At 41.6% G+C, this 140,424-nt stretch overlaps 12 protein-coding genes and 1 long non-coding RNA gene across 17 annotated transcripts; 4 read left to right on the top strand and 9 right to left on the bottom strand.

Moving 5' to 3' along the window:
• The first annotated feature begins 1,827 nt into the window (after positions 1–1,827).
• Positions 1,828–52,749, top strand: bcam (basal cell adhesion molecule (Lutheran blood group)). Of its 3 annotated transcripts, XM_084357924.1 has the most exons (17): positions 1,828–2,094; positions 35,747–35,874; positions 36,088–36,304; positions 38,663–38,736; positions 38,846–38,942; positions 39,050–39,232; positions 39,927–40,048; positions 40,160–40,301; positions 40,822–40,937; positions 42,116–42,257; positions 43,320–43,444; positions 44,246–44,387; positions 45,832–45,864; positions 46,451–46,483; positions 47,779–47,920; positions 48,746–48,845; positions 50,608–52,749. In XM_084357924.1, the coding sequence occupies exons 1-17, from the start codon at positions 2,031–2,033 to the stop codon at positions 50,608–50,610; spliced, it is 1,863 nt and encodes a 620-aa protein (XP_084214050.1). In that variant the 5' UTR covers positions 1,828–2,030; the 3' UTR covers positions 50,611–52,749. The 3 variants fall into 3 exon arrangements, with proteins under 3 accessions (XP_084214050.1, XP_084214051.1, XP_084214052.1); XM_084357925.1 differs by lacking the exon at positions 46,451–46,483; XM_084357926.1 differs by lacking the exons at positions 45,832–45,864; positions 46,451–46,483.
• Positions 52,750–69,250: 16,501 nt separating this feature from the next.
• On the bottom strand, positions 69,251–73,345 carry LOC311259293 (trypsinogen-like protein 3). Its single transcript, XM_084356348.1, has 5 exons — positions 73,294–73,345; positions 73,040–73,199; positions 71,656–71,918; positions 69,668–69,804; positions 69,251–69,565 (listed from the first exon to the last, which is right to left on the bottom strand). Exons 1-5 carry the CDS (start codon positions 73,331–73,333, stop codon positions 69,362–69,364), a joined length of 804 nt encoding a protein of 267 aa, XP_084212474.1. The 5' UTR covers positions 73,334–73,345; the 3' UTR covers positions 69,251–69,361.
• A 2,945-nt stretch (positions 73,346–76,290) lies between these two features.
• Positions 76,291–77,436, bottom strand: apoc2 (apolipoprotein C-II). 2 transcript variants are annotated; one of them, XM_084356448.1, is made up of 4 exons: positions 77,391–77,436; positions 77,107–77,169; positions 76,860–77,016; positions 76,291–76,766 (listed from the first exon to the last, which is right to left on the bottom strand). In XM_084356448.1, exons 2-4 carry the CDS (start codon positions 77,153–77,155, stop codon positions 76,676–76,678), a joined length of 297 nt encoding a protein of 98 aa, XP_084212574.1. In that variant the 5' UTR covers positions 77,156–77,169; positions 77,391–77,436; the 3' UTR covers positions 76,291–76,675. The 2 variants fall into 2 exon arrangements, with proteins under 2 accessions (XP_084212574.1, XP_084212575.1); XM_084356449.1 differs by lacking the exon at positions 77,391–77,436 and adding an exon at positions 77,274–77,292.
• A 3,125-nt stretch (positions 77,437–80,561) lies between these two features.
• Positions 80,562–82,543, bottom strand: apoa2 (apolipoprotein A-II). Of its 2 annotated transcripts, none has more exons than XM_084357023.1 (5): positions 82,519–82,543; positions 82,155–82,259; positions 81,908–81,952; positions 81,201–81,432; positions 80,562–81,007 (listed from the first exon to the last, which is right to left on the bottom strand). In XM_084357023.1, exons 1-5 carry the CDS (start codon positions 82,526–82,528, stop codon positions 80,851–80,853), a joined length of 549 nt encoding a protein of 182 aa, XP_084213149.1. In that variant the 5' UTR covers positions 82,529–82,543; the 3' UTR covers positions 80,562–80,850. The 2 variants fall into 2 exon arrangements, with proteins under 2 accessions (XP_084213149.1, XP_084213148.1); XM_084357022.1 differs by lacking the exon at positions 82,519–82,543 and adding an exon at positions 82,346–82,382.
• Positions 82,544–83,359: 816 nt separating this feature from the next.
• Positions 83,360–84,100, bottom strand: LOC311260489. Its single transcript, XR_014623029.1, has 3 exons — positions 84,042–84,100; positions 83,786–83,870; positions 83,360–83,649 (listed from the first exon to the last, which is right to left on the bottom strand). It is a non-coding gene; the product is annotated as an uncharacterized lncRNA (long non-coding RNA).
• Positions 84,101–88,686: 4,586 nt separating this feature from the next.
• On the bottom strand, positions 88,687–90,000 carry LOC311259619 (apolipoprotein C-I-like). Its single transcript, XM_084356856.1, has 4 exons — positions 89,894–90,000; positions 89,449–89,516; positions 89,153–89,288; positions 88,687–89,076 (listed from the first exon to the last, which is right to left on the bottom strand). Exons 2-4 carry the CDS (start codon positions 89,501–89,503, stop codon positions 89,025–89,027), a joined length of 243 nt encoding a protein of 80 aa, XP_084212982.1. The 5' UTR covers positions 89,504–89,516; positions 89,894–90,000; the 3' UTR covers positions 88,687–89,024.
• Positions 90,001–91,073: 1,073 nt separating this feature from the next.
• On the bottom strand, positions 91,074–92,601 carry LOC311260051 (apolipoprotein C-I-like). The gene is made up of 4 exons (XM_084357561.1): positions 92,466–92,601; positions 91,804–91,871; positions 91,554–91,689; positions 91,074–91,476 (listed from the first exon to the last, which is right to left on the bottom strand). Exons 2-4 carry the CDS (start codon positions 91,856–91,858, stop codon positions 91,416–91,418), a joined length of 252 nt encoding a protein of 83 aa, XP_084213687.1. The 5' UTR covers positions 91,859–91,871; positions 92,466–92,601; the 3' UTR covers positions 91,074–91,415.
• Positions 92,602–97,288: 4,687 nt separating this feature from the next.
• LOC311259806 (apolipoprotein Eb-like) lies at positions 97,289–98,580 on the bottom strand. The gene is made up of 3 exons (XM_084357139.1): positions 98,424–98,580; positions 98,147–98,318; positions 97,289–98,049 (listed from the first exon to the last, which is right to left on the bottom strand). The coding sequence occupies exons 1-3, from the start codon at positions 98,464–98,466 to the stop codon at positions 97,791–97,793; spliced, it is 474 nt and encodes a 157-aa protein (XP_084213265.1). The 5' UTR covers positions 98,467–98,580; the 3' UTR covers positions 97,289–97,790.
• A 607-nt stretch (positions 98,581–99,187) lies between these two features.
• Positions 99,188–101,351, bottom strand: LOC311259882 (uncharacterized protein). The gene is made up of 5 exons (XM_084357263.1): positions 101,314–101,351; positions 101,023–101,089; positions 100,756–100,909; positions 100,313–100,600; positions 99,188–100,220 (listed from the first exon to the last, which is right to left on the bottom strand). The coding sequence occupies exons 2-5, from the start codon at positions 101,063–101,065 to the stop codon at positions 99,875–99,877; spliced, it is 831 nt and encodes a 276-aa protein (XP_084213389.1). The 5' UTR covers positions 101,066–101,089; positions 101,314–101,351; the 3' UTR covers positions 99,188–99,874.
• Positions 101,352–108,461: 7,110 nt separating this feature from the next.
• LOC311259523 (uncharacterized protein) lies at positions 108,462–109,983 on the bottom strand. The gene is made up of 4 exons (XM_084356743.1): positions 109,928–109,983; positions 109,770–109,820; positions 109,446–109,596; positions 108,462–109,228 (listed from the first exon to the last, which is right to left on the bottom strand). The coding sequence occupies exons 2-4, from the start codon at positions 109,807–109,809 to the stop codon at positions 108,652–108,654; spliced, it is 768 nt and encodes a 255-aa protein (XP_084212869.1). The 5' UTR covers positions 109,810–109,820; positions 109,928–109,983; the 3' UTR covers positions 108,462–108,651.
• A 2,505-nt stretch (positions 109,984–112,488) lies between these two features.
• LOC311260482 (uncharacterized protein) lies at positions 112,489–113,955 on the top strand. The gene is made up of 4 exons (XM_084358324.1): positions 112,489–112,544; positions 112,642–112,693; positions 112,850–113,000; positions 113,111–113,955. The coding sequence occupies exons 2-4, from the start codon at positions 112,654–112,656 to the stop codon at positions 113,685–113,687; spliced, it is 768 nt and encodes a 255-aa protein (XP_084214450.1). The 5' UTR covers positions 112,489–112,544; positions 112,642–112,653; the 3' UTR covers positions 113,688–113,955.
• A 10,105-nt stretch (positions 113,956–124,060) lies between these two features.
• Positions 124,061–129,962, top strand: LOC311259401 (meprin A subunit beta-like). Its single transcript, XM_084356544.1, has 15 exons — positions 124,061–124,514; positions 124,623–124,644; positions 124,792–124,836; positions 125,004–125,035; positions 125,131–125,230; positions 125,352–125,469; positions 125,578–125,756; positions 126,286–126,504; positions 126,613–126,768; positions 126,919–127,137; positions 127,690–128,130; positions 128,259–128,423; positions 129,496–129,598; positions 129,713–129,776; positions 129,846–129,962. The coding sequence occupies exons 1-14, from the start codon at positions 124,470–124,472 to the stop codon at positions 129,732–129,734; spliced, it is 1,866 nt and encodes a 621-aa protein (XP_084212670.1). The 5' UTR covers positions 124,061–124,469; the 3' UTR covers positions 129,735–129,776; positions 129,846–129,962.
• A 6,956-nt stretch (positions 129,963–136,918) lies between these two features.
• LOC311259402 (meprin A subunit beta-like) lies at positions 136,919–139,326 on the top strand. The gene is made up of 4 exons (XM_084356545.1): positions 136,919–137,618; positions 137,742–137,915; positions 138,022–138,462; positions 138,593–139,326. The coding sequence occupies exons 1-3, from the start codon at positions 137,084–137,086 to the stop codon at positions 138,129–138,131; spliced, it is 819 nt and encodes a 272-aa protein (XP_084212671.1). The 5' UTR covers positions 136,919–137,083; the 3' UTR covers positions 138,132–138,462; positions 138,593–139,326.
• Positions 139,327–140,424: the final 1,098 nt, after the last annotated feature.

Consider the following 140,424-nt stretch of genomic DNA (forward strand, 5'->3'; position numbering starts at 1 on the left):
CTCTCTTCTTCGAACAGGGCTCAGAAAATATTAACCAGCTGTTTTGGGCTAACTATGTCTGGAATGCGTGGTCTTTGAATGCTTTGCGAGGGTCTATTATTACCTGCAGGGTGTGCCGATTATTGAGCGCTGCTCCGCCGTCAACTACAAGGAGACACATGTTCGTTTCGTGCACTTGGATGGTGCCATTAGACCGTCTAATCGCGGACTGACTGACATCTGTTTATGCTTTCCAACTTTCTTAGCTTAAAGGATTTGGCCTGAATCAGCTCCATAGGTCACACAATACCCACTACAAGCAACTCAGACTGGTATAATAGCATTGTGAATAAGCCACTTAGCCACTCATGATAACTGTATAAACAGCCTGTACCATACCCTGTAAATACCCAAACTGATTCTGAAGGGATTACATGTCTAGGAATGAATGGTATGTCTGTCAGTGACAGACAGCTTAGCCTACTCTCAAGAAATGGCCTCTAGGTGCTTTGAAAATGAAAATCATTATTTGAGATATAAGCAGGTTGGGGAGATGCATGTTTAAGGTCTAACCAGGGCAGGAAATTTGTTTATGAAACAAAGTGGCTAAAGAGAGATGGGGTTTCCAACCAATTAGTTTAGATCGAGACCTCTGAGTGATGATTAGTAACCTTCCACATTAATTTACTAGCCTTAAGCTACAGGGGGAAATCATTTCCCACGTCTAGAGTTGAAAAATAATCTTTTCCAATTTCCTACTTAATGAACAGTTAACTGTTCTGCAGCCTATTGAATTAAAGGACAGGTTCACCCAAAAATTAAAATTAACTTATTATCTACTCAACCTTATGCTGATGGAAAGTCCACCATTAAAAGAAGAGCAAACAATGGTACTGAAGGAACAAATGTTTTTTTCGCTCTTCTCCCGACCGGCTTCAGTAAGAGTTTGATTTGGCGACTGGCACAGCTGGTAGAGCTCTCCTACTGTCGATCTGATTGGTTGAAGTTAGCCTGTGATAGACAGTTACAGACGGATGGATTTCCAAACAGTTACAAGCAGCTCCTTCCTGGCGTGGCAGGTTAGCGTTCTGCTAAACAACTGAAGTAGATGGGACTTATTTTAAACGTTCATACGAACATAAAACGGCTCCATACAGCTTGTCTGGTGTAACCCACGTTTCCAAAAGCCCCAAGATCACAAATCGATTTGGAAAGTCATTATTTACAACCTATACGCACAGTGAGGCTTAGAATAGACGAAAACCAATGATAAAACCAAAAATAAAAAATTCAGTCATTATCTTCTCGCCCTCAGGCGTGACTTCCGCTCTCTCTAGATTTTTTCAATGCCTGACTTACTTGAAGTAATACAATACATGAAATTTAAAAGCTGTCAAGTGTGCCATGATGATAATATTCTACAAATCCATAAATAAACTGTATTCTGGGGTAATATGAAAAAAATACTGTACTTTAATGTTTTCTTACAGAATTCTCTACCTCCTGTTTTACTGCGAATGTTGTACATTTCCTCCTTTAGGCTACAAACTTGAGTTATTCTGTCTAAAGGGTACGTTTGTGGAGTTGCTATGAGTCAGACAGCCTCATGATAAAATCACTTTTAACTCTGTTAAAAGAAATCCTGCAGGGCCCAGTAGACCTACGCGATTAGTCAAGCAGGTCTTTTCATTGCAAGTGAGGTAGAGAGAGAGAGAGAGAGAGGGAGAGAGGGAGAGGGAGGGAGGGGTTGCATTGGGAGGAGGAGGGGGGTGGGTCACCTTTTGTGCAAATATATCAACCAAGAAGACTACCACCAGCATCAGATTTCTGTGTGTGTGTGTGTGTGTGTGTGAGAGGGAGAGGGAGAGAGAGAGAGAGGCACTGCTTTTCCACAGAGAGAGAGAGAGAGAAAGAGAGAGAGAGAGAGAGGGGTCCAGAAAGCCTTGGAGCATTGAAAGAAGAAAGAAGTCTCGCTGCTGCCAGATCTCCACACTCCACAACCCCAAAAACAAAGTGAATACTCTGCCTTCTTAAAAGTTCGAGAAGCGGCCATGGACGGGATAACATTTGGACGCGCGTCGCTCTTGTGCACCTTGCTGCTCTGGGCATTTCAAGGTAAGTCTCTCTTTGATACTTTTACCTTGACCTTTCTTTTTTCTTTTTTTTTTTTTTAAACACCCGCTCTCAGTAACTTTATAGTGCTTCGGACACGGTGCTAGGTTAGTTTTTCATGGCTCCAGGCTGCAGATTTTCTACTTTGCTCTTTGGCACGCTCCCGAGTTTAGGAGGTCCGCTGCGTCCGCGGGACAAACCTGCCTGTGCATGTCGCAGCGTGAGGCGACTCCTGAAGTTGTTCTGCTCAATCAAACACTTCGCGCTTTGTGCTTTTTATCTGCTTTTGTTTTTATTTCGTTGTTCAGCAACATGTTACCGGTTGCGCACAAGCCGAAACAAGCCGGTAGCAGGTGGAAAAAACGGATTTATCCCGAAATAGTATCGTATGTGTTTTTTGAGCAGCAGCAGTCAGGTTGACTTACGTGTTATCTCCACTGACGGGATGTTTTCAGGAATCATGGTGTCTCTTTGTAGTTCTGCGGTAAAGTCTCAGCTCCGCACTTGAGTGCACTTCTTTGGCGCACAGGACTGCGGCACGACGTGATTTATCCCTCTCCCTCTACAGCCAGGATAAAACATGTTGCACTGTCAAAATAAAACACAGATTTTAAAGTGTTTGTAATCATGTGAGGGTAAAGTGTAGATTTAATTATAAATCTAGAAGGGGAAAAAAAGCTCTCATCATGTTTTGGACGTCACTTTTGAAGCTTTTATTTTGAAGAGCACGTTGCCCGTCTCATGCTGCTGCTGCTCTCCAGCGCTTTGATGTCTGATCTGCGGGATTTGCGTCTCCTCTGCTGGCAGTGCGCCTCGCCCTCAGCACCCCTGGGTGCTGCCAGAGAGACTAAGCCAATTTAAATCCAGCTCGACTTTGGCCTTATATGATCTTCTCCAAAGAAAGTTTTTTTTCCTCTCTTTTCGCCTACTGCCCCTTAACCATCCAAGCATATTCTTTTAAGGAGCTGCTGTGGAGCTCCACGAGTCTAATATTGACCTCATACATTTACACATGCACTATGGAGATTTATCTCCCATGCTTCCCCTTTTAACCGTCCCAGAGGAAGTTAACAGCGCTCCCAGCGAGATGATGCTTCCACTGGACTGTATGGTGTTTCAGTGTCAATGCAATATTCCAGATAACATCCCTATAAAATGTGTAATGGATTACTTCTTTGATGGTGATGTTTGTGTTTTTCCATGTTTGACTTCCGTGTTACAGCCTTGGGTGTTACGTGGCCGAATCAAAGATCGAATTCTCGCTCGAATGCTTTCTGGGTATTTTGTGAAAAGTTATTTCTGATTCCTCGCCTGTGCAGGCAGCCTCGAAGCAGGATGAGCCACAGGGCGGGGCTGGGCTGCCGGGCAACTCCCCTCTCCTCTGCTCTCTATCTCTTCTGGCTTCACTGCATCATTTTTTTCTCCCCCTCTTATGGATTTTACAGCCCTGCAATGTGTAACAGTTTCTTTTCATTTCGCGCAAAAGCAGCTTTTTATATATCAGCGTCCACCTCCAAGTTTACCTGCTTTAGCCTTTCTCTCCTCTTCATTCCTCAGAGCTCTTTTTATGACCCCCTTCCTCCCTTCCTCCCTTCCTCCCTCCTCTCTGGCCTCAGAGACAGTTGTTGCACTTTGCTGTCCGTCTGCCCTTCGTGGAGCCTTTAAACAGGTGCCTACCAAGAAGTGCCTTGTAATTGATGGATGCAGATCACACATCACTCTGTACAGCTGTGGTGCATTGATTTAAAGGCTCAGCTCCGGGTGCTGAGCTCACCCTGTTCCTCCCCAGTGCGTAAGGAAAGAAAAGTCTTTATTTCAATTTGGTGCTTCAAATGTCGATTTCTTCTCATGAGAAGTTATCAAAATCCCTCCCTCCTTCTTTCTTTCTTTCGTTCTCTCTCTCAAGCATAGTTTTGTCTAATAATAGCAGCTCTTGTTGGGTCTCTTTGGGATTCTGTCACACAGACCCACATTCCCACAATCGCTGGTCACACACTCTCAACTTCCAACTATGTCATTCCTGAGCATGGGAGAGCACTAAATAAAACCAAGGGGACACGCAACACCCAGATGTGTGTCATCTCCTTTAAATGTAGCCACATATCTCTTAGCATGTAGGCCTGCATTTATGTATGTAGCTGTGACACATGGGTGTGTGTTGCGTGATGGCCCGGGGCGCCCTAAAGTGCTCAACATGCCTGTGCCCAGGATCGAGCTGACCCTTTGACCCACTCACCCAGACTTGTTGGTAAATGGCTCCTGCTGTACGCTCCTGAGATGCCATTGCCTTTCCCATCGCAGCGCAGGGGCGTCAACAGCAGAGACATGCTGGCGTATAACTTCATTTTGGGTGTTTGAAGTTTGTGATTTGTGAGTCTTTCCGAAGTAAGAACGAAAAATTTCTAAGAGGATGTTGAAGAAAGCACATCACAGCACTCTAACCTCATGAGGTAGTGACGAGGTTACAAAGTAAAAGACAGTGTTTTTTAAGAAGCAACTCAAGCACCGCCGCAGCTTCTCTCTTAAACTTGGATTTTTCCAAGTTTTCGGGGATAAAAAGAACAAAGTGACATTAAGGTGACGAGACAAAAAGCAGAGTCAAATGCTCAGATGAGTTTGAGCTAAACTGTAGAGACTCCAAAGTGGTCACGGCCAGGTGGAAAGAATCGCAGTGACAAGCATCAGCTGACTTCAAGGTGTTAAAGTCTAACACGCAGCGTCAGCCTCTTTGTCTCTCGCCGCCTTAATTCCCACAGTCATTTCCTCACTTTTAATTTCTGTCCCCCCCGCCAGCCCGGCATCAAAAGTGCACCCCCTGCGGCCGTGTGTAATTATTATGGTATTAGGCCAGAAAAAGAGCCATTTAGCCTTGAGGAGATAAAAGCCAGGGGACCCTCTTTTTTACGACTGTCTCGGGGCACTCTGTGTTCGTCTTTTGCAAGCGTATACATGTGTGCATTCTTGAGAAAGTACTCACAGGTAGCATACACTCAGCGACCACGGATGCACACATAATGTACCCTACGTGGTAGCCCCTGGTGTTACGCAACACTGGAAACCTCAGCTCGAATAGCAGCGAGTGACAGATTGATAGCGGCTGCTTTGGGAGAACAAGTCCATGTTTGCCCCCTTGTCATTCAGGCCTCTGGGGGTGGGTGGGGTGGTCTCTGGAATGGTGGGGCTGCAGTTATTGAGGTGATTCACTCCCCTCTGAGTGTTGGAGTGACGGAGGAGAGCGCTGGGGTGGAATGAGTGGCATTCCTCCAGACAGGTTGGAGCTCGCAATGTAATGTGTGTGTTTGTTTGTCACCACCTCAGATTTGGTGGAGAAGGGCTTCCTTTATTGCCTTTAAAACCCCCTCTCAGCGTAAGTCACGGGCAGTAATCCACGTACAAACAAGCGGCCACAATGCGGCTTCAGTGTCACCGTCATAGGTGCAAAGCTGGAGTGTGTTCGCAGCCAGGGTGCATTCTTGCGGCCTGACCGGGCTGCGGGGGGGGGCACCGGTTAAACATTAGTCAGTTAGAATAAAGCGTTGACTCGTGTGAGGAAGCCCATTTAGTAATCAATGAGCTCTGAGAAGGACATCTGAGCCGGATGCACAGTAGTGTTTATTATTTGCAGCGATCAACACATTAAAGTTAATTACAGCAGGTTTGATAGCACACTGACTTTTTCTTTTTTTGTGGCTGGTGAGCTGGCAGTCGGCACCGGCAATCGGGCATCCGCAGATGGTAGGTTGCACACGCGCAGTTAATCCTGGTTTGAAGTCAGTTAGAGAGAATGATGTGGTTCACAGCGGAAGACGGAAAAGTTTATCCCCCCACCCCCACCGCCCGCTTTTTCATCCTCTCATCCCCACAAGAGCTTCAAAAGAGCTGCAGCCAAAAGCTGTGATTACACACACACACACACACTCATCCACAGGTACTCATACATAAACAAAAGGTGTGTTTCGCTAGATTAGCTTTGTCTCCGTTCCCACATCTTTCGTTCCCTACCTTCTCTAGTTGTTTCATGTCTACTTGTGTTTGCTCGCTGTGATTTACCATGTTTGTCTTTGACCACCGTTCCTTTAGTAACCCCGCATAGCATCGGGAAGATTTGCCCGCTGTGTTTTAGTGGGAGAAGACTCTATTAGCTTTTTTTACGCCCATCCCTAGAGGCGTTCTTCAGCAGATTTATGGCCACTATTGCTGATTTAAGAATGAGAATGACCGTCCTCCCCCATCACTTTAGAACGCATGCCAGTACGGTGTCTGTCTCTGCCTCCATCTGTGTTTGAATCCCAGTTTAAAGTGGTTTCAAACACACATTGTCAGGAGCATTAAGAGGAAGAAGAGAGCGGTTCGGCCGGTCGCTTTGAGGATGCTGCCTTGCCATTAGTGGGGGTTGTCGGGGAGGGAAGGAAGGAAGCAGAGAGGAAGGGACGGACAGAGAGGAAGATCAAGGGACGGGATGAGAGATGATTACAGCTGACTATAGTGTTGCCACTGAGCAGTCTCGTTGTTCTTATCTCTGGGGAGGAAGATGATGGCGATGGGTAATTTCAAATGCAGCCTTGAAAACAGGCCTCCATGTCTCTTTATGTGTGTCCTTGTCTCTTCATCTGTCTATGCGATGGCGGTGGGGGGGGGGGGAGCCGGGTGATTCAGGGTTGGAGCAAAATTGAAAATTCACAAAGCTCTTTCAGGAGATGAGGTTAAGTGCTGCCAATCCATTTAGCAGGAAAGTGCTGTAGTAAGATGTGCATAAGAGCCAGTTTTTGTCACTGTGTTTGGTGTAGGAATACACAAAGCAGCGGGATTGGCCTGGTTTAGCCGCACGCCGTACAAATCTGTGTCATAAAACAGCAATGAAAACATGTTGGCCTACATGTTCTGCCACAGAAAATGGCTTTTTTTTATGATCGTGTCCAGTTGTTTTGATCAATCACACGGCGTGTAAAAAGGGGATGAATTGAACAAAGGCGGTAAAGGCAGAGACAGCAGCAGCGGCGAGGATCAGACAGGCGGAGTACGTCAGGATTGAGGAATACCAATTAGGAATGGGGAATGTCATGGAAAAGCCTGGATCGGCGGCCAAGGAGATCATTTTCCTGGCAGCCGAGGAGAAATCCTAACCCTTGCGCCCCTCCAACCCTAAACCCTCCATCTGACTGTTGGCTGGCAGAGCGTCCTCTGGGAGCCCGCAAGCTGTTGCTTTTCAGACATCAACAGTTGCCTCAGCAGCAGTTGCTGAATGCACCCCTCCAAAAAAGCCCTGTCACCCCCTCCCCACTCGTCACGCACACACATACACACTTGGGTTCCATTACCACCTCGTGTCTTTCCACACCACTGGTTCGGCACAGTGTGGGGGGAAGGACAGAGTCAAACTGTAACTTAACTAGCTCGTCCTTTTTTCGTTTTTTTCGAGTGTTCTCATAAAATGCGTCTGCTACATTTCTCTGCACGATCATAAACACTTCGCGGCGCCACTAAGCGTGCGGACAGATATTTGAACGCACCTTTGACCCAGTAGTTCTGCTTCCTAAGGAGTGGTTTCAGAAATATGACTGCTGAGCCTCATGGGATTCTTTTCCTCCCTTATCTGGATAACGTAACGATAACCATGCGATGAGGGTGACTTAAAGTTCACCGGGCTACAGAACGCTCTGTTTACATATGTACATGTGTGTGTGAGCAAATTTACTCATACCACAGCCACAAAGGTAAAGGCCGAAACGACGATGATTACTTTTCTCTCTTTTAAACCACTTTTCATGTCCAATCTCCCGTTTCCATCTGTCAGAGAACATTCCTGCGCCCCCCCTCTCTCCCCTGACTTTAATCTAGTTAATGGTTAAGCAGCGGTGGTTAACCTCTCCGGTGAGGCCGGTCACTGTTTGACAATGAGATCTTATTGCTTTAACTGGGCCGGGGGGACCTGGGAGACAGGAGAGGGAACATTAATCCTGGTGGAGGAGGGGTTGTTGAGGTGTTGTCATAGAGAATCATAGGTGGTGTTTGTGTTAGATGTTCGCTATGACTTCATGTCTGTAGAAAAAGGGGGTTCCCTACGTTACCTGAGAGCCAGGCCTGAGTGTCATCACCGAACAGATCCAGTGTCAGTTTTCAGGGCTTCCATGTGAGGCGACTCGCCTCAGGACACAACTCGTCTTTGTTTTACTGAGGTTTCGCTTACCCGAGCCCCTCAGAAACAACGACCACAGCACTAAAGTTCCCTTTGCTCGCTTCTGACTGTGTGAACTTGACTTTGAAAGAGAAGAGTAGAGGAGTAAAGTTACCACACTCAGCCTGTTAGTATTCTCCTCAAGTCACATCCTGTTCGTAACTTCAGTGTGAATCTCTTTTTCTCTGTTAGTTATTTCTCCCTGGGATTCTCTCGTCGGTTCTTTACCACACCCTGCTTTATGCCCAGCTCTGTGAATCATCACTTTCATCGCTGCATTTTTCTCCTCTACATCTGCCTCTCTACTCCTCTAACTTTGTCTCACCCTCCATCCATCATCTGTCTCTCCACCCTGCAAGGGGCCAAGGCAAAACACATGCATCCTCCTGACCGCGTGTTGCCTAATCGTCACAATAGCCCGAACAGAAGGGGCCACTAGACACAGGGTGTCTGAAATCCCTGGTGTTTCTTAGCAGTAGGGGAAGGTAATCCTTATTGTTTTTTTGAGTGACAGTTCAGCTAATGACAATAATCAAAGCCAAAAGACTTACAGTCACTTCCCGCCGGTGTAACAATATTTATAAAGTTGCATCAGAGCGGTGTAGGGGCGGCAGAGGCAGCTTGAGTTTCTCCTTGCAGTTCGGCTAAGACGAGTGCAGTTTTTCAGACTTGTTTTCGAAGTCGGACTTCCTGTGTTGTCCCGTCCATATTCCTGTAATACAAGCAGAGTCAAGTTTCAGAGCTTAATCTTGATTCAGTCAAGCAAGACAAAAGTACATGCTTGCTCCACTTTCATATGAATATTTAATCCAAAATCAATAGCATTCAATTGGGTTATGACTCCATCAGGCTAAATGATTCCCAATTACACGTCTGTGCGATCTGCACAACAACAAACGTGATGGATAGTTATTGTGGGGTTAATGTCAGACTTACAGAGTGCATAACTCATTTAGCCTCTTGTTATTAAGGGCTAAAGTAATTATAACCCCAGTGTTTTGCGTCGAGAGCTTCTTGCATTTTGCCCCGGTGGGCATGTTTCGGAGGCAAGACTAAATTTAGTTAACGATTATTCAACTGAATGATTATCAAGCAGCAGTCAGCTGAACATACTGTACGGCCTTTTCCTGGCTGCCTCATAAAGTGGTGAGAGAGGCTGAGAGGTCCAGGACAGGCAGCTTGGACAGCCCCCTTTGATCCCTTTCCCTACACACACACATGCACACACACGTGCACACACACACTTTAAGATTTGTCTCCATGGAGAATGATGAAAGATGTACCGACTCCCCATGTCAATTAGCAATTTGGGAGTGTGCGCTGCACCGTGTGTGTGTGTGTGTGTGCGTACATGTGTGTGTGTGTGTGCATGTGTGTGTGTGTGTGCATTGAAGGCTGTGTGTGAGGGTGGGGTTTGGTTAATGGAAGGGGCAGAGAGGACACATGTTCAATAATAAGGCCTGACAAAGGGGGACAGGCAGAGGGAGGGCAGGAGGGAGGATGGGAGGATGATGGAGCATTCAGTGTGTCACTGCTTTTCATCATGCCTCGCTTCTACTTAGGCCTGGAAATCAATATCATTATATTAAAGAGAATATTTTCCCACATTGAAAGAAATCACGAAATGGCCAGTCACAGAAAATAATCACGTTTTTGATTAAAAACCTCATCTTGTACAAGTAAAGCAAAACAATGACTAATTTTTTTGTTATTTTTGGACCGAGGCTGCAACTAATGATTATTTTAATTTTCAATTAATAATGGTTTGCTTTTAGGAATCTGTGATGAGTGTCTGTATTTAACAGTTTATAGAAGTTTTGAAATGTCTTTTGTTCTCTCTACAGTAGGCCAAATCCTGAAAATATTCAACACATTAACTAGGAACTGTTGGGCTATTTTGGGTGAATAATTACTTAATTATAAAAAATTGTTGTTGGTAAATCTTCTGTTGACCGACTAACTAACTAAGTAAAACAGGAAATCACATAATAACAAAAGAGGAACATGACAAATCGATTGTAAAGAAATTCACAATATATGATGATTCATTTAATCGTTGGTATGGGGAATATGATACCATTGAAAATCAATTAACTATAATTATTATCACCCACTGATAAAGCAGCATAGCTCAGCTATACAACAATCTATCTGGTGCATCCAGGCCTTATAGCCTCTGTATGTGTGAGAGACACAAGTGAAATACACTCTATGTGTGTATGAGTTTTAATGGACTGGCCTCGACTGTTAGCAGCAGCATTCGAGCCAAGTGTATCCCACTCAGCTGTGTTCAGCTCAGATCATGTAGCGGCGCAGTTCAAACGCAGCGGTAGCCCCCGGTCTCCTCACTGCAGCACTTTTCAAAATGTATTTTTCAGTGAGGTCTTTCTGTCTCTGCACCTGAACAAGGCTACATTGTTAAGACATTCCTGTAGGCTGTTGGAATGCAGGTATTAATACTGGGCTGATTACACAGAGAAGAGGGAGAGAGACAGGCAAGGGAAGGAAAGGAAAAGGAGGAGAGGGGAATGGAGAGGAGGTGTGGAGTGAAGGGAGTGGAGGAGGGCGGCACACTGAGGCACAGCGAAAGGGTGACGAAGGGTAGTGCTCGTCGATGTTTAAGTTATGTGTATGACCGTGCACACATGGTGAATACATGTATGCATGCAGGTGCTTGAGCATGTCGATGCGGGTGTGCATCTATGTACTAGTGGGAAGGGGTGTCTGGGTATTTGAGTGTGTGTATGTGTGTGTCTGGAATGCATACCCCATTAAATGAACCAACACTGCAGTATGTGTGTGTGTGTGTGACAAAAGCTGAGAGTTAGTTGTGGGTGTGGGACAGGACTCAGCTGTGTGTGTGGGCGCCCGTCACTTGGGGCTGTTAGGAGCATGTGAACATTACTGCAGCCTCAACATGAACTGGAATCCGGACTTAACGGAGGATATAAATAGGTGTGTGTGTGTGTGTCCAATCCCACATCGATGGCAGTACCGGCTGGTGACGGGGCAGCGGTGCACTTGAAGGAGAACCCACCACTACTCTCAGGGGGCCACACATGGCCAGAACCACCTCTTGCTTTCCCTTTCTTTATCCCTCCTTCATCCTTTGTTTTGAAGATTAGAGGGCCGTCATGTTAAAATGATGATATTTCTGTTCAAAAATGAGGAAGTCAAGCTTTTATTTCTTGTATTTTCATGCCACAAATAGCTTTACTATCTCCTCTCTTCTCTAATCGTTATCGTTCCTCTCCATCTCTGTCATAAATTGGTGGCGATTTCTTTCCCTGTTAGCACTGTGTCATATTGTGCTGCCATGGTTGTGGCCTCTGGTTCACCAGCTGGTGGTATATGATCCAGGCTGTCAAAATTAGAGCCTGCTCTCCTTGGCAAGGAAGTAAGCAAGTTAAAGCCAGCCAAAAAATCCACCATCCACTGCCTACACCCTTTTTAGTAGCCCCTCACCCACACACACTCCCCACCTCGCCCCATCTGCTTGTGTGCATCCGTTTGGCGCTGGTTTCGGGGGGCAGTTGGTGTAACGGTTCAGGGGAGCATCTAAGCCGTGCCCACCATCGGCATGACAGGGCAAACAAAGTCAAAGCTCAGTATGCGGCAGTAACCCCGAAGCTAATGCTAATTTCCGTGGTAAATCAGTGAGAGATGCTACATGCTAGGAGCAGTTTGAGGAGAAGTGGACCTTATGGTTGCATTGGTACCAGCCAAACAATGGCATACTTGTGTTCCTGCAGCTACCCACCTGTTCTCTCCTCCCGCGCTTCGGCTGTGTCCAAGTATCCGAACAAGGCCTCCTGTCCTTCATCTGACACTTTCTCCTTCTCCCACCAACGCTGCGCCTCTTTTTTTTTTTCTCTTTCTTTGCCTACTCCCATCGGACAGGGTTGGCATTTTTTTATCAGGACAAAGGAAATGGCAACAGTGACTAAGAAATAGGAGAGACAGCTGGACGGTCATGGACTGGAGATCGTATTGCATTTGTTCACTTATCACACCCTCTCTTACAGTCTGTGTCCTCATTTCTTCCTTTCAGTGCCTCTTCACCCTTCCCTGTCTTGACACTCTCGCCTTCTTCCACTTCCTCTTGCGTTTTTGGTTTCTTCTCTCACTACTTACTTCCACCTCTCTCCGAATTCTGTATGCCACTCATCATTCGATTTCTCATACCACGTCCCACTGCTTCTATCTCTCTCTGCTGCCTCTTTTTTCTTGTTTGTGTCCGTCTGTTCCCACTCGACTATGTGGTCAGAGCCCCTGCAGTGGATTATCAGTCAGTTGACTCACAGAGGGCAGCCAAATCCTCCAGTACAAACATGAGACAATATCCAAATGATTGGCTGGTTGGCTCTGGAGCGTGGAAACAAGCCTCCATATCAGCTTGAGCCAGGCTCGTTCCACAGGTCTGCCCATAAAGCATATTAGCTGGTAACACTGACACACTGCAGTGATTCTGTTTGTTTGCAGCAGCTGCTTTGCGTGTAGTACAATCCAAAATGGAACAAATTATCAGAAAAATACAGAGGCTGCTATCGGTTGTTTTCACATATGGTTATTATGCATGTGGGTGGGAAGAGGAGTTTGGATTGCAGAAATCATGTTAAGTAATGCCAGTAACTGTGTGTTAGACCTCCTGTTCAGCTTTGTTTTCATGGACTTCATGGTAAGGCCAGGTTCAGACATCTGTGAGTTCAGCAAGTTTTGTTTGTGCATGAGTTTTGATTCCTCACTTCCTCCACCTGCTCTCAACAGATAAACAACTACAGTTTGAGCAAATTGTGCAAACCTGGAGCAGGGTCGGGCGATGTCTATATACAAAGAAACAACGCTGGCACCAATGTAAGCGTATTAGGTTCGCCTAAGGCCAAAGATATTCTTACGCATGAGGGCTTGTTTGCGTATCCTGTGTCCGTTTGGAGCGTTGGTTGTGTACGTCCTCAGAAATTAATGCTACGTACGCAACATGCAATATGCACATGAATGGTAGGATCACTATAACGCCAGTATGGGAATGTGACAGGCTTCGGAGTCAGTAAGCAAGTCAGTGCGTGTAACAGGCAGTGTGGCGTGTGCCATCTATTCATATCCTTCAGTAACATGCGCAGCCGGTTGTGTCTACATAAATGAGTGGTTCAACAGCAGGAATATCTCCTCTAACTGTGCAGGTTTCATAAGAAAATAATAAATGGGACATGGAGACGTAACGTTAGTGCAATGACCAACAGCTTCTTTCTATTTTCTCCCCGACATGTCAAAAAACTCCTGCCTTACAGCAACCCTGAGGGGACACACTACCTGAAATACAGAAACCCTCACGTAATGGAAAATCTTCCTGCATTTGACATTTGGACCCTCTCTGTGTGTGGCAGGATGGGTTAAGGATATCATTGCCTATTGACCCAACTGTAGCGCTTAGGTCAGGTGTGGGGATTCCCTGCTGTGGCCCAGCATTTGTGCTGAGAAGATGGCTGTATTTTTATATTAAATCTTGCTTTGTGCACATTTTGTGGCATAGTTCCCACATGTGGCTGCTTATTTGCAAAATGTTATGAATGAAGCAACCAGTTGGTGCGTTCTACGACAACAGAGGGTGGTGAGCATCTGGGCTCTAGTATGCTAAATGTATGCAATACTTCTTTAATCTAAGGAACACATTGTCCCCAATCTACTGGGTCTTTCAATCCCATCTGCCGTCGCTTGTGCACCGCTGAGCTGGCGCGTTACCTCCAAGTGTTGCTCCATGTGTCTCCCTGCCTCGCCTGCCACCTCAGCCTGCTCATTATGGAGATACAGGGTTTGCTTCTCTGCCCTGCAGCTACCTTTCCTGCCTGGAGATGGAGAGTTGAAGTCATGGAAAATTCTGGAGCTCTGCTGATGATAGACAGCTTCCACATCTCCTGGCCGTCAACTTGGTTTACTTCTCTTCCACATTCCTCAGCTCACACTTCTTTAGTTTTTCTCACCGTGTCCTGGATTTGACAGCCCCCCCCCTCCTTCCTGTCCTGTCCCCCCCCTCTCAAACCCTCCCCACCATAAATGTCAAAATCTGCCCAGGGGCCTCCAACCCGACCGCTGAATGTGTAATTCTGACCACAGTATTACAAAGCCCATTGTTCTCCAATGACATGTAGTGACATACAGACGACACTCACATCATAACAATGCAAAAAGACTCTGTAAATGTAAAATCTAAGTCATCTGCTCATCGACAGGCCTGTGATTTTGGACACAGTGTTATGAATAATGAATGAATGATGGTGATGGGAGGTCCGGCTATGCCGCCGCCGCCGCCGCCGCCGCCGCCACCTTTGAGTTCCTCTAATTGAACGAGTTCAATAGCGTCATGTCTGCTTTTATCCCGATCTTGTTCCCTTCATCTCTCCATCCCCCACTCTCCAAATGAAAAGCACAGGGGATGAATATAGACACGTGACCGGAGATGTCCAGTGATATACGTGGGATGCGTTTCATTTCATTTTCCCTCTTTCATTTTCTTCTCCTCTCCAGCGACTTTCATTAAATTGAACTGGAATATTTTTTAATAATTCTCTTTATTATGCTACTTTCAGACGAAACGCTGGCAGTCAGTTCTTTTTTTCTTCCTCAGAATAGTCACCAGCCTACTACCCTCTATCTAACCCCACCTTTCTCTCCTCACCTCCATCCACCCATTCATGCTCTCGCCCCCCCAGCTCTGCCTTCATATGTTCAGACGTCTCTACATTATTACCAGATGCTTGGAGATGGAGGAGTCGGATAAGATGGTGCCAGAGTCATAGAGGTGTTGATAGTGAAGCTTCAACACCCCTACGAACTTCCAGAAGCCTCCTCTTAAACACACAAGCACAAAGATACACAAACACACTCAGAGTCATCCCGCTTGGCTTCCCACCATGTGATGTTGTATTTCCTCCATTATCCTAAACAACCAGCACTTACAACGCCTACCTGGACCATCTGTTCCCATAAACACCAACTGCAAGATACATCTACTTGGACAGAAACCATTTTTTTTTGTTTTTTTTCCAGCTGGTGGAGAACTGCTCAACTGTATTTTACTTTTTTTGTATGACTAGGCCAACCTTAACCGTATGTTTAACGGCAAAAAAAAATCCAGCACATTCCAGGAATCCAGGCTCAGACTGAGTTGAAATTACTGGTTCTCTCTTCCAGGAAAGTCCACTTTATTAATTAAGAGGAGAACAAATCACTCTCCATACAGGCTGCCTCTGTGGTATGCATTACGGCATGATTAAAGTGATACAAGGCCATCCTGACACACTCCTCTGTTATGCCTCATTTTTGCTTTGATCTCGGTATGCTAGCGATTAGCATAGCTTCTGTATGCCAGTTTTGCCACGTTCGCTCTCTGCCCCGTCCATTCCTATCTGCGCCTGTCATCCATGTAATCTCTGCCTGTCAGACTCCATCTCCTTGCCATCAGTTGTTTTCTTCTCTCAGTGATTCTGACATCATACAGCTATTGTTTCCCTGGATATGGTATCTTGACTGGACATCTGGTTTTTGTGTGTTTGCATGAGCGTGGAGGCCCAGAGGCGCAGTTTTTTATCAATGAGTTAGTGCTTGGCAAACGAAAAAAGAAAAAAAAGAGGGATTCAATTTGGAATATTTTTTAAACCAATTAAAGCAGCACATTTTCTCATTTGAAAAGCTGGAAGTAGATAGTGTTTGGCATTTTTCAACGATTATCAAAACTGTTAACAAAGACTTTCTTTAAAAAGACTAAAAAAGTCCTTTAATTGCTTAAATCAATAAATCCACTAACGTACCTTTGACCTTTTTGTCAATTGATGCTCTTCCCTATTCACTCTCATGTTCTTATAGGGGCAGTATGTCAGATATAGCCAGAATTTCTCATTAAAACAATCAAAAAATTCAGCAGTTGACGTTATGTCAAACTTATGTTAGCATGCTAATCAGCTAGCCAGTCCTGTCTCATACAGTAATACCACTTTGTAAGAGGCAAGAGTGTGATAAGGCCTGTAGTTTCAGCTTGGAGATATATGGCAACGGTGACTTTGCTACTTAGTCTAATAAGTATTTTTACACTTATTTTCATTTCTTAACAGAAAAATACAACTGTGCACTGTGCTGACTCCCCTTGTGATAGTTCGAAGTGTGAGCAGTCTCCCTACAGCTAATAGGGCCACTTAGCTCCGTGGCTAACTAAACTACTGGCTAATGGCAACTAATTGCTACAGCCAAAGAGTACAGATAGCAGTTAGCGGTTATGCTGCCCCCTGTAGTTTTGGAGCTTCCTTTACTGAACTTCTTAACTTAATTGAATTTCTCTGAAAAAGGATAATTAAAGTATGTCTTCTTCTTCTTCTTCTTCTTCTTCTTCTTCTTCTTCTTCTGACCATTCTTGACATCTTTAATGCCACACACTTTCCTTGTTAACCAGACCTTGGTTTTCAGTTGCCAGTAAAAGAGGTAGGCGTCAGTAACCTAAAATGGAGGGGTCACACTATTGATGAAATGTCAGTGGCAAACAGACCTTGCAGAAGTGAATTTTCTGTATTTAAATTAGGTGAATTATGGTGTATGTGTGGGTGCAATTGGAAGCATAACCTACAGGGTCACGGGCCCATCTGGTCGTAGAGATCTCGTGGGAGGCAAGCAACATCACACGTTGGCGAATGACCTTGGATGTGTACACTCGAAAGGAGATGAAGGGTTGATGGTATTTTTGTCCTGTTATTTCCTGAAAAGCAGGACGTGGGCACAGTCTGAGCAGAGGAAGTTGTGGCACCAAATTGGACAAAAAGTGTTGAGGGGTTCAAAAGTTTGGTTGGGAAGGAGACATTTTTCATGTCTCACCTTTTCCCCTCTCTCCCACCTCCCTCTTCCGCTCACCCCCCACGACTCGTCTCTGTTTCTTTCTCCATCCATGACGACGTCCCACTGTTTTTGTCTGTTTGTTTTTGACTTCGCTGTCTCTTCCAGCGAACCCTCCAGCCCTAACTTGTACCAACCCACCCACCCCCCGCCGCCACCTCTCCTTTACCACATTTTCCTCAGCCCTGCGGTGTCTCTATCTCCCCATCTCCTGAAGTCGCAGGTCTGTGCAGGTTGAGGCACGTGTTGTTTTGTCTTTCTCAGGTTTCACACATTCCAGATATTATCACCAGGCTCCAGTTAGCTTAGCTGATAGCTATCTAGACGGGGCAGTCAATCACTTAACAGACAATGACGGATGGTGCCCTCCGTGTCAGGCCTGATGCCCACAGATGAAAGGCCTGCACCAGGCGTGGCCTTAACAGGATAATACGTCTATCATGTTGGACCATCATGAGGTTATCTTGTCAGATGACTTTGTTCTGCCGTCAGTTATATTTTCCGTCTTGCCCCACAGAGTCACCAGATGAGTTCTGCCGGAATCAGTCAGAATGAATGTTGAATATTTAAATCTGGGCTTCATTTCCTTAATTATTTCGTCTGTTTTCTCCCATTTCTTTTCTAATCACATCATCATCCAAGCTATGAATAATAATTTAATGAAGCATTAATGAATATGAAAAATGTACTCTGTAGCAGATTGGAATTTTATTACGATTGGAATAATGCACCTCCGGAAGGTCTCTGGTGAGCCTTGATGTGTAAATGAGTTTGACACTTTTTTGGTGTCTTCGTCAGGAAAATGTCCAATTTATGAGGAGTGGCTCCATAAAAAAAAGAGCTTGGAATTGAAATTATTCATGGATGACATTTCCTCCAGTTTCATCCTGTCATTCTGGAGCTCTCTCTCCTTACAACCTTCACTTTATCAGGTAACTCGTGGACAATGTTCTCATTGTCTGTTTATTTCTGCGTCTGCGTCTGTGCGTGCCTTCGTGTATCCATCCACCTCTAATCCAGCCCCGGGCAGCTTCTGTCCCCTGCAGGCTCAATGTCAGCAGCCTGACTTTGATGTCAAGCCACAATTTATTCGTCTGTCTCTGCGGACTCCCCCGCTGTCCACATAATGTCAGGCAATCAATAATAATGTGACCTACCTATCTACCCCAGCCTGCCCACTGCTTAAGTTATTCACCCCCCGGCCTGCACCGTTCCAATCTCTGACCTGCCCCTGCCCCTGAAAAAAACCCCTCTCGCTCTGGTCCTTCCCACTTTTACCAATAATGCCTGTGACAATAACCTCTATGTCTGTTACCGTGGTAACATACAGCCCCCCTCAAGCATAGACAAACCACTACTCCACTTGTTAAAAAAAATGGACTGCTCCCTGTGGATCAAGAGGAGGGGAGGTTAAAGATAGATGGAGGGATGCATAAAGAAAGAATGAATTAAAAGAGAGGACGGATCAGCTGTTTGTTCATGAATATGTTTAACGTGCCCCCCCCCCTCTCAAACCACCGCTGTATGTCTGTGAAGGTAATAGAGAATGGGGAAAGACAGGTGTGCCATTATGGTGCAGATTAGCGAGGAATGCTGGAAGGTTGACAAAGGCGGGAGTTGGGCGAACTCCACCGCAAGCTCATATTCCCTCTGGGTTTACATTAAAATATGTGTGCATAACGCGTGATGTGCATGCAACTTGTGAAATGTGTGCCTGCCCCGTCCATATGCCGAATGATATTTGAAATATGCAGAATATGTACGTGTGTGCGTACGCTGCTTTTCTTCTGTCTCCTTGCCCTACCCATGTTTGGACAACAGCTAGCCCCGCGCTATCTCCTCGTCTCCAGCTTATCTGCCGGACCCGTCTTGAAGCGTCGGTTGCAGAAAATAGAAACTACTTTGTGAGAACGTGTTCTTCTTTTTTTCTTTTCCTTGTGTAAAATATGCAAGTCACATGCAACAAAATACCGAGAGAGAGAAGATAATGCAGGGTGACACGGGAAATGATGTAGGATGCTTTTAACTGTACCACAAGGGCATTTTATCTTCTTATAATGAGTCGTCTGCATGAAACACTGTTGAGATCAGTAAGAGACAGAGAGATATTTGAGGAAGCTGTCTGCATACAAATGAGCATGTAGCTCCTGTATATATATCTATAAATATATATTGCAGCTAGAGGTTTGTGTATTTTTCCTCTTACAACTACAGTCTACAGTGTGACTGGTAATGGGTCTCTCCAGCCTCTCAGCCGGCCATGTGGTCTCTCTCCACTCTAATTAAACTCACTGTGGTTCCAAACTCCGACCAGAAAGACACAACCTCAATGCCAGACTCTGTGTCAGCTGCTGCCAAGACCTGTGTGTGTGTGTGTGTGTGTGTGTGTGTCAGAGAGAGAAAAATTGAGAGAGGAGGGGGGGGGGGACTCATAACCATATTTGCTTCTCATTTTACTCTGTCAAGACATAGAGTGGAAGAGTCTGCCAAGGCACAAGAGGAGCAGCAGGGGGAAAAAAAAACAAATAAAAACGTGGGTGAGGAGACAAAGAAGGATCTGCAGTAGACAGTATATTCAAATGGGTGCCTGATGGAGGGAAAGAGGGGAGTTTAGTGGATTTAGAAATCAAGACGAAGAAAGAGAGGAATGCGGGAGAATAGTAATTAACTCTGAATTATTCTATCTCGGAGGGATCAGGGGGATTAATGGCGGCTTTGGTTTGGATTCTGCACCTTTCACTCTGTTTCAGCATGGGAGTCTGGTTCCTGTATGTAAACGTGTGTTTGTGCCGTGTGCATCTATCTCTGCGAGTGTGTGCGTCTCACTGTACTCCAGAAGGCTCCGTGCGTCCGTGCCAGCGGGCTTGTGACCGTTTCTGCCTGCCAGCCAGCCAGCCAGCGATTGTGTGTGTATTGATGTGTGACTTTGTACCCCCCACTTACTGAAGTTCATCCAAGCATTATAAGTTAATCCGCCATAATAGGCAAAAAGACAGAAAGTGGGGGAGAGTGGTAGGTAGGGGGGAGAAGGAACTGAGGGTGGGAGGTGGGGCATCAAAAGGTATCGAGTGTGTGTGTGTGTGTGTGTGTAACAGTCTGCTGTGTGTGAGGTATGCCAGGCAGGGAGACTACAGATTTAGGGCTAGACAGACCGTTCTAAATCTCCGGCTTATACGCTGTTTTGGGACAGCGAGTGTTGATAGCCGAGGCAGGCAGACAGCTCATGTCGTTCAGACGAAATCATGGCTTTGGCCGCCGCGCTATCGCAACTATAAATCTACCCATATTAGATAAGAAAACACTGATTCAAGAGGGAAACAGGGTGCGAATGCCTTTTTTCTTCTTCTTCAAATGAATGAATCATCGGCGAAGTACGAAGCGGGAAAGATAAGCTGGAGGCCGACATGTGGAGGTCACCGGTGGCGATGAATTAACACAAGTTGTGGAAAAAAAACACTTGAGTGAGGCTTTTGTTGTTTGCCAGGCTAGCACACAATGAATGAGTTCACCCTTTATCTGGGGTTTTCACTGTCAACACTGTATAAGACTGTTTGACCAAGACAAGGGGGAGTTAGAGGGAGGGAAAGACAGGGGGGGAGGAGGGCAGGTGCAGGGGCAATTTTTATGATGGAGGAGGAGTGGAGGTGGGCTTTACCCCGGCCTGTCTGGAGGCAGTGACCCGTACTGTATCCACCCTGTCTCGCTATCTCTTGATTACTCCCTGTCCTCCGTCTCTTTAAGTGTCCTTTTTTTCCACTGTGGCCTTCAAGATTTCCGAGCTCCTGTTAACATGCGCTGGACTACAAGGAACACACACACGCACACGCACAAAGACACACTCCTTTTCAGGCTTTCATTTCCACACCCTTGTGCCCTTTCCTTTCTCCTTTGCCCTATCTCTCTGCCAATGTGTTTGCCCCTTCCTCTCTATCCCTCTATCTATCCCTCACACACGGGCTTTACCAGCCTGCTGAGCACGATGGCCTGTTTTTTTTTTTTTTCTTCAAAAATGGAGCAATGGATGGATAAGAAAACTGCAAGGGGATAAGGGATGTAGAGAAAGGAAAGAAAGGAGGAACAAATCAAAGCGTACTCCAGTGGCCTGTTATCTCATTACAGCGGTACCGGCTTGTCACGCCCGGCTGACTGGCCCCCTAAGGAGTGCCCTCGCCCCCTTATAAGACCCCCTTTATTCAGCGAGCGCTCTCGTATTTCAGCTCGGGCACAAAGAAGGGCAATTCTCTCTGGTTTCTGAGCTGTCCACACCCGATTTGTGTATCCGTCCTAGCCGGGCCAAGGCACACATTCGCACATACAACAGGGACATGGGCGCATACACAGAAGCCTTGTTAGTCGCTAGTTATGAAATGATGCTTGCGGATAATGGAGGCTAATAGGGAGAGTGGATATCCATTTGTTCCACCATTTTCTCCCTATTCCAGCCCTCTTGTACGGTCCCATGTGGGTATTAGAAGAGGGCTTCAAGAGGGAACTGCTGTCAGCTGAAGTAGTGGAAACGGTGTTCGTCTCTCTGGCTTTTCTCCCTCTTCTGCCAAAATGAAGGCTCATTAGGAGTGAAGGGAGGGCTGTTTCTAAATGAGATGGGCAGAGTGCTACTCAGCACTCCTACAGAGAGAGAATGAGCGACGAGAGAGAGCGGGAGCAAAAGAGGACACATCAGAAAGAGAGTACGCCGACGGAGTGATTTGGCTTAAGTGGAAGGATGTGAAAATATATAGAAGCTGCGACGCCATTTTAATAAATGCGTCAGATAAAAGTCAGACTGTGTGCACCCAAAGCAGGCTAGATCTGAAAGTGCAAATTTCCTGTGAAAACGGGCGCCCATGCTAACATTTTCTGCTCCTTTGCAAAGATCCATATCTACACTAAAACTGATAAATCTTCACCTTTAAAGAGTTAGTAAACAACAAAGCTGTTATCACGCCAACATCCAGGAAAGAGTGTTTTAATACAGCTGAACTCACATTTTAGTGACTGCAGGTCATAAATACTACCTTCCAGAGTTGCTGCTGAGATTTCCACCAAATCAACATTTTATGATCACAAAGTCGTTACAGTTATTGTATCTCACTTTAAAACTCATTTGGCACTCAGTAGAGTGAATACCCCCAAGAGTCCCCTTTAATTAAATCAAGCTAATCCAATTTCAAATTAAACACATTTAAAGGTGCAATATGTAAGAATTGACCACCTCTTGAATTCATACTCCAAACTCATAGTGGGCAGCATTTAACCAGAGTAAACGCTTACTGTTGCTAACTGTAGTTACAGTTAGCTGAGTTAGCCGTGCAGCTAGCGGTCGGACTTGGAGCTCGGAGTGGCATCACGAGAAAGGACAGGCCAGGGCTAGCTGTTTAGCATGCTAACTTCAGTGGATATCTCGGAAGCAAAATACAAATGCAAAATAATGCCAAAAGTGTTATTTTTTCACATTTTGTTCATAATTTTAGTTCATTTTTTGAATCTTTCAAACTAAAATTTGCTCATTTAAGTCTGCTCGATCTGGATTCATATTTGGGTGTGCATGAAAATGTACTCATTCATAGATACCAACCACCTAAATACGCCTGAAATCCATGAAGTAGTTTTTTGGGTACACCTGCTGACAAACCAACAAACAAACAAACGGACACGGGTGAAAACATGAACTTTGGCGGAGGGTTTTTTTGGGGGTCAGTTTTTTGTAAGTTTGATAAACAGTTGCTTACTCGTTAATAATCATCCTCACAAGGTGCGAGATCAGGAAGCAAGCTACAGTAGCATCTCGGTGTTATTTACCCACAGTCCCTCTGTTCCCTCTCTTTGTTTGCCTCAGCTTGTGCGGTGTGTGTATTACCCATCCACCCAGGAACAGGCCCCTTTGTCAGGCCAACAAAACACCTGGGTGCTACAATTCACTGTGAGAGTGCTGCTGCTGGGAAGGAGGAAAAAAATGGGTGGGGGTGGGTGGTTGGGTGCTGTGGGTTTAAGGTATTGAGCTGTTGAGATATGAAGGGCAGGCAGGTGTGTTTGTGCGTGTGTTTAACTGAGTTTGTAAAGGTAACATGTATCATACTGTAAATAGGCTGCTGTAAATAGAACATGAGACATTCATCCCTTGACTCATCAGTATTAAAATACACATGGGCTGGCAGGACAGCCTGTTTCAGCCTTTACTATGTGTGTGTGTGCATGTGTGTGTGTGTTTAGGGTCCAGAGTAGACATTTGAGACCCGCAGAGAGACATGTTGGCTTGCTTTCACCTTTTCCTCACCTTACAGCTTATCTTAAATCTTATTTCCCCTCTGGAACAAAAGTGTCTGAGTCTGTTTTTTCTATCTTAACCAAACACACTGTGAGCTATTGTATTCTTAAAGACACACACACAAACACGAGCAGTGTAATGGACACACTCCAGTGGGATGTTTATTACAGTAAATGGCCATAAGAGCTACCTTACACTGAGTATTTATCTGTACAGTATGCTAGGAAATGACTTGCAGAATAAATTGATTCAGGGACAGAGGCAGAGGGGAAGGGAGAGAGACGGCCGAGGCGGCAGCACTTTGTCCAAACCCTTTTAGCGAGATTAGCTGTAGTCTTAATGTCTCTCCCCTTATTTATACTCTGAGTCAGCCCTTCTCCTCGCCCTCTCTCTCTGACAATGTGCCCTGACAGCCAAAGACAGAGTTGTCAATAAGTTTTCGTTTAAATTTTTTTTTTTTAAAAACGACAAAATGAGAGGAGCAAGTCTCATGTCGGCAATTTGCCGTAAGTGTCAAGTATTTCTTATTTTCTCAAGATAACTCGATTCCTTGTCCTCAGTGACCTCTGTTGAACGAAAGCCATTGACACAACAGCAGCGACCCTGCTCTTTGCTGTTTTGTTGCCACAAAACAACCTGGAGCCATGTGAGTTCGATAAAAAACAGAGGCGAAGGACAGTGAATCCCGAGGTCGTCCTTTCTTAAAAACAAGCTGATGTTTTTTTTCTCTATCTTACAATCATAACCCTTCACGCGCTGAAAATTGAAGGACAACAAGGATTTTTTAAAAAATCCTTGAGGCACCGCATGCTATGAAAAGGAGTATTTAATACTGTCAGTTGGAGGAGGCAAGGAAGTCGGCAAACTTGACCAAACATAACTTGAATGGAACTTTAATAAATTAGCTTGTCCGTGAACATTTCTGCCTGAGTCACTTCGGACAAAATTTTCATCAGCGTCTGTTTTTTTAACAATGACGACTACAGCTCCCTCAATGCTCCCACGATCAAACTACGTCATTTGTTTTCAGTGTTTTGCTTGAGAGACGACGCAGTCTGTGCGTGTAACGTGTAGAGCTTTATCAATTGTATGTGTCATAAGATTGTTTCATGACATTACAATATGTTAATGTGCGGTGAAAATGTTGTTTGAAATACCAAAGCCCAAGATCACATCCGTAAATGTCTTGTTTGGCCACAACCCAAAGATTTTCAGTTAACTCGAGTCATAAAGAATTAAAGAAAAAAGAAAATATTCATATTTAAGAAGCTGGAATCAGAGAATTTTTACTTCGATCGATTATCATAACAGTTTTCGACTGGTTTACTAGTTGACTATCTGATCTATCTATCTCAATCTGATCTCATCTTTATCTGATCTTTGACAGCTAATAAATAAATCATTGCAGCTCTATGAAGAATAGAATAGGTTTGCTCTATCTGTTGTCAATCCCTTGTCATCCATTCATCCATCTATGTATCCATCCATCATCTGTCCAGGGCTTCCCCTGCCCTTATGGAGCCCTGAGAGGAATAAATAATGCCTCTCTCAGTCCTGAATGCACCTCATTATGACGCCCCATTATGGACGCCCGCGACATTAGCGGCGACATATGCACGCAGATTGCCTCTGCCAAACATTGCATATCATCCCGGCCCATTAAAGCAACTCATTTACCTTGATAAATAGGTAGAGGCTGAGGGGAATTGAAAAGACACGCGGGGGACCCTCTCCTTCCCTCACATCATCTTTCTCCTTCTGCTCCAATTTCAACTCGACATCTACTGCTATCTCAGTGCCGCACTTTCTTCTCTGGTGCCTGCATTTGCATCAGCGTCCTCCTCTATCTGCCTGCTCTCTCCTTCGAGACCCTCCAGCCTTCTCAACTTGTTCTCATCCAAACTTCGCATCGCACTGCGCAACACGATCCCAGTAAAACTCTCCTCCTCGCTTCTTTCTCTTCTCTCTTATCCATCCCTCCGCTCCTGCCTCCTCTCTCCTCCCGTTTTTAGATTTTACTTTTTCTCGCCAGGGGCTGTGTTTCAAGGAAGGAGGGAACGGGCGAGGACGACTTGGGGAGATGGGGGAAGACGAGGACAGGGTGTGTTAATTGGAGTGCCTGAGGCGAGGAGGATGGAAGGGTAGAGGGAGAGGAGGGAAAGGAGGCCCAGATTTCAGGGGCCCCCGAAACATTAAATATTAACACCTTTTCTCATCTCTGCCCCCTAAGTGACATCTACTGATTGGGTTCTCTCTCAGTTGATCAGGACACACATGCGCTCGCTCTCTCTCTCCGTGCTTTCTTTCACCAAATTGAGTTCCCTCTGAAAATGAAAGGCAGCCAGGAGGAGACATAGCGGGGTAATTGGTGGACCCTCTCTGTTTTGTGCCCTTTGATTCGAAAAGTAATGAAATTCCTCTTGATATTTTTATCTGATCCTGCATGTCATCCACCGCTTCACCCCTCCTTTTTGGGTGCTTTGTTACCTCCACTGTATTGAGACCCAAAAACTGAACCCTAATAGGAGCAAGACACTGGCTATTGTCGCGCTAACTCGCCGTTAATGGAGTCACAGAATATGGCACCAGATTGTGCCAACTTAAAGATATTAGCTTTATAAATGGCCCAGATATTCAGCGTGAGAGATGATTTCAATTTTACTGAGCTAACTCTAATGGGGAAGGACACTCAGACAGTCCTTTGGTTTATCAGTGAGACAATATATCAAAGCTGCTTCTGCAGAAGTACTTACACAGCACTAAAACTCACAAGACTCATGTAGTCATAGCTCTATTTATAATCCCTTTACAAGACGACTTGGCTTTGTTTTTTTTCCAACCGTCGCCTTCTGCAGAATGGGGCGGAAGACTGCAATGTCAGCTCCTCGAATTCATATTCTGCTCATGCACCCAGTCTCTGTTTTCCCCTTCTTGTTTTTCTTCTCCTCGCTCCTACCATCCATCCTTGTCGTCATTTTCTTCTCCTGACTCACTGGCTCATGTTCGAAGAGGACAAACACAGCCCCTCCCACCCCGGCACCCGCACAAACACGCTCATTGACCGCACAGCTCTAAACTCCCCTTGTTTGAATGGGGTCGACATGTCACCCCGTGTCCCGGACAACAGGACCGGCGAGGGGGAATCTCCCGACACACAAAAGAGTGTGTGAGGGGCCGACCTTGTAGCCCACTTCACACTGTTTGTCTTGAGCCCCCTAAACTGCCGTGAGATGACACAACACACACACCAGCGAAGCTGTGATTTATCTGACGCAACTGTGATGTTACCTCTCTGCCCTCGGATCTCTATACAGCAGACGCTCTCATACACAAAGAGATCCACGCACCCCGCTGGCTTGGCTCGCAGACCTCATTTGCCAAAGCGATTGAACTTTGCGGTGACTTTGGGCTCTGCCTTTTATTGCATTGAGTATGATGCACAGATGCTAATATTGTTGGCTTTATGGCAGTGGAGAAGAGCGATGAATGCTGAGGCTAATTGCTAATAGCCTTATGTTTGACTCAGCTGCATTACGTCAACGTCAGTTCCCTGGGAACATCAGGCCTCTTCTAAAACTCGTGTCCTTGTTCCCGCCCTCTGACGCCGTCCTCTGTCTCTCCTTACTGAAGTTCTGCCTGTGAATCCAAATGAAGTTAAACGTGTTTTAAGAGCAAATCACGTCATTTAGAGGGTGCTTCGAGCATCAGGCACAAGCGGTAACAGAAGATTCAAAATACTACAACCTGACAGAGGAGATAAATGGACCGAATACAAGATTCTTGTCTGACAAATAATAAAATCTATTTTCTCGCTCGCAGTCTCTCCTTTGCCGCATCTCCTCTCTTCCATCTCTTTAACACACAGCCAGTGATTTTGTTGCCAATAAATAAACAAAGTGATAAAACGCAGTCTCCTCTGTTGACCTCCGCAACCAGCTGCAACCTGAATGTGTGTGTGCGAGTGTGTTTCTGTGTTGCCGCAGGGTCCCAGGTGTGAATTTTACTTCTTCTCTGGTGGTACATCGGTACAAGCCCAGACAGGAAGACAGACAGTCCCCTCCATATCCTGTAATTGCGGTGCGAGGGCTTAGCACGAGGCTTCTGAACATCCGGGATCAGCCTATCTCACCTTTAATCAAGCCCCCCGTCCGCACCCTTTCCCACCACATACACATATCACACGTAACCCTCATAAAACACAGGGGCAATCTGTGAAAGGCGAGATCGCCCTGTTTTCGCCAAGCAATGAAATCGAAGCACCAAAGATATTACCGTGCTTGACTCCAATTAGAGGCCAAGATTTCATCTTTGAAGCACAACAGACCTGCACTATCGACTTGATGCAACTGCAGAAGCTTTTGACTGGCTTCTGAACGATCAGATGAGATTTACGAGACTGAGGCAGATCTTCTGATTGCTGTAATTGGTACTTTAGAGGCCGGCTATCTGCGTGTTATTTTGCAAAAGAGAGAAAAAACCCTTAAAAAAGTTTTTAGGGGATTCTTGTGAAGTAGGTTACAGTCAAACCCCGACTGTTTGGATGTGTTTGTTTATAGAGTTGTTGGGAACTTGGAAAAATCACTAACTAACATGCACTAACAGGCTGATCCCTCCAGAATCAGCTACTTTATGAGGCACATAAAACACAGTTGTCTTGGGAACAATTCACCCGGGACTCCTAGGACTCTTGTATGAAAGCACTTGAAGTACTTTATCAGCCCTACTTGGGGAAATGTCCTTCTCATGGAACATCATAAACAAAAGGAGCATGCGTGCACTGTGCATGAACAACCAGCCGTGTCTGTAGAAAGGTCCTGGCCAAATATCGTGATACACGATATTATCGTTTGTATTGTATGTCGATTAATCCTCACAAGGACTGAGAGGTTGATATGGTGTTCACTTCTGTACCTCTCCCTTTGCAGCAACACAACACTTAAATAACAAATAAATATTAAATGAGAACTTTTGAATTAGAGCTCAAGTGTAAAGACTGAATTGCAAACACACCAGAATAGCCTACAATATTAGATGCAGCTATTATGTTACTGGTTCCCTTCCCTGTAAACTTTAAAGGGCAAACCCTGTAATAAATTGAACTTGAAAGTTAAAATACCTCCTCTTCCTGTCAGGTGAAGAATCACACAGCTGTTGGATATTCAATATTGTGAAAAATATCGCATAAGGAGGCAAATATCGCGATATTCGATAATATCTAATATGTAATATCGGCCCTCGCCTAAATCCATTATGATCATTAGTTTGAACTTTATGTAAACAGTAAAACTATCATGTTCTGCATTGTTCAGGATATTCTTACATTTTCATAGCTTATTTTTTTAATATCCGTGGACACCAGCACCACATGTCCTGTGCAGGATCAGACTGCCAGTGCGACAGGATATTACATAGTTTTATTAGACAGCAGGCAGCGTTTGCAGTGACACATAATGTGGCTGGGAGGGGGCTCAGGTGGTGCAGCTTTTCATGTCCTTTGCAACAGGACGTGGAAAAAGTATCTATGGCTCTTTCGTGACATGTAATATCCTATTGTCTGTCCGTGCCTACCCTCCCTGTCTCTTTCTGGCCATTCCTCTCTGTTATGAATACAGTTAAAGACAGCGGGACTCTAATTAGCATCAGATACATATCTGTGCTTCCTTCTAAAAGGTCAACTCGTAGCAGGACACCAACAGCCATTCTTATTTGTGCTGATACACTTCCCATGAGGAGTATCCATGGAGACAGACAGCGAGTGTCTACTGTATCTCTTTCGGTCCAGTTTTCACTCTGTGTGCATATTTTCATGTTTGTCTCCTCGGGCTGCTAAAAGTTTTACTTCTGCAAAATGTTTTGGTGTTTATATTCATGCCAGTTTGAAAACTTCCTCTCGCTCCCTGTCTGTCATCTCTGTGGGTCTCACTGTGCCTGTCTTTCTCACTCTCTCTCCCTTGCCCCCTGTATGTGGCATTCATTGTGTCAGTGTGTGCGTGTGTGTGTGTGTGTGTGTGTGTGTGTGTGTGTGTGTGTGTGTGTGTGTGTGTGTGTGTGCGTGCTTGCTTAGCTGCAGCTGCTGCTCTTGCGCTGCACCTGTTCTTGTCTCATCAGTCAGGCGTTGACGGACTCCAGGCCTTACATGGACCCACCCCGACACTGACAATCTGACCCAGCCTGCCCCTACCACACACACACACACACACACACAGTATATCTTACTGTGCATACATACAGCTTATATATATAGTCTTTCCTGTATATACCCAGGCCATCACTTATCCAACACCGTCAGCTATTCAAACTATGAGAGGGAACAGCGAATAAATTAAATTTCACTCCTCCTCTTGCTTCGACAGAGTTTCAAATATGTAACTTGCACTTTTTATGTCTCTACAACCGCAACTGTTTTATCTCTGAAAGGCAACAACATCCAGTAGTTTTAACCACATTAGCAAACTTTCTAGTACTCATCCACAGAAGCATCCTGTTCCTTTTTTTTGGTCTGCCTTACAGCTAACCCTGGAGTTTTTTTATTTGGCTATAATGAAACTCACCGAGCAAACTGAATTTGCTGATTAGCGCCAACTGTTCCCATCTAGCAGGGCAGGCGGACTAATGTGAGTGAATGTGAACGGCCAGTAAACATGAGATTTGAGTCCGATCCAGCCTGCAACATTAACAGGCCATTATCAGTGTGTGAGAGCTGAGGGCAACCTGCCACGCCCCTGGCTCATGAGGAAGATGATGTGAGTCAGTCACATGGTGTCTGTGGTGATAGTGGCCATCACGACTTGTGGTGAGAGTTCAGCCACATTAATGCTTGTGGGTAATGTGTTGGAGCACAGCTGCCCTGCTGTAGATGTCTCCGGCATAAAAACTGATTCATAGCTCAGCTTCTGGTTTTTTCTCACTGATACCACCACAGTAATACGAGATGGATGTGTTGTACATTATCAGGCTGTGTGGTCCAATGTAACTGTGTTAATACTCTTTTCTTCAGTTTATGACAGAGAGTGATTGCAGGGCAATCACAAAATATGTCTATGTCTCTTTACTGTGCTGTTGTTCAACTTTAAGAACATCCGCTGTCATCTGAAACACATTTGAACAGTATTGTGTGTATTGTAATATAACAGGATATTTCACAGCTGTCACCTACTGTTGATGCTCAGTGTATCCTTCTCAGTTCAAATGAAACGCTTTAAAATACCTTTTGGTTTCGACAATTCATTGATTAACTAAGGAAATAACTCATTAATGATTAAAATTAATCATGTTATTGCCATCACGACCATAGCCCTGATGTGTAGCAACATATTTTAAAGAAGTGCATGTTAGCTGTGGTGTAGCCTACGTATGTAGCCTCTATAGCAACACCACAAATGATTAAGTGTACACAGCTTCAGATGTCAGCAGCCTCGATGAAACCACAAAAAGCGGCCACAAAGAGATTGAGAACCAATTGTAAGCGTGTTGAAAGAGGCGCTGATGAGTGGAAAGCGATGGATAAAAAACGTTACGTGTTGTTGTTTAATGGCCGCGTGCTGTAGGTGACTCCGTTCTCGTGACATTGAGGCTGTGTCTTCCGCAGCGGGACGGACGCTGTTTGCTTTGCCAACAGTCAAACACACTAATCCTGTTAGAGGCCAAGGATGTTTTGGACCACACACACTCACACACAAACACATATACCTCCTGACATTCCTCGTCCATTATGTATCGTGTTTCACTCCTCTTTTCCTTTCCAGCTTCACGCTCCCCTCATAGATCAAGTCCTGCGCGCTCCTTGCCGCAGTGTTGGCAGCGGTGCAGATCTTTACGGCCTGACTGTGATCTAACACACTTCTCTTGCACCCGTAGCACCATCATCCAGGTGTATACAGTAGACTTAAAAAGAGCTAACCTACCCAGATCATCCATTACTCCACAGCAGACTGGTGTTTGGGTTAGCAGGCAGACAAGGAGACACTATCAGTGAAAGAAGGGTTCATGGTGGCTTCATAAACAGGTTCTAGTTGGGTGACGCTCATGTAAGTAAGGCTTGGTTTAAAAACATAAGCGCTCTATTTTCTCTGGGCTTTTCTTTTGCCATCCTGCGTTCTCTTTTACTTTTTCCACACGCACATGCGCAGAGGATCACGCCAGCGAGTTTGTGCACTGGGTATTAAAGAATGCTCTTTGAGAATGAGGGATGAAAAGGGAGTCGGAGAGAGAGAGAAAGAGGCTCCTGGTTTGATGTCCAGAATACAACAGTAGGTGAGGGGGAGAACAAGAGAGGAGAAAGAGGACAGGAGAGAGAGGATCCAGCTGGTTCTTTCCATAATGAGGGGCTCCTGTGTGTCGGTGTGTGTGTGTGTTGCGTGAAAGGGAAAAGAGGGTGAAAGGGAAGAAGATGCGGGCAGAGAGAAAAGTGGAAGAAAAAGGCAGAAAGAGACAGACACAGAGCGAGTATTAAAGACGGGTTCACATTAACTTTTCAGTAGATGTGGGACTGACTCGATGGGTCTCCACTCTGCCACGCTGCTTTGACTGCAGACTTGAAGCTCTTTCTTTTTTCCCCCACACACTGTACTTAAGTCAAGCTTTTTGGGGTGGTTCAGTTGCTCATAAATATCACATGCATTTTAGATATACTGTAAGAGAGAGCAAGATAGAGGGAGAGTGCGTGTGTGCGTGTGTGTGTGTGTGTGTGTGTGTGTGTGTGTATGTGTGCGCGCATGTGTGTGTACAGGTCACAGTCTGACCGTCTCGTCCCCATCTGTCTTTCTACCCGGTCACGCACCCCATCACACACCACCTCACACACACTTTCCCTCTCTTTGGCTAAATCGGATTATCTGGCCTGCGTCAGCTAACGAGACCCCCATGAAGCTGGGCACCCCCTCCAACAGCCCCAGCCTCTCTCTCTCTCTCTCTCTCTCTCTCTCTCTCACCCACACACACACAGTGGCAGCCAACAGCCTGCATCTCTAAATACACACACGGACACACACACACACACACACATTGCTCTAGGCTCAGATTGGACGGAGAGACTGCCTAATTATGCTTTAATTGTCCGGCTCTGTCTGTCCAGCTGCCTCGAGTGTAAAACACAGAGCAGCGGGCTGACTGATCACTTTGCGCCAAAGGATGTGTGTGAAAGAGAGGAAGAGGGTGAGAGTGAGAGAGACAATAAAACTAAATGAGAGTCGGGGAGGGGGAGAGGAAGATGTGGTACAGATGGCACACATCATTGCTTTAACTGCCTCGGTAGCTCTGTTTACATGCAAGTAATAACACAGCTACTCACCATGCAGCAGTTAAAAGAAAGAAACAAGCGTATGTCAGGTAAATAGAGACAAAAACACCATTATGTGACTATTATTACACCACAAAGGACGAAATCAGGCTTGTAGCTTCTCTAATCAGCTATTTTTATTATATTCTATTATGTCTGGCAATATTTGTGTCAATGAGTGAAAAATGTGACATATGACACAAGAAGAACAAACAGCTGTTACTGTGTTTCCACAGGAAGTGACTGTGATCAGTAACGTGACTTGAGCACTCATCAGCTCACCTGACATACTGTACCATGGCATCATCCAACATGACCTCATACCAAAACACCAAGACTACTTGGTCAAGCTTAGGATGGTGGTTTGGGAAAAATAAGTCCCTTACATGTGTTAGGGTTGGGTTTAGGGTTACATTACATGAGTGAAAAGTCAATGGGGACTTTTGGTCTCACACGGGACATGAACAGCGGTCTCCTGGGCAAACGTTTGGGTGAGTTTTAGCGAGCTCAGACCACACAGTCGCCACAAGACTTGCAACTTCTTGCAAGGTGCCGGTCATTCATTCAACATTCTGACCTGCCAGTTTACACCAGTGCGACTTGACGAGATGGGGTATTATCTCAACGAGTCCTGCAACGACTCTCTGTATTTCCGTATTGACTGCTGGCTTCTCAGGTTTTTTCCTATAGCTGGATAGTGGTAGGTGGGTAGAGACAATATTTCAGTTTTCCTTTTTCTTTTTAGTCCAAGATGCTACAAACATGCTAAATGGCACTGTGAGGCCGTACTTTGGTGCCTAAAGAGCAACATGCTAGCATGCTCACACTGTAAATGCTAGAATGCTGATTCGGCATGCTAACATTTGCTAATTAGCACCAAACCAAAGTACAGCTAAGGTCGGTGTTAACATGGTCACTGCACTCAGTAACACAAACACTCTCCAGCCTTCAACTTGAGATTGTTGATATTCTCATGTGATTTTTAAAAAACAAGTTACTTGAGTAACTGGGTTAAGAACTAGGTTCCCTCTGCATGGGCCAGAAAGTCACTTGATTTATGTGGTATTTATGTGAGTGTGTATTTTTCCCATACACCACTTAACGGGACTCTTAAACCCTGAGTGCTTGCTTCGTTTACTAGCACATTCTTGTACGTTTGCTCTACTGGCTCCGCTGTTTGTGTTGGCGCAGAAACAGAGGAGGATTTTCTTTGGGGCCGCGTCCCTCTCACAAACTCGAAACATGAGACTCGGTTTGTAAAGTTAATGTTGTTACACCCGTGAGCTACTGAGCTAATAGAAGAAAATATTTAGAGAGAGAGGGATACTGGATGGAGAACAAGGAAGAGCATAAGGAAAAAAAAAAAACGAGAGGCGGGATAAAAATAGAGGCAAGGGAAGTGAAAAAGTAAATCAAGAGGAAGTGAAAGAATACAACAGAGGAGAGACACATGAGATCTTTTCATCAAATGTCAACGCCTGACTGACCCCTGACCTCCTCGTCTTTTGTGGGTCGTGGTGAATCACAGCATCTGACCCCGGTGGAATGTGTCTCGCTAACACACGCACACACACAACACTGAGCTGAAAGTGTGTATTTGACAGTTCAGCCTATTATCTCCTCTGTACGTGCTCTCTGCCCTTCTTCTTCCCCTTCCATCCCTCGCTCGCGTCTTCCCTCCTCACAGTCGAGTGATAACAAGGCGGTCATCCCTCAGCCCCTCTCATCTCTCTTTACACATTTTTTGAGCAAACACTCTTTCATCTTCCATGTCTGCGTTTCTCTGCCCTGTTATTAAAACTTGCCTGTCAAACAACTACGATTCCCAGAAGTCCGTCCTCCCCACTCTTGGCAGTTTCTCACAACAAATAAATTATTTAAATGTGGAATTTGTTTGACATGATTAATTTATGTTATCATACAGAGTATGGGGCCGGGTGGTTCGTTAGCAACGTATACAGTATGTCCAAAATATGAATACTGATTTGAGTGTAGATCTTTGCTTATTTTTTAACGATGCTTTTTTTGGGGAATGTTGTTGAGTGCTGCTGTTTTCCCCGATGCATCCATTATGTACTCTATCAAAACATTTTCTAGTTATACTTCATTTCTGCCAACGTGCACTACATCTGAGAGTAAACATGGCTCCATAACCTTGAATTTTCATCCTGGCATATCAATTCATTTAACTGATAACGCTTCATATTTCTGTCCTTGTAATAAGTGTTAGTTAATAGGTTATAAGGCCCTTATAACTTACCTCACTACCGATTAACTAATACTTATTTCAAGGACTTTACGATAAAGAGCCACCATTTTTATCTTATGCCTGGCAAGCAGCAGTGTTTCACATAAGCCTGTACACATGAAATATATGGTCTATACGTCTTTCTCTGCAGTTGGTCCTCAGTGTTGCTCTACCATGGGATTTATGTAATGTATGCGCTGCAGTGACTTCATTAGAGGAAATGGAGCTCCTTCCCTTCCTCCAGCCCTCTATCCTTCCCCTCCCTGTTTTCCTGCCTCTCCTCCCTGTAATGCAATCCCTTTTGTCACTATGTTTCTCCGTAGCTAGATATACAGAGATTTTCCAGGGAGCTATAATGTTCTCTTTCCCCACAGGAACCAGTTTGGGTCCATCCCGTGCCCTAGTCAGTACTCTGCTATTGATATCTGGGACACTGTGTGCATCCTAATGTCTCTGTTGAATGGAGAACAGTGACAGTGATGAGGGCCTTCAAGCTCCCCCTGGGGTCCCTTTGCAGTTTTTACTGCACCTTTGAGGGAATACTGATACTTGCAGTTGCTTGTAGTGTTTGGATTTACAGCTGTTAGGATAGACCACAAGACCTGCAGCACAGTTCACTTCTTTGCCATTGATCCATATATGTTGTATGGCCTTCCTGTTTCGCTTACAGTTGTAGTTATTGTGGTTTTTAATAATGTCTGTCTGATACTCAGCGATACGTATTACCTTCAGCGGCTTCTTATCGTGATACGGACAGGCTTCCTATCCTTGAGTATTTAATCATATTCTTCTGTCTTTGTGTTTTTTTCTCTACAGTATGTAGTGGATCTGTGGACGTGGAGGTGGCTCCCAAAGTGGAGGTGTTAAAAGGAGAGACCGCCAAACTGCCCTGCAAATACACTGTCTCCACATCATCAAGCACCACTGTTGTTGAGTGGTACATTGTAAGTAATTTGGAAATATTAATTCAAACATGTTTAGATGGAAAATATATTTTTGGCAGGGATACGTCAACGCAAGTTATTAAGAATACAATAGAAAGGATTTCACTTCCAAAAGTTTTATTTTTAGACACAAGTCCCCAATTTATTTCTGTGTCTTGGTCCTTTTTCACTCTCTTTCTGTTTTTCCCTCTGCCTGCTCATCAATCCATCCAGGAGGAACAGGAAACCAGGAAACGCGTGGCTTTCCGCTCCGAGGGTGGCGACGGAAAAACCGATGACGGCACCCCTCTGACCGGCCGGGCCACTATCGGGGAGGACTCCACTCTGACCATCACCGCGGTCCAACCCTCTGACGAGCTCAGCTTCTTCTGTCAAGCCAACGCTGGACCCGCCGGCGTCGGAGAGGCCTCCACTATGCTCAAAGTCTTCTGTGAGTTGGCCATCACCCTTTTATATGACGTAAACATGACCTTTTCAAAGAGACCCCTCCCCCTCACTTTCTCACCAGTCGTTGATGTGAGGAATTTATGACTTGTTTTGTTTCAACGCCACTAAAAGCTTACGGCTTTAATGAGATCTGCGTGTGTGTTCATGCATACTTTCATCTAGAAGTAGCTTAATTGCACCTAATGCATGTAATTTGTTTTGCTGATTGCATTTCGCACACTCAGAGTAGCTCAATGCAAACCTCTCTATAGATATATAGTACCGCAATTTGTCACAACTGTCTACATCTGTCAAGAATAGAGCAAACTCACTAATATTTCATCATTTGTTGGACTTTACCAATGCCTGGGGTTACCACTTTCTTTTGATAAGTTCCCCAGAGGTCAATTAACCACAATCTAATCACTCTTGACACAATTGATGAATAGTTCAATCACACCTGTCATGTCTCATATATCTCACCTTAATAACGGTCCAGATTTATCACCAAGGCGCCCGGGGCTGACCCTTGATGCTGTCTGCTGTCCTTGTCCCCTTCAACAGCAACCTCTGAGGAGACATCAATCATACTTTTAGCATTCAGTGGCCTAACCAGAATGAATATCATTCATTTGCATTTTGGATTGGACTGATCTATCACTCTAAAGAGGGAAAATGTGGGAGGATGACAAAACGACCCTTTGCTTTAGTCACTTCAAACAGAGCTTACAAGTTATCCATTAACATTTATGCACTTTACGGCACTGGAGTTTAAAGCAACCTCCTAAAATAAGCTATTAATTGTGAATGGGGCCAGCCAGAGGTAGACAAAACCTCCATGCAGTGCTATTTGACAAAAGCCTTTTAAGATGTACTTAATGCCCGAAGTTGTAAGAAAACAGCCTGTCTCACCAACCAGCAATTATTCTTACCCAACATTTGAACACTTGAGTCATTGATGGATGAATTATAGTGTGTCTGTCCTGCCTCAACTTAATAGGGCTGAGTTATGAGGTCTCCTGTGGGTGAACTGCAGCAGTGATAGCCTGGTATCTGTCTCTCTGGAGACTACAGTAGAGAGTAAACAGTATGTGTGCTGAGGAAAAACACACTAGAAGAGGATGAAAAATAATCCTGCTTGTGTGTCTTGTGCCATCTTGAGTCTTTTAAAGGGGCAATTTTTAAAATACATCCAGAATTTTATTTGAAAACAATAAAAAATGAGCTGACATCATCAACAGAATAGGAAGAAACAGTTTTGGCATTATGTCAAAGAAGTCTATGTACCGTGTTACGGAGATGTCTACAGAAGTAAGCATGCTAACCAGCTCACCTCGGCCAGTCCTGTCTTACTTTGTACTTTGTACCTCAAGGCAATTGTCCGATAGCCCCGTGGCGTTTCAGCTGAAACAGGAAAGTTTGCTAATTCATCCAAAAGTAAATAAAATAAACTCACAAAATCTCAAAAAGGAAACATTTTTACAGTTATTATTTTCCTTACTAAACAGAAAAATACAAATGTACACATTCTGAATTCAAGTTTCTATCTTTTACCTCTCTGCTCCGTGGCTACCCGAGCTAATTAACTAACGACAGCTACAGTAGCTACAGCCAAAGATAGCTACAGCGAAGAGTGTAGAGAGCAGCAGCTACCTTTAAAGCTTAAAAATTACATTCAACTTTTAAGTACTTGTTTGAGTCTTAAAAAATTAATTCGTTTTGAACGTAAGAGGCTGCTAATTTGAGTTTTAGTGGGTGAAGACACCAGCTTTTGAATGTTAACAAGCCCTCGCTGCACATCTAAATCACTGCGTGTGCATAACGTTTGGCTGCCTGTACGTGAAAAGGGAATGGCTATGAAAATGCTTCACTTTTTGAGAGCAGTGTAAAAAAAAAAAAAAAACACTGAAAACAAAGACTTGAGCGAGTGAGACAGAGTGAGGAATACCCATCTACTGTTTATTTTTATAAGCAGTCGACAGCTGCAGGCAGAGATAAGATGACCTTGCATGTGAACAAGTGAGCTATGGAATAAAGCAGAGATACAACAGGGAACGCTCACACCTGCGGTGCTGCGTGTGTGTGAGCCAGAGAGAGGGGGAGTGTGTTATTTATTTATTTATTTTGGTTATTTGACCCTTATCAGCTCATGTGAACCAGGTCACGGTGGAATAATGCGAAGCAGGATATTTACTGCGCGACTTAATTAAGAAGGTCAGCAGGGTTTGTGGTTTGGACCGCGTATATGGAGGTGGGAGTGTGTGGGTTCGTGTGTGTGTGCTTGTATCTATGTTAAAGGTTTTCCTCGCAGTGAATCATAATGATATATTAAAGAATTCTCCCCTCCTTTTTCCTGCTTCAGTGGCTCCCGAGAAGCCAGAACTCACGAGGCCATCAAGTCAGGCCATTTCCGTGGGAGCGTCCTCCAGCTCTGAGGTGTGTGTCTGTGTGTGTGCAGTGTCTAAACTTGTGTGTGCATATCTTCGAATATTTTTAAGGCATAAAAATTTCATTCGGCTTCCCTTTGTTCATCCGTGTGTATCAGATCGGGACCTGTGTGACAAAGAACGGACATCCCCAGCCAAGAATCATCTGGTTCAAAGATGACCAGCCCCTCCCTGAGATCAAGGACAAGAAAGAGGGTATGTGTCGCCTGAGTGTGCGGCAGAATTTCATGAACAGAAAAATACAGTCAGATATCTTTCAGTGTACAAAGCGGAGGATAATCGTTGCGTTTTCTTCCATCCAGATACCCACATGGTCCCATCGCTGGTGAAGGAGGCCTCTGGTCTCTACACTGTCAAGAGCACCCTGTACATGAAGCCCACCAAGGCAGATAAGGACTCTATGTTCCAGTGCACCGTGGAGTACAGCATGCCAGGAGACCAGATCAAACAGAAGAAGTCCGACACCATCGCCATCAACCTCAACTGTGAGTGTCAGGGAGGGATGAGAGTGTGAGCTTTAGATGAATTTTGCTCCCTTCAGACAGAGCCGAGCTAGCTGTTTCCTCCTGTTTTCTCGTATTCATGCTAAGCTAAGCTATCCGGATGGGAGTGGTATCAATCTTCACATTCAGCTCTGGGCGGGAAACATAATAATATTTGCTAATTAGAAATAAAAACAGAGTAAGGCTGAACCAGACTGGATTTCAGCAATTTTGTAGTTTCAATCCAATAGTTGTTAGATGTTTTAGTCTCGACTGAAATTCATGGAGCCAACAGCGCGGTGAAAAAGACTTTATTTATCCTCGAAAATAAATCCATTTAGTTACGCATTATCTGTAAGCGTCTCCCTGTCTTCCATCTTCTTACTTTTTATTCTTTTTATACTTTTTCATTTTAAGAAAAAAACATATATCCTTTGACATGAAACATTGTCAACAAACAGCTCGTAGTCTTATCTTCCTGAACCCAGGAATATCTTTCCTTCTGCTAGACTTATACTTCACAGTAGAGTTTAACAATCAGCGGAGGAAGAATGATCAGGCGGTGGAAAGAGGAGGAAGTAAAACATCACTTCTGGAATGCGTCGCACATCCCTGATTGATGACATGCAGCCTAACAGTGTAAATGTATCCAAAGGAGGAATTTTCACCTGTTCCATGTCTGTTCTTGTCCGTCCAGATCCCTCTGAGAAAGCAACCTTCACCCTCCTCAACACTGATCCCGTCAAAGAGGGCGACACTGTCACCATGAAGTGTGAGACCGATGGAAACCCTCAGCCTGAGATCGACTTCACTAAAGATGTACGTGTGTGTTAAATGCGGACACACGCGAGCACAATTTCTGTGGTCTTTCTGCTTATGTGTCCCAACTCTGTATAAAATTCCACAACATGCATGTGCTTCCTCCGTCAGGATAAAGCCGTCAGCGGTCAGGGTGGTATGCTGGTCCTTAAATCTGTCAAGCGCACAGACGCCGGTTTGTACAAGTGCACGGGCACAGATTTCGACAACCTGGAAGCTAATCTGACTGGAACTATCTCCCTCGTCGTCAACTGTGAGTGAGCCAAAGACACACACACACACTGCACCGCAGAGCTAAACAAACGCACGTAAAGAACAATTTAGCTCCTGTTTGTGCAGTTTCACCGTTGCAGCAGGCCTTTCTTTTCATCAGTAAATCATAGAATTAAAAGGGTTAGAGCTTTAATGGAATCCTTTCAGAAGGCCGATATCCAATCCAGTTTTTCACAGTTCATCTGTTACTTTAATGTTATCCCAACTACGCTCCCTAATTTGATCTTATCACACACATTAAGCGGAGATAGTCTAGAAATAGCGTGGAATAGGCTTAACTTGGACTTCTAAATGGGCTTAACTTCAGAGTAAGTGCATTTGCCTTGTACTTAATAAAAAAATTTAATATTCTGCTTAGTACAGCTGTTTTAACAGCCTTATTACATGGTTGTTTAAGCAATGAGAAGTAGCCCTTTAACTCCTCAGAATGCACAGACGTCTCCAAGTTTCATGTGTCTTCCTCCCTCTCTCCCTGTTGCTTTACATTTTCTCTCCGCCAGACATCGACCCCGTGAGCGTGATCCCTGCCGAACCTCAAGTCGTCATGCTCGGAGACAAGGTGGAGTGGCAGTGCAAGACCAAGGCCTCCGCTGCGCATACTATCCAATGGAAAAAGGTGTGCTTCATTGCTTTTTCAATCTTCCCTCCCTCCTCCTTCCGTGGAAAAGTTCTCTCCACAGAGTTTCTCAGGAGCATTCCTAGATAACAGCTTTTTAAAGCGCGGGCCTCATCATTCTTACACGATAACAGCACTGGCTGGATGTTTGAATAACAATTAATCCCTCCATATTTGGTCATTTTGCAATTCTAGTCTTTAACAACACCACTTTTTCCTAATGAGATGAGACAAAATGTCATAATGTGACACATAACAGTGGGAGGCGTGCAGCTGTTACACAACACTGGAGCCTTTGGATCGGAGGCAGCGCTCCCTTTAAAGACAGTTGTGGTTCTGCTACACAAGTTGCATTGTGTTGTGTCCAATTGCAGCAACTGGGGAGCGGACACTGGTTCTCCATTTTGTGAATGAGGAGAAAAGCAACAGCAATACACATTGTATACTATCAGTATTATATCATATACTAATGGCTTTCATTATTGCTTCTTCTGACTTAAAATGTAGGCATGCTAGAACAGGAACAGATAATTAGGGTAACAGGCAATTAAAAGTATTTGATGTCGGTGTACTCTGTGTGTAGCAAGTTGAAACTAATAGATGAACTAAAAGCACTCCTTTCTATGTCTCTTTTCTGTGGTAAACAAAATAAATGCACAAAATATTTCACGTAAACATACCACAGAGAAGATGACTTGTTAACTCTCTATTTAAAGAGGCTCAGTGCATTCTGATACAGGTGCTGTAGCAGTGGTGTTGTTGGTATTCGTCTCTTCTCCTCCACTTGTGATGTACAGGGTGTTCCTCCTCCGTCAGGCCTGTTGTTATAGCCTGTGTATCTATTGTTGTGTCTCCTGGGTGTGATAGAAACTCACCGACTGCTGGTTTTCTGGGTAGAGAACGTGTTTGTTCTTCATAAGGAGGATTCCTATGAGAAGAAGTTGAGAGGCATTGCATGAGGCAGGTTCATCACGGAGGACTGACTTTGATCTGTTATCACCGCGCTTTGGAACAGCGTGTGTGAAGGTTCTTCTTCTGCTTTCCCAGCGTAGCCTTCAAAATATATATTCACAATGCCGTTCTCCTCCCGCATTCACACAGAGAGACTAAAGAGAGAGAACTGAGTACTGGTAGCGTGAGTCCAATTGGGTTTATATCTGGTGTGTGTGTTCCTCTAGGGCGATGAGGTGCTCTCTCAGGACGGCACGCTGTCAATACAAGATGTCTCCTACGATAAAGCCGGAGAGTACATGTGTGTTGGAGCCGTACCATCTGTGTCAGGACTGACTGCCCAGGCTGGTGTCAGCCTCAACGTCAAAGGTAACACACTCACAGAGACAAGTACAAGAAAAGCTGGGATACACAAACACACAGGCACATTCACAGCCTATAAAACTGTGTTTTAACAAGACTTAAGTCATGATTTCAATCACATCAGCATCTTTATTTTCATATTTTCATGCACAAACACACGTAATTCAACCAGTCACACACTCATACATGTGTGTTTCTACTGCTCAGTCTGCATAAGCTCGTCCTGTGGCAGTAACACACAGAATAACGAACAATGGTCAGTGTTAGGTTTGTGCAGGGTATTGTTTTAGCCAGAGGAAGTAAGTTGTTTAGGTCACGGATGCAACTGAAACGAGGTGTGGCTTCCTACTCTGCCCTTTAATTTAGTTTAAGTATGGGATCAAACTGTGCACTGTAAAACTTTCTCACAGAGTTCAGTAAAATTAACTCAACTTAACAATTAAACTCAACACAAGTTTAACTTGTTTCAACCATTGTATGGGATTCAAGGCGATCTAGTGGCAGAGTCGGCCATGTTGCACCACCATATTTCTACAGTAGCCCAGAATGGACAAACCAAACACTGGCTCCAGAAAGGGGGGTCTTCATGTTTTTCGCATTTTTAGCAGCCACTGTCGGGGAGGGTGAGGCGAGGGGTGTTCAGTTGGTTGCATTCTGCGACCTCACCACTAGACGCCACTGAATCGTACACACGGGACTCTTAATTCAACATAAAAGGACTATTTTTTATTTTATTTTCCAACTTGGGAACATTAGACTTGGCTGGCTTGAAATGAGAAATTGAATCACTCAACTTATGAAATGAAATTTAAAAAGAAAAATCATCAGCACATTAGCAACCTCCCAGCATGCATTGTGTGAGAGTTAAAACTCTGTGTTTTATATTTGATGATGATAATTATTCAACTTTGGTTCAGTCAACTCACATTTTCATGAGAGCGCAGGAACTGAACTGAACCTGCCCAGAAGGATTTACAGTGCGTGTTTGTATACAAATGTTTCAGCTTTTGCTGTTTTGTTTAAAACAAAGCTTCCCCCTATTCACTGACTTTCTGGCTCCCGTTCCAGGAAAGCCGATGATCGAGACCCCTGTTGCCGGAGAGGTGGGGAAGGAAGGAGACATGGTGACTCTGAAGTGCACTGCCTATGGCTATCCTGCCCCTCAGTTCACCTGGAAGCCCTCAGGAGAAGAGGTACGAACGTGGAAACACATTGAAGGCAGGCGGAGATAACCATACCTGAACTGTTTCCTGTCCTAGTGTGCAATTTACAGGAATCAAGATATAAACAGATGTAATTGCTACTTTCCTGGAAAGGATTGCACAAATAAAACTTTTCTTTAACTTTTTTTTAAAACAGAGGTGAAGATGTGTTCAAACAGAGCTATCACTACTAGCATTTTCATTTGGGTCAATATGTGAAGTTTGAGGCGTTATTTTTCACGGCATCTTAAGATCTTCTTCTCAGTGGGCTGATGTTAAACTTCAAAAGCAATAGAAAAAAAGAGGGAGAGAAATAGCTTGCAGCGCTGTGGAAAGTAAAATTTTATTTTAATATTTAATATTGATCTGATACAGTTGAAAAGAAAATCCCATATGAAGCAGCTTTAAAGAAACTTACAGGGGGAATGCAGCCTCATAATTGAAATATTAAGTAAAGTAAAAAAATAAAGTGAGAAAATGAGCTCAAACTTTAATGAACCTTCTGAAAAACTGGATCATTTCATAAGCTAATAGTGATCAAAGATGAGAGACATTTAAACTTGCATAAAAGACGACTTTAAGGGGGAAATCCTGACGTATAAATGAGAATCATGGGTGGAAATGTGAAATAAAGCATCACTAGATGGTGCAAAATGAAAGGGCCCACATTTATTAAGACAATGAGAGAATGAGTGCATTTATTAATTAAAAATATGCCACAAATATAGGCAGGAAATATGTCAAAATTCATGTCATGTCTCTTTGTCGTCCTTCCTCCATCGCTCCTGCCAGTCTGTATCATTGGAAAGTAACAAGGTGGTCAGCACCCTGACCCTACAAGCTACAGCCAAGGTCATGAAGGACGGAGTGACCTGCGAGGTCTCCAACGAGCACGGAAAAGATAGCAAGACCTTCGCTGTATCTATCAAAAGAGGTCAGTGTCACGAGAGGATAGCAACAGCGATGGGTCTTTACCTCCCTCCCTCCTTCTCCTTCATGTTTTCTTCACTGCAGTCTTTTGATGTTTAGTTGTGATAGAGTGATGTGTTTTTGTAAAGGACCTAATAATTTCGTTTGATGCAGCAGGTTGTGCTGGAAACAGGTGAAACTGTTTTTGCCAAAATCTTTTCAGGGAAGTTTGATTTCAGAAAACGGCTGCACCGGCTCTTAAGATCACACTCAGCCTAGTTATAACGTAAAGTGTTGATGAAATGGAGATTTACCCTTCAGTGAATTCAAACGGGTTTCGCACATTGAGTATATTTAAAGATGGACAACATGAAAGCTCCGCAAAAGTGTAAAAAGTAAAGCCAAAACATCTCAGTGGGCTCTTGGTGACTGACAGACTCTGGCTCTAAATGATGTCATCAGCACAAGATGGCAGCCCTCATGTCCAGGATATTTTTATTTTTGTACATCGGGAAGAAGTGGAGACGCGTCGTCCATCTTTACGTACACAAACTAGATCTTACGTAGAAATTTGGAACTTACACTACAAAATTTTTGACAATAGTGTGAACAATTTCTAAGTAAGCTCATATCTCAAGTTACCAAAACTGAAAGCCTGAAATAAAAGACTAAATGATGCATTAGCTGTGTTAGCTAATAACCGGATATCTCTTTACTGATTGACTGCTTACTAACGGCTAACTAACTCTGCTAACTGCTAAACCTAATACTGCTAACTCTGAAACACACATATTTCTCAATATAGGCCTCAGTAGATCTATATGAAGTTTGTCATATCTCGCAGTTGGCAGTAGTTCAATATATCATGTGTCCAGTGTTGGAATATAACTAAGTACATTTAGTCAAGTACAATTTTGAGGTACTTGTACTTTACTTGAGTACTTCGATTTTCTGCTACTTTATACTTACAGTCCACTACACTTTGGAGGCAAATATTGTGCGTTTACTCCACTACATTTATTTGATGACTTTAGTTACTAGTTACTTTGCAGATTACATGCTGCATCACAGCCAAAGAAGTGTATTTTCTGAATAAATTTTTTTATTGGAAATCAGATGGTAACTTTTGATACTTTCTGACTATTACTCAAGTACTATTTGTATGGGTTATACTTGTTCAGTTATACTTAAGTAATTTTTTACCAAAGTATATGTACTTTTATTCAAGTATATGACTTTTGTGTACTTTGTACAACCCTGCGTTCGCCTCCTGAAACTGTCAACTTCTGAAAGTTTTGCTGCGGCTTGTGATGCAACTGTGACTTCCCGCTTACGTAGGAAGTTGCCACATATGTTTCCTTGCAGCCAATTTACACGTTATGGCTGAATCCACGTTTCTTTTGCTCTTTTAGCGGCTCCACAGCCTGCCAACTAAAACCTTGCTTCTTTTTTGGCTTCCTCTCTTGCAGCAATTCCAGCAAATGAAAATTCGGCCGACAGAGGTAGAGCCTTCTCCCTTCTCCTCCTCCTCTCCTCCCTTCTTCTCTCAGGACTCTTTGTTGTACAGACCCTGTAATTTAGAAATCCCCCCTCCACCCATCTCCTCTCGCCCCCGGCCCCTCCATCTCAACACACACACAACACAACACACACACACTCACACACACACACACACATCTCCCTCTGCTGTACTGTAATCTTGTATATTTGCCCTCTTGCTACCGAACACTGTGGATATTGTATATTGTTATTCTTCTTCTCTTGTCACATTTGTATGATGTCTGTCCTATATTTTGTGGATGCTACTACAACTTTTTTGTGGCCCCTTGGGGACAATAAAGGATTCTATTCTATTCTATCCCTTCCTTTCCTCTCTGTGTTTCTTCACTGTGTCTCCTTTTTGGTCACCTCTTCTTTCCGACTGCCTTCTTATTTCTCGCTTTTCCTCTTCGTCGTTTCCACTCGCCGGGGTGCTGTGTGTAGGACCTTTTAACCTTAGCTTCTGTGTGCGTATGCTCTTGGTGATGTATGTGCTGTGGTTGTTGCTTTGCTATGCTACGGGACTGAGAAACTCTCTTTCTCTCAAAGTGCTGCTCTCTGGAAACCCTGTGCTTAAGTCAGGTCTGTATCGCTAACCCTCTTGACATGTGTATGGCGTTCGTCTAGAGCTGTAAGTCACTGTGCGTGTATTGATGTCTGTGTGCACACACGGGTTAATGTATTTGTGTTTACAAGAGCTAATGTGTTTGTGTATCTGTACTTGTATTACTGTAGTTGAGAGGACAGAATAGATTTTATATTCGTGTTAGGAACTTTTTTTTTAGGAACTGTCCATCACAACTGGAAGTTTTCGATTAATCAAGATATTATTTTCTCAATTAATCAGTTAGTTAATGCAACCCACATTGGCGACCTAACTTCTGTTTCATAAACAAAAACAGATCAGGTGTTCTGATATAAGAGAATAATGGACAGCATGGAGGGAACAAACTCCTTCCTCTAGTCCATTATTTTGTATATCAGAACACCTCAGAACATAAAGGTGCACCTGTACCTGTACCACAGCCACTTATCACAGTTATGTTCAAATTTGAGTTTTTTGCAGATAATTTAACTCAAGTTGAGGTCAGTGGAGGCCCCAACATCAGCATGAGTGCTGTCAATGTGGTCACCAAGAGATAAAGACACCTTGCGTATTGATTTAGAAACGCTGTTTCCCAGAATGATGCCTGAGGTACAGTTTTAATGGAATAGCTTGACATTTCCTGGAAGTCACTGCACCCCGCCAAGAAATTGTCCATGACATAATCCCCTTTAAAGCTAATAGGCAAACAAGATTTAACATGTTATAGTTATAGTCAATGTAGATTATTGTAGTGCCGTGTCCTCACAAGTATAGTAATACAAGTGGAGGTGGATGGGTGAGTATGTTCAGTGTTGGTCAGCTGTCTAGTATTACCTGTGAGTATACAGGCCCCGTTTTTGGGTCCCATCACTTTTCAGTCATTGCATTCAAAAGTTAGGCTAACCCCACATCCCACTCCCCGCTCCTTCCCTTCTCCACCCATCCATCCATCCATCCATCCATTGTCTTCATCTGGACCCCACCCGTCCCCATCCTTCCTCTCTCCCACCATCCTCCCCTCTCCTACCTGATACCCCAAATGAAATTATCTTCACCCCCCTTGCATCCCTCTCTTCTAACCCACGAATCAAAACACCTCCAACCCCCGTACACCCCTCGTGATGCGCCTTCAAAAATCAAAAACTCCCCATTCCCCTCACCTTCCTCCCACCTCCTCTACTGTGATCATCCTTCACTCCCCCCCACCCCACGTCTTCCTCCCACCTCCATCCCACCAACCCTCCATCCCACCATCCCTCCCTCCATGTGTCCCTCCATTGCGGCGCTGTAGCCGACAAGCAACAGGGAGGCTCCAGCGGGGTGGTGATAGCCGTGGTGGTGTGCGTTCTGCTGCTCCTGCTGCTGGTGGCTGCCATCTACTTCCTGAACAAGAGGAGCAAGCTGCCCTGCGGCAAGAAGGACAAGAAGGAAGTGTGAGTAGACAGGAGGGGAGGAAGGGAAGGGGACTACATGTGACTCAATAACAGCTAAATTTTTTTAAAACACTGTGGTGCTTTTAAGAAGGATGTTCCTAATGAAAAAAGATGTTAGACAAACTCCTCTGAAGCAGATTCATTAGTGGCTCTCCAAAGAAAACAGTGATAATTAAAGAAGTTAAGCATGTACCAGCTTTCACAAAACAGACACATTTAATTAAGAGAGAAACTGTTACACTTGAAATAAAAAGCATCTGTGATTGAATAAATAAATGTATAAATAAATCCAACAGAGCCAAAAGCTGGGTGGGCGGAGGTGTGTGCTTTCCAAGAAATTAAGACGCTCTTGGATGAGAAAAAAAAGTTGTTCTGCGAGTATTGGAGTGAGATTATAACAGAGCTGCTTTCTTTAACCTTCTGCCAATATTCAAGATTGCTCCACTTCCTTACATTATGCCAAGTTAGCATGCTGGATTTTCTCCATCCTTTATAGAAGACATGGTTTTTTCATGAGTCAGTTGTGCCAGCGTGATTGTGCTAGTGCTTTTGGCATAAATTTACACGAGTTGTGTTAAACATGAAGATCAATATGTTTGTGGATTAATAATGATGAATTGCTGATGGTCAAAGAAAAAAACTTTTTGCAATTGAAGAAGAGACGTCCTCAGATTAAAACTGAAAACTTTATTTAAACTCAAATTCTGATTTTGTCCGTTTCCATGTTATGTTATCCAATTTTGGATATTGCCGATGCCTAATGTCTAGATCCAGTAATTCCCTTTCCTTACATGTTTCTTTGTTTCCCTCCCGCTCTCTCTGCAGGGCCACTGGAGAGGTGAACAACGACATCGTGGTGGAGATGAAGACAGACAAGGCCAACGAAGAGGCCGGTCTCCTCAACAAGAGACCGTCCACAGAACAGGTGAGAAATTGGACACAGACATCGACGGGTTAACTGATGCTGTTTTTGCTTAAAGAGAGAATGTTTTTGTCCTCGACTCATCGTGCACAACTTTCCTATGAAAATGTGACTCATGATGGCACGCAAGGACAAAGTCAAGAGCACTTCACCCAGTAAGGACAGGGCAGTGGATGAAGCCATTCCTGAGCTGAATGGGCTTCTGATGTAAAAATAGTTCCCACGTAGTCACTTTTTTCATTCAGTTTGTCGTCAGGCCTGTGAGATGCAGACTGGTATCAAAAAAAGAAATGGGGATTTCCCAAAGGCTGCAGGGGTAATCAGTTCAACTCGGCTGGTAAATGTCGATTATTTTGGACGTGTAGAAGCCAGCAAAACATTCAACGATCCTTTTTGGATTTATTGTAACTCCACGAGGCTGAGAATGATCATATAGACATAACGGTGCCTACAAAGATCCCTCATAACAAATACATCTGACATAAACACGAGCTTTACAGTCAGCAGAAATATCTTCAGACGCATCAGTCACGCTGATTGAGTGTCTAAAGTCAGTTTTAGTTCAAAGAGCGCAGGTTTGAGAAAGCTGTCCCTGCAGCCCAAATGACAGAGTGTGACAGCTACACAGAGTCATCTGAGAATGTCATCACCAATGCCAAACATTTCATCATGAAATTTACGGTAGTGGCACATTTGACGTGAACGTAAAAGCCATTTTAAGCGAGTCTTGTTTTATGTGATTTCTGGAACTACTGACGGCAGGCTGGGTGACATTTCAGAAATGCAAGGAGGGAGATTGCAGACACATTTCTCTGCTCTGCTTTTGAAATGGATATAACGAGTAGATGTAAAAGTCGGCCTCTCCATATGCTGTCGAGTGATGTTCGCTTCCAGAGATGTCATTAAAAGAAATATCACCCTGTAAGCTGTCTTTTTCTGAGAGGGCTGCAGCCCAGCCACAGACTTCATTTTATTCTGAAATTAAATCTTGACTTTAACATTTTACAACAGAAATATAACACAAGTTTCTAATACTTACAGCTTATAATGCCAGCTGCACAACACATGGCAGTGATATAGTGTTGTGAAATAGCCATTTAGATCTCACATACTGACCAAAAACCATTGCATTTCATAGCCTCACAGAAGCCCATAGAAGTGCATGCATTAAAGGAGGAAAACAAAACTGTTTAATAAGCTATGAGTGAATATACAGAGTGATTATTTATTGATGAAGTTAAAGAATATTATGTTTTCAGTTGCTTTGAGGCACATTTCAACAATGAATATCTATATTTTTGTTGTACTGTACAGGTAGCAGCAGTTAGCGGTCACTCTGGTGATATGCTGCCCTCTAGTTGTTTTGAGCATGAATTTGACCGATGGTTTGACAGCTAACTGCTGCTAACTGTAGCTGCCGTTAGCTATTTAGCTTAGTTAGCAGTGCAGTTAGCAGCTCAGACTGGGAGCTTGGGTAGTGTGAGTAATGTTAACACCATGGGGGCAGGAGCTTTGGAGCGGGACAGACTAGCTGGTTAGCATGTTAATTTCAGTTGCTATCTCTGCAACACAACACATACCACAATGTCAAAACTGCTATTTACTCACATTCTAACATTTTCAGCTAATTGTTTCTTTATTCAAAAGAAATATATAAACATAATGCAACATGTCTCCTCATTATAAGCATGTGTTCATCCATAATGATGGCACAATGGTCATTTACATTGTCCTTTGTGTGTTTTTCTATCTTTCTCCCTGACAGTGATGAAGCAAGACAATGAAAGTAACCGACGGAGGGATGAAGGGAAGGAGGAGAGCATTAATGAACACAACAGGGCTAATTTTTATTTACTACACTCGTCTGAAGGGGACAACAACAGGTGGAACGTGGAAACAGGTTTTTTTGGGGGGACATTGGGAGGCTCACCATGTTTGGCACTGGCTTGTTTTATAACCTGGAGTAGACCTTTTGGATGGACTTTTTCCTTTTTTTTTTCCTAAATTAAAGATAGAGTCGACCTTAAAGATTAGACTCCATCCATTCATGCTACCACAGGTTTAAAACCATATGTGTGAAAAATCACAATGTGACACCACTGGATGACATCGTTTTGATTTCTAACTCCTTCTGCACCAATCACACCTTTCGGTCGACTCCTCTGCAGAGTAGAGCCGCGCAGTGAGGCGTGGCGGACACTCTCCAAACACAGTGGCAGAATCTTTCTTATCAACCCCAAATGAAACACAAAACGCCATAAAAGCCACTGTGATTTTCTCGGAGTGCGTGTCTGCCGTGCGAGTGTAACACTGAACGTCTACTCCGTCTTGGAGTCTTGCACTTAAAATTCTCTGCAGGATTTATTGGGAAAAATAATCACGGGCTGCCATTCTGTTTTATTCACCTCAATAATAACAAGTGATGATTTACGCTCACAACATTATAATCCCTGAGCACACTGTTTGGCTGTAACAGAAGAAGCTCTGTGTTTGTCTTAGTGCTATTTGTTAAATTGCATTTTTTTTTTTGCCACCTGTGAATGTTCGTGTGTTTTGTTTTTTTTCTCCAATATCCCTAATTAGCTTTCTTTAGAAGCAGCCCGGGCATTTAATGACACCACTTCTTCCTCGTAAATTGCTCGCCTTTTTTTAAAATCCAGCTAAAAGCAGCAAAACAAGCAAGCTATTAGGTTGTACAAATTTGTTCTTGCCATTTCCAGCATACTTGTATATTATGTTAGTACATCAGTTGTTCACTTGTTTCCCTTTGTTCTCCTGTTTTCTCTGTAAATTTAAATACTGATTACCCTGTCTATCAAGCAGGAGATGTACTGTGCTCGACGTGGAGTTCAAAGAGTCTGTGGTTACTAAGCTGCTGGTCTGGGACTGTCGTAACTGTCGCCATTTCTTTGAGTCTTTCTCATCCTTTCAGGCCTCAGCTCCTGGATGAAACCATTCTCACAAAAAAACAGTCGTGGCGCTTCTGCTTTGAGAGCCCAAATATCATCAGCTTCTACTGTGAGATTGGTCGAACTTGGTGAAAACAATCGACATGCTGTGTTTTCGCATGACCACAAAATGGGGCGTTCAGGGGCCACAGCGCTGTAGTCAGACATTCACCTTAGGAGAGATCACTGGCACGAGGTTCACTCTAGTTTGATACAGGCAGGGAAGGGAAGGGAAGGGAAGGGGAGGTGTGGGAGGGATCGGGGGGAGGGTGGTGGAGTATGTGATGTACCTTTTTGTTTTTACCAAATGAAATGTGTCACAGCAGGAATGTTTCCGTGTTTAGGTACGCAATACTGGCATTTCTGTTTCATCCCTACACTGTCGGCAGGCCAGAGAGGTTTGATAGCGGGTTGACGTGCCCTTTTACTTTGTTGTACACTGGAACCAATGGCCTTGATTTTATTTTGCTTTTAAAGAAAGGTCACCTCAAACCACTATCTCCGCCCCACAAGGCTTATTTTATTTTTTAATGTCCGTCTACTGATCTTGCCATTTTGACTGTTAGCAAACCTGTGATGGCAGATGAAGATAGATATGTGAACTTGGAGCATCTTTTCTTTTTATTTTAATGTTTTCTATAAAAAATATTGTGGTATAAAAGTTGTTTTTCTAGAAAGGGGATTCTTAATTTTGGAACTACTGAGTTTTCATTTTTCCCATGCTTTTCCACTTGCTCCGAGAGACGAGAGAAATGTTTTTTGTTTTTTTTAATTTAGGATTCCTTTTTATGAGACATTCTCAGTGCTTTACTTCTCTCTCTCTGTACTGTATACTGTATATTTTGTGGTACGCTGTTGTGACCTCTGTGGTGTGTTGATGTATCTTTTTATTTTTGTTCCGGCTGTGTAGAATTTATAATGAAAAAAAAAAACCCAAGAAAACCAATCACAACCCTTTATTCTCTGTGTTTTTATTCTCAACTTTCTATAGAACAGTGATTTTATTTAATTTTCTTTTTTGTACCATTATCACAGATGGAACTAAATTTGTTATGAAATAAAGTGCAGATGCTTTTTTAGATACACAACGCTGTATGGGAGCATGAAAGTGTGTCTGGCCATATGATAAGGCAGCTGAAACCCTCACGCATCGTCGAACATCATCTCTAAAATCTTCACACTCCACACCCAAAGCGAAGGCCGATCAGAAAATCAAATTGCTTTTGATGTAATTCATCCGTGTATGTTTTCTTTCTTACCCTTCCTGGAAGATGACATCTAAATTGATTCCTCGCTTCCACCAAAGTTTAATCTCTTTGATATAACCAGCATTATGCAAATATCCCCTCACGTTGATTGATCCGCTGATTTGTTGTGACAGAACAGAAAAATCGAGGAAGCGCATGTTTTGCATTGATAACTGCTTAAGGGTTCGGCTCGTTGCCAGCTTCATGATGCAGCGTTCGCTTTAGTCGCTTTCATTTCCAGAAATGACTTTAAATTAAGCCATCAATCATCTGCAAAGTGATGTGCGGCTTTGTGCATAGATCAGTAACAGTTAGTAGGACACTCATCAGCAGCAGCTATAATCATAATTGGCTATGTGAAGAATCATTCATCAAAAACAAACTTTAATCAAGAGACGGGATGAATAAAGTCTTCAAAAAATATCTAAAGTAGGCTGTTTTATTCTCCATATTAGAAAATTAAGCTTACATAACAGCGTGCTACAACCTTGAACCACTTTATGACAATTTCGCCCAACGCTGTGCATATACACGAGCTCTTTGGTTACAGACCTATCAGCGCCACTCTCCTGAGACACACCCCCTGCTCTACTGGCTCTCCATTAGGAAATTAAAAGTCTTGCATCAATGTGACCTGGAGAGATCGATCTGTGCTCCGAATACAAAGCAGCGAGGACGGAAGCAAGCACTCAGAGTGTATTGGCAGATCGAAGGAATTTATGGTAAAAACAGTGTCAGTGCCCTCCCATTGCTGATGTGATGAAGGTGAGGATACATGTCAGCGTCTTCGGGGGGCTGGGGGAGTCGGGGTTGGACTGTAAAATCTGCAATGAAACATTCAGACATTTGCTGTTTCGGATGCTCTTACTGCAGGGAAAAAATGTGAGGTACACTGAATCTGAACACAAATCTTTCAGCACCATTAACACTATTATCTCCATAGAGTCCCGAAATCCTCCTATGAAAAGCATCAGTGGCAAAGTATCCAATGTTTGGACATTTTTGATTAAAAGTACCTCATTTAAAAAGAGATTGCATAATATGAATGGCAGTTATAGTGGCCAAAAGGACAATGCTCATGTAATTTATCAGTAACACTTCATTTGTCAGTAACACTTAGTACAATAATAATGATACAATCCAATAAGTGTATAAATCATATACTTACAGTAAGTAACACAATGACTCATGATGATCTCTAGCAGGAATTAATGCAGCATGTATCATGTATTCCTGTTCCTCCTCGTTAACAAATATTCGAGTCACTAAGACTTTATGTGATGAGTTCACGCTTAATTGATATTCACTTACAGGAATGTTCATTCTCAGTTACGTCGTACATTAATTGATATGCGACCAGAATAGCTGGAGTCCAATGACATCTAACTGTATTTCAGACCCATGTATTTGCTGAGCCTCTCTGAAACAGAGCAGAACCTATAATCATAAAGATATTAAGCTTTTTTTTTTATCAAACAGCTGGTCAGATGAAAACATTTAGAAGAAAAAGAAGAAAAAGAAGAATCTTTATTTCTATCACATATCATAGAAAGTACTATGCATTTAACCCCTCCTGAGGGAGCAGTGGGCAGCTGATGAATAGCGCCCGGGGTCCAGGGCACTGACTGGATAATTAACCTAATGTACATGTTTTAATGAGCCACAACCTTGCTGTGAGGCAGCCGTGCTAACTCCTGTGCCACCGTGCTGCCCTTTACATATTATTTACATAATAAACAAATAAACTGAAACTTGTATGCGGTAACTGAGAACCAACATTATTTTACCGATGATTAAGTGTGAACGTTTACCTCAGTTTTTTTCAGTATTTTCTGGAGTCAGTATCCATAAAGATCACCTGCCACAAGCACATATGAACCAACAAGGTGAGGTGTGTTTACTCTGGTGACGAATATGTTTAACTGTTTTTCTGTGAGCAGGGGTCTGCAAGTTACGTAATTAAGTTGCTGTTGAGTAATTACTTTAGAGATTTAGAAGTACAATGTTTGCCTCCAAAATGTAGTGAGGCGAAAAGATAAAGTAGCAGAAAATGGAAATACTCAAGTTAGGTACTTCATAAATTGTGCTTCAGTAAATGCATTTAGTTACATTCCATCACTGTACATACATATATATATCTGTGTAATTTACTCTTTCTTGTACTTTTAATACTTTTTTAAAAGTACATTTATTGCCAGAAAGACACTTTTATGGTTAAGTACATTTTATATCAGATACTATTCATAAAGGTGACTTCCACTTTTACCAAAGTAAAATTTTAAGATGATATCTTTGCTCTCGCTCAAATATGAATTTCGATTACTCTTAACAACATTGGTCAGTGAACTGATTCAGCATTGTTAGGCTTATATACTGTATACAGCTGTGCAAAGTTTGCTAACATTAGCCACTACATGCTACTGGTAAGTAAGGCTGTAGCAGAAAACCCTCAGAGTGTGCTGAATTGAGAAAGTGTGTCTTTTATTGCTTATAAATTCATTTCAAGGTGGAAAATTTTGTTATTTCCTCTTTTAATAATAACAAAGCCTGACTTTAAGCGTTTACTCTCTGTGATGTCTTAATACAATGATGAGAAAATTTATGAAATGTAATAAGTAGGCTACAGTGAAAACAGGCTTCAAGTGTGTGGATCAAGAGTATACTGAGTAAGTGTGTGTTTGTGTATCTTGCTGTTTTGTGTGAGTGTGTGATCCTCCCATTTTTTGTTTTACAAAGAATGAGAGGATCAGTGCTTTTCAGTGCTGCTAACAATGAGAGGGGATTACTGTCATTCCTCACAGTGTCCTTCCCTTCCTTCCTCCTCCTCCTCCCCTCACCCCCCTGTGAGTTTTCCTGCTGCTTCCACTGGGTTTAGTTACAGTAGCTTTAAACTGATTTAGCCATTTAGTGTCAGACTATTGAGGGATGACAGCCACTGTCTGTCCCCTCCGCCTGCTCGACCCGGATCTGATGGCTATTCAGTCGCACTTGGCTCAGATTCAGCTCATGCACAGAAACAGACACACATTTCTGTACGCAGCGCTGCTGAGATGGATCCAGGTTAAACAAGGCTCTGGTGACAGCCCTGCTGACAATATGTGCTCCATCATCCCACATAATCAGCACACACATGCAGTGCGCACATGACCCCAAGTGCAATGACGCTAGAAGAAGATCAGCATGGATGTGGAGATAATAGAGGACCGGTCGTGTCAAGGGAGGAAGGGGAGGAAGAAGATAATTAATAGAGAGTCTCAGAAAGGCAGAGAAGAAAAAGTGAAAAAGCTAAATGGGGTAACTGGATTTAAAGGCAAGATGGGGAGGTGGAGGAGATGTAGCGTAGGAGGGGTTACTGTCAGGATGAGAGGAAATGAAAGTGGTGATTGGTGGCGAAGGACGGAACAGAAGATGCCTTGTTAAGATGTCATAAATCTGCATTGACTCTGGGATTTAAGCAATCAGCTTTAAAGAAAAAAAAAAGAGTGATAAAAGGGAGGTAGGAAGAAAGTCATGATGAAGGGAGTGACGGTGTGTAGCAGAGAAGTGAACAGAGATAAAGAATGAAAGAGTGCCTGTGTGATAAATGTGTTTATCTCCCTCAGTCCTGAGGTTTAATATCCTGTGAGGAGTGAATGTGTTTACTGTTTGGGTGTGATTATGAAAGACAGAGCAGAGAGTTGGTACCTGTGTTCTCAGTGTGTGTGTGTGTGTGTGTGTTACACCTACCCTTGTGAGCCTACATTTATTTGCTGTATTTCTGATATCTATCTCGCAGCATGGAAGATTTGTTTCATTGATTGTATCAGCGAGTGTGCTATTAAGCCGAGTGACGGCCGATCTCCCGCTGCCCGGGCTTCGGCGAGTGTGTGAGTGTGTGTCATTCACAGCCAGACTACCTGTGGGATGTTTGGTTATTAAGGCACAGCTTGGTGTGCTTTAATTTTAATTGGTTAGGTTTACTTTTTGTTGTGTCTGAGGGAATGAGAGGCAAATACCACAGAGGGAGATCAAATTTCCAGCAGGGTTTATTAGTTAAAGAGTTTAAAAAAAGTAGAAGAAGCAATAAATGTGTGGCATTGATGTGTACAAGCGAAAATGTGATGGGAAATTGGGAGACTGAGAGATGTGTTCATGTGCGCCACTCCCTCTGAGTTCATCTAAGGAATGATGTGGTCAATCCGCAAGGGTCGAAGGTCGCTTAAATTTACCATGACAGGCTGAGGTCAACTCCAAGATTAAACTGACCATTAAAAAGGAGCCTGTCCTCATCAGGAAAAGGACCATGTGGGTCTAAAATGGAAATAGCTTATTACGGCCTATGTAATTACGTTTGTTGTTAGGTGCCAACCTCTAGCTGCTGTTAAGATTATTAGCAGAAAAGGAGGAAGTGAGGAGAAAGTAGCATAAAGAGTTAAAAGTCAGGGACGGACGATCGGGTTAAACAAGCACTTTCATTCAGGAGACCACTCTTTGTGTCAAGTGTGAACCAGAAGACACCATTTTGAATCAGAACCAACCAAACATAGTCAAAAATGATAAACAAGCTCTGTTATGGATCCATGGTTTATTCAGGGGGGGAAATAAATCATTTATTTCTTGGATAAAATCAACCCATATCTGTACAGTTGTAGCAAAGGGTGACAGAACAAAAAGCATAGTGGTCTAACACATCAGGGAAAACCTGGTTTTGGTCAACAACTGTTGCGACAAATGTTAAACAATCACACAGCAGGATATCCACCATTAGAAGAGGAAACTATTTCAGTTCCCCCAGACACAATAGCAGCAATATACCAGAGTACAGTGCAGCTTACTGTAGCTGGGAAAAGACATTCACTCTTCTTTTACAATGGGTTCCTCAGACTATGATAAACTAGTACCTACAAACATTCTCATTTCTGTTGATTGATGTTGATTTACCAGTTAGTTGCATTTCATAATTTGTTAACAGTGAAATAACTATTATCGACAGTTTACTTAACAATAAATCTGCCCCTTTGTTACACAAACATGTAATATTCATTGTGGTCATATAAAAGAAACCTTAAAAATGTGTCTCTCTACAATTAAAGCAGGGCTGAAAGTCCTGTAAGGCTTTATGTCCTAATTTATTACAGGGCTTCTATTGATTATAAATAATCAATTCACTTTAATTTATATGGGCTGGAGTGGGTGTTTAAAGTGAGAAGACTCTTGGGACCAATCAAAGAACAAAACATGATGAGAAGTAGCCCATCAACCAGATTAACGTTATAGTAAAATCTTATTCAATATCGCGGTATGATACAATACTGCACATTAAAGCTGCATTTGTGTTTGCACGTAGTCACCCACCATGAATGCTGAATTTACAGCCAACGGCAAAAAAAAAATCTGCTGGGGCCCAGTAGAGACAGAGAGAGAGGATCAGAGAAGAAAGTCAGCGTTAAAAGAAGAAGTGGAGAGAGGGAGAAGGGCCCGGAGGAGCTGAAGAGCAGCTGTTGAATGCTGCTCCTTGGAGAACTTCTGTACATGCAACAGGCTCCTCCCCCATTGGCTAACATTACAGCACAGCAGCTGCCCGGAGGATAAAACACACACATACTCACACACTTGTGTTTCTGGTGATGATTTACACTCAGAGACGCAGTATCCTCTCATCGGCACACACGCATAATAAAGTTATGCGCACACATCCACACGTTTGTCTTGCACTACTTGTGAGGACCCTCGCTGACATTATGGATTCCTTTGCCCCTCACATTATCCTGAACCTGTCAAGAACGGGTCTCAAACACGTCAGAATTCTCGGGGTTAGCATGAAATACTAGGATCAGCTAGCTAGCTGTGTGGGCATGCGCCATTTTTGTTGCTTTTGCTTTAGTTGCTTGGTGGTTTAGTTGTATGCTGCTACATGATTAGCATGCCCTTTTATAGTTAGTTGTGGAATATGACACCCCGCCTCCTATACAGTGGGCGCTACAGATCTAAAAACCATCAGGACGTACTGTGTACATAATTCTAAGCTTAACCTTAAAACCAAGTCTTGCCACACAAACAGCCCGTTGAAGTTGTGAAGACCTGGCAAAATGTCCCCACAAACCAGTCATGTCCCCACAAATCAGTCATGTCCCCACAAACCAGTCATGTCCTCACAAACCAGTCACGTCCCCACAAACCAGTCATGTCCTCACAAACCAGTCATGTCCTCACAATGCAGGTATAATGTGAAAATGTGAGTGTGTGTTATAAAACAAGACTCTTGAAATGGCATACATACCTCGGAGCATGTTTGATAAAATGGTTGTGCATTTTTTGCACTTGACCTTGTTGCCCAACTCTCACTGTAGAAAACATACCTTAAGACACACACACACACATACACATACACACACACACACACACACACACACACACATACCTGCCTTAGGCCAAACACACAAGGCCAAGAAAAACAGCGGGAGCGTTTACAACATCCTTCAGTATGCTACCTTATAAAACTCCCTCACTGTCCTCCAGTCACTACTTTTAATTCCCATCACACAAACATTTATGCATACGCACACACACAGTGAAATGTGTTTGTTTCCCACTCGTGTTGGAGCAGCAATAGCAGTGACAGTGAGAGCGACTTAGGGCATCCCAAGAGTACACCTCATAATTACTATCATATGCTCCACTGACTTACTAATGGAGCTTTGCTATTATATCCAATCCTGTCCTCCTTTTTTTCTGTCGCTCACACATTCACCCTTGTCTCTCCTGCTGTCGGGATAAACAAGATCTTTTGTGTGTATTGCTTGTTTTGTTCAACAAGGGCGACACACACATAGGAGGTCTTTTATCCCCCGTTTTTACTCTCTTTTCCATTTTCAATCTCCCCTTTTGTCTTCAATTTCTATTTTATTCCTCTCTTTCACTCTTGTGACCTTCCCTACTTCCTTTGCCTTAATGGAAAAACCTACAAGCTATCTAGTGATGAGAGAGCCCGGTTTATTACAGGGCCCGAGGGGTCTTATCAAGCTTGCTCTGTCCGGTAATAGAAAACACGACACAGCGTTTAGTTGCTGACAGCTGCTGTGCCTGTGTGTCTCTACCTGTGTCAAGGTTTTCCTTCTCCTGCGTCGCCTCTTTGTGTGTGTGAGTGAGTAAGGCGCCCTGGTCTTTCTCTTAGCTGCGTCCTTATCAGCTTATCAGACCTGTCCACTTTATTTGATGCTGGATCAGAGGACATAGCTCTGCATAACCTCACACACACTGGAGGAGGAAAAAAGGTATGTGTGTGTAAGAGAGCAGAGAGAGGGGATGGGTTTTTGTGTGAGATGTTTTGTAGATGCTCAACTACTGTAACTGTATGTTAGTGTAAATAATTTACTTCCCAAACCCCCAGACTCTCCTCCCTCTTCCTTGCACTGCCTGGCTGTGTATGTCTCTTACCACCCAGCTATATCCATACACACACTATAAATGTGCAATATATATATTTCCGTCCTGTACTTAATGGCTACAACTTTGACTCCTGTACAGCTGCAAAAACCTGCCCTGACTTTCTACTTTTCGGAGAATTGTAAGAAATATTTCTCCTTCTCTGGTCACGACCTGTACTGTATGAAGAGTCCTGTGAGGGTGTGCTTCTTTTCTGCACCACACGCTGCAGGGTAAGGGGCAGCATGGGTGGAGTAAGAGGGGCTAACATTCCTCACTAATTGCATGTGTTCCCCATGCCTTCCCCGCCCTCAAAATGTGTGTGTTATGTGTGTGTTTGTGCTTCGTGGTGCAAAATAGTTTTGCCAAGACACGCGTTTGTGAACTCGACCTTTGCCACAACGGGTCAGAACGGAGGTTAGGTTTTATGTTTCAAAGGTGAGCTGTTATGCTACAGTAAGAACGAGGTCAGGGGTCACATCAAGGGACATTTGTCCAGCTGGGTTTCCACTTGAATGAGCTCAGTGTAAAAATATATATTTCGAAATAATATCCATGACAATGCCCTTATAAATCATCGTTAGTTTTGCTACATTTGCTCTATTGGCAAAAGATGTAGCGCAGTATTGACTGAATCTATGCCCAGCTCATGAAATATTTTCGAATTGCTGTTTTCGCCCTCAGGGGGCAAAGGAAAACCGGTCATTTCCAAGTAGAAATCCGTCGCTGCACAGGAAATGATGTACTAACCCTTGTGGCAGCAGTTTGTTTAAAATACATAGAAAAAGAAGAAGTTGGTTAATAAGGGTGACAGTGTACATAGCTGCACAGACACAGTTATTATTAGAGAAAGAAAATCCACAGAGATCCATCAGGTGTGTATGTTTAACACTCAAATTATCAGCATGTCATCACTCTCACTGATAAGTCCCAATGATCCACTAGAATAAAGATTTTAGTTGTACGTGCCTATTATATATTTTCTTTTTACTTTTACTTTATTCAATGTATTTTTGACAACAACAAGAAGACACATCTCCATCACCCTGTTCAGGATGTCCATTTGTTAATCATAAAAAGTGTAAAAGTTGGAAAAAATTGCTTTGTAGTTCGCGTGTAGTAGCAAATGTTACACCATGAGTGAATTTTTTTAAACACAAATTAGAGTTACTACCACATTTACACAAGGGGAGATATAAAATTTAATTCAATGTCACTATGTTAAACTGTATCAATTTTATGAGCAGTTTCAGCTGCTCCTGTTGAACCTATTTGGTACCAGCTTTGGTAAAGCGATAAAATCACTCTCACATCTTATTTTTCAAATTGTGACATTGTGAGGTGGTAAAAGCTGAATTTAATACTAACCTTTATCATGGTTTGAAATGTTTTTCATTATTGTAAAAACAAACAACCATGACTTATCTTAAAACGTATTACAGACGGACATTCCATCACGGATGTTTTCTTCAAACTCCAAAAAGTTTTATACTTTTAAAGGTTGGGTTATTTGTAGAAATCAAACGCTCAGAGAGAGAATCTCGCCATATGATGTATTATTTATGCTTCTCAGGCGTGAAGCCGGAAAACTCTACGCTACAACAGGACCACTGGGATGAAATAAACTCTGATCAGCCAGCCGTTCACCCAACATGCCTTTTGTTAACTCTCAGAAAAGTAACACTGTCTGTGGCATTTTCACATTTTTGTGGATGACATTTTCCTGCAGGCGGGGAGTTTCCATGTCTGCGCTGATACATGAGTCGACTTCTCTCCCCTGTGTGACAGACCTATCAATAAGACCCGGCTTAGCTCAGGGGGGTTTATCAGGCTTACCTGGTGTTAGCAATGGGACATCTCTCTCTGCTTGTTTGTGTGTGTATGTGTGTGTGAACGCCTGTGTGTGTGTTGAGAAAACATACAGGACTCATTCCACATTGCCCGTTCACAGCAGTGAGCAGCTGTAAACAGCATTACGCACTGTGTATATTTGTGTGTGATCATTGCGTGTAATTTTCCCCTCTCCCTGAAGTAAAGTGTGGCCCCAGGTGAAACCTACTTACTGCATTCCTCACACACAGACACACACATTTTCTCAAACACTTTAAGACATACTTACACGCAGGAAACAACATGTTCAGGTATGTAGCGTGAGTGCTAACCAACTCATGGGGAGCGCAGACCTTCCAGAGAAAGAAAGATACACGGGAAAAAAATGACAGCGAACGAGGGAGGGATGGAGCGGCATGTATCCATGGCAACGGCACCGGTCCATGGTGTTTTTAGAGAAGTGTATGATGATTGCAAGGAAAGGCAAATGGATTCCCTGTGGGGCTTACCTCTTTGTAGCTGTGGCCCCTTTTTTCAGAAAACCATTACTGAAATGCACACGTGTGTGTCTGTGCTCTTATGTTCGTGGCTGAGGGAGGGAGCTTGATTTTGATTTTGAGTGTATGTGTTCTCTCTATCCCCTCTCTGTGAGGGGCTCTTTGTGGCACAAAAGCACCTACACTTTCAAGGCTTTATTCCTGCTTCAATCCCTAAAATCAAGGTGTGAACTGACAAAAGTAAACTGCTACCTGAAGCTATAAAAGAAATGTTTCTTTTTTCCCAATCTGGTGGTGCAATAGTGCAACCTGATCCCACCAAAAACAATGAATGTGCCTTAACAGAACACCTTAAACGCAGCAAATAAAAACAATATAATATATTACGAAACAATACAATAATATTTGCTTAATAACAGCAACAAAACTTTAATTTGAAGCACCTTAAGTACAGCAATGACTGAATGATTTGTCAGGTGGTTTATCTGATATCGCCGTGTTGGTGTCGTCCCTGCAACATCATAATTAATGCCAGTAGAACTTCCCTTATTATTCACCATTTTATTTTCAGTTTTCTGTCTTAGTTTGGTTCGGTTTAGGCAACAAAACTTCTTGAATATCATGGTTTGAGTTCAAATAGAGCCTGCTCTTTATAGTCAATCAATTGAGGAAACTTGGGATCCTAGTACCATTTTGTATCTTAACAAAATGATAAAATCTGTGCTTTTTGGGCTCGATGCCCACTATTCTGTTTCAGTTTTGGTCCTCCAAGGGAAAAAGTTTGGGCTATGTTTGTGTTTTTTCTTTTGCTTTATTCTCTCTGCTGTGGGCATGTGTACACTCTTGATACTCTGTTCTGTTGCACTGGCTTTACTTTATAGAATACTGAAGTTATTCGGGTGTATAAACTATCTATGTATGAATTGATGAAAAACATTCACGTTTATATGGGAAAATACTGCCTGTGGATATAATAATTATTATATTGTAATGTTCATTGTTATGTTCAAGCTGTGTCCGAGGATCAGCGTAGCTCTGTCATCATTTTTGTCCTGATTCATTGAGTGTAGCATTCAATGTTCCCATTATTGTGTCCACCCCCTTATAATTTATGCACTCATGGGACTGCAGTGCACTTTGTAACTGCATTTACTAAACAGCTTGCATCCAAAGTGCATATTCTCATTTAAATGCACGGCAATTTTCGATATGAATGCATAATGCCTCCCCCACCTCGATCTCTACACACAAACACGGTCTCGGAGATGTGTGTGTGTGTTTGTGTCTGTTATGGTTGGATTATTCTGCGGGTGCGAGGGAACTCACTGTACTGCTAACTATGATGGAGGAAGTGGGAGAAAAGCAGGGCAAAACTAAGATAGGGATGGTGTGTGTGTGTCTGTGTGTGTGTCTGTGGGTTGGAGGCTGTTAGCCACAGTATTCATTATCCCATCAGCTTCCACATTATCACCATCCATGCACACACACACACTGTCATAAACACACGTATTAACAAAACATGATTTTAATCTCTTATTCACTCACTCGCTGCCTCTCAGAGTCTCATCCCACACCTTTGCACACAGTGCATCCCACACATACATGCACACATACACACATGTACACACCGCTGCCTCTCAGTGTGCTCTTGTAGCTATTAAGCTAGTATCATTAAAGCTCTTCAGGCTAATTATCTCCCCTGATGAGCCACAGGTCTCAATGGGACGACGGGGAGAGATCCGGCATGATTGACTTGGCCTGTGCTGTTCTCAATGAGCCATTAGCCTAGTGAACAGAGGCACACACACACACACACATACAGTATATTCCCACACAGCCTGGTGCTAATGTAAGTCAGCCTCCCATATTAATTTACATCTTTGTGAAAAGACCTGTCAGTTGTTAGGAAGAAAAAATATGGAGGGATAAGTGTGAGTATGAGTGTGTGCGGTGTGTGGTGTGCACTCTCTGTTTGTGGATGGGCTTTTTGAGTGTGCGTTTGTCACTTTTCCTCTCTTATGAGCCAGGTGCCACAGGGGAATGCTGGGAATGTAAGTCGGCGATGAGTGATGGCGACAGTTTGCCAGGGAAACTGTGCGGTGGAGGGCGATGGGAGAAGGGAGGGAGATGCCTCGCGTTTACTCTACAGATTTTGTACCAACCGCTGATAAGCACTGTAACACCCCAGGAAGAAAGATTTCCCCCTATGGATCATCGTTCATTTTAATTCCCTCATTAATCAGTTTATGCCACGGCGTTGGGGCTATTTAGGATGATATTTGTTTTCAATGTGGGACGTGCATGCATGCCTGAGTTATGAAAGCCAGAAGAGAGGGGAGGAGGAAGGGAGGACGTTTAGAAATTGGGAAATAATTTACAGTACGTTAGAAGCAGGGAGTAGATTAGGCAGGAAAGGAGCGATGGTTAACCATTAATAAAGGTAAGTGTATTATAGCAAACTGGGCTGAGAGAGAGGATACCACAGTCTATCTGCATGTTTGTCTGAAGGCTAGAAACAACAGAAATGGAGAGAAGGAAGAGTAACTCAGTGGGAGTCAGACTTCTGTCTAGAATTTATTCCACGGCATAAACATTCCTCCGACCACCAAGGGCATCTTATCTTTATAACTTTTCATTGTGTTGGTCCATTAAATTCTGAGTGGGAGCTGAGAAAAGGTGTTTCTGCAATGGTCTCATTCCTACCTCCTACTTCCCTAGTTCAGGCTTTGCTTGGATGACACCCATCTTCGAACTCAACCCTTCATTTTGATCACAACAGCACTTGTAGAGTTCTGTGAAAGTATGTTGCTCGGTTGTGACGCTATTGCGCCAGCGTCTGTGCACAGACACAGATTTTGACAGACAATACAAACAAAATCACTTCTGTGCTAGTTCCACATCTTGCCAGAATAGCACACACACACAGACTCAAAGTGAAAACATTACCAGGCAGTCAGCTGGTTTGGTCCAGGCTGTACACAACCATGGGATGGATTGCCATTACATTTGGTGCAGACATTCGTGGATCTAAGAGGATGAATCCTACAGACTTCGGTGATCCCCTGACTCTCCCCCCCTGAAACTAGTGCAGCGCACGTTCAAAATGTGCCTATTCAGAACAGGACGACTGCTTGACCTCCTATATTGCTGCTTGCCGCTTTCTGACGAACCGCTGATCCAAACCACTTCACACTTGACACTGCACTTCCTTGGGTCCTCAGCAATACACCAGCCAAGTGTAAAATCGATCAGGTGAATGGTTCTTGAGAAACTCCAGGGACAGACGTCCCTGAAGTGCTTGTTCTCAGCTGGTGCTATTGCTGGTTTGGTTCAACCTGTTGACATTTTAAACACTGGTTTGCTTTTCCACAGGCAGGAGAGCCACTGTAAAATCATTCAGTCACTGTATACGTCTCCAATTTAGCAGCATTGTCAGGAACAACTATGGCGGACTACATTGACTCTTTACAGGTGTTGCTCTTGGTTTTACAATCCGAACATGACTAGTCCTCGGATTACTGTTGCTTCAATAAGTGAAAATCTTTTGTTTTTTTCCCCCATGGATTAGTCAGAACACACTATACCAGCTGTGTTTTTTCAAAATGGCAGTCATGAACAGTTTTAGTTGGTCCTCGGTCCTGCCTCCAGCCCGTTATGAAAGTGTTTTTTTGTTCCAGACCAGCAAAGTGTTGGTGCCACTCTATTTCTTTGGCTGTCGAAATGCAAAGAACTGTTTCCAGAGTAGGCACTGGCTCCGAACCAGCACCTCATCTCCGTTGGCCAAAAATTGGTAGCAGACAGACAGATATTCCTAACATTTTGCAGCAAAAGGTGCAGTGGAATCATGTTCCTCTCAGGATGAACTGATAACTTCAAGGATCCCCTAACTTTTCTTCTAGTGCCATCATCTGGACACCACAGTGCCTACATCCTCAAAGAGCCTCTAGCCTATAGACTCTTAGTCCTGTTGTCTGTTATACCTCAGGCGCCTCCCACCAACTTTACTACATATCACTGTTTAACCTCACTGAATGGCTTTGACTCACTTTATTTGCAGAGGAAATGAGAGGTTGAATCCCAGCTAGAAATTACAGAGAAGAAATGGGCTGTGCTGTTTGCAGAAGCACATGAGATAACCCATTTCAATTACCCGAGAGTTCAGTTGGTATTTATTAGGGAGATCTCCAAAGCAGCCTTGCAAAACCAGGAACCAAGCCCTTCTGTGATGGAAAGTAGACCAAATAACTAGCTGTAACAAGCTACAGATCATTTGGGAGACAGTATACAAAGAGACCAAGAAGGTATTTGGAGAGAAGTCCCACAGGATTTCTGGCTTGTTCTATTATGTATCCTGCCTGAGAGAAAAAGTGAAGTATCCATTGTATCTATGACAAACACTGGAAATTACTGACACGGTAGCTTTTAGATTAAATTGGTGTCAGTCAAATCCTCCAGAATTATAATCAATGACTTTCCAAACTGAGAGAGAAAACAAACACAAGTAGCAGCTCTTGAAACCACACCAATTAATATCACACTGCTTTCTAAAGTGACATCCTGGTTCCCAAAGTCAGCCCCTCAGTTTGCCTTCTGTCTCCCGCTGAGGTGGTAGAAGAGGGGGGAGGACGGGGTGAGGAACGGGAGAGAAATGCTGAGAACAGATGGCGGAGTGGCCCCTATGTTCAGCTGCCTGGGTGATTATGGACACAGCTGTCAGTCACTTTTCATGTAAGTGTGTGTGCACATGTGTGTATTTGATTTTGTGTATGTATGCAATGTGTGTGTGTGTGTGTGTGTGTGTGTGTGTGTGTGTCCCATGTGTTCACCAGTTCCTTTGTACTCGGCGCGTCTCGGTAATGTCACATTAGATCCGTGCTTTTATTGCTATAACATATTTTTGCGAACATTTTGGTGTCACGGCAGCGCTCAGATCCCAGATCAGAGTTCACACAAAACCTCGCAAGGAATCTAAGATTCATGTCACCTGTCCACACTGCTGTCATGATGTTTGTCTCTCTCTCTCTCCTCTCTGTTTGGCACTATGTGTTTCTTTATTATTGGGCTTTACCCCCATCTAGTGGTGCTTCACATTAATGCTGCTCACCCTTTGTCAGGTTGTGCATCTCATTACCAGAGCCATTTAATTTCAAATGAAGTGTTTCATTCTAAATTGGCTTTTCCAATATCTGTAATTTGCAATCTACGCTTGTAAAATATAAAGATTAGTTTCATTTTACAATTATTTTCTATCAAACCTGCATATATTTTTTGCAACTTTAGAGCTGCACAACAAGCCATAACCATAACACTGACACTATTGATATGGCAGAAGTGTTAGCAAACAGTTGCCAATTTACACATCAAGTAAATGAAGAAACACTCTAATTTATTTGGACATGTGTTTCTGGCCACCTGCTGAATGCAAACCTGATATTCACCCACCTCTTCGCCGGATTCAGTGGTTTAAGTAGTGATCGCTACAACAAATCACACATTCTCTGTCGATGTCCAATTCATCATCACTGTCGCATGCACGGCAGCGTGTGTGAAATGTATGATGTACTGTGAAAAACAGCTGAGCTAATTAGCAGCAGCTATTAGCCTAATGGTTTGCTCAGGCAAACGAGAATGAGTACTCAATGAGTAAAATGGTGCGATCATGGAGTAAAGGGTGTACTGACTGGCTGTCATGAATAAAGCATGATTTCTCAAAACACATGACATTTTATTTTTGCAGTTGTTTATATCTACTTTTTTTGCTGCATTTTTTTTTAGCATGAGATTGGTGTTTGAGACAGCTGCGTAATGTTCACGAGTCAATTAATCTCACCTATAGTATCACTTTGATGAAATGCAACAGTGCTGTGTCTTCCTTAAATGTGTAATTCGTAGAATATGGCCAGTATTCGAAGGTAGCTCCAAAAACATAGGGGGCAGCACATCGCCAAAGTAACGACAACTGATGCTCTTTGCTAGCTTTCCTTGGCTGTAGCTAGCTGTCACTGACTAATTAGCTCATGGCTCAGGTAGGATTAATTTCCAAGACTGTCTGGGTGAGTTTTATTGAGTTTATGTCCAGTTTGCATGAAGTGTGTTTTACTACAAGTTAGCCCTGTTGAAGAATTATTCCAAGCTTGTCTTATTTCAGTAAAAGAGAGAAACTTGAATTCAGAAGGTGTATCATAGTATTTTTCTGTTTAGTAAGGAAAATAAAAGAGAAAGTATTTTCATTTCCAACCAACTGAATGTGCTGTATCTTATAAAGGTATATAGGAGAAACCATTGTAGCTGCTAAAAACAAAAGGTCCGCTCTAGGGCTGGTGTTTGGTTTGTCTGCTCTGGGCTAATGTAGAAACATGGCGCCGCAACATGGCGGACTCCGTGGAAGACGACCAATTCCCTCTGTAGATATAAACGGCTCATTCTAAGGTAACAAAAGTACAACAACTTTTATTTTCAGGTGGTTATACACTCATGAAAACATAACACACAATTATGTATACAATATTAAATTCCTATAATAGATCCCCCTAAATCTGGCACACTTCACCTTCAGTTGTCTGAATGAGCAACCCCTTACATTTAATCTGTGACTAAATCTCTCTCTGCAGCCTCGTCGTCGCCCTTGGAGTTGTAGACGTAAAGGGTTTGTAGGCGTCCATCACACTCTTGATCCAGTTATTGTACAGGCACAGCTTAGAGTGGACGCTGGGATGAGTTTGGTTTCTGCAGCCAAAGGCGAACCACTGCACACCCTGCAGCTGTCCATCGCACACCATCACACCGCCACGATCATCCTGTAGAAGGATGAGGAAGGAGAGACAGATGAGAGGTTAGATGTAGGGTCAAGAAATACAGCAGTCTGATACACAGTTCATTTGTGTTGTGACCATGCTCACCAGGCAGTTATCTGTGTTTGCTTGACCAGCGCAGATCATGTACATGCTCCAGTGCAGGAAACCAGGGAATGTGTTCATGCAGGTTCGGTCATCCACAACAGGCACAGTGATACACTTCAGGCGCTGATCAGGCTCATCTGTTTTGAAGAGGGAGGAGGTGGGTTATTACTCTGAATCATCCAAATAGCATCTGTGATGTTACTACCGTTTTGTCGCTATATTTTACCATCACTCATTAATCTGCCACTCATTCTCATTCTTTCCCTCAGCAGGTCTATGGATTACTTCCCATTACCACTCCTCGCAGTGGAGCGTGAAGTCTAAACCTTGGGTAAGTACTGTTTTCAAGGCCTACCTCTTTTTAATTAGCGTTGATCACCGACCGGGCATTTTGACAGCCAATTAGAAAACCTCCTCTGATTAAAGAAAGCCATTTATAGCCATTATTAAAACAGAACTTTCATGCCTTGTTGCAGCTGCGACGGCCAGAATATTAATTATCTTTTTAACAAGTACATACCCACCTGCTGACCAGAATCCAGCATCCACCTGAGTCACGGTGAAGGTGTACAAATAATAGTAGTACATTTTGTATTTCTTTCTCTTAATTAAGGCTGAATGTTCGATAATTGTTACCCGGTGTAAAGTAAGTGGTGCTACTTGTTCCCTGCTGTCACTCCATGAGCATTTGTTTTAAAGAGGCCAATAGCACTGCATTATTTCACTTGAATGTGAACAAAGGTTTTCAGTCCACTTAATTGTGTAGTTCTTGAAAATAAATTGTTCTTGTTTGTGCTGTAAAACAAAAATAATGGGGTTTTCTAGTAATTTGACACACTGGAGCTGATAGGAGTTTTTTCAGTTTTATAATCCTGTCCAAAACAAAAGGGTTAGAGTTTTTACGGTTGCTTTGCAGCACCGTCAGCTGCTCCAGGATGCTTCTCTCATCGGTTGTTGTTGTGCAGGTATTTACATCATTGTAACTTGTTCTATTAGCATGTGAGTAAGGACACACATGATATATTTATGTATATGACGTGATGTATAATAATTATTGAGGGTATTGTTTTGATGTGGGACTTTATACTTCACGGACACTAACTTTTTCCCCCTCAAATACACTGCAGCCTCTCTCGCTCCGGGCTATTTAAACGAGTGACTTCACCCAAATTACCTTTGATTAATGGAATTTAATTTGCTGCTCACAGCACATTTTAATAAAGGATTTAAATGAAACATCTCTTCTTAGAATCCGTCCTTAATACAATGGAGCTGAATAGATGACCCACAAAATTAACTGTCTCCAATTTTGATGGGAACATTTTCGTTTGAAGGAAAAAGTCGGTATGAAACTCTCCACAGTGAGGCCTGAGTACAGTATATAAGGTAGTTGTAACTCACTTGAGAATTTTCTGATATACATTACTTTGCAGATTCAGATCATGAATAAAAAAATATATAAATAACAAATAAATTATGATGTATTATCTTAAAGTGCTGTAAGCTACCCATTAATAATAATTTGAATCAGCTCCACCTGTGCCAGCTGCAACATTAAAATGATCCTTACACATAATGCATCACTATATATAATTCAATAATATAATATATTTTACTCTGAAGGGGGTATTTCTGCATAATCAGTACTTATAGTTTTTATATATTTTGATGGTAATACTTTTGTACTTTTCCTCAAAGAACATTTTGAGTGTATTCTGCATTCTGCATTGCCATCCCCCCCCCTAAAAAATGCATTAAATATGTTTGCCAGGCACACACAAGGCTTTTTATGAGAACCACTAAATGTAAAACTGTAATAGAAGCTCCAGTTCAATCAGATATTCATGGGGAATCTCAAGCCTTGTAGGACAGGGAATACTTTTAGACTAGATTATGGAAACTGGCTTTGCTGCGATTATACTAAATTCTAATGTGTTGACAAGTTAACGAGGTATAAAAGCCACAGTGGCACCTTTGAGTCCACTTACATTGATTTGGGATGGTGGATCCCCAGCCGCTGACCGAGCAGGTCTCTCCAGGCTGTGCGCAGTGACTGGGCAGAGGGATGGGCTGGACGAACTGGTTGAAGCGGGCGGGTTTGGCCAGACGGACCATGGTGAGGCTGTGAAAGGGTGAGCGGGTAGAGTCGTACGGGCCGTGACGGATTACGATGTCAATATTGATGTGCTGCTCTGTGCCCTCCTCTACAGTAATGTCATGCTCCCCAAGAGATGCAATGGCCTCGTAGGGTCTGCAAGGACAAGGGGAAAGAAGGACTCTGATTTATTAAGCACCTTTCAGGCCTCAGGCAGAAGCAGGCCCATGACCGAGGAACAGTAAGCCCTAATCAGACACGAACAGCAGGTTATTGAATGTGGTTTTATTAAAGCAATTACACACAACTTTAATTTTTTTGTTGAAGATGATGATGGTCAAACAAAGTAAACTTTTGTTTAGCCCATGTTGGAGGCAAAAGTGGCCTCTTGGATGCCCCTATGGAAGATAAAACATGGTAAAGTGCCCTGTAGGTGCTCGTTCAGTGGAGAAAACATAATAAAGCGTCATCTAGGGTGCCCTTCCAGTGGAGAAAACATAATAAAGTGCCATCTAGGGTGCCCTTCCAGTGGAGAAAACATAATAAAGCACCATCTAGGGTGCCCTTCCAGTGGACAAAACTCTGACAAACAGCATGAACATGGCAAAGTGCACCCTAGAGGGCACTTTGTCATGTTCATGCTGTTTATCAGAATCCAGTTCAAAGTTTGTGGAGGAACAAAGACAAACCTGCAGCAAACTTTCTTACCTAAGAAGAGCATTATTATGCAGTTAAGACAAACCTCGACACCCCTTGATTGACTCTTCCAATTATAATGATAAGATATTAGACATAACATCGTGGCATTTGCACTTCTACAAAATGTTAAAAACAGCTGACAAAGATGTTCGACTTATTCATGAATCACTTTCGTGGGGGCAACAAAAAAATAAAAAACTTTCAACTTTTTGATTATGTCAGGAAAAATTGAGCGAGACACTGGAGGAGCTGGAGACTGAAGGTCACGCAAAGGCTGCAGCCCTTGAATTAAAGTACGAAAAGTTGCTAGACTTGAATAATACATGGGGGAGTTCTGGCAAAGTCAACCATATCAAGCAACTCAGCCAGGGTTTTCAAGGCTTACATGCGATTGTACTGCCGATATTTTGGGGACATTGGATGTGAAATAAACTGTAATGCTGCTATTAGGATGAAAACACTGCCCAAACAAAAACAAATGCATAATTTTTACTTTAAATGGGACGAGACAAATGAAACAAGACATTAAAAATGATGCCTTTCGCTCGACATCAGCAGCCACAGTCGGTCGTAGTTACCTGGGTGCACATTCAAAGGAGGTCACTATCCACCATTCGTTAATGAGAGCTCCACTGCAGGTCACTCCTCCACCGTGCAGACGCACCTGCCAGGGCCTGGAGTGAGGCTGGCACACCTTGTAGTCGGGGGTTTTGGTAGTTGTAGACAGGGGAGACGCTCCTGTAACACAGCAACAAGACCAAAGAGAAACTAAATGTCTATTCTCGCATTCATTTATTTTATTCTAGACACAATAGTAATAGTGAATATCTACCTGCGAGCCCCAAAGCAATAACCAGAAGGAGAAGATTCATGTTGTAGTGCTGTTTCTTCTGCAGATTTGATAGTGTGTGATGGCTGTTGTGATTAGTCGGGTTTTTAAGAGGACTGTGGGAGGAAGTGCTTTATTACTATCCAGCATCATTTCCAGTTGAGCAGCAACCTTTGTAATAACCTTATCAGAGACATTTTCAACATCTCCAGTTAACAGAACATCCAGTTAGAGCGACACACCTTGTATACAGTCACACTTCAGTCCTTTCCTGAAGACAAAGCTGTCCTTCGTTTACAGCGTATGAGAGATTTGTTCAGGCATAATACATTCAATTTGCAGCTTTTGTGTTTTGGTGGAGTTTGTGTTTTTTCAGAGAGCAAAAATCTGCTGTGCACAGATTCTTTTGGCTCAGCGGGCTATATTAAAACCATTTTTTATGGTGGATTTGTGCTAAGTGCCCTCTAAAATGAACAATGGCGTCATAGATAAATGAACAAAGCTTTGGTAACACTGCGAGAAGTAATAATAAAGGAGATAAGAGTGGAGATATTAAACCCGCTGCTGTTTATAAAGTTAATATTTTACCATGATGCAATTTTAAAAGGCTTGTCTCGTAATATCAAGGATTGCACAACTCAGAGTGCCCTTCTGGGAAACCAGACTATTTGCTAATATAACTCTCTTTCCCTTTGAGTCTCTGTAGAAACGGTTAGAAATAATGACTTCTGACTTTTACATTTTCAAAACTGAGCTCCAATTTTGCGGCAAGACTCATTGGTTGAAATACAAATTATGTTACTCGGGCAGGTGAACGGATTCATTTCTCACATGATCATATGTTTTGTGGACACTTTTCTCTAAAAGGTTAATTTGGTCTACTTTGTTATTTTACTTCATCCCCATATGCATCTTCTTCATAGCAGTTACAAGTCTTCCTGGGTCCATGCATTAAAGTAAAATGAAAGTAAAACATCCATAGAATCTGAAAATGCAAGATCCAGAAGAAGTATAAAAAAATAGATAAAACAGCTTATAATTAAAACAATAAAGCTACATTTAGGCACAAAAACATCCATAATATTCACAAATATAAGACTACAAGAGATAGAAAAACACATTTTATGTACGTATATTTGTATTCAGTCATATAATTGTAAAAGTGTCAGTCCTGGTACAATAAACGGGCAGGGATGCAGATATGTTGAATATTTAGGTTAATGAGTTGAGAGGTGGTAAAAACTGTCCTTCAGTCTTGTAGTAAGTTCAGCCATGTCTTTATCGTGTCAGTCTGTGTGCTGGATGGGCTGTGGAAGTGAGGCGAAGTAGTATAAAGAGAGAAAAGTCTGTACAGAGACGAGGCGGGGAATGGACGTTCAGGTTAAACAAGCGCAGGACTTTCATTCGGGAGACCGCTGTTTGTGTCCAGTGTGAAACCAGAAGTCAGTGGTGACATGGGGTTATGTAAGTTAGGTAGGTAACGCAGGTACTTGTGTAATGGAAGTTCGTACTTCATTAAGTGTTACTGTTTGGTTCCCTGAATTGATGTTAATTTTTTTGCTGTTTAAAATTGGATTGTTTTGGATTCTTCCCACTGAAATGAAAATATGCCACTCAGGAAACATCTGTTTAATATGGGAGGAGAGACATAGAGCAGCAACTTTAATTAGTCTGCTATTAGTATCGTCTGTCTCGGGAGAAATAAATTCACAGGGAGCGATGACAGGCCTTCAACGTTTGTCACAGTCGTAACAGAACTGACTGAACATCGTTTGTAATTCATAATGATCTCATCAACGGGAAAACATGACAAAGACAAGTCAAAAGTAAGTCAAACTAGATTTTGATAGCTCAATTTTTAGCAAAATAATATGATACAAGCGCCTTTCTCACACCTTACGAGAACCACTGAATGTATGCACTCATACATAGGGTATCTTGTTTCAGAATAATGAAACTAACTGTATTTTCTAAGTATTAGGTAACTGTTCAAGTAGAATGACCTGAATTAGATAGAAAAGTTATGTATTAGCCCTGATAACAAGTCAGGTAATCACCTCGCAGGAGCATTTGAATGCAACATCACTTTACAGTGCCATCGCTTCTACTGTAGGTGTGGAAATGTGTTGTTACGTCTGTAATCGAGGTAGTTGGACAGCTCTGAATAAAGATGTGAATGCACCCCAATCAAAGCCGATCAAAGACTTGGCCACAGTAAGTTGTGACTGCCGGAGCGTCCTCTTCCCTGCGGTGTGATGTAGAGAGTTTGCATCAGTTGCGGATGCCCACAAATGAAATCCCATTGGTGTCAAAGCCAAGGTCTGATCACAGCTGTCAGTTGAGAGACAAATTCAACTGAGTCGGGATACAAATACCAACTGACTTCAAACACAAGAATCTGCATGTGACATTCTATCTAAATTATTCGTCTGCGTAGTTACATCATAGTTGTTCAGAACCCGTAGCAACAGAAGTATTAGATTACCATCGTCCTTGAAATACAAATGTGTAGTCTGTCCTGTGTCTGTCTTGGTGGAGATGGATCTTGTGTGGCAACTGAACAAAATGAGACTTGAAAGCAAATTTATCTCTTCTGTCTGTGTTGCTTGTAGCTTCGGCAGCAGCAGCCGCATGTTGTAGATTTATGCATTAATTAAAAATCACAACAGCCTTGCATCACTGCTTGTCAGAACCCACAAAACAAACATCACAGCCTTTGCTGTTTATTCATCTCTGTCGCTCTGTCTCTCCCTCTCTCTGTCTCTGCGCTCACATTTTTACATGTTGTTTCTTTTAATCCATTATTAATTGCAACAGAAGCCTCTGTTCTGGTGCTGCCTCGGCTGATAAAGAGGCTGGTGCCTCATCGCAGATTCACCCAGACGCAAACATGCGATCCTTTGCATCAGCGGCATCAAAGTGGAACACAGGTCTTGCGCAAAGAGACGGAAGGAATGTGCACAATTAACTACGAATAAACCCTCATTTATGAGCCACAGACATCTTTCTTTTGTATAAATATTTTATTTCAAGATATGACACAAACATTCAAAATTATTCAGAGGTGGGAGTACTGTTGGAGTCAGCTATGATGAAATGAAAACACCAGCAGGTGGCGATAGATTGTACATTTTTGCATTATTTTCATGGCTTTTCCAATTCCAACACCCAGAGAAGTATGTTGGTACATGATGAGGTGAGGTGTTTGCTCTGTCCAGTTCCTGTGTTGAACGGGCCCAAAAAATTACCACAAATGACACCAGGGTCCAATATTTCTGATGCTGTTTAAGGTTTTGAGGCTTGACTGAGGTGTGATAAGTTCAGAATGTCAGATGCTGAGGGTGAAAGTTCTTGTTCTAAGGTAATTGGAAATCAGTTGTTTGCTTTATTGCTGGGAGTAAAATATGTGGTAAAGCTGGTCCTGCATGATGCCAGCGTAGGTGCTCGCCACTTCAGCGGTATCAGTGTAAAGATTCCTGTGGACGACACACGGAGAGAGACGAGTTTAAAAATGAATCCACACAGTTATTTTTTTTGACTGCTTCAATAAATCATTTAAAATCTCTTACTTTGCCTTCTCCTCCAGCTTCAGGCCCTTGATGCTTTCTATGTAGTCACTGGCAGTGTTGACCGCACTGTCGTAGTAGGACCTTATGGTGCCTGTGATCTTGGACACGGTCCCCTCCTCCTCCTCAACCTGCCTCGGCATGCGAAAGCTTTCGGCGCCTGCACGAAAACAGGTCAGAGGGGTCAATCGATCGAAAAATGTGTCCTTTTCTGATCCGATTTCATCTAATGATCTAAAAATGTACTTACTGAGAGCGAGGAGTCCAACCAGCACAGTAATGACCAGCAGCTTATTCATGGTGTCACTCGTGTCTGAGGGGAGAGAGGGTTTAAAACTTTCCTCGCTGTATCCACCAGGGTGAGACATTGTCATACATTTTTACCCTTCCAGCATGAAATTCTCACTTGAAACTTACTTCCAATTCTGCTGGAGACAAAAAGCTTTTCTCTCAAAATCTTTCAAATGTTCTCACGTCTAACATTCATGCATTTCTAAGACTATCAGTCTTTGAAGTTAAAGTGTCAGTACTTACTGTATTCCTCTCCAGAAATGACTGAGGTGAAGAAAACAGAGTAAGAGGCACCACTGGCCCGACCTGTTTATATAGGAGCGATGTGTTGACTTGTCGCTCCCAGAGCCAAAGTGCACTGTGTGGTAGATAAACCAGTGCTGTCGCCTGTTGCGTGTTTGTGTGAGTATGTGTGACATTGTGTTTTGATAAAAAACACATTATGGCTATCTCTGTAAACAGGAGGATGTGAATAAAGCGTCAAAAGGGGCTTTAAATGTAATCAAAAGCCACTGAGGGATTTAGTCTGATTAGATGTCAGAGGCTGAAGGGCGCCTCACGTTGATATTTTCCACTATTTGTGTGACGCTAACTTTTGAGTACACCAAAATCAATTATTTTCAATTGATTAGGTTAGCAGTTCATTGATGCAGCACACTCTTACACCTTGCCCTGCTAACAACCTCTGTAAGGAGGTAACTTGCATAATGGTGGTGATGCGTTCGTGTCACCTTACAATAGTCCTAAGTCTGGAGTGACTTATCTGGAGTTGAACACGTCATCCAGCTGGTTCGGGTTATGAAATATTTCGTCCAGCAGGATCCGATTTATTGAGCCACAGTAAAAAGAATTCCAGCTATTTGTTTATGAAAGTTTACTTGAGGTTATTGCTTTTTTTGTTTGTTAGGAGAAGTAGAACATCTTCCTTGCTTCTGTTCTGGGTTCTTAATCAAACAATGGAGAAATAACAGGTTTTAGCACAGGATTTGCATTTGCAGGTGAAAAATAATACTTTTTTTTTTTCCCTCCTTTGTGTGATTTGATGTCATATGAAACTGACAGTACAAAGTGCAGACAGTTTTGGTGGGTTGAGAAGAGAAAAACAGCATTGCCCATTAACAAGTCCTTCAGTGCAAAATATACTGGACTGTATACCAACATTGTACTAAACCACAGCAAACATTAATATGGGTCATAATAAGCTCAGATATACAAGTAAAAGGAACAAAAGCGACAAAAACACGAAAAATCCCATCAGAGCAATGCAGACTAAAATAGGATAGAATCATTAAACCTCATTAGAAGAAGTCGATTAACTCCTCTGCCACCTGTGTGCCTCATTGTGTGTGTTCAAAAAGAGTGACATTGACATTTTGATCTCATGCGTTTGGCTTTTTCTCTGTAACGGCTCCATGTTGATCGAGTCCTGAGTCAACATCCCAGCCTCACATGTGATCCAGCCTCACATGTCATGTCGCTGGTGACCCGAGAGCTCAGGTCGGTTTGAGGACAGCTGCGGGCAGCAGTAGGATTCAAACTTTTGATTGAATCCAGCTGATTTGGTGCTGTGATGACTCGTCTCTGCTACAGATGGCATTAAGCTGTGTAACGGTGCTCACAGAAACAATGACATGATATTTTATCAGTCGTCTTCTCTGTTGTCTTTGTGTGACGTCTCGAACACTGCAATTACACAGTCAAGATATGTGTACAGTTTATCAAAACGCTAAAAGGTTTGAGAAGTCTCAAGTGAGAGTAAGTAATACTTGAGTAAAAGTAAAGATATTGTCGTGAAATAAAAGTGGTAGAAGTGGGAGTTCCCAATACAAATAGCACTGGAGAAAAAGTCTTAAAGTATCTGATATGACATGTACTTAAGTATTAAAAGTCATTTTCTTGCAATGAATGTAAAAGTACAAGTAAAAGTTAATTAAACATGCATTTACATGTACTGTATGTACAAACTATAGACTTAGTGTTGACTTGGCATTTGTGTTATCGGCCTGGCCAATTATGTGATCTGATGCTCATACATATTTACATTTTTTTTATTTTTTTTTTATTTAATTGCTGCTAAAATAAATGTGTTTTAAAATGCACTACTTTGGCTCTGATGCAGCATGTTATCTGCAAAGTAACTAAAGTTATCAAATGTAGTGGAGTAAAAAGTAAAATATTTGTCTCCGAATGTAGTGGAAGTACAAAGAAGTAGAAAATAAACATACTCAAGTACAGTACAAGTACCTCAAAATTGTACTTAAGTGCAGTACTTAGTTACATCCATCACTTCAAAATGCCATCATTTAAGATTAACTACTTCTTGAGTATTTCCATGTTATGAGACTTTATACCTCTACTTCGCTAATATTTATCTTCCCTGCTTTAGTTCCTGTTCAGATTACAATGTTTCATACGCTTCTTGTCCAGTGAAACCAGGTCTCATTCAAAATGTGGTGATTTTGAATGTTTCTGATAAACTGTGTTTCTTAACCGTGTTTTAAAGTGCTTCTTTATAGGTAATTCTCCCAAAATGTCCCACACACATACTGTGCCAGTAATATTAATCAAAACAAAAAAAACATCATATATGAGAGTTAAACACTGTCAGGGACAGTTTTCTGAACAATGAATACTTTTTTCCTGTTACTCTAACTAGATGTTGATATTAAAGGGGGCCCTGTGGGACTTCTTTGCTGGAAGCATGTCACGTTACAATCAGCTCACATATGGCCAATAAGAAGGTGATTAATATAAGTAAATTGCTACAAATTGTTACATCAAGCCCCTTTAATACTCACATCATTTTCCTTAAAGTGGAAACAGACAACTTCATTCATTCAGTCTACAATGAAAGCAGAAAGCAGCCTGCCTGGATCACCAGTCAGCTTCATTTTCCCGGCAGATTTGGTGCCCCGTAGCAGACAGAACAGCACAGCACAGTGAAAGTGCGGTTTATAGGGAACCAATCCAAACACAGATGGTGTCGTCGGTCCATAGCCATTACACCGGCAATCAACATTTACTTCATAATGACACAATAATACCACCACAGTGTGCCATCGGGGAACAAAGTTGGACCAAACTGAGCCTGAGATTGAAGAGCTCTGTTCAGCAAAGATGACAAAATGTACTGATACATTATTTATTTATTATATAAATCTTTATTTATTATGTACTGCTAAAAATATGACACAAATTAATGTCTTGTTTCTGTTTTTACCCGGGGAGTTCCAGCAGCTTTTCACTTAATCAAGATTTCTAAATATAATGAAATAACTCGGTGATTGGTGGCGTCTTGGACAGCTTTTGTTCTGCTCATAAACATAATGTGACAGGACAACTTGTGCCAGGAGCTTTATGATATTAGCTGTGAAAGTAAACCATCAGTCTCCGAAGGAAGAAGCACATCTCAAATAGTTTCCAGTTCATTTTATTCATGAACGCACTCACACATATACATACACAGTCACACTTTGGTTAGTGTATCAAACAAAAAATACTGTACATGCACAATTTGCATAGGTGGTGTTGACGTGTTTGCCCTGCTTTTAACTCTGCGCGATTTGGCGAGGATGTAGACGAAAAGAGGCAAAGGATTGTATTTGCATTGTGCATTGCTTTTCTCAGCCTAAACTGGTGTACTTTCTATGAGCTATCATCTATTACAGGCTGCTGACAGGTGGTCTGCTCCAGTTGGTCGTCTTTACTCGGCGGGCATGATTTTGTCCAGGTGGACCTTGACTTCGGTGATGGTGTCAGCCAGCCATTCGCCAACGTAGGGGCGGAGGTACGCTTGGTAAGCACCCAGCAACTTTAAGCGGGCCTTGTCGACCAGGGGGGATGCCTCCTCACCCAGAGCACTGCACAAACCAGAGGAGACAAATTATTTGAAGACAGAGAGAGTCATCACCTACCTTTGGGCTTCTGTTTATGTGATATTTTCAATAGAAATTGTGAAGTATTGATATATATCGGTTATATTTCACAGCATATTTACAAATGACACATTTCTCAACATTAGACTGTAAACCAATTTAAGGGGTCTTCACTCACGTGGCAATCTTGACCATGGCCTGGAACTCGGGCTTGGCCTGCAGACTCTCAGCGTATTCTCTGGCAACCTGTGCACGCCCATCTTGAGAGGCCTGCTCCACCATAGGACCAGAAGCAGTCTGAACCTGGTTAAGAAGATTCAGCAGCCTCTTGTAGAAGGTACCTTTGTACTCATTATATTTCTGAACAAGCTCCTCAGGTGGATCAGGAATCTCACACAGGCTCACGGAGACTGGAATGAAATCAGAATGGTAGGATTGTTACGTTAGAAAGTTAAAATAAAAAATTTTTTAATTAAAAACAGACTGGTTTGTGTGTGAATGTGCCTTTAAGGACAAAAAGAAAAAGCTGCCTTTGCATATCTTGTTTTCTCACTCCGAAATAAGATTTCTTTGACCAGTGTTCACTAAAATACTGTCTACGGCAACAGTGTTATTTAAAGATTAGTCTTTATCTTGCATGTCAACCACAGATAAAGCAGTGTAAAAACCAGCCATGCAACAGTGTCTGAAAAATCATAGCAACACGTCTGAATGCAATAAATTATTGAATCATTTCTACAACATGGAATGCAGATAGTCTTAAAGATAAAAGCAGTTGCATTTAAAGTCAGTTGGCTCAAACGGCTCTCTGTCTGCAGATAAGTCCTAGTTCAAAATCAGATCCATACACGGCAGTTGTCAGATTGCACCGGTGTGCTGTCTTACCCTGCAGAGCGAAGATCAGTGCCAGGGCGTATTTTGCATGCATCTCTGCAACAAAGGAAAAAAGGAAGAAAATAAATAAAACTCAACTCTCCGTTTGGTAAATTCTAATTATTTTCCATATCTGACATTTTAACATTAGCAGAGTTGGTAAGTGGATAAAGCTGCAGACACAGAATGCAAAAATCAAATACCTTAACTTTTTATAAAAAATAAATCTACTCGGGAGAAGCTTCAGAAGAGTGATTACCTGCTGATGAGTTGGATGTACAGATCCAAGAAGTGACAGTCTCCTCTGAAGGCGAGTTGTCTGTAACTGGGAGCTCACATCTGGCCCGGATGATATAGGGGGGGACTGCAAACAAACGTCATCTGATGAGCATACACACACCTACACACACACACACGCACGCACATGCACGCTCGCACACACATGTTCACCTAAACAAAGTCCAGCGTTCATGATATTCACTTTAAAAACTGTATGTTGAAATGTGCCGGAGTGGTTATGCAATGTTCCTCAAATGTAAATTTTTATCTGTAGTCGTACGACGATGCACTCGAAGCCCTCCTGATACTGCATGAGTGGCGTGCAAAATTCATAGTGCACGTACCGTGTGTCATAATTGTCCCATGTGGGAGGAAAAAAAGGTTTAAGGCAGCTCATGTGTTGTTAACTGCTGCTATAAATTACACTGTTAAACAGATTAGCTCTTGCTAATCAGCATTTCTTTGAGTCAGAATCACTTAATAGTGTCTGCTCAGATCAGAGTCAAATGGTCAGCAGGTCGATAAACCAGGACCTGTCTAGACACACTGTGCTGAGGCCACACCAGTGCATGCTGGGATTTCTGCTTTCACCTTTCACCCTGATGCCATGAGACAGACAGCAGGCAGGGGGATAACTGATCATTTCAGAAAGAGTTTAAGGTTTCCCCTCTTTTATTCATTTATTGTTCTCCAGCTTTCATCTAGACTTTTGCAAATAGTAAGATTGATTTATTCATTCACTCAGTATCTCTTTATGGAAATATCTACAGCAAAAGTGCATGTTTATTTAAGGAAATCACAGATTATGTGTGTGCATTTTGTAAAAACATCCTATTATAGAATGTCTGTGAATTTACCTTCTTATGAAAGCCCCACTGATATATCGATTAGCCGAGATCGGCCAAAATTTGTCCATTGCAGATATATTGTATCGGCCTACATGTTATCCAATATGCGCCGATATGAATATGGGGTCATTTATAGAAGTGTTTCAGTGCACAGATGTCAATTTAGACGGTAAAGTAAAATATCCTTCCTCTGCTGCATATCTTTGTTAGAAGTGTTTGATTACCACATTTCAGGGGTCATTGCAAAAAAAAACATGCATATATCGATTTATCGATACTGGAAATGTGGAGCCATATTAGCTTTATTTTCAACTTTGATTCTTTTTGTATTTAACCAGCAAAGCCTTGTGAAACCTCAAGACATGATCAGTGCAGCGATAAGTGGTTAGAATTATTAAAATGTCACGTGGGAAGAATATGAATTTATTGGCACATCAGATGGGTTAGTTTGCGTTCGATGGCATATAGTTATCAATGGTCGTCTGGATCTTCTCGTACACAGAGCTTGTGACATTCGAGGCCCATTCAGTATAGCTGTTGGTCACTGGTTGGATGTGGTCCTCATAGTAAGTACCAACGAAGCCCAGCACTGCATCCCCTAAACCCTGGACTTTAGCTTTGGTTGCCCTGTGAGATGCAAAAGCACACAAATAAGTACCAAGGTACATAAAACATGCAAACGTGCACACACACACAATATTTTAGCAATTCTGATAACTGGCAATCATTTACAGACAACTTAATGACGACGAGCAGAAAATACCAGGCTTTCTCCGTCAGCCTCTGCAGTATTCCTGGAGTTTCAGAGAGCACTGGTGCCGATGTCTGGGCCAAAAGTGGGCCACATGCTGCAGAGGAGGATGTTTGTCAGACAAGAAGTAAAAGCAGAACTGGAAGCAGATTTAGATTTAGATTTGGGGCATTTAGCAGACGCTTTCCTCCAAAGCGACTTACAATAAGTACTCAGAAATGGAGGAACTGAGACTGAAGATGTAGAACTATTCTTTTTAAAGCCGTACCTTGCATCAGTAGGATGAGACTGAGAACGAGCTCTTTCACATACATCTGCCACAACCACAGAGGAGAGAAACACCATCAGCAGTTTATGTGTCATAATGTTTGTTTCTGTAATGTTAAAAACGATCAGGCGATGTAATTAAACCACCACTTAAGGTACTCTCAGCACGTTATGTTACAGAGTCCTGTCTGCTCAGAAACCCTGTCCCCTTTTAGCTATAAAATAACAATATCAAATAAAATCACTGATTTCAAAATAATATTTGACCACAAGTTCATTAACATCACAACAAACACAGGCAAAGCAGTGGCAGAGGGTGTTTTTTACCTTTTCAACCTGGTCAACAGAAGTTGAATGAAACAAGTGTTATTGAGCCATTTTATTTGTATTGGGTGACCGCGACAGCTTTGTACATTGATCTAGATCGGGTGATCACTCAACGTGTTCCTCTTTTTTTTTTTTGGTTTTATTGACAAAACTGTGAGAGATAGCAAAACAACAAGACAAACAAACAAAGTAAGGCTCTACTTTCTGTCTTACTGCATCTTATACGGTTTTGTAGCGCTGCAATGATGAGTTGATTAACTGATTTGTCAGTGGGTGTCAATTTCAGTCTTTGGGTTTTGGACTATTGTTATTTTTGAAATATAAAGACGTCACTTTGGATTCTGGGAAATTGTGATGGGCAATTTTCACAGTATCATTTAGATCTAATAGACAAAAAAAGAAAATAAATTGATTCACTGTGAAAATGTTCAGCAGATTAATTGATTAAATGACTGTAACTGTTACATATGACACTCTCACAAATAAGAAAAAACTTAAACATTGACACGACACAAACAAAGTGCACAGATAAATGTACTAAGAAGTTTTCTTTAAACTTTTTGAACTTTTTAAAAAAATATATACTGAATTCTGACACTTTTTTCTCAGAATTTTGAAGAAAAAAGTGTCAGAATTGAGGGGAGAAGAAAGGAGTCAGAAGTCAAAATGGCCCTAGTCTTCTTCTGTACTTAGGTGTGATTGGTGGTGTGGTGTTTTTCTTTCCGCCGTTAAATGGGTTAGGGTTAGCCGGATTACAATGTTACTGTTGGTGACCAAGTTAAGACACATTGTGCTTCAGATCTGCAGAACCTGAACTCTTGATATCTTTTCAAGATCAACATTAGCTGAGTTCAGTAACTGTCCAAGCGCCCTTTGGATCAGATATCTCAACCCATTTAGCGGGGGCTGATATGTATACAGGCTAGTCAAAGTCTCTGTTCTGGCAGCAGAGATATGGGTTTCAGTAAAGACCGGAGGCGGCTGCAAGAAAGATAAACATTTTCAGCCCAGCAAAGCATTTCTGTGGGCAGAGTCCACCACAAAATCAATTTAATCTTGTGAGTGCTCAGGCTCTGAAGCATGTTTCTGAATGGGATCAGCTCAACACAGATGTTGAGTTCATAGCGACGTCGCGCTTTCGAACCTGATCTCACAGCTGTCTAAACAGACGGGATCAAGATCTGTCCTCGTTTCTCAATGCTGTGTCAAATTTTAAACATCTGTACTGTGCTGCAGAGTTAAAGATGTGTGTGTGTGTGTGTGTGTGTGTGTGTGTGTGTGTGTGTGTGTGTGCGTGTGTGTGTGCACGTGTGTGCGTGTGTGCACGTGTGTGTCTGACAGGACTGCAGCCTCCAACTGTGCATCATACAAGTTAGATTCATTTGACGTTGTATTAATATGAATCAATGATAGACAGAATATATCATTTATTTAAAATTCATGTGTTTTGTGTGAGTTTTGCTGAGAAGACAAGAGTGTGAAAGGTTAACAGGTTGCACAGTGGTGGAATGTAACTGTGTATGTAGCTAAGTACATTTACTCAAGTACTGTACTTTGGTACAAATTCAAAGGACTTGTACTTTTCTTAAGTGTTTCCATTGTATGCTACTTTATACCTCATCTCCACCACTTCTCGGAGGTGAATATTGTTCTTTGTGCTCCACTACATTTGTCAGACAGCTTTAGTTACTAGTTACTTTTCAGATTAAACAGTTTTACACCCCTTCTATCTACTGGACACCAAATATCTCCAAGTTTGATGATTGTAAAATTAGATTTTTTCTGATAAACTTAAGAAATAAGGATTCTTTAAGGGTTGAGAAACCCATGAAGAGTTTTGTGGTTCTCACAGGACAACTACAAACACACTGTATGATGATCTGGAATATGAATATGATGCATTGCTGTGGATTAAACCACCCAATGGTATATAATGTAGTTGAAATTAGCTCAACCATAAACATCCACCGCAGTAAAATGCAACGTTCACATTAACGCAGCAGTGATGTTAATCCACAAACATCACATATGATAGAAAAAGACTGGCAGGGGACATGTTATTTCACAATAAGTACTTTTAAGTATATTTTGTTGAGAATACTTCCAATGGAGTATTTTCAGTGTGGCATTAGTATTTTTACTTAAAGCAACATTATGTAACATTTTTACCTTAAATAGCAGCTTCAGAATCATTTTGATTGTTCAGTGTCTTGTAACAGGGTGAATGGTGTCTCTATCACTTGTTTCAGCACTATGTAACTTCAGTGAGAGGGTTGGATCACAGCGTTACATACGTTTTTTTATGTTTTAATGAGTTTGTTTGTAGTTAGCACCTACATTACGTCTGACAAACTCATACAGACCTGGGATTTGTATGTATGACATTGGTGTTGCACTCAGAAACTGTGGGGGGCGCCAGATAACACAAAATGCCAATTTTCTACATAATGTTGCTTTAACATCTTTGATTTTCTAGGGTTGAGTTGCTTTTAGTTTAGGCAAATCAGGAGGTAGATTTTCCTCCAAATCCAACAGTTCAAGCGTCAAACGTTTCTTAAAGGAAAAGTTCACCCAAAAATGAAGATTCATTCTATCCACTCACCCCCATGTTGATGGAAAGTCGAGTGATGTTTGTGGTCCACAAAACATTCCTGGAGCTTCACAATGATGTAGCTTTCGTCAAACAACTAAATTAAATGGGGGCTTGTTTTAAAACTTAAAAGAACAATCCAAAAAAAAAATCTCTGCACTGAGATCCAAAACTTGAAAGATGTTCTTTGCACCTACTTCAGACAGGGTGTCGTTAACACTTTTAGCTTAGCAGCTACAGTGGAGATTTTGCCTAAAAAAACGTGTAACTAACGTCTTTTCAAATCCATTTGGGATCTCAGGGCTTCTGGCGACTTGGATTACGCCAGATGAGCTGCATATTTAGTTGGGGTTTTTTTAGGAGAGTGCTGCAACACTGTTTTGCTGTGAAGCTCCAGAAATGTGTTATGGACTATGAAACTTTCATCAACATGTAGGTCAGTAGATATAAATCTTCATTTTTGAAGATTTTCCTTTTCCTTCATGAAACGCCGACACGTCAACTGTTGGATTTGGAGGAAAATCTACTTCCAGATGCTGCCAAAGTAAAAAGAAATCAAAGATTTCAACTTCACCCTACTTTTCATCAACATGTGGTCGATTAGATAATGACTGAATTTTCATATTGGGGTGAATTTAATGCCTTCTCTAATTTGTTTAAAGGGTTTAAGGATGTGCTCAATGACTAATGAAGAAGAAGGTGCTTACTCAACATCTTAAACAAATGGAAGTGAAAGTGATTAGTTTAAGATACGCACTGTGTGACCTCTGTGCACCAGCTGCTGACCTCTGTCACTCTGTTCTCTTCACAGAAACAGATCTCCCTGAACTGGGACAACTGGTGGATTATTAACCCAGCATAAACAGTGACTTTAGCCCGGGAGTTGTGAAATCCCAGAAAATCAGCCATGTTGGCACTTGCCCTTTGGTACCAGCTATTAACACAAATAAACGATCAGATAATAACCCTTCAGCTGCTGCTGGCTATTGATACTGAGCTGAGTATAAACTAATTATTTGGTAAAAGTACTTTAAATTAGTTCGGTTGCAGTTGGATGTTTAATAAACTGATAAAGCAAACTTGTGTTGTCATACTGTTTTATTTAATGTGTCTCCAGATGTTACAAAAAATACATCAGCAGAACTTAAAGGCACTTTCACCTTTCACATCCATTCACAGCTTTGGGTAGCTTCTACGAGACAGTAGATTTAATATCTCCCTCTAGATTTCTTTTAAATAGAAGAAACATCTCACGAACATCATTTCATGATTATGTTTTCAGTGCGATGAAACATAGATACACCTGGGTTTAACATAACACTGATGAGGAGACTTGAATAAACTGCAAGCCTGGAAGTTGTGTTTACTGATCTTTGTTTATCTTTGTACCTCATCTGGTGGCTCAGGTTTTTAAGCGTTTTGTTTTAATTTATATTGAATTTTTTAAGATTTAAGATCTTTTTCTGTTCTCTTGTTGTGTTGATTGTGATCGTTATGCACCAAAATACCGAGGGAAAGTCTTTGTATGTGACAACCTGCTTGGCAATGAACCTGATTCTGATCCTGATTGCTTGAAATGTGTCTTATGTAATAATTCATGGAAATAGGTGTTTGATAAAATAATCTCAACCCATCAGTTGTTTGTTTTTCTTGCTTATTATCTATTTTAACATAATTTTAGGACTCAATTATAGATTTAGAAACAGTGAGGAAGGAAATGAGGCCATACTGTCATTGACCAGAACTGTTCATTTATTGATATCAAACATCGTTAACAGACTCTTCCATTTCAATTCAGTACACTAAGACATTGTTATGTCCTTTACATTGAGAAATACTGATGCTAACATGGCATTTATATAAAAAACATTTTTATTTTTTGATGTCTTTAATGCACAGATTACACTCTGATTATAAGTACATAAAAACATTTCTACAGAGAGGTGATGGATCCATTTTGTCTGGTCAGCAGAGCGATGTGTCATGTGAAGTATCAGCACCCTATCAGGAGGATGAGGAGGTCAGAGGTGGAGGTGGAGGTGGTGGTGGGCAGGTTGTGCCTGTCTACTAGGAGCTGAACTGGTTCTTCAGCTTCTCAATGTTCTCTGAAAACCAGTTCCTAAGGAGAAGAGGGCTTGTTAGAAACATTCAGGGTTTAAGTGTGATCATATGAATGCACTTTTGTGTGCGCTTACTTTGTAGTGGTCATGGCGTCACTGTTGCTGATGCTGTCATAGGCAGACCTGGCCTTCTCAGCCAGGTCTTGGCCCACCTGAGACACTCGCTCGCCAAACTGTGTGAACTTCTGCTCGAGGCCTTCCTCCTGAGCCTCTGCAGGTGAGAGCAACGGACACACAAAGTTACACAACATGGAAGAAGGAGAAGAAGAAGAAGAAGAAGAAGAAGAAGAAGAAGAAGAAGAAGAAGAAGAAGAAGAAGAAGAAGAAGAAGAAAGGTAGCTTTGAAGGCATCACTCACACACGACACCTACCTGTGTATGCGACGAAGGCCAGCATCAGCACGGCAACTGCAAGATACAGTCTCATCTTGGCTTTGACTCTGCAGAAAAAATAAAGATAGGTGGTAGTTTAGTTTCATGACATGGTTCAAAGAGCATTAAATGTTGTGTTTGGCTTTAAAAATGGTGCCTGTGCATGTGAGCATCTACGTGACTGGACAGCTTCCTTTACCTCCAGTCCACTCAAACAGCTCAAAAACTTCATTTCAAACTATTTTGTTTATTTTTAAACATTTTTTTTTTTTCTGGTGCTCTTTCTAACGTCTACTTTTTTTTCAAGTGTGTCATACGTGAAAAAATACATTTTAGAACTTAGAAAATGGAGCACAAGAAGAAAAACATCCCTCACTTTCCCCTCAGGGCTTCTGTAGTTAATAATAATAATTAAAAAAAACTACTAATGAAATGTGAAACGTACCTGTTTTCCGTCTGACAGGAGAAAAATAAATTGAATGTGTTGGAGCTCTGATGTGTGTTCCTCTTTATAAAGACCAGCAGGCTTTAAGTCAACATGTACACGTGGTGACCTTGCTGGTGTCACTGCCCCCTTTATTCACCAGAAGCAGCACCGACCTGATTGCATTAAAAGATATTGATCGTGATAAAGAAGCCACTGATGCAAACAGCCTCCCTCATGAAGAAATGCTGTGTGTTACGTGCCTGATTGCATTGTGCTGCAGGAGTGTGTATGATAATACTGCAGCATGCTGATGAGGTGACTCTAGGTAAAAGTATCTGATTATCATTCAAACATATTTACAGAGAGGAGAGTGTGGAAGGCTCAGTTTAGTATCAGAAATGTGTCTTAAAATAAAGACCAGCTGTTTAACAGATCTGAGCCTGGTGATGACGTCAAGGGCAGTGGTGGAATGTAACTAAGTAGAAGTTTGAAGTACTTGTACGTTACATATTACTTTGATTTTACACTAGTAAAAGTCATTTTAAGTGTTTTGATTACATGTAAGTTGTCCATTGAATTCCATTACATAGGTTCAATGTAAAGGGTCACATTTAATGCAAAGTTTTTTCTGTCATCTTGAATTAATGAGTAGGAATTAAAGGACTTAGATCTGTGATTTATTACAGGAAACAGAATACCCAATTAAAAATATGTAAATATGCAGATATGTATAGTGAAGGGTAAGTGGGTGCTGGAGAATACATACTTAAATGATTATAACACATATAATTGATTATGGGAGTGGTACATGTTTAAAGAAGACAAAATAAATCAATATATAAGTTATAACGCATAAGATAATTGGTTGATAAATTAAATTATGTTAAGCCGGACATATTTGATTATAAAATGATATATGTTTATATATTTGTGTATAGATATAGTTTTTCAGATGTATTTTTTTATTTATTCATAAGTTATCTATCTAAAAGTTTACTTACCTGAGAAATTTCAAAAATATATATATTTATTTGACAAAACAGAAGAAATCCGGCCCTTAAATAATCTCAACCCATCAGTTGTTTGTTTTTCTTGCTCATTATCCATTTAAACATGATCTTAGGACTCAATTATAGATTTAGAAACAGTAAAGAAGGAAATGAATCGCAGTGTTTTATAAAACATATGGAGGCCATACTGTCATTGACCAGAACTGTTCATTTATTGACATCAAACATCGTTAACAGACTCTTCCATTTCAATTCAGTACACTAAGATGTTGTTATTTCCTTTACATTGAGAAATACTGATGCTAACACGGCATTTATATAAAAAACATTTTTATTTTTTGATGTCTTTAATGCACAGATTACACTCTGATTATATGTACATAAAAAACATCTCCACGGAGAGGTGATGGATCCATTTTGTCTGGTCAGCAGAGCGATGTGTCATGTGAAGTATCAGCGTCCTATCAGGAGGATGAGGAGGTCAGAGGTGGAGGTGGAGGTGGAGGTGGTGGAGGACAGGGTGTGCACGTCTACTGGGAGTTGTCCTGGAACTTGGCCTTTAGCTTTTCAAGCCTCTCCGTAAACCAGTTCCTGAGGAGAAGAGGTGTGTTAGATATATTCAAGGTGTGTGTGTGATTATCTGTGATTGCACTGTAAATTGTATATACCTTGAGGTGACTGCAAACTCGCTGTTGTTGATGTTCTCAAAGGCAGTCTTGGCCTTCTCAGCCAGGTCTTGGCCCATCGCAGACATTTGCTCGCCAAACTGTGTGAACTTCTGCTGGATGGTTTCCTCCTGAGCCTCTGCAGGTGAGAGCAACGGACATAGGAAGTTACACAACACGGAAGAAGAAGAAGAAGAAGAAGAAGAAGAAGAAGAAGGGTAGCTTTGAAGGCATCACTCAACACGACACCTACCTGTGTATGCGACGAAGGCCAGCATCAGCACGGCAACTGCAAGGAACAGTCTCATCTTGGCTTTGACTCTGTAGAATGAATAAAGATAGGTGGTAGTTTAGTTTCACGACATGGTTCAAAGAGCATTAAATGTTGTTTTTGGCTTTAAAAATGGCGCCCGTGTACGTCAGCACCACCGTGACTGGACAGCTCCCTTTACCTCCAGTCCACTCAAACAGCTCAAAAACTTCATTTCAAACCATTTTGTATATTTTTTAAACACGTTCACTACTTTTAACAAGCAGATACCAGCATGAAAAAAATTAGTCACCTCAGCTTATTGCTACATCTGTGGATAAATACGTCACTTGAGGATATTTTGATGCCATTTGTCTGTTGTTTTGCTCTAAATTTCATTGTCAGTGCACCAAAATTAATTGCAGAAGCCCTGAGGGGCAAATGTCAAAAACGTTTTTTCATGTATATAACAAAGTGAAAAAAAAAAAAAAAAAATTTCATGTGTGAAACAGAGTGAAACTTTTCTTTTTCAGGAGAAAAAACTTTTTTTCACTCTGTTACACACATGAAAAAGTAAAGAATGTAAATGAAAAAAACATTCCTCACTTGCCCCTCAGGGCTTCCATAGTTAATTAAAAAAACTGTGAATGAAATGTGAAACGTACCTGTTTTCCGTCTGAAAGGAGAAAAAAAATCGAGTGTGTTGGAGCTCCGATGTTAGTTCCTCTTTATAAGCCTGCTCTGTGTCTAGGAGGGTGATGCAGACCAGCAGACTTTAAGTCAACATGTACACGTGGTGACCTTGCTGGTGTCACTGCCCCCTTTATTCACCAGCAGCAGCACCGACCTGATTGCATTAAAAGACACTGATTGTGATAAAGAAGCCACTGATGCAAACAGCCTCCCTCATGAAGAAATGCTGTGTGTTACGTGCCTGATCGCATTGTGCTGCCGGAGTGTGTGTGATAATACTGCACCTAAAACCAACTACAACAGAAAAATCCTGCTGTTATATAAATGCAGGAGTTATAATGATCTATTTACATAATATATGTTAGTTAATATATGTTAGTATTACAGTCATATGGGCCATTGAGAGGATCAGAGTTTATCCTTTAGCAACAGTGATGTCAGTTAAGTTCAGATAAGTTGGGATGTAATGTAACAGAGTTCAGCACTGATAGCTGAGTAGACCCGAGATACATGGAAGCTCCTTTGGACCTGAAGTGTTGGCCGAGCACAGACTCTGTGTCCAACAGCCTTACAGTTATTGAGGGTTAGTTATCAAGATTTTAAGATCAAGTAAGTGGACTGATACAGGGTCACATCTGACTGTTCTGGTTTGTGAGCGTGATGCAGATTCTTGTTTTGACTTATTATTATTGTATATTGGATGCCTGGCAGTGTTATGTTATTTACTTACTTCTTTACTTGAAAAGACAAACTATAAAAGTTTTTCAATACAAATTAAAATCCTGCATTTAAAGTTTGTATAAAAAAACAAAATTAGACCTTGACTGATATATCGGTGGGCAGATATTATTGGCTGATATTGGCCTATCACAGATATGTAGGTATCGGCGATATGGACTGAGTACATAATGTAGAAAAAGGTGCTCGGGATAATTTTTAATCATTAAAAAAAATGGTACTCTCCCAATGCACTGATGTCATTTTATACAATAAGGTTGATTCATAATCTTTGAAAACAAAGGTTATTATCCAGAATGGCCAGTGTCTGTGTTATTGTATTATTCAATCACTATGATTGATGAATCAACAGGAAAACAATACTTAAATATTGTACTTTGTCAAATTGGAGCTAATTTTAATTGCTTTCCATAGTGCAGGGCAGTTTAAAGATAAAACAGTGCATTAAGATGATTGTATTTTTTGTATGTAGATATTAATTATAATACTAACCAGTAACTATGGCTGTTAAATGGAGGAACACGTACTGTATCAAGTAGCATTAACTTGAAATACTAAAATAAAAGAAGCTTGAAAGTTTACTTAAGTTCAGTACTTGAGTAAACGTGCATGTACTTTCCACTGTCATCTCTTGGTTACATTTTCATGAAGTGTATTCATTAATTTTCTTAATCTTAATGTTGCCTTGTGTGTTTGATTTACAGGGCAGAAGTAACTGATGGCATGCACTCTCAAGCAGACTGCTATTCTGCAATTTCCTGCTCTGTTTTGGTGTATTTTTCAATGTAATCGCCTCACCCGATGTCCCCGTTATCCAGACCTTCCTTTTTTTCTTAACAGGGAAGTGAGTCAGACAAAGCCTTTAAAGTTAGCATGCAACAGAAAAACAGTACAGTCGATTGAACTGCAGTAACCCCTCATTACAACTGTGACCTGAGTTAGAGCCAGGAAGTCTGTGTCTGACTGTTTGAAGGCTTCATCACTGCTTAGCATATCTGTTTTCACACCGAGCAGTCTGCTGCAGAGGGCCAAATGCCCATTTGTCGCTGATGACTTGGCCTATAAGGTGCTACCGCCATGATGAATAGCCTACAATTGAGTTAAATGAGCCTTCGCATGCCTCAACACTCACACATTACCTCCGAAAGACTAAATCTCCATCTCTTTTGTCATGAAGTGGCCAGTGGGTTTATGTATGAGCTTGTGCTTGTGTGCATATAAGCTCCTCTTGAATGATTGTAGGAGGCATAGGGCGTGAAAGTGCATGCCTTGCGTGCTCCCAATTTGCAATAACAAGCTCACAAAAAAGCTGTTTTTGTGTTTGGCCAAGGGCTCCTGCGGTGACTGATGTTGTGTGCCAGCTCTGAGAGGATGGAGAGAGGAGAGGGGGGTTGCATTAGGAGGTAAAATCTCCGCAGGGGTGTTTTTGGATGGGGTAACTAGCAGTCATATTCTTGCTAGCACCTGCTAGTGTGCAGGGACTTTTTTTTGTTGCTGGGCAGTGCTCAGAGTGCAGACACCCTATAGGAGCAGACGGAGCAGAAGTGCTGAAGTGGCAGGATGCTTGTGGTTTTCCTGTTTTTACCATCCATGACTGTTCCTAATGAACAGTTTACTGTAGGAGTTTCACTTGCCGGTTAAAGGGGGAGGTTTCTAAATAAACACTGGTTCCTGACAGGAGTGATATCATAGGGGACCAACACCTAGTCATGTTGTTAGTCACTCTTTCACTTTACATGCAATGCCCTTTAACACAGATAGAATGAGTAAACATGTTTTGTTTTGACACAAGGAGGTTGATTTGTAGAAAAAAGAAAAGGCTTAGATGAACAAAAAAATGTACAATTATATGTATATTACTTTACATATATGTATGTGCAGTTCAAAACCACACACAAAGACCCTTGTTGTTCATTTCACCCTCATTTCTGATACAGCAGGGAAATGTGGGCACAAAGAGGGATATGACTTGCAACAAAGGTCTCTGGTCTGCTCTGATTCATACCGTTATTGCACGTCAAACACCCCGAGGCGACCATGGCACCTTTATTCAAAATCACTGTTGACGGACAAATTCACAGAAAAAAGAGCATTTAGTCATAATCTTCTCACCCTCGAGCCTGCGGAAAGTTTCGTGAAGTTACGTGGTCCACAAAACATTTCCGGAGCTTCACAGAAAAAGCATTTTGCGGCATTCTCCTAAACAACTGAAGTAGATGGGGACTCGTTTAGATGAAAATGGCTGCATAGAGCTCATTCAATGTACTGTAATCCAACTCTCCAGAATACCTACCCCAGAGATCTAAAGCTGAAATTATGTTTCTTACAACCCGAGCTTGTGCGCCCACTTCAGACAGGGTGCGCGCTAACACTTTTAGCTTTTAGCTTAGCAGCTACAGTGAAGATTTCAGCTTAAAAAGTGTGTAAATAACATCAGATCAGTTCGCGATCTTGGGGCTTATGGAGACTTGAATTATGCCAGATGATGTTTTTCGGGTTGTATTTTAACATTTGAAGTTTTAAGTCCCCATCTACTTCAGTTGTTTCGGAGAATGCTGCAACACTGTTTTGCTGTGAAGCTCCAGAAATGTTTTGTGGACTATGTAACTTCACCTGACTTTCCATCAGCATGAGGGTGACCAGATTATAACCGAATTTCCATTTTTAGGTGAATTTAACCTTTAAGGCATATCGCAGGCGTCAATCACATCACACAAATTCTTGGGCCGTCAGTTTATCTTACTCTTTTATCCTACTAATCTGGAGCAGTGATTCACCTCCCTGATTCAAATGAATCCCTGCAAATGTGCGTTCCGTTCTTTTAAACTCACGGACCTCTGGTTTTTTCATGAGCCGAATGTAGTTTACTTTATCTGTCAAAAAAGAAAACACAGCTGCATCTTCGTGCAGCATGGATTCAAGTGGAGGGGTCAGAGGAGAGGAGAGGAGATGAACAAGGGACAAATGGTGTCCTCTACTGGCCTCTGCTCTGCACTTCAAAGGGAAAATCCTGCTGAGTTTAATAAGCATAACAATTTCAACTTCTTTTTTTATTATTATTGGAAGAGTGAGTGATCTGAATTTAGGACAATCATGACCATCTTTTCACCCTCAGGCCGGCCCAGATGTGGAGCGAGCTGAAAATCCTAAATTTGGACTTTTATCCTTTGCATCTTGTGTTATTTAATCCACAATAATGAGGTTACTGTTTGTAAGACATGTCAGGGAAAAGACAGTTTAGAAAGACACATACTGAAGGTTTTCTGAAGATTTCTGGAGGGCTTACAGTGAAGAGTCAAACAGGAAGCCTGCGGATGAAATGCAACAAATGGCCCCCCTTTATTTGCACGTGCGCGCACCGTCCACAAACATTATCTGTGCACGTATGAATGTTTCTTATTGGCATGTCTGAGCAAATCCATATTTACAGATGCGTGATGCATGAGCTGGGCCAAGATAAAGGTAGAAACGTTAGTGTCACCGCGGAAGAGAATTCAATCAGTGGCACAGCATGTTCCCAAATGCCTGCTGGGATCAGGAGAAAGGAATCTGGGAACACATCTTAACAAGTCTGGACTGGAAAAACGGTTGGCCACAGAGATTGCGAGGGACGGCGGTTGTGTGAGGAGAGCAAATGGAGAAAAGGAGAGGATTGGGGTGGAGTAGAGGTAGGCCGAGGGAGGGAGAGCAAATAATAACTTTAAGATGAATTACGTCCTGGTTGAGCAGTACTTTAAAACCACAGTTCTGCAAAGAAGGAGAGGTGGGACACTGTGTTCATGTGTCAGGGGGGTGGCTGAAAAAGTGTCCGGAGGGGCAGATGTGCTCCGGATAAATTCCCCTTATGTAATTAGCCCCTGTAGCCTTATGCAAGAACACGAGGGGTGTATTTTCAGGGTTGAGACAGTAGGGGGCTTAATGAGATGTTTTTCAAACTCACTTTTGTGAAAGCCCTTAAGACTTCTTCTCATTCTTCGAGAGATTGTTTTAAATATTTTCAACTGCTAAAGGGACAAGAAATGCAGACAATACAGAAGGGCACTTCAGTGGATCAGTAGAAAAAAATCAGTGCATTTATTGAAATGAAAGACGCTTGTGTTTGGTGCATTTAGATCTGGAATCCCAAGCAAAATGCAGGAAACGCAAGACATAAACTTGTTTGAGGGCGATAAGCAGCTACAACATTTATTTCCAAGTAGAAAAGCAAAGCATGCTGCAAATAATTGTCTCCTGATTGTGTATGTCAGGCTGTTATCTGCTGAGGTGCTTGTGTTCAGTGAGGTGAGTTGATGAGAGAAGAAAGGGCGACCGACGAACCTAAACAGATGTTTATCTGCTGATTGTTCGGCTAAAGACGCACCTCATCCTCCCTCCTTCATCTCATCAACCCGCTTACCCAGAACAGTGGAGCACCCAAATTAAGATATCATCTGTAACTCTTAACCCCCTTCCCCCTCTCTGCTAGGATATTCTGAAATCAAGGGTTTACACGTTCCTGCTGCTACAAACATCAGACCAGCAACCATCTTAAACCCTTCAGAAACCCTCAGTCTCTCTCTTTAGGCAGTAGAGGACTCCTCGACCTCGTCCACGATGCTCTTGATCTTCTCACGGATCTTGGTAGCTAAGGAGGAGAGCAGCTCGAACAGCTCCTGGTTGGTGGCCTCCAGCTGGGTCCTGATTTCCTTAGCCTGGATATCCAGCTGATGGCCTTGCATGTATTTCTTAATCAAAAGCTCCAGGTCCTGAGTAAAGTCGCCAGGGGAGTTCCCATCGTAGGGCATCAGCTTGGTCTGGATGGTGTCAGTGATTAGAGCGCTGCAAGCAGAAAATAAAAAATTGTATATCTAGCAAAGGCATGTAGGAAAACAGAGGAGCAGCTGCTGTAATTATAGGTAAAGTTTGACTCACTTACTCTAGCTCCCTGCTGATCTGAGAGACACACTGAGGACACACATTGAGGTTCTGCACAAGCCCATCAGCTTTTTGGTCAAGTTTAGAGAAGTACCCATGGGCCTGATCCATGATTGCCATCCAGACGTCATGTGCGGTGTCTTCTGCCTGGGGCACAGCTCTGGCACTGGAGCCTGTTGAGGGCACATGTGGAAAGCTTGGATAAACATACAAACACTAATAAAAAAACATATATATTGTAATGGTGATAATGAATCCTGAATCAGCAGTGTGCTTACCAGTGATGACTGCCAGAGCAAGGATCAGAGCCACAGCCTTCATGACTGATAGACAGACAGATAACACCTGTGAATGACAGAGGGAAAGGTGAGCAAACAATGTAATGCAACAGTTTCTCAAGAGATTTTGCACGGGCCTTTCACTCGCCTGAGAGGATGAGCTCCCTGAACACTGACTGAGGGTTTTTATACTGTCCCAACGGTGCTGCTGATGCTGGGATGAGCAACTGCTCGCACATGATGATGATTGTTCTGTTGATTGAGCAATCTGGCTGTTACTGTCACGTGGATATAGCGGGGTGAAAGTGTCAACATTCATGTTCCTCTGGTTTCATATTTTTCACATAACTTTCATGTGTCGCTGCAGAAAGTTGAAAATCGCTGCAGAGAGTTGCATTTTAAACCTGAGGAAGTCTTTGGGGTCGTCTACTTTAAATGCTTTGTTATTGGTAGAAATAGTTATAATTCAGAGTGAAATGTCCCACACTCCTGTCAAAATACTCCATTATAAGTCAAAGCTAAGATTAAAGCTAAAGCTAAAGATTAAGCTACTATGAACTACTTTATATTCTCTTGAATAGATTTAGATTAAAATGCATTATATTTTACAAGCTGACCACAGTTCATTTGTAAAAACATATTCAAAGTGCTATAAACACCGACAGGCTGCGAGGCCTCCACTTGTTGGCGTAACTGAAGCTCATCTTGAATAATAGATTACCCTTGAATGATTGATCAGAGGAAGAAACAGCAGACACAGAACATCTTTTCTAGGTTCTTTATTCACTCAGCACTGTTCAGCACACTGTAGCCGCAGGAAGTGCATTTACAGCGAGCCGCATGGAGGGCGTATGACACGTGAAACACAAGGGACACTTTTTAGTCAGACTGAAGACTGCTTGTCGTTATTGCATTTTACATTCCACTTTTCAGTGTACAACAAGACATGCAGACAATACAGAAGGGCACTTTAGTGGTTCAGTAGAAAAATTCAGTGCATTTATTGAAATGAAAGACACTTGTGTTTGGCGTATTTCGGTCTGGAATCCAAACTCTGCAGTTATTATATTTACAACCAAACAAAAAGCAGGAAAGTTGAGACCAAAAACTTGTTTGGGGGGGGGTTGGGGGTAGTGGATAGGCAGCTAGAACAGTTAATTCAAAGTATAAAAGCAAAGCATATTGCAAATAATTGTCTCCTGCTTGTGTATGAAAGGCTGTTATCGCTTGTGCTTGTGTTCGGTGAAGCGAGTTGATGAGAGAAGAAAGGGCGACTCTGCAGACGTTCTGTTCTCTTCATCTCATCAACCCCCTTACCCCGAACAGCAGAGCACCCAGATGAAGATATCCATAACCCTTAACTCTCCCCTTTCCCCTTTCTGCCAGGGTATTAAGAAATCAGTGGTTTGCACAAACATCTAAAACCCTTCAAAAACACTCAGTCTTTCTTTTTAGGCGATGGTGGCCTCCTTGACCTTGTCCACGATGCCCTCGACCTTCTCACGGATCTGGGTGGCGTAGGGGGTGAGCAGCTCGGTCAGCTCGTCGATCTTGCCCTCCAGGGAGGTGCGCAGCTCCTGGGCGGTGGCCTCCAGCTGGGTCTTGATTCCCTCAGCCTGGGTCTCAAGCTGCTGGCCCAAGCCCTCAGCCTGGCTCTTCAGCAGGGTGGAGATGTCGCTCAGCTTCTGGTTGGCGGTCTCACTGGCCTGCTGGACGTAGGGCTCAACCTGCTCCCTCGCGGCCTCAAAGTTCTGGGAGGTGCGGGACTGGAGCTCGCCAACGTAGGTGGCCACAGTGCTTGGGGTGGAGAAGAAAAAGGACATTTAGGTTTCATACCAACAAAGACTTTTTAAACAAGAGTTGAAGTGTGAAGACTTTACTCCACTTACTTGCGGATCTCCTCGGTGTCCTTGTTCAGGCGCTTCTTCAGCTTGTGGGTGTAGGTGCTGATGCGGCCGCGGACGTCATCACTGTTCTGCTCCATCATGGTCTTGAGCTCACCGAGGTACTCAGTGCTGCGCTCCTTGGCGTCAACCATGTCCTTCTGGAGTTTGTTGACCAGAAGCTGCAGGTCCTGTGTGAGCTGGGCGGTGGAAGTCTCGGTGTAGGGCATCAGCTTGGTCTCGATGCTTTCTCTGTATGTACTCAGCTCGGCCATGGTGTCGGTGATCAGAGTGCTGCAAGGAGAAGATGTAAAGATTGTGAGCATAGCGCAGGGATGAGAGTGTGAAGTTGAGACACTGGAGATCTTGAAAACAGAGGAGCAAGCACAGGAACATGTCGGTAAGGTATGACAGGACTGATAAATGCCTCCTTAAAAAAAATCACTTACTCTAGCTCCCTTGTGAGCTGAGAGGACTTGATGTTCTCCACGACTCCATCGGCTTGCTGGTTCAGACTGGCGATGTACTGCCAGAAACGATCCACGGATTCCACCCAGGGGTCTGGGGTGGCATCAGCTTGGCGCACAACACGGGCATTGCAGCCTGTTGAGGGCAAATATAGGAAGATTGGATACATGTACAAACCAAGAATACAATTTTTTTATATATATATGTATATTGAAGGATATTTAATCCTAGACTAGCAATTTGCTTACCAGTGAAGACCGCCAGAGCAAAGATCAGAGCTACAGACTTCATGATTGATAGACAGACAGATTACACCTGTGAATGAAAGAGGGAAAGGTGAGCAAACAATGTAATGCAACAGAATTTCCCAAGAGATTTTCAGAAAACTACAGTTTAACCCAGGAATGGGTTGAGGAAGTACACAGATGTGACTAAAAACATTTAGCAGTCTATCACTATCAGCAGATAGCAGATCAAGTTGTTTGCAGAAAGTAGTCTCTGTAAGACGTGAAGTCTCTGTGCGTGGCTCTTCTACTCACCTGAGAGGTTGAGCTTCCTCCGTGCTGCCTGGATGGTGACTGAGGGCTTTTATACAGTCAGGAGGAGGAGGGAGGAGGGAGGAGGAGGAGGAGGGGGAGGAGGAGAGGGAGGAGGGGGGAGTGGGTCCACGTGGTGCTGGTGATGATGATTGTGTCTCTGTGTCCGAAGTTCTCACAGGTTTGTTCTGTCGGTTGAGCAATTTGTCTGTGACGAGAATAAAAACTGGGGGAAAGTTTCAACATCTGAAAATACAGAATGTCTCTGTTGTTATAGATTTCACACAGTCGACTTAAAGGCTTCATGAACACTACGCGCTACTAAAATACTCCAATACAAGAAAGAGCTCCTGGAGATTGAAAAGCTTCTGTGAGCTTCTTTGTGTACTGTTGGGATCGCATTAAATTATAACCAAGCTTCATATTTTTAGAAGCTGATGAGGGTTTGTGTCTAAAATCCTGTAAAGTAAAAAGTAACTCTGGCTGAAAAAATAGGTAATCAAGTACCCAAAAGTCATACTTAAGCAAAAGTGAAGATGTGAAAATGTAAAAATATGACTTACAAAGTCACTCATTCAAATAAGACCTGAGTAAAAGGTTTTAAGTATCTGATATTAAAGTTAATTAAGTAGCTAAAGTAATTTTCTTGTGTTAAATGTACTTAAGCGTGAGTAAAAGTAAATTACACACATACTTACGTGTGTTTACTCTGGGTCTCGCTGTGTTTTCTTTTGAAATGATTGCCTATAAATTGATTAAATTACAGTGAATTGAAATGAGCTCCGAAACAAACTAAAAAATGGCTCTGTTGCAGCATGTAATCTACAAAGTAACTTAAGTTAGCAAATGAAGTTAAAAGTACAACATTTGCCTACAAAATGTGGCAGTGTGGAAGTATAAAGTAGCAGAAAATGTACCTCAAAACTGTATTTCAGCACAATACTTGAGTAAATGTACTTAGTTACATTCCATCACAGCATATTTCCCTCTGAAATGTAGTTGAGTAGATTTCTAAAGTAGAATAAAGATGAAAACACTTTTAACACAATTTAAACTATGATAACCTTTCATATGTACGTAAGTACAATATTAAAATAATATATGTACCTAGTTAGAGCCCACCACTTCTTTTACCCCTCTACATCTTTGTTGTGAAATATTGTACTTTTTTATCTGAATGCTGAATTATTTGGCAGATTTAGATTTTGTATAGAACATGATGAACTTACATATACAGACATATATAAAGTCATCTCAGCCATGTGCACCAATAATATAACTTAACTGTTTGTTGGTATTTTTAGCTGTATTTTTAGTTCTGTTTCTGTACTTTTCCTTCACTTTTAAAGTTGTGGTTTTGCCACATTTTCCTTCTCCACCACTGATTGTTGCAGGTTTGGTGTTAATGATCACTACTTTGCAGGTTTTCCCCTCACCAGGTGTTCTGATCTGAATGTAAATCCTCCTGGCACCAGGATGTAAATTGGCCTTTCACACATGCTTTCAGATCTGTGAGCGCTGGCTGACCATTGACACCTATTCACCCCCTACAGACACACAACCCCCTGCACATATGGCATCTTTGCATGACAACCCCACTCTAATAATTGCAATGGTTAATGCAGCACATGCATCTTTTGCACCAGATTGCAATTGTTATGTTCTGTACTTGCTGTACTCTACTACTGCATGAGAAGAGATATAAATTACCAGTGAAAAAAAAGAAAAAAAAAAAGGTGTCAGCACTATAAAATGGGCATGTTCAGGCTTGGGGGACACTCAAGAATAGCAATGCCACTGCACAAAAGAAGGATTACTGGTAATAAAATACAGAGAAAACAAACTATTTTGTTACCCTAGAAAATGTTCAGACACTGAACAGGAGAAACAAAATATACAAGAACTGAAAAAAAACTGTTTTTATGTTGTAGGTTTTCACAGAGGGCTGTTATTTCCAAGGAACTTCCAGGATTTTGAAATTTTGGCACAGGAAAGGGAATGTTTGGTGCAAAAAGAAAGTGTTTACCTGAACTTATTGTGCAACCGACATTTGTTCAGTCAGTGTAAGAACATAACTGTCCCGACAGAACCTGTTATTTTTGCAATGAAGGTTTTAAAAAAGCCTGTAGTTGCATTAGCAGCAGTCCAACACACACTTCCCTTTTCTTAGTAAAAGCTTCACCACAAATAGCACAAATAATGACAAATCCAAACACTGTGAATTCAACCCAAAACCCTGACTAAAAGCTGGAAGTGGACAAAACTGTGAGTTTAACTCTGAATCTTGTTGTGAATAAGTCACAGCTTTATGAATGTGGGTATTTTACCAGCATCAGTCAAGAGTGGCCGATATTAAAAGTAGGGAAAACATTGCGTAACTCCTTCGTCATACTCTCCCAGTTTTGTTTTGTAAGAAGCACACCAGTGTCGGTTGTTCTGACAAGTTTATACTCGGACTCCGTCACTGTCCATGTGTAATGACCTTAGCCCTTTAGAGCTTGGCCACTTCGTTGTCAACCTGAGAGATTTCTCCATTTTGTCAGTTTCTTCACAGAGATCCAACTTTACACAGGAACAAAGTTTAAACGGGCTGGTCGGATAATTAGTGTGAGGACATGATAACAGCAGCGTGTGATAACCCAAAGGTGTCAGCTGTGTGACAAGTCAAATAGTTCTGCTATCTTGCAGTGAATTAAAATGTTCTTTTCTGAGTGTAATCAACTGACAGTGAAGTGACGCAGATAACCAGAATCAGAACCAGAATTCCTTTATTAGTCCTGCAAACGGGCAAATTTGTGCTTCACACCAGCCAAAGGACAGTTCAATATAACAATAAACAATAATAATAGTAAAAAATAAACAATATAATAAAAAGGTAAGAAATAGAACGAGAATCGTGTATACATTATATGTACATAATATGTATAACTTGGTGCCTTTAGGTGTCACTTTTCTGTTGGAAACGAAAGACCTTTGACCTCGCTCTTCCACGACAGGCGTGTGTGTCACTGCAGCAGGTGTGTCGCACACATTACTGTGTGTTCAGGTAGATAACAGGTCCAGTCCATTCAAACACGCAAACAAATCACAGGCAGTGATGTGATCACATAATCGTCACACGATTACTTATTTTGTTTTAACAAAGGTTTTTCTTTTCCCGTCTTATTTGAGATTGTAGGAAGATATTTAAACTGTGAAACATTCATCTACGACTCAGGTGTATTTCCAGTCTGGAGATAACAGATATAATCTAGATATTTAATAAATGTAAAAAGATTTAAAAAAGTCAGTCACCCATATGAATAATACTTGATTAAAGGCCTTTAAATATCTGATATTAAATGTACTTTAGCAAAAAGTACAAGTAATTTTCTTGCCATAAATACTTAAGTATAAAAAGCACGAGTAAAAGTAAATTATACGTATATTTACATATAAGTATACTTCAGCATTCTACTGATTATTGGCAGAGGTTAATTATATAATATAAATTATAATATATCTGCAAAGTAACTAGTAACTAAAGTAATCAAATGGAGGCAGTGGAGTAAAAAGTTTATTTAGATGAAGTGGAGTGGAAGTCTGAAGTAGCAGGAAAAGGAGATACTCAAGTAAAGTACAAACACCTCGAAATTGAAAAGTACAGCGCCTCTTTTACTTTGTTACACTTCATTCCATCACTGCATAGCTCCCTCTGAAATGTAGTTGAGTAGAGGTGCGTATTTTGTTATCTGCAAAATTACTAGTAACTAAAGTTATCAAATAAACGTTAAAAAAGTACAATATTTGCCTCCGTTGGAAGTATAAAGTAGCAGAAAATGTACCTCAAAATTGTACTTCAGCACAGTACCTGAGTAAATGTACTTAGTTACATTCCATCACAGCATATTTCCCTCCGAAATGTAGTTGAGTAGAGGTCTAAAGTAGGATTAATATGTGTTTGTGTTGTGCAGAGGTGATGGACTGCAGTGACCCAGCTACACACAACAGTTTAACAGGGGTCACAGGCCAGAACACACAAACCCACAATGACGTGCCCTCCTTCGCTGGATAAAGGGACAGACTGGGGAAGCGAAACAGAGAAGAACCGTGAGGTAATACAGTAAAATATCTGACACAGCCATCTAAACTGCTTCTCCTTTTGCTCACCAGCAACAGAGGCAATGTCCAACGTCTATCAGGCGAGGGGGCGTGAGGAGGCATCTTTAGGTGCTGTGAACGGCAGTAACCCCGGCCCGGTGATGTTGTTCTCTGGTTAGAAGTTGTTTTTTTGGTTAAGTCTGGATGATCTCACTCCTCCGAACAGGGAAACATCTGTTAGGACGAGTCAGCAAGGTTATTAGAGTTAACGGCTGTGGGTTAAAAGTTGTTGAACTGGGTGCCCAAGTTCAGAATTGGGTGTTTTTCTTGCAGCACATCCCCCAATCATCTGTTTCTGAGTCAGAGTGGTATCAGCTGATGGGGCCGGGTGCCAACGGAGCCAAATGTCTGCTGAGTTTATAATGAAGGGGTCACACGTTTGATGCACTCAGCAGTTAATGCGTGTCTATCAACAAAAGTAACCTTGAGTCAGACTCTGGCTGCTGTCATTCGCTCTAATGATGTTCAGGGTGAGCCAGTAAGCTAACGGTGTGGTTACCCTTTTAGGCTCGAGGACAACAGCCTTGTGTGAGGAGGTGGTTGGAAAAATGTCATTTCATATTCACGGATCTTTTATTTAATAGAGGATTATTTTAAATCAGTGCAAACGGCGTCGCCACAAGCCACAAGGCTGCCAAGCTGGTGACTGCAGTTCAACTATGTGGAGAGATTTCCTGCTGGTTTTGTGGCGACCAAAACAGGCAGGCTATTTTAAGCCATACCATGATGTTTTATAACCCTAGCCAAGTGGTTTTTGTGCCTAAATGTAAGCAGACCATAAGCACAGGTTTGTGACGAGCAAAACATGGAAAGAAAACGTACTTAGTGAACATTTATTCTGCAGATCGGGTTGCAAAGATGGAATTGAGGGGCATTGTTGTTCTGCCTTTAAGCCAGCAGCAGAGGTAGTAACTGAGCTGAATCAAAATCTGTGAAACAGGTGAGGCAGCAGGAGAGGACACACGCTGTTGTTTTACACGACACTGCTCTTTCGCTTCCAGAATGTTTCTAAAAATCACACACTGCCACAACACTTGGAGTCGGGACAAGAACTCGGAAAGTCGGACAAAATTATGGTACACGAGTTGCCGACATGTGACGCTGGAACATGGCAGACGAAATTCAACATTGGGGTGATGCTATGAAACTTGTCATGTACTGTATTGTATGTTAATGTATTTTAAACAATACGCCTACCAGCACCTCAAATGCTCATTATGTAAACATATCCCTCTGTGAAATAATAGCTGGATGTTTTTACACTTCCTCTTTTACAGATTCAGCTTTAATGTGTAAATAAAGTTCTGTTTTGGACAGAGGCAGGCTAGCTGTTTCCCTATGTTTCCAGTCTTTATATTCATTCATTCAGAGGAGAGTGGTATATTCATCTTTCAGAGCAAGAAGGTCAATATTCACATTTCCCCAAATGCTGAGCAATTCCTTTAATGTATTTCCATTAATATATTTTCAGACAGCTGAAAAACATGAGGCGAAACTCGGCTGATTTCATGCACAGTAGGACCGCCTCAGTTCTGTAACTCATCAAAAAGTAGACTGCAGTCTGCAACAACAATTACACAGTTTTATAAATTATCGATCTTCCCAAGATCTTTAGAGAATTATGTGAATTTGGAGAATGACAAGGATTAAACAGTAGATTGTTTTGTTATGGTCACAGATGTGAGTTTCTTACTTTCAGTCAACCAAAATCAACCAAAATGAACTGACACATAATGATAAGTGATGTATTTCAGTGTAGCTCATAGTGGGTTTTCATTTCTTTTTCATTTCTCTGCCCATTATCTCCTGTCTGGTTGTATTATGCCTAAAAATTAGATTTTTGTTTTGCTTTTCAGGATCTATGAAGTTAGTCAGATTTTTCATACTTGTCATACTTGTCACTGTATATTTGTCACCTGTTTACTTAGATGATTATGTAATAAATTGCTTCACAATCACTAAATCCTATTTTTAAACAGCTGCAGGTACAAAATCATAAAGTCAAAATAACTGAAAACCAGATAGGAGAAGTAAGAGAAAGAGGGAAAAGTTGGGTCTTTTATCCAGTAAAACCCAAGGAACAGATTCATTATATAAAATTACATACATCACAAAAAACAACAGGACAGGATAAGAAATCAGAACTGTGTGTGTGTTTGTGTGCTCGGAGGGTTAATGGTGAGCGACGTCTGTGACGGCTGGGGGCAGAACAGAAGGAATGTTGTTTGCCACTGGGTAAGGCAGCGTGGGAGCGATCTGGCAGCGGGGATGGAGGCACGAAAGGAAAACTCAAAAACAAGGTGGAAGCAGGATGAATTTCCAGACTTGCAGGGACAAACCTGAACATGTCCCGTTCAAGACCCACAACTAATGGGGCGTGGCAGGGGGGGCAGCGAGATTTTGCAACCAGGCACTGAACAAACAACAACGGTGTTATTCCCAACTGATTTTTGTGTGGAGTTAATATGGATAGTTTATTGCTTTCTTACAACGGTCAACATTTAAAATCCATGCATTTAAATTGGCTGGTCACTCTGTTGCTCACATCTGCACGAGTGTGTAAGATGAAGTGACTCTGTATGTTCACCAGATGGCACTAGTTCTTTTGAATCTGGTCCGGTTTTTATGTTTTCATGTGTGGGACAATACATACAACATGTATTCTTGTTTTTAAAGCTGATTTAGATTATTTAATAATGTAAATTTGAGTAACCACATTGGAGACACTGTTTACTACCACAGTTGGGAAGTGATGTTTTTCAATGTATTTTAAAGGGACAGTATGCCGTTTCAGAGAAGGTATTATCTCAACCTCAATATTAATGAGGTAATAATTCAAACTCAAATGTGTATTTTTTCCATAAGTGAATAAACAAGCTGTTCTCAGAGGAAAATAAGGGCTCCAGAGCACTGTTTGAAGTTAGAAAGGTGGCAGGGTCCGCCAAACATAAACAAAGTGAAACAGCATGAAATTGTGTTGTCCTCAAAGGTCAGCGTGTTTATTCAGCTTTATTTCCATAATATAGGAAGAGAACACAGTGTGAGGTCACAGACCAACACTCAATATTTATTTGAATCTATTTTTTAATACTTTAAATATATCTGAAGAACCTTTCAGCTTGTTGACAACATGTTTCTAGGATCACAGGATGAGTTCTTTGGATGCAGTTTCTTTCTGTTTAACGTGCAGTGGAGGTTGACTTAGTTGGTTTTGACGTAGGACTCGTAGAGGGAGGTGAGACGAGCCTGGAGGTCCTGGGCATAGGGGTCCAGCTTCCCTCTCAGATCATCAACGTAGGGGGTAGCCATGTCTCTCACCTGCTGGGCTCTCTGAGTCAGCTCAGCCTGGACCTTCTCAGCTATGGGTGCCACGCGTTCCTGGAAGGTCTGCAGGTGCTGGTCCACCTTCTGCTTCATGTCATCGGTGTAGGGCCCCATTTGGTTCTGCAGCTCCTGCACACTCTGCTCCAGGCTGGCCTTCAGCTCATCAGTCTTCTGTGTCAGGGCGGTCCTCAGGCCCTCCGAGTCCAGGGTGTCTGCATAGGTGGTCAGCTCCTGCTTGAGCTGATCCACTCGCTGCTGGATGCGGGCCTTAATTTCCTCAGCCTGGGGCTCCAGTCTGTCCCTGACAGTGCTCAGCTCCTGGGTCAAACGCTCTCTCAGCACGTCAGCCTCTGTGGTGACTTTGGTGATCAGGTCCTGGGCTGCAGGGGGAAGCTGCTCCTGGAGGGAGACGGCGTACGTGCTGGCCATGTCGGCACCCTCTGTCAGACGGGCGCTGGACAAGAGAGAGAACAAAAGTTTAAGTTTTGTTTATATTTTAATTAGGAGAAATTGCATGTCAGTTTTTACATTATTATCATGTCACCAAGGGCATTGCAATTATTTTGACAGATATTGCAATGGTGATATGATTCATAATTAGGGGGATTGACCATTCTTGTGTTTGAATTTTCAAATGTGCCCTTTCATCACAATGGTCTTGTCTGGCCTACCTCACATCCTGTCCAAACTGAGTCTTTCTGATCACCTGGAGGGTGTCATCAGCTGTCTGGGTGGCCTTGGCAACATAGTCCCAGAAAGCATCAGTCACCACTTCCAGCTGTGTCTTTGGTGCATCAGCATAGAAGAGGTTGGCATGACAGCCTGTTGGATGGACACAGGAACAGTTAAAACAGGTCTTTACATTTTTCAGCCATATAGAGATATATCCTCGTGCATATTTAGCCCTCAGCTTGCAGCGCTTTATCTTGATCTTGCCAGGAGAAAGTTTGTCATGCTCCAAAAAGAGTAAAGATATTTCTTCTCCTCATACTCACCAGTGAAAACGGCGAGGACGAGCACAACAAGGACCTTCATGGCTCTCAGACCTGAGAACAAGAATATACAAAGCTGGTTAGCACGGCATGTTCAAGAACAAGTATTTCTGAAATGAAAAGCTCAACTGCTCAGCTGAGCCAGTCCTCCATCATCTTACCTGATTCTCTCTGAGTGTCTCTGCAGCTCCAGTTAGCAGTGCTTGTGCTCAGCCTGCGATGTCCTGCAGTTTATATAGCGAGCCAGACTGTAATGATCCCAAAGTCCAGTTGGTCGTGCCTTGCTGTCACCTTGCCTTACCCTGCTATCCTCACTGACATCTTGTGTCAGAGAAACCACGCAGGACACATGCACAAGCCCATACTGTCAGCCAAACCCACACATACACTAGTACATATTCTGCAGTCAAATATCCAATTTTAATTCAAAATCATATTGCTGAATTATTTTATGGCCTTTCTTGATATAATCACCTGATGTAATTACTGAAATATGTGAGTCAAAAGTGCCAGTGTTGCAAAATCCATACATTCCACCTTAAATGAACCTTGTCGTCATCAGCCCTTCTTTAATCACTTAGCTGTTAGCTCTCCTTAGCTGCAGATAACCTTCTGCCAGCACAGACACAACCTCCACGTCATTTCTTTGATGTCCGGCTTCAATTAGATTTACAATGGGTGTTTTATTGTCGCTATTAGCTCAGCATTTCTCCTGCGTCACCATTAGTCACGGCTCTGGTTTCTGTGTCATTGCCAGTGTCTGGCCAAGGGTTAGCAGACTCAAACACCGTCAGCTCCTGAAGGACAAAGTAGCTGCTGTTTCACACCACAGGTGCCAAAGTCCACTTCTCTGACACCACATTTGAAGAGGAGCAGTTGACCAGTGACCTAATTTGTCTCTTAGACAAGGAAAGATCTGGATCTTGAAACTAGAATATTTAATTAAAAACATTTCCATCCTTTTGCTTTCATACATGTGCGCTGAAGGAGAACTTGATGTGTGCTTCTATAGATAATTAAAAAGTAGTTTGGTAAATGTGCAAACTTACTAGTATTCCTCACAGTGATGAATAGTATAGGTTTGAAGGTTAAAGCAGCCTTCAAGAGACAAATATTGTATTTAATGACAGCATATAGCACTTAAAAGCATTACAAACTAGAATGGCACTCAGTAGAGAGCATACCTCTGCCAAAACAGTCCCCTTCACCTAAATACACTCATGCATTATTCCCTGGGAAATGACCGAAAATGCCTGAATCCATCAATTCATCTAGATTCACACACCGAAGCTAATTGGGTTCCTCCAATTTTCTCCTGTATTATTTCTTTACCATCTGTGAAAACACATACATGGGGAAAAAAATTGGAGAGATTTTTTTTTTCCATGTGTGAAACCAAGTGAAATTTTTTTTTTTATGTTTATGTGTTTATGTGTGTGAAAACATTGATTTTTCTTTTTTAGCAGAAAAAAAATCACTCTGTTTCACACATGGAAAAAAGTATTTTTTCTCCTAAATTTTCTTTTTTCACAGGTGGAAAAAAACTTCATGGAAGAGTATTTGGGCCAGGGATGAGGGAAAAAAATGAGAGGAGGAAGTTTTTCTCTTTTATTATGCACTTAAAAAAGTTGAAATGTTGAGAATAAAGTCGAAATACAATTTCGTGAATCCCTCAAATCCAGTTAGGGGAGCGACCTGGGAGCAACTGACAGCTATGCGAGCTGCATCCAGTCTCTGCCATTACTACATCTTTTTAATTTCAGCTTGTACAATAAAAGTCAAATTAAAGACCCAAACAGTTTCTTTTTCAATGTCTGGATGTCCAGGTTGTGAACAGTATATCCAGTACATCAAGTCTGAGTTATTTTTCTGCTTCTTGCACTTGTTGAGATTAACTTGAACATTTTTTAAACCATCCAATACACCATTTTATTATATCCAACCAACTTCAGTATCTGACATCCTGTGATGTGAAAGAAAAATGCATTTTTGTGTTTTGCTCCCACTCTCAGTAATGCTTAAATGTCATTGTCCTTACGGCACACTTGTGTGAGTTCAATAGTGTATAGGTTGGTAAACAACTCTGTGATGTTATAAGTCCTCTGCAGTCATCCTGGTACTCTGAAAATATTGTTCACCATCTGCCACTAGTTGCCGTTTGAAGGCCTGAAATTTAAATATGTCACGGAAAGACAACTTCAACAGCCAGCTAGAAAAATGTACTTTGCTGTACTTTTGAAAGAAAGTTTAGCAAAGCTCACTCCATTACTGATTGGTCACAAAAGTTGTCATTATGTGATTATTTTGAGCTATAAAAAAAACTTGTTAGTGCTTGGTGCTGTTTGATTCACGTTGATGGCCTTGATACAAAGTCCAAAAGTGTAAGCAAGGTTATCTGGAGTTATCTGCAGGCTGTTAGCACTGGACAACGTGGACAGTTAATTACCCTAAATGCTTTCTAGCAAGGGGTCAGAGGAGAACCAGCGCAACAAATCTCTGGTTTTTAACAGTTAATACATTCCTAAAAGCCATAAAACCTCTGCATACTGTGAAGATGTGAATATGTGTGTCTGTGTGTCAGCATTGTTGCCTCGGCGGTCATGTGATAGTAGCCGAAACAGGAAGAGGGCCATTATGACAACATGGCAGGGACTCCTGGACTTTGCGCTCTTGACTACAACTGTCAACTGGCTTCAGTATATATATATGCATGGACGCACCAGCCTGACACACTCACAAACACGCCTTAACGCTCAGAGATACACAAGCCAAAAGCAGGTGAGCATTACAAAACAAAACTTTGAGAGGCAAATATAAAAGTTTTGATACTTTTGAATGCAGATTGAAAGCTAACTAGATCATAATTGTTTTTCAGCAAAACGCAGCCATGAAGGTGTTCGTTGTACTTGCCCTTGCAGTGCTGTCCGGTGAGTTGCAAGCTTTGGTTTTTAACTTTAACGTGTATTTTTTTTTATAGTTGTTAGTCGAGCTACAACATTGCTTCAGCAGTTAATGAAATCAAAATGAACCTGATGGCTGAAAATCTACACTGTTCTCAACCTTTTCTCGTTACCATCCAACAGGCTGTCATGCCAACCTCTTCTATGCTGATGCACCCAAGCCACAGCTGGAGGTGCTGACTGATGCTTTCTGGGACTACATCGGCAAGGCCACCCAGACTGCTGATGACACCCTCGACCTGATCAGGAAATCACAGTTCGGACAGGAAGTCAAGTAAGTTGTGTGACACACAGGACCATGTTGACTTGGACAATTAGTGACATTAAGATTTCTTATGGTATGGCCAACCCCTGATGGTCTAACATACTTGGTTTGTCCTCTAGCGCCCGTCTGACAGAGAGTGCCGACATGGCCAGCCAGTATGCAGTCACCCTCCAGGAGCAGCTTCCCCCTGCAGCCCAGGACCTGATCACCAAAGTCACCACAGAGGCTGACGTGCTGAGAGAGCGTGTGACCCAGGAGCTGAGCACTGTCAGGGAGAAGATTGAGCCCTACACCGACAACATGAAGGCCCAGATCCAGCAGCGAGTGGATCAGCTCAAGCAGGAGCTGGCCCCCTACGCAGACTCCCTGGACTCCGAGGCCCTGAGGACCACCCTGATGCAGAAGAGCGAGGAGCTGAAGGCCAGCCTGGAGCAGAGTGTGAAGGACCTGCAGTCTCAGATGGGGCCCTACACTGAAGACCTGAAGCAGAAGGTGGACCAGCACCTGCAGAACTTCCAGGAACGCGTGGCCCCCATGACCAGCAAAGTCCAGGTTGAGCTGAGCCAGAGAGCAAATCTGGTGAAACAAATGGTGGCCCCCTACGCTGAGGACCTGAGGGAAAAGCTGGACCCATACGCCCAGGACCTCCAGGCTCAGCTCATGTCCCTCTACCAATCCTTTGTCAGCGCCAACTAAGTCAACCTCCACCTGCTCCATCATTTATATGCCGGCCTTGTTTGGTCTACCTCTGTTCGAAGCATAAACGAAATAATTTAAATACCTGAATTGTACTGTAAACGTATGCCCAAAAATAATATTTATTGCAAGGTGCACATTCTGCACCTCTGTGAACATGTAAATACTTCATTTTTATTGTGCGTTGTGAAGCTGGAAGCTGTGACTTTTTTGTAATTTCTGTAAGTTATCGAAAAAAAAAATAAACAGAAGAATCTGAAGAAATACATATTTGACCTGTCTTTGTATTGTCTGCAGAAAATCTACAAGAGATCTAATCACAGGAAATCATTTCACAGTTTATTAACAAGCCATCCTGAAAGTGCACAGCACTGACTGATCTATGATTACAACACAAACATTAAGAGGGACTGCTATGGTCATAAGCTGCAATGGGACATGCTGCTTTTTTCCCAGGAGGCAACTATTATTTTGCTTTCATCTCCCATGTCCTAACATGTCCCTGCTCCTGTAACAGTTTCGTCTCCGTTTTTTTTTTTTTCAGCCAGACTATTGTTCCTATTCCTATACTTGTCAATGCCTGCCATGAAACCAAACCTTCCTGGTGTCAACACCAAAATCAAGGGATGGCTGTGAGAAACATTGGGTGACCAACGTGACGTGAGGGGGGCCGAGACAACTCAGTTATGGATTCACAGTCATAAAAAAAACAAGAATTGTGCAACCTCTTATTGTTGTAAGTATAGGACACAAAAACCCTTATCCTCCCCCTGTTGACACTGCCAGCATCCAACGTGGAGGTTCAGAGTCCAGTGACAATGCCACACACACACACACACACACACACACACACACACACACATAATGCATGTTTGTTTCCTGGTTCCATGAAAACAGAGACCGCAAAACCTGCATGAAAGAAATATGTATGGATCATCGCTGAGATATCTCAAGTACAATCCAAACTTCACCCTTGTGAGTTTTTTTGACTGATTCTTCTGACGGCTACAGGGAGTTCCCAAATCATTATCAAATACATCAGTTATTCACCCACTTCTATGATAAGCCTTTCCCAAACTTAAGAATGATGCAGCCCAAAATGAAATTGGATAAATCTTATGGGGGATCCGCACTTTTAGCCATGACTCTGATCAACACACGAGACTTGGATGAAGTATTTCCCTTGAAAACAATTTTAGGTAAAAATAGGTTGGATAAATTAAGAATAACATGTCAGTGAACTCCCTTGTTTTATCAGATCTGATTACTTTTTTTAAATGTAAATATTTAATCATAAATATTTTATGGTGATTTCAAACTTAATGTAAACAGTCAAGTGGAGTGGAGTGGAACGACCGGCTTCCAGCACAAATGTAACTGAAAGACACGTTTACGGTCAATTCAAGATAGAATAAACCATGAATTCAAAGATAGAAACTAGTAAATAACTTTTAAAACAAAGTAATTAATCACATAATTCAAAAGCACAGAACTTTTTGCAGCGTCCTTGATGTGATGCAGCATTTAAAAGTGCTTCATTCGGTCACAAACTACTGCAAAGCTCCGTGAGACTTCACAAATGCAAATCTGATATCACATTGTCATGCTCCAGCCTGTTTTAATACCTGATTAGCACTTGTGTGGGCAGCCAGCACAACTGTTCACACTGCATTATCAGTCAAAACAGCCAAAAGGCATCGTTAAGGCCTTTATCCCACAGGCCATTTTCTAATACTGCAGGCTAGACTTGATGTCTGCCCCATTCAGGCTCTACGCCACAGAGCACTGAGAGGAGGGAGTTGTTGTTCGACACATGCACGTTTCTTTGAACAAGACACATCTTGTCCTTACCACCGTGGTGACAAACAGATTCGGCGTTGTTTTGATGCAGATAAGAGGTTGTTACCAGACTATTGCTGCTGGTTTGATAAGCAGATCAGTGCCCGTAGAGATGAGATAGCCGTCTCACGTCAATGGGTAAATGCTCTCAGGCGATGTTGTTTGCTCCTCCTTGATGTCCCTTATTGGCTGGTCTGGTTTCAGAACAGGATGGTAATGAGGAGATGGGGGGGGGAGATGATCCTACACCTTAAATATTACACAATAACTCTTAAATAAATAAGTGACGCTAGTGTTTTTGTTAAAACTGTCTTAGGAAGTTTCCACCTTTTGTTTAAGGGGGGAACTTTGAGATAATCAGTGGAAGGCAAAAAATTCCACTGGTGCAACAAGGGGCACTGTGGGAGCCGCTCATTAGTTTATGTTAGTGGCAGTGTTATAAAAAAGATACGGTGTAAAAATAGTCAGCCATATGAAAAGTACTATCTGATATTAAATGTACTAAAGTATCAAAAGTAATTTTCTGGCAATAAAAGTACTCAAGTATTATAAATAAAAGTAAATTATACATCTGCTTACATGTAAGTGTATGCTGTAACCTATGGTTGGCTTGATTGTCCATTATCACATCCCATGTTCAGCACTTTTTTGATTATCAGACTCAGTGTTTTCATCCCATCCCCAATAAATGAATTTGAAAATGAGCTACTTTTGTTGTGATGCAGCATGCAATCTAGAAAGTAACTAAAGAAAATAGAAACAATCAATAAAGATACCTCGAGATAGTACTTAAGTACACTAGAGTAGAGTAAAATCACTAAGAGTAAAATCAACATCAGCTGCTGTTGACAGAGAGAGGCACTGAGACGTCACATCCTTTGAACTGTCACTGAAAACTCGACCAGAGTCCTTCACAAACAAATCCACAGTCCAGCAGCATTAAACAACTTAAATAAATCATCTACAGGCTTGTACAGGCAACTGAGACGGACGGGGAAGGTGTCATTTTTCAGGTGACATTACAATCTGCTCACATATGGGCAATAAAAATGTGATTAATTGCCACAAACTGCTACATAGAGGCCCTGTGCCACAAAGCAGTAAACAGGTAGTAGAGTGGTTATCCATTGACTGTAGGCAGTGGCTAAAAGTGACTATACACATTTTTTTAAACTTCTATTGTACTCTATTTCAGAGGTTATTATTATACTTTTCACTGCACTACATTTATTAAGATGTATGAAAGATGCATGAAATCACATTGCTACTTTTACTTGAGTGAATGAACAAGTATGTTGATGGGTTAGTCATTGTTCTGTGTGTAAATTGGAAAGACTACATCGCCACCAAGTGGTCAAACTGTGACAGAGCAGTGTAAAGGCTTGATTGCAAATGAAATGTCCCAAAGTGTTGTGAATGGGAATTTAAAAAAGAGTGAGCAGGTAGTGTCTGTCGTTCTGCTTGTCCACTTAAAGTTCATGTGTCTGGACTTTATTTGCAATCAAAAACATTTGAACGCTGTCACATTTGCTCATTCTGAAAGTGTTGTCTAAAAATCATACATGGCACTACAAAAAAAGTTTCATCATATTTATTGTTTTTTACACTGGGTCGTTCATCTCTGTCTCTACTTTATTTGGTGTCAGATTAAATTCACAGTTGCGACAGGCAAGTGCAACACACCATTACTTTAAATAACATTTTTTTTATCATTGTTGGAAACATTTGGAGATTAACAGAAACCCTGCAGTTTTGGGTATGGATAATTATTTGCTGTAATTTACTTTCATCGTTGTACCAAGAAGTATTGACTCTGAGGCGTAAATGTTCTTAATTTTACGGCTGACTGCTTCTATTTTGTCACCCGCTGACAGAAACAACTTTTAACATTTTGAGGTGACGGGAGCAGCAGGAAAAAAAATGCTTGACAAAAGAAAAGGGCACAGTTATTTACTGCGTGACATTGTTTCAGGGCTAAAAACATCAATCAGCTTCTCACTTTGTCTTAGACGCTGACTTTTTTTCCAAATCCGTGTAGTGATATGGTCGTACACGAACACAAATGGCTCTGCTAAGGTTTAGCAAATTTAGTTCATTCACATGAGAGATTTCTTTATTTGTGTTATTTGGTTTCTGAAACAGTGTCCACTAAAGTTGCAATAAAAAGTTATTATAATATTGATTGAGGTCAAATGTCTACATTTGATTAAATGGAGAAAAGTGTTGTGTGTTACAGCACACGTATAAGACACGTTAGTTCCTACCACATCAAAGTGTGATGTGGATCAGAGATGCCTGTCGACAAAGGAAATGTCAAGCATTACGTAATGTTTCTGAGGATGAACTGAGGCATAACAGAGATGAAACCAGACACAATGTCAGGCTGATGTAACATTTATTTACTGATGGTGACATTGATATCCTGATACACCTTTTCACGTGAGAGTCTGCCATTCCTCTTGTCGCATATCAGTCACTCCGAAAGAGACGAGGGATAATAGAGTTTACGAACTAGAGGCCGTGTTGCAATGGGATCACACTGGCCTGGAAACGTGTTCATGTTCAGACCTATGCAATAGACATACCGACAATATCACATGAGTGAAATATCATTATATAATTTGTTCATTAATTATTGGCATAAATAATGTTCAAATGGTTTTCAGAGGGAGGTGACGTGTTGTCTTTATCAGCTCTGAAAACATACTCAACATGGTTTTATCAGCTTGGTACTTAACCTCTCTGTGGTCTATTTACCAGAGTAAAAGCTCTACTCAATTTGAACTAAAGACTGGACTTGGATACAAACTAAACTAACGAGGGGATGAGGTGCAGGTGGAGTGAGGCGGAGAAACACAGGTGAGGGTGGAAAAAGAACAGGAACAGGGAAGGAGCTGATAGGCTGGAGAGGACATTGGGAACAGGGCAGGTGTGGAGGGAAAGCAGGCTGGGGAGGAGCACAAGAGCACAAGAGGGAAACAGAGCATAATGTAAATGACATGTGAGCAGTTCATCTTTTGTCTCGTGACTGTCTGGTATGTAGGCATAGTATGCACCGTCTCTTCCAACACAATACAAAAGCATATATACAAGTTGTTTATTCTACCAGCTTTCTGACAAGTGTAGCTTTGATCAATCTAATCTAAAAACATAAAATCGGAAAAATGTTTCTTTTTTTCGAACAGAAAATGTAAGTTTGTGCAATTCTGCTGGCGAGTGTGATTTTGCAACAGGGGGGATGTAAAGTCGACAGCAGATTTGTGATTAAGAATAACAAGGAAAAATGACACTCTTTTCTCTCTTTTCAGATAAAAAAGTAACAATAAATGTTGTAACCTGCATAGTTTCAAATATTACTAACAGGAACATTGTTCTGGATGATCAGTTCAGATGGGGGAGATACCAGTCCTGGATGAGAGCCGTAATAATAAATGGTCTCTGTGTTTACTGACGTGAGAAGTTGAAGAGCTTGTTTCTTTTGTTGACTCATACATTACACGTCACCTTTAAACACAGACCTGAACGCCAAAGATGTCGTTCTACAGGCTTTTGAACAAATACAGCTGAAAATGTGCATTGACTCCAAACCCCGGGAGGATGAAACCAAACTACATTAAAGTCATCAAGCTGTTGGGTAAATAGCTACAAAGAATGTAATTTAGTCAAAGTGTGGTGGTATTTCTCACTGGTTGATTTTTGGTTATTCCTCTTTTATTTTCTCTGAGTTCCCCAAAGGTAGGACAATTTAACCTATTATTTAACCTACATGAAAACTGTCATTTAAGACTTAATTATCCCCATCAGAGTGTACATTTAGATGGACAGAAGCAACAAATTCACTGATATACCTAGTGTTGTAGTCAAGACCGCACCAACCGAGACCAAGACTTTTTACTCGGTCTTGTCTCGGACTGGGCGGCGACATGATGTTTTTTTTAACATTTCTTTTTGTATTCATTCTCCTGCTCCTCACACAATTAAACACTAAAACAGTGTTTATTTACACATTTACCAACAGCAAGAGGATCACTTTAGTGTTTAATTGTGTGGGGAGGAGGAGGAGGAGGCTTCTTCATGCACTGCAGCACGGCTTCTGGAGAAGAAGGGAGATGGTGCCAAAGTGAGGAGCAGGAGAATGAATACAAAAAGAAATGTTGAGTGCCTCCAGTTTTTCTATTTTCTAAGTGGAAGCAATGAAGACCAAATCAACATCTGATTAGGTTATGGATGGTTTCAGTCGATGACGTCAACCTGTCTGAAACTGTTTGTCCCCATCATGTCTGGCACATCCCCAAAATGGACGACTCTCTAACAAATAGGAGTGTTGGCACAAGCTCACGGTTCATAACCTGGCAGAGGCCATGTGCATGGAGACATGTGCCTTTCTGCACTGATATCACACTAAAATAGTTACAATTATTCATATGTCTTGAGAAATGAAAAGTATGTTTGGTTGTATTGAGAGTGCAAATCATGTGTTTCAATCATAGTTACATCAAGTCAATGGAGAGACACTTGGCTTGTGGGAGTAGCCCGGGAAGGTGGGGCAGCTCGTCAATCATACCAACAAAGTCGTACCACACTGGTCTGAGCTTTGGCTGCAGCACTTTCTTGTCTGTTGATGCTTTCCGGTCAGGAAACTTTATGAAAGCAGGCGGTGTGGTCTTTCTCCTCAGCATAGATGGTTTGTGTTATAGCAGTTAAATAAAACAGACTTTAATGCTGATGTTTTTAGGAAAACATGGAAAATAGAAAAAAAATATTTTGGGATAATTGCAAGTACCATGATCTTAGGTCAATCTTGTTACATTCTTCATTGTTCACTTTCTGGCATCAGCCTAAGCAAAAACTTTTAGATACAACTTGAGAAATATGAAACACTTATTTCTATTTGGACTTACAGATTTTTCAAGTCTTCAAATGGGTGGCTCAGACCTTCCTAAGCCTCGGGTGTTGTCCAACTTGAGCAGTGTGACTCTGATGCAAGACAGATGATGAAACCTGCTAAGGCCAGCCGTGAGAGATGCAGCTGATGACAAATATAAATGAATGTGTTGAAAGGTTTGTCTTTTCTGCATCAAAAAATGTGGAAACACCTGCATTACAAAACCAGTAACAATGAGTACCTCTTCTGACAGCACGGGAAACGGCAAACCCACAATTTGTCCATCATCACTGCGGTCAGGTACATGTATTGTATCATGTCACGTGTTATTGTTGTGTGCATGTGATGATATGTTCCTGGTATGTACTGAACATACCAGACCAGCATAGAGTTTGTCTGTGTTGCAATAAATGCGCTTGGTGTTGATATCGAAAGAGGTCAGGAATTATAATATAGTTGACTTTAAAAAAATGTTAAAGTGAAAAATAGTCCAGTTCTCCAGAGCCCGAGATGAGATCTTCAGATTGCATTTTCTCTCCGACTAATTGTGAAAAATGCAAATATTGTATTTTCCATTAACAGTAATACAAAGAAAAAGTAGCAATTGAAAACTTGAAAACTCAGAGATATTCCTTTGCAAACACTCTCAAGCTTTGACAAGAAAACATTTGTTTCAAATAAATCCAAATTGTTCAGCTGTGAAAAGTTGATTCCAGTTTGCAAACATGCCCTTACGAAAATGTCACAGTCACAAAAAATCTTATTTATATTGAATCGTACATCATGTGATTTGCTATTTCCACATGTATGGCATTTTTTTCATGTGTAAAAATGATGTCACATGTGAACTGGACTTTTTTTTTTTACAAGTGAGTGGTGTCAACACGTGGTGTTGACAAATGTATTAAAATTTCAACCTGTGAAATCGACATTTTCACATGTGAATTACAAAGTACATTCATTTTTCACATGTGGTTTAAAAAACATTTTTAGTATTGGAAACACAAAATGACACAATCATGTGAAATGTGCTTCTTCAGATGTAAATTTCACATTTTCAAAATTTTAACGTGGAAATAATGTTGCATGTAATAGAGACATTTTCACAATTGACTTCCTTTTTCCAATTATGAATACAAATTTCTACATAAGACATTTTCTTATCAATAATACATGTGCCAGTTGTGGTCACTCTAATACTGATAATGCCACTTATGATACTTTCATAGATTTAAGATGATGCATCAAACTTTTCAAAATAAAAACATTGCAGTAGAGTAAGGTAGTAGGAGATGGACACCTGTTTTGAGAGAACATCACTGAAATGGAAAGGGATTGGCTGGTGTTGGTTTACTCCATCTCCATATAAAGGTTCATGCTTAGTATCTCACGGTGATGTTTCCAATCTGATACCAAGTAAAACCCAGGCTGGTAATGCTGATGCCAATACAATACAACAAAACACACACAAGTGTAATAAATTCTGCTGTTTTAAGAACGTGGGGAAAAATGAACAGACACATTGAAGCCTCAACAGCTGTGAATCATTTTCCCACGATCAGTGATAAATGTCACATACAGCTACTCTCCCTCTCTGTGTACCTGGATAAAACCCACCAGCGACAAAGAACTTAGTGATAGATGTCTGTTTCACTCTAATGGCACCTTTGTTCTCCTCTTCTCCAGACCGCCGCCGCCTAACCTCATCAGTCTGTACTGTGATTAAATCTCATATGGAAGGAGAAGTAGTTTCTAGGAACCAGTTTTTTAAACTACATCCTGGATAGCGCAGTTATTTTCTGTCCATGTTGATAAGACAGTGTCAGTACACGTTTACCCCAAATCACTGAGTTCAGATATTAATCTTTTCATATGAAAATCGATCTTAGAACAGAAACTTATTGGTTCAGAAGTATTGATCCGCAGACAATAGTATCATAATATGTTATTTGTAACTTTCAGACAGTTGCCTTTATGTCGATTCTGTATGTCTAACATTTTTAACCTCAGAACGTCCTCGGTTTATTAAAAAGAGCCCTGTTTTCTACAGATCAGTTTCATTTGACACTTCACTTGTAGAGCTGTGAAAATTAAGTTAGATTAGGAAAAACTACATAAAAAAATAAAACAACAACAAAGCATGAGCAATGAGGCTATGCATTTATTTTCTTGTCTTCTGCTATACAAAAGGTTTTTTTTGCTTCATCGTCCCTAACTGGTAACTTATCATTTAAACATGACTGCGAGGCCAAGGCACAGTGGCACTATGAGCTAAATGCTAACATCCATTACCATGCTAACATGCTCACAATGACAATGCTAAAATGCTTAAAAAAAAAATTGTTATACAAGAGTCTCACCAAGGTCACATTACCCGTAAAGCTAAGAGATCTTCTCTGACACATCCATCTGTCATTGTGATTCTTTCAGTGCAGGTAGACTTCTCTATTATGTTTCAAAGGCTGGTATGTGTACTGTTGTGTTTCTTCTGCTGTGCCTTAATGTACTGACATTTACATGGGTGCACTGTCTGACCCCAGTTAAAGGTGCTATTTGTTAGGAAAAACTGACGCTGTGGGATGCCGGCCGACCCGTCCTTGTTCCCAAAGCATCAGTTTTTAGCGGGTTGTGAATGAGACTCAAAAATCAACTTTTCTTACAAATAGGCACCTTTAATTCATTTATAAGAAGCAGAAATCACTGGCCAACCCTGTCTCCTATAAATAACATTCATATACAACTAATCTGCAACAGCACATTTGTATTGAAGGAAAGGTAACTGCTGGATTATGCTCAGAGACGATTCCTTGACTGAATGAAAAACTCCAATGAGATGCAGGGAGGTGTGGTGGGCGTACAAAGTGCAGGACTGTGACACCAGAAGCCATTATTCAGGCCCAGACTCCTGCCTGTGGATAGGTTTAGCCAACAAAAGCACTTTGGTTTAGGTAAAGGACAGACTGTGATTTCTGTTAGAGGTTAAAATGTTTTTGCTCTTCTTTCCGCTGGCTTTGGCAAGAGCTTGACTTTCCTACGGGTTTCACTGGTGGTGCTGCTGCTCTCCTACTGTTGATCTGATTGGTTACAGAGGGTGATAACAGATGGTTCCTCCAGTCACCTGCCAACAACTGTGTGTCTGCCCTTTTCCAAACAGTTTCAAGCGGCTCCTTTCCAGACGAGTTTGTGAAACAAACCATGAGCTACCTGCCTAACCATAACCACCAACAAGTTGAATAATGCTGTAGTGACTATGAGTGGATGCTGGAAAAACAAATGAAATATGTTGTCACTGAACATTTTACTGATACTCTCAGCATTAACACTTTTGCAACTTGTCCGGTATATTAATTGACAACATTTCCTCATTATGTTAATAGGAAACATAATTTGCTCAGTATCAAAGGTCCACTTTGTAAGAAAGTGGAGGCTGAAAGTTGAATCTCAAATACCGACTCATTCAGACGGCCGAACCTACAAGCGTCAGTATTTGACAGTATTTGTTAGACTGTAACTGTAAACTGACATCTGCAAACACTAAAGGAGCTGAAAGCTAAGAAGTGGTGTATTGATATTTGTATACTTGCATGTCAACACACTTTCTTTTCACTTGATATTTTTGTCATGCAATAGCGTCAAAGTCTTTCTCATCTTGGGATATCGAAGGACTGATATTTGTCAGACAGTCATATGCTAGTTATGCTAATGTAACTATGTTGATTCAGGGAGGTTTTTCTAGTGAAGATGGTGTGTGTGGAAGGACGTGTTTGGTATCCAAACAAGTCTGCACCTTCATTTGTCTTAGAAGTGTAGTTTTTGACACATTCAGCTGAAGATTGTACCGTCTGGAAACTGGCAAAAAAACAATCTTTGTAATCCAGGACGAAAAATTCAAAAAGGGTCTGAGAAGGCGCACGTATTGGAGGAGATAACAGCACAAAGATCTGAAACCAACAGATTCAACAATTGAGGATCTTTATTTGTGAGGAAATTTCCTTTTGAGTTATTTCACCCGCCCTCTTTTATCGCTCTTTTCCATTTTAAAGGATTTTTGGACAATAATGTATCGCTGCATTATTGTGCTGAGCATACTTCACCTGGCCATGGTAAGTATATTTATTAAATATTTGTATTATTGCATTAAGTTGCACACATTTGTCAATGAATTGACTCAAGTTTAATCCTCTCATAACCTCTGGTCTTTTCTCTTCTAGTCTCTTGAGCCATTGTTGATAGGTGAGGCTTTTTCAAGTCATTTTCATAATAATTAACATTATATTATGAATTATTATAAGACAATCTTCAACAGTTAGCAAAATGTACATACTGTACACTGTGTGAGCTTGTGTAAAACTAAAAATGCTTTTCTGTGTTCTGTTCTAGACGTCGATGATGACGACGACTTGGATGTAGATGAAATAAACGAAGGTAACATAAACTAGAGATGGTTTATGTTACATGGTTGTATAGTTAGCAATGAATTTGAGTATTTAAATATAGAGATACTGCCTCCACTGGAGCTATATAAACATACTATAGATGAAAACAGACAGAAAATGTAGACAAATGAGAGACATTTTATGTTTGCCCTCCAGGTCTGGATCTATTTGAGGGCGACATTATGGAAGTAAGCAATGTGAATCGTGTCTTTACTTCTTTTTTTTGTATGATAGATTGTTGAGTTTCTTTCTATTAATTTTACACCTTTTTACTCCACCCAAGGTCGTTCAGACAAAAACAAGACGTGCCAGGAATGCCATTCTGACGAGCCAGAAAAAGTTGTGGGACATCCCTGTTTCTTATGTGTTAGAAGAAAGCCTCAGTGAGTAACGTTCAATAGGCCCTTTTCCATGATCACTGTTAAAACATTGCTGAGGCACGAACAAATCAGAAGATGCACCGAGGTGGTGAGTGCTCATTGTGATTCTGTATATATTGTCCAGGTATGAAGGCGAAAGGGCTCATTCTGCAGGCCTTCGAACATTTCCGTCTGAAGACATGTATTGACTTCAGGCCCAGACAGTCTGAGGAATACTACATTTCAATCAGAAACAATCCAGGGTAAATCTGTTTTTCCTCCCCAAACATAATCTCCATTGTGGCAATCTGGCCCTTGACCCCATGTTGATTTATTCTGTCTGTTATGTGCCCCTCATCTTCTCTCTGCAGGTGTTACTCCTATGTTTCAAGGATAATTAAAAATGGCCAAGCTGTTTCCATTGGTAATGGATGCGACCGTCTTGCTACAGTAGAGCATGAGATTATGCATTGTTTGGGCTTGTATCATGAACAATCAAGATATGACAGAGATGACCACGTCACCATCATGTGGGATAACATCAAAGCCAGTAATAACATCCACATCTTTTAAAACATCTCAAGATTCAAAAGCAGTTTGAGAATACAAGATTTACTTTGTGTCTTGCCTGTTTGACTGATGGAAAGTCAGGCGAGGTTTTGTAGTCCACAAAACATTTCTGGAGCTTCACAGCAAAACAGCATTCAAAATAAAAACAGCAACAACTGAAGTAGATGGGGACGTTAAAACGTACAACAGAAAAAAAAGGAAAAAAAAACACTAAATGTCTCCGTACAGCTCATAATTCAACACTGTATTGCTGTGAAGCTCCAGAAATGTTTTGTGGACTACAAAACTTCATCCGACTTTCCATCTGCACGAGGGTGAGTAGATAATGACTGAATGTTCATGTTTGGGTGAACTAATCCTTTTACGAAATTAAACAATTAAAATTGAATGTTGTCAATACAGTATCATTTTCAATGAGAATTTTTTAGTTAGATTTTCATCAGATTTTTCTTTCCTGGAGATAAAAACACTGATACTGATGTCTCATTGTGTGTCTATCTTGTCAACAGGACACATGGGGAACTTTCGTAAATTGTCTCCAAGTAAATCTACAACTTTTAATACTCCGTACGACTACCTATCAGTGATGCACTACGGCAAAAAGTTCTTTTCTAAAAACTCGAGAAACACAATTGTCACTAAGCTGCCCCAATATCAGGACAAAATTGGTCAGCGACTGGAAATGAGCCCCATTGATGTGTATAAGCTGAATCGCCTTTATAATTGCAGTAAGTTGTGACTTCTCTCATGATGCTTCTCTAATTATATATCATTTAAAAAGACATGCTGGAAAATGTGCAAATATATTGATGAACACGTTTGCCTTGTGACAACAGGTGGATCCATTTCTTTTATGGAGCACTGCAACTTCACCAATATTGATATCTGTGGGATGAGCTATTGTAAAAAAGGTTTGGCTGAAGGTTGGAAGAGAGTGAGCAATGCTGCTGAAAGGCCTTCTACTGACCACACCACCCTGGGAAAGACAGGAGGTACAGCACCCTGACGACATATCGTATAACAACTAACTTTCTGAAGAGCAAGTCTGAGCAAACTAGGAATCTTAAATTTAACAGCAAATTACAAACATCATGAGAGTTACAATAACTAACTGAAAGATGTCAAATCAAAATATTCTCCAGGTTACTTCATGCATGCCAGCACAAAATTAGGTCAGGAGGGAGACTCAGCCTGGCTGGAGACCAGACGAATGAGCCCCACGAGGAAGTGTCATGTCCAGTGTCTACAGTTCTACTTTTACCATAGCGGAAGCGAATCGGACCAGCTCAACATCTGGATCAGAGAGTTTCGGGATAAGAGGGACTTTCAGGGAAACCTTCGCCTCATGGATCAGATAACTGGTGAGGAAAATGGAAATGCTACTCTTAAAGGGGAAAAAAATCAAATAAACTATGATTAAGAGTCTACTGCCATGCTGGCGAGGCGATCTGCGACACCGATTCCTAAACTTCTGGTGACTATGAGTATTTTGCACACCAAAATGTTGAATATAGACCTCGGGTTTTAAAATACCAGAATTCCTGTTGAACTTTAAGAGGAAAAGTCATGGAAAAGCACTCATTAGGATTCATCCTACGGGCACCATGAATGTCTGTACCAAATTTCATGGCAATCCATCCAATTATTGTCGAGACATTTTGCTAAAATTTAAAAATCAACCCACCAGTAGCATTAGAGGAAAACTCACAGGGCCACCACAGTTTAATAGGATTCATCCCCTGGGGAGTAAGAATGACTGCACGTGAATGTAATGGCGATCGTTTCAATAGTTGCCGGGACATTCCAGTCTGGACCAAAATGGTGGACAGATCTCTGGCTGACATGTCATCTATAGAGAATCAGAGAAAGAAAAACTTTCATATTCAATGGTAAATGAATTTCTTCCCCTCCAGGTGAACCAACCAATGCCTGGCAGTTTTACAAGGTTCCCCTGAATGCTTCCAAGCCATTCCAGGTTGTGTTTGAGGTGCGCAAAGGAAACAAGGAGTCTTCAGGAGGTTTTTCCATCGACGACATCAACCTGTCCGAGTCCGAGTGTCCACATAACGTCTGGAAAATTAACAACTTTGAGAAGCTTTTGACAAACACCGACTTCAACAGTCACCTTAAAAGCCCTGTTACGTATACTGCAGATGGTTATGCATACCAGGTGGTAGTTGCTCTGAAAGAAACCTATTTTGGAGTTTATTTTCGTTTGGTGTCAGGTGACAATGATTCCACACTGGAATGGCCTTTTATGTGGAGGCAGGTGAACATCATCATGCTTGACCAGAACCCGCATATTCAACAGCAGATGTCCAAACAGATCACTATAACCACGGATCCATCATACGGTGAGTCTATATAAGAGACATGTCAATGCTCTACTGAGACTGATAAGTTGACCAGTCAATACAGCCTGGTGTAAAACTGTCACTGCTGATGTGCATCTGTAAGGAGACGTCTTTTCTGTTTTTTCAAGGTGGATTTGATAACCCTCTTAGAGCGGGAAAACCTTTTCGAAGGGAAGGAGGATCTGTACATGTGAACTCAGGTTATGGGATGAGATCATTTTTTTCCCTGGAGCAAATCAGGAGCCGAGACTTTCTGAAGGGGGGCACTGCCGTCTTCCTTTTTACAATAACAGGTAAGATTTCATGTCTTATCCTAATCAAATTCACGATTGAGTTAATCTTATAAGGCTGTTGTGGACATTATATAGTTTTTAGCTAATATTTCATTGAAGGTGGACCGAGCTATTTCGGTGAAAGATAGTGGATTGTTGAGTCTCATTCCCAGGTCATTAAGTGTGGCCGTAATGATAAAATGTTGCCATATAACCTTTCTGCAACCTTTCTGTACATGCTAAAGGCTACGTACCATATTAACATTTCTAGCAAACGTGTCATATCACGTTCACATTACATGTTTATAACCTGGCGACAGTGTTTCAACATTTGTAAGAGTGACACACTGCTTGATATTTTTTATGGAGACCTCAAGACATCTTCAGCCACATTTGTGGTAACCAAAACAAATATTTTAAGCCGAAACATGATCCTTTCCTAACCCTAACCAAGGTTTTTTGTGCCTAATGCTAATCAGATCAAGTGAAGTATTGTCACAATGTAACTAAACAATGTAACCTAAAGAAATGTAAAGTTTCAACATATCCATGGTTTGCAGAATTGGACATGTCCAATATCTTTCAGGTGACTGGGTTATAATGAGACCTTTACTTCTTTAACTTATGTGCGTCACTATGTAACAGCCGTTATATAAATGTATATAATTATATACTTATCATAAAATATATCATCTGTACCGCAGCCATGGTTACCAGCTGGAGCAGCATTATTTTCAATCACACTACCTTGCTTGGCAAGACCTGCCCTACTCTGCCTCTGATTGGCTACATCCTGCCCGTTAAGTAATGCACATGTGCAACTCTCATCAAAGATTGAACAGAGGCATCATGTCTCACTCTGTAGCTACAACGGAGCGTTCACGACACAGCGTGAAAAGGGATGCTGCAGCAATGCACCATATGAGAAAAATAATGTGTTTTGTGAAAATTGAAGTATGTAAACCTATTCTACTAGAACGCCCAAATAAAAGTATGAACCTGTGATTCTTGTTTTCTTTAATATGCAAACTGAAATGAGTATTTTTCTTCATATTGTTCAAATTCATCTTAAATTAATACACATTGTCTCCAGATATTTCCAGTCTTTGGCATAAAACATCTCTGCCTTGTCCGAAACAAAGCAACTCTACAATTACCTACCCAAAAAACTATGAAAGAGGCCCGTGTGACAAAGGGTAGGTTAAAAATGTTTTAAAAATGTTTTTAATTTCACAGATTTTCCAAGTACATCTGAAATGTTAAATTAATGAGCCTGTATATTATTCACCTTAATGTTTGTGATTCTTTAGGTTGAACACAAAGACTGGATAACGCTAAATCAACACTGTACCAGGGAGGGCTAGCCTCATGATGGTAAGTTTTATTTGAGTCAAATTATCGAATTGATCTGAATGTTTTCTTACCGCATCCTGTTTTTCTCAGGAAACACACATCAACAAATGGAGATTCTTTCATTCCTCCCACTACAGGACCCCCATCCTTCCTCCTCAAGTTAAACAAATGAATCACCTGCAAATAAAGGCAGATCTAATATTTTCAGTGTTTCATGTGTGTAATGTTTGCTTTCCATTATTGTGCATTAATTTTCCTTCCTCAAGATTTCCCTTGGTGTCGTTTGTATTCTTTTCATTATGACAATATTTGTCATTAGCAGTTTACTTCATCATATAAATCAAAAAGCATTTAAGTACAATAAACAAGAAAATGAAGCACAAGACAACAGTAGAGAATTAGTTAGCTCAGTTAGCCGTACAGCTAGCTGTTCAGGCTGGGAGTTCAGGGGAGTGTTAGTGTTTACACCGCTAACGCAGAAGCTTTAGACCAGGACAGACCAGAGCTTGCTGGTTAGCATGCTTACTAAGTAGATACCTCTGTAACGCAATACATAGACATCATGTCAGATCTGCTATTATTCACATTCTGTTGATAATTTGAATTTTATTTAATGTTTTCAACTGTATTTTTATTTACATATTGCCCCTTTAATATTGTCATCTATAATTTCTGAGGTAGTTTTAAGTCATATATTTCTGAAACTCTGCAATCATTTGGGAATGCCACATCATATGTAAAAGGTCAACATTTGTAACTTAACATTTCTGGCTCAGAAGAGAGATATTATCATTAAATTTGTGCAGCTTAAAGCATCATTATGTAGAAATTGGTATTTTATGCAATTTTGCACCACTCCCTACAGGAACTGTATGTAACGCTGTAATCCTCCCCTCTCACTGAAGTTACATAGTACAGAAACAAGTGAAGACAGACACCATTCACACTATTACAAGACACTGTATCATCAAAATGATTTTGAAGCTGTTATTTTACGGTAAAGAAAAAAGATACATGATGTTGCTTGAACAGGTGTGTGGTATGTTCTTGAGGTGCTTAGTGGAAATAAAAACTTTTGATCTTGCTCCAGAAGTTTTAGTACAGAACTTTTAACATCAGTTGGCATTTCTGAGTATACTGATGGTACTGATACTGAGATCTTACCATGAAGTTTAATGGCACAGTGAGACACACAACGACAATCAAGAAGCTAATGTCCTGCTGCTGGTGAAAATGATGAAAACATAAAATGCTCATCAGATCAAAAAGACTGCAGGATTTAGTTTAGCATCATTGCTACAGTAATTCATTTTACTTTGATAAATAATACCCTCAACAGACCTGGAGCGGGGACAGTTGTGTGACAGTCAGGCAGTTTCTCACCAACCTTTGTGCGCATTTCATCAAAATCTGATAATTATCTGGAACGTGAAGCTTTCTGACAATCCATGTGACAATGAGAAAGCACTTTGTTTTGACAGCACTGCAAGCAGAACAATACCACAAAGAATGATGTGTCGTGCATACCCACAATGCTTTGAAATGTTACAAACCTGTTTTTTTAGTGGGTTTCATACCTGCTTAAAACTCACCTGTCACGGAGTCTCTCATGTGCAGACAAGTAAGGCTGGCACAAGGTTACAGGTGAGCATTTTCCATAACTCTAAATATACAGTAGCATTGATGTATTTCAGGAAATACATATCTATCTTTGGATTTTCTGTGCTTCTTCATGTGATCTCTGTTGTGTGATTTAAGTTGGGTCCACACAACAAGGATGAGGGGCCTCATTTTTATTGTCGTGAACTTGGCAGTTTCATCAGCATTCACCATAAACCCAGTAAGAGTTCATTTATCGTTGTACTTTCTCAAAGATTATGATGTATTTAATGCTGCAATCAGACTAAACTAACATTGATTCAAAGTTTTAGTTTTGTGTGTAGTTTATATTTTAATCTATTCTTGTTGGATACACTTTTATTTGTTTATTTTCTTTACGTTTTTTTATGTATCTGTACTATCTCTGTCTTTGTGCTGCTGTAACATTTATAATTCAATCAATCAATAAAGGATTAGGATTACTTAAGTAATTAAGTAATGAAGTATTTATTCTGGATTTGGGGTTATTTAAGATATATTTAAAATACTGTACAGATAGCAACTATGTGAGTAACGAAGTAAGTCCAAAAAACATCAAATAGAATATGATCATGTTGTTTCTTATATTTCATGTTATATAGGCTTATCTAAGAATGACATCATTTCATCAAATATGATTTTATTTACAGGATGAACTAGAGATAGAGGGTAAGTTGTAGTATTTAATATTCTTTATTTTATCTAATAAAGTTAATTTAACTCAATTATTTTTATTGAATCATGTTACTCATCTGTTTTTGTAGAAATTGGTGGAGAAAAGGACATTACGGATGTAAACAACGGTAAGTTAAAACATCCTCATCATTATGAGGTCCTTGTGATGAGATTGTTTTGTTAACTTCATATTTGATATGAATGTTCGTAACATAACTGATTTCTTTGTTCCTTTTTTATGCTCCATCGTAGAGTCATCATTACCTGATGATATTCTGGAGGTGACTAGCATTTTTGTCGTAAACTATTAAAATGATACACATGTATATGTCAATGTTTTGTGTCACTGAATACATTTTTTATAAATCTTAGGCACCGAACCTGCAAAGGAGTGCCATTATTGCTGAGGACGAACTATGGACATCCCCGGTCCCATATGTTCTGGATAAAGGCCTTGGTAAATATAATTGTTCCTGCATAATAATGAGGAATATTCCTACATGTTAAGGAGGAGTACACCTGTTGGACATGTCCTCCAAGTTGTTGCACTGCTTAGGGAGGTTGGTGAAATATGTCTCAGTCAGATGGAGGCTGTTGCCACTCAGCAGCACCCAGCGAAACCAGCGTTACATTGCAATGAACAAAGCCTCTCTGATCTACAGTAGATGTCAGGTCAACATCCAGGAGTACAAAACAGCCCCTCCCCTCCACCTGAGTATCTAGATGGCCGCAGAATAATGTGCACAAACAAGATTTCCTCATTCATGAAAGGCATTTAAATGGTTATTTCTTTGTTTTTCCCTGTTACACAATTCCTCATGAACAATGGAAGAGATGAATGCTAAAGGAGTCATCCTGAGAGCCCTTGACCAGTTCAGGTTGAAGTCATGCATTGACTTCAAGCCAAGGGACTCTGAGGATTATTACATTTCTGTCCGAAAGTTAGGCGGGTATGTATTGTCTCTTTTATTTGTCCTATTTTTTTCAATTAACTCTACATCAGAGCTCCTAAGACTTTCAGAGGTATGTGTTAGGCAGAAAGGAGAAAGGTCTGCTCACTGTTAGGTTCCAGATAAACAGTTTAATTCTCTTGTAAATGCAACGTTTCAAGATCTTGACAAATTTTAACATAGAATTTCTTCAAAACTTTTTTCTGGATGCTTTTTTTTTTTTTTGGAGTACTGTGATTGCCATCTTGTGTTTTTTTCTCTGCTACCTGCTGACAGGCAGGTGACAGTGATTTGGGCTGATTAATGCTACAAGAAATGATTGTGTTTTTTTGTTTTTTTCCATTGGTTGTAGACCGAACCGTTGCCTTTACAAGAGAATCTACAACCCAGACGATAGGTTAAAACTGTGCGATTCTTTATGTTGCAACTTTACATTTTTAGGTCAACTTTAAAAATGTTCTTTCGTCACAACACTGTGCTTATGCTCTGGTTAGGTTTAGGCACAAAACCCACTTGGTTAGGGATTGGAAAACATTGTGTTTTGGTTAAATTGCCTGTTTTAGTTGCAATAAACACGGCTGCAGATCCGTTTTGCTAATCGTGCTTGTTAATCAAACTATTGCTTTCAACAACCCAAACACCAGAATACATTTTGGCAAACATACATTTCCGCAAAACCACAGAAAAGTGGTTTTTATATATTGCAGTTTTACTTTCTCTAGGTTTAATCTTCAATGTCTCTCTTGCCATAATGCTGTCCTTGTGCTCTGGTTAGGTTTAGGCACAAAAAAAACTCTAGGCTAACAGTTTCTACATTGTGCTCTGCTGTGATAGATTCTTTTGTCTCACAACTTTATATTATTGCCTGGATGTGTGTAGAGATATGTGTTTGACCACAATTGGCATTCTTGGATGGTTCTGTGTGTTAATGAGCCTTAGCATTGATCACGGTGTGATTTTGCTCTACACATGCTTTGATAAATGAGGCCCCTGTATTAATGTGACTGTAACCGATGAGTGCTTTTTCTGTTTTAGATGTTTTTCGTATATTGGGAAAGTAATACCCAACGGACAGACACTCTCCATCGGAAGAGGCTGTGATCAAATTTCCACCGTTGAACACGAGTTCCTCCACGCTTTTGGCTTTTACCACGAGCAGTCCAGATATGACAGAGATTCCTTTGTGACGATTGCATTCGAGAACATCCAAGAAGGTTTGATTAAGACTTTGATAATAATATTCCTGTTTGTTGTCAATGTGGCGGTTGAAAATAAATAAATGAATCACAAGAAGTACACAAACGTATCATCTGTTTAGTAGATGTTTAAATTAAAAGCAGGATTACCAAAGGTATTTACAAATTATCAGTCAATTTATCAAATGATGTATGAATTACTTATTAACGGATAAATAAAATTATTAATACATTTCATTATTCCAAAAAAAAATTGTGTTTGTGTTGGTTCCCAGTTTACTTTTCTACATTTGGCCTCACAAAAGATCAACGTGAACATGATTCTTTTCATCGATTTTTATAATTTTTTAATTGATAGGTTGATGTTTTTTTTATATTTTATTGTACAATCAGTGATTAGTGGATTAGGCTCTAACCAGCTGCTGTCAAGTTTTATTAATACCATATACTGTAACTGATGGTTGCTTTTATGTCATCTAGGTCGCGAGAGAAATTTTAGAATAGTTAGCAAGAGCTCGAGCACCACCAACGGAGTCCCATACGACTACTCGTCAGTGATGCACTACAGCCAATATGCATTCAGCAATAGCAGTGGGAGAACAATCATCACCAAAGATCCGGCCTTCCAGGAAGTTATTGGTCAGAGACTGGAAGTGAGTCCCAGCGATGTTTTGGAGCTGAACCTCCGCTACAAATGCAGTAAGTGCTTTGACAGCAAGTTTTAGGAATATTTTGGGATTGTTTGTTTCAGTGAGTAAAATCTGTCAAATCAGTGTGTCGACTATAGTATTTCTAGCTCAAAGAACTTTTCCAGGAGCATTTTTAGGAACTCAGGAACTTCAATTGTGTTTCACTCGAAGGAATCATTGTCTAAATTTTACCTTTGTGTTTTCTGAGCAACAGGAGGACATGGTTTGTCAGTGTGTAACAGAATTGATACAAATAGTTGCTATGAAAATTATTTCTGTGATTATAATCCAATCTACCACCTCTGTTGTCAAGGTTTGAAGCAGGCTTAGAGAACTACTGGGTTGGGGTTATGGAAAGAGTGTGGTCATGGTTTACTGAAGCTAACATTGACTGCTGGTAAGAGACAAGATGCAAACAGCAGCAAATCACATGGTTTGTTCCACCCTGACCTCACTACCAGTAGTTTTTGCCAAAGCCACAAGAGTTTCCTAGTCAGGAAACAAACACAGGTCATTAAATGGTCCAGAGAGTTTGAACAAATAAGCAATGCTACTAATAATTAACATTCAGTAAATTATAACAGTTCCTGGGCGGCAGAACCTCAGGAGCAGAAATTTTCCGAAGGAACTGTGACACAGGAAATAAAACCTAAAGCAAAGAATTGTGTTAATGCACTTAATAGCGTCCTAGTGGCGAGTTAGATGAGAAGATCAATATCACTTTTGCCCCTAAACAAGTGGAAACTGCTCCTCTAGCTTTGTCAAACTGAAAAGCAATCCGCCTACCAGCACCTCTAAAGTTCCCTCATTATATCTTCTTTGTTTAATCCATACATAACCAAAGTTTCAACTTTCAATTTTAAAGATAGTTACTGGCCAGACTATTCCTTGGTTGCGTCGAATGGCCGAAAAAGGCTCTGCTGTATTTTCATAATATGTTTTAATTGGTGTTCAATCATCTGAAACAAAGAACTGTTGTGTTTTTGTCACCTTAGAATGAGCCTTTTTATATCAACAGAGGAAGCGGGTCCTCTTCTACATCAACAATACCAAAAAATATAGAATATGAGAAGGAGGTTGTGGTGATGGATGGAGTTTCAGCAGCAAATCTCAGTAATACCGAAAAGTGTGATTGATTGGATGTTACTCGTCAGCTGAAACCAAACTGGTGTGAATGTGTCATTGATTGTGAGGCACGTATGAGACAGTCAATGCAAATCAAGCCTATAATACATTGAAAGCTATGAAACAATCATATTATAATAAGGATCCAATTAAATTGGTATCTCCATCACCATCTAATGATTTATCTTTCACAGACTTAAATAAACTGAGAAGCTTTCATACTTTGCACATTTGATATTCACATGTCAATTAATGGTCTTCATTCCTGTGTCCTTCATTCGCCTCTACAGACTCAACCATCGCATTCAAGATGTACTGCGGCTTTAACGGGACCACGTGTAACATGAGTAACTGTTCACGGAGTGGAAAAGGCTGGGAAATGGTAACTCGTGCTGACGGGGGTCCTAGCTCTGACCACACCAGTCTACCCAGCGGCAACAATCATCAGGGTGAGAAAAAGACGTATTTCCATATTTATACAGATTATTGCCAAGAAGTTTAACTAAGTGGGATACATGCCTTTTGGAAAATCTTGAAAAATTGCATGTACCTTATATGTAGCTATGTTCGCAGGTCTGTCTGACATTCATAACATTAATTTTGGACAACTTTCTAGGTCAAAATACGAGTTCCTTCGCGCATGCTAGCACGGCATCGGGTAAGGAGGGTGACTCGGCCTGGCTCGAGACCCACAGGATGAGCTCCGACCGGGAATGTCACACCCAGTGTCTCCAGTTCTACTATTTCCACAGCGGGAACGAGTCAGACGTACTGAACATCTGGTTGAGAGAGTTTCAGGATGAGTGGGACTCCCAGGGATCCCTCCGCCTCATTGGACAGATCACTGGTAATGTGAAGCTAGCTGTATGAGTATCATCTGCTCTAAATGGGACTGAAGGCCTGACATTACAGTTGAAAGAAAAATATCACCATGACACTTCCCCAGTTGATTACTTAGATTAAGGTAATAAGATGCAATATAGCCCAAAATCTTAAAACTGACCTGTGCATGAAAAAAACGTTTTTTGCCTGTATCGTCTGGCCTAAAGACTCTGATGACCTGTGAATGTTTGAAAGCGACACATACAGCCATTAATATACAAGTAATGCAAATTAGTCATCTCAAAACTCTACCTCCAGGTCCACGAACTTCCCACTGGCAGCTCCATCACATTTCCCTCAATGCCACCAAGCACTTCCAGGTGGAGTTTGAGGCTCATAAAGGAGCGGGAAGCTCTTCAGGCGGCTTCTCAATCGATGACATCAATCTGTCCGAGGTCGAGTGTCCACATGTAACCATGCAGTTCGATGATATTGAGGAACTTTTGAGCAATAGTAAATATGGAACCACCATACCCAGCCCACGGCAGTACTCCAGCGGGGGCTATGCTTATAGGGTTGGGATTAAGCTGTACAAATCATACATCGGAGTCTTTGTGCAACTCTTGTCTGGTAAAAATGACAAGCAGCTGCAGTGGCCTTGCCCACAGAGGCAGGTGACCTTCCAGATGCTGGATCAGACCCCCAACATCCAGCAGCAAATGTCCAAGCAAAGGAGTATCACAACTGACCTATCCACCATCTCTAATGGTAAGTTTACGGAGGGGACACTGCAGATAAATAGGGCAGGATTTTTAACGAATATATATATAATGTCACAGTGTTCCTCTCTGGTTATCTACCTTCAATGTTCAATACGCTTTCTGTCAACAGGAACCTTGCGTTGGGACAATCCTCGTGTCGTCGGAACTCCGTTTGTCAATGAGAACAAAGAGACCATCTTTGCCGGACCCGCTTCTGGCAGGAATTTTTTTACGGATTTGGAAGAAATGAGAACAAGACAGTTCATCAAGGGAGGGAGTGTTGTTTTTGTCTTCAGCTTCCAAGGTAAGCTGATAGAAATGTTTGAAACTTGATTGCGACTTCTTCTTCACAACAACGAAGTGGAAGATTTGTTGTAGAACACTGAACTGAAACTTTCTTCTTTTTCTAGATCTCACTCCTCTACTTAAAGGAAGTGCTCTACCATGTCCTAAAGTGGGACCAGTGGAAATTAAACATCCTCCGAGAGATCTGAATAGAGCCCCATGCTCGCCACGGTAGATTACTGTGTTATCAGATTAACAGCTTCTCATTTTACAAGAATTTAAAGAAAAATGTCCAAATTAGCATTGAGATTAGATTTTAATACCTCTGTCAAATGATGCTTTGCATTTTACAGGATAGTACCCACCTCCGATCCACCTCCTCAGACAACAACAACAACAACAACAACAACAACAGACACAACAAGAGCAACAACAGAAGCAACAACCATAGCGACAACAGAAGCAACAACCATAGCGACAACAGAAGCAACAACCATAGCAACAACAGAAGCAACAACCATAGCAACAAGAGCATCAACTATAGAAACAACAGAGGGCGATGGCAGGTAATCAGATTTACTCACATATTTTACTCTCGCAGTGTTGAAAAGTCTAGTTTGTAAACCACAACTGTAGAGCCATTATTTCCAAATCACGGTTTGATTTTATTTAATCCAAAATCTGCTCCTGCTGCAGCATTTTTGGCTTCTCTCCCGGTTTGCTGGCTTCTCCCGTCCTCACCTTCCTGCTGGCACTGATGCTGATGATACCTTGACATGTGACCCCTCCCATGCACATCTCAGCTCTGCAAGAGGACAGGGCCAGCAAGTTTGCCACTGGCTGAGTAATTCAGGGATTTTAACTTTTTTAATAAGCTTTTTTTTTTTTGCTGTCTCACTGCTTATATAAGCTATTATATAAAACTATTAAATAGAGGATGATGCAATGGGGAAATAACTATTGGCTGATAGTGTAAATCAGGGCAGCTTTTGAATGTATAATGTTTAAATAAATACCGGTGATATCCTGGTTATGATTTGGTGTTGTGACCATATATATGTTGAAATTGTACTCTTGTTTTTGACATTTGAAGAAAGGAAAAAAATGTTGCTTTTGTAACTGGCTTTAAGATAGGAAGGGTTGCTGTCAGCCCCTATTTTTGTGTATCAAGAACACATAGATACTGGTGGTTTTCAGTGTTTTGAGGAGTTTCATAGCTGTTCCTGTATAGTGATTCTTGACTCACAGGAGAAGCTTATTTGATAATGAAAGAAAAAGCCTACATGGTTTTGTTTCTGGCCATCAGACAATGTTTAAACGTATTTAAGATTGTGTTGGAAGGATGAATCTTTAAGAAGTGGGACACTATTTTCTGGGATCTTCTCGTATTGAATCTTCTTAAACTTTCAAATAAATCTTTTTGCAAGCTACTTTTGTTCTTTGTACTTGATGTGGGCAACAACAGCCTAAACCAACCAATCAACAACATGAAATAATAATAATACACTTGCCTCACAACAACCAAAAAATGTGTCACCCACCAAAGAATCTCACAGCCTCACGCCAATGAAAGTATTGCACACAGGCATGTAGGAGACAGCCGTGCAAGAGCAGAAATGACAGGACATTGGCCCCACAGCCTCGTAGCTCCAGTCTCTTGACACAAACACCACCTGAAGAGAATCATCCACTGACGAAATGCATTTCAGCGTGACAAGCACTGAGTCACCACTGTCTAAATAAGAGGCCAAAGCAAGCAGAGATCTCTGTGTTCCCTCACACGACTGTTTGAGCCTCCAGGGCTGTAATAAACTATGTTGTTTGAGGATGTAATGTAAAGCCAACAGCAGCCACTTAAGTGAATCCCCTCCATGACACACCCTGAAGCAAGATGATCAGACTGACGTACATATGACAGTCCATGGTAATTGGATTTCTAAATGGATTTCTTTGCAACGTGACGGTGGAAAATAAGTACTGAAAAACCGTACTTACTCCCAGTAGTGAAGAGTATAGAGTAGATTAATTTGAAGTACAGTTTTTTCAATAGTAAATGGGTTGTTTCCAAGCATTTTGGCATGTTATGTTTCAGATACTTATGAGTTGATTTTCCCCCTGGACTTCTTCAATGGCTTCTTTTAAATAACTGTTGAAGGTAAAGCAATCAAACTTTAACAGAAAGGCAAAAAAGGTTTGAGAAAAGTAAAATAAATAATTGAATACAAATGATTGTACCAAAGCTTTCTGCGTCTTTCCTCTCCCATTATCATCTCACGATCCCTCAGATTTATCTGGTGACACTCTCGAGTGGCCCTGACCCTTAAGTTGGGAACCACCGGACTAAAGTAGCATTTATATTAATTTAATTTGTGGGTGTTTTCTCCTCCATGACGCTTGGCCATTGTTCTGTTAGTTCTTTGGTTGTTTTTTGGTCAAGGCTGTTGAGCAGAGCAAAAGATCTTTGAATATAACTTGAGTTCACAATGCCCTTATCTTGTGACAATTATATATAAATAAATATTATATTA

Source organism: Pagrus pagrus (genome assembly GCF_965226575.1).
Source record: "Pagrus pagrus genome assembly, chromosome: 7".
NCBI lineage: Eukaryota > Metazoa > Chordata > Actinopteri > Spariformes > Sparidae > Pagrus > Pagrus pagrus.

Bases quoted from the DNA above. Each gene is read 5' to 3' on its own strand.
- bcam (XM_084357924.1), top strand. From the start codon at position 2,031: ATGGACGGGATAACATTTGGACGCGCGTCGCTCTTGTGCACCTTGCTG. The intron at 38,943-39,049 runs GTATGTGTCGCC...TCTTCCATCCAG, and splicing joins GATCAAGGACAAGAAAGAGG to ATACCCACATGGTCCCATCG. The intron at 40,938-42,115 runs GTGTGCTTCATT...GTGTTCCTCTAG, and splicing joins ATACTATCCAATGGAAAAAG to GGCGATGAGGTGCTCTCTCA.
- LOC311259293 (XM_084356348.1), bottom strand. From the start codon at position 73,333: ATGAATCTTCTCCTTCTGGTTATTGCTTTGGGGCTCGCAG. The intron at 71,919-73,039 runs GTAACTACGACC...TTGTCCTTGCAG, and splicing joins TCCTTTGAATGTGCACCCAG to ACCCTACGAGGCCATTGCAT. The intron at 69,805-71,655 runs GTAAGTGGACTC...TCTTCAAAACAG, and splicing joins ATCCACCATCCCAAATCAAT to ATGAGCCTGATCAGCGCCTG.
- apoc2 (XM_084356448.1), bottom strand. From the start codon at position 77,155: ATGAATAAGCTGCTGGTCATTACTGTGCTGGTTGGACTCCTCGCTCTC. The intron at 77,017-77,106 runs GTAAGTACATTT...GTTTTCGTGCAG, and splicing joins GGTTGGACTCCTCGCTCTCA to GCGCCGAAAGCTTTCGCATG. The intron at 76,767-76,859 runs GTAAGAGATTTT...TGTCGTCCACAG, and splicing joins AAGCTGGAGGAGAAGGCAAA to GAATCTTTACACTGATACCG.
- apoa2 (XM_084357022.1), bottom strand. From the start codon at position 82,367: ATGAACGCTGGACTTTGTTTAG. The intron at 81,433-81,907 runs GTAAGACAGCAC...ATTTCATTCCAG, and splicing joins ACTGATCTTCGCTCTGCAGG to TCTCCGTGAGCCTGTGTGAG. The intron at 81,008-81,200 runs GTGAGTGAAGAC...TGGTTTGTGCAG, and splicing joins GCCATGGTCAAGATTGCCAC to TGCTCTGGGTGAGGAGGCAT.
- LOC311259619 (XM_084356856.1), bottom strand. From the start codon at position 89,503: ATGAGACTGTATCTTGCAGTTGCCGTGCTGATGCTGGCCTTCGTCGCA. The intron at 89,289-89,448 runs GTAGGTGTCGTG...TCTCACCTGCAG, and splicing joins GGCCTTCGTCGCATACACAG to AGGCTCAGGAGGAAGGCCTC. The intron at 89,077-89,152 runs GTAAGCGCACAC...TCTTCTCCTTAG, and splicing joins GACGCCATGACCACTACAAA to GAACTGGTTTTCAGAGAACA.
- LOC311260051 (XM_084357561.1), bottom strand. From the start codon at position 91,858: ATGAGACTGTTCCTTGCAGTTGCCGTGCTGATGCTGGCCTTCGTCGCA. The intron at 91,690-91,803 runs GTAGGTGTCGTG...TCTCACCTGCAG, and splicing joins GGCCTTCGTCGCATACACAG to AGGCTCAGGAGGAAACCATC. The intron at 91,477-91,553 runs GTATATACAATT...TCTTCTCCTCAG, and splicing joins GAGTTTGCAGTCACCTCAAG to GAACTGGTTTACGGAGAGGC.
- LOC311259806 (XM_084357139.1), bottom strand. From the start codon at position 98,466: ATGAAGGCTGTGGCTCTGATCCTTGCTCTGGCAGTCATCACTG. The intron at 98,319-98,423 runs GTAAGCACACTG...TGCCCTCAACAG, and splicing joins TGCTCTGGCAGTCATCACTG to GCTCCAGTGCCAGAGCTGTG. The intron at 98,050-98,146 runs GTAAGTGAGTCA...TTCTGCTTGCAG, and splicing joins CAGATCAGCAGGGAGCTAGA to CGCTCTAATCACTGACACCA.
- LOC311259882 (XM_084357263.1), bottom strand. From the start codon at position 101,065: ATGAAGTCTGTAGCTCTGATCTTTGCTCTGGCGGTCTTCACTG. The intron at 100,910-101,022 runs GTAAGCAAATTG...TGCCCTCAACAG, and splicing joins TGCTCTGGCGGTCTTCACTG to GCTGCAATGCCCGTGTTGTG. The intron at 100,221-100,312 runs GTAAGTGGAGTA...CTCCACCCCAAG, and splicing joins GACACCGAGGAGATCCGCAA to CACTGTGGCCACCTACGTTG.
- LOC311259523 (XM_084356743.1), bottom strand. From the start codon at position 109,809: ATGAAGGTCCTTGTTGTGCTCGTCCTCGCCGTTTTCACTG. The intron at 109,597-109,769 runs GTGAGTATGAGG...TCCATCCAACAG, and splicing joins CGTCCTCGCCGTTTTCACTG to GCTGTCATGCCAACCTCTTC. The intron at 109,229-109,445 runs GTAGGCCAGACA...TCTCTTGTCCAG, and splicing joins CAGTTTGGACAGGATGTGAG to CGCCCGTCTGACAGAGGGTG.
- LOC311260482 (XM_084358324.1), top strand. From the start codon at position 112,654: ATGAAGGTGTTCGTTGTACTTGCCCTTGCAGTGCTGTCCG. The intron at 112,694-112,849 runs GTGAGTTGCAAG...ACCATCCAACAG, and splicing joins TGCCCTTGCAGTGCTGTCCG to GCTGTCATGCCAACCTCTTC. The intron at 113,001-113,110 runs GTAAGTTGTGTG...TTTGTCCTCTAG, and splicing joins CAGTTCGGACAGGAAGTCAA to CGCCCGTCTGACAGAGAGTG.
- LOC311259401 (XM_084356544.1), top strand. From the start codon at position 124,470: ATGTATCGCTGCATTATTGTGCTGAGCATACTTCACCTGGCCATG. The intron at 124,837-125,003 runs GTAACATAAACT...TTTGCCCTCCAG, and splicing joins TGTAGATGAAATAAACGAAG to GTCTGGATCTATTTGAGGGC. The intron at 127,138-127,689 runs GTGAGGAAAATG...CTTCCCCTCCAG, and splicing joins CCTCATGGATCAGATAACTG to GTGAACCAACCAATGCCTGG.
- LOC311259402 (XM_084356545.1), top strand. From the start codon at position 137,084: ATGACCTGTGAATGTTTGAAAGCGACACATACAGCCATTAATATACAA. The intron at 137,619-137,741 runs GTAAGTTTACGG...TTCTGTCAACAG, and splicing joins CCTATCCACCATCTCTAATG to GAACCTTGCGTTGGGACAAT. The intron at 137,916-138,021 runs GTAAGCTGATAG...TTCTTTTTCTAG, and splicing joins TTTTGTCTTCAGCTTCCAAG to ATCTCACTCCTCTACTTAAA.